Raw genomic sequence first — 120,081 nt, forward strand, 5'->3', positions numbered from 1 at the left:
CCATGCTGACTTTGACAAACCATATGACCCTTCCCATCCCTACTTCAATTGCTATGTCAGCACCCCTCCTTGCCTCTCAGAACCACCAGTACACTCCCCCAGAGCATTATGCACCATATCCCCCTTGGTATCCACCAACCCCTCACATGGCAATGCCTACCAACCCCTTCATGACTCTGTTGCCTCTGCCACATGCCCATATCCATACCTGGTCATCTGGTTGGTCCCCTCTTCCCAGAGAGCTTGTAAGGACACCCACAAGGGAAAGTCCATGGCTTGTGAGGGACCATCCAAGCCTTGCTATGATGCCTCTTTCAGATCATGCAACACCCCCCCTCTCTCCCAAGCCACCTACAGAACACCAACCCCAGCCTCTTGTCCTGGCCCATCTGCTCCAGAGCCTTGCATTGCACCAGCCATGCTCTCAGCTCCCACAGCCACCCCTTCTGCCCCCACTACAACAACCAGCAGGCTGGCTCCTGAGGCAAGCGTCTTCCTCAGTTACATGTGGCTGCTTAACAACTTCAAGCACTGGGAGTCACACAGCTGGAGAGCAGGGGAACACCATGAGCATCTACAGATGCTGTCTACAATCTTCAGAAGCACAGAAGTGATCAGGAAACATGTATATGATCAAGCTGGCACTGCAGATGGCAGCTTTGAAGCCCATATGTACAAGAACATTGATAATGCTAATTCATCTATCCTCCAAGAAGCCCTGAAGACTCAGGAGGCTGTCATCAAAATTGCTCATGAAGACTACAGCCTCTCACTCATATCCTCCTTTCATTCCTTTCTCAACCAACTCCCCCTTGATGTCATGGTCTGTGGGCTCTTCTCTCCAGTGGGTCAAGCAATGCCTGGAAGATCAAGCCTTTCTTTGGACCCTGACAGAAAAGAAGCATGGATGCTTGTGGGAGAAGAAGCTGGTCACCAAGGGAGTACACAACATCAATGAAGAGGAGTATCAGAGGCTGGAGGAGATGTTGAACAGAGGTGTTGCAATTTCTGGGAGAAAATTATACTGGGCCAGGGCAGAGAGTATTTCCAAGCCATCACAGATGTCCCCTTCAATGGATCCCCCCATGACTGGCTTGACTTTTTTGCTCAAGCCTGCAGAGATTTGGAAGGACAGGCCATCTTCTACACTACTAAGACAACCCAACCTCTGCCATCTTGTCCCTTCATTCTGGTATCCATCAATTCCCTCAGCAAATGCAAACTTGGTGGGCTCATACCCCTTGGTTGGGAGCATCCTCTGCACCAATTTGCCTGCTACCAATGTTCATGCCTTGGACATTGGTCATCTAACTGCCCAACTTGTGGTGGTAACGAACAGCAAAATCCACTCTTGGGTAGTCCAAGGCCTTTACCCACCTTTGGAGGACCTCAGGCCTTTGGGGGGGGGTGATATTATGCTGCACTCACATTGTTTCCTTTTTATGCTTTGTACAATACATTTCGCACTCATCATGCTTTTGAGTGACAATGTTCTGTTGCCCACAAGCTGCTGCCTATGCAGCCAGACTTGCATTCTGTATGTTTCCTTTTATATCCTTCCCCTGTTTACCCTGCATTGTACTATAGCCAGACTATGTCTGTTTGCCCTTCCTTCCATGATCTGCTGGTGGCCCTGGTCCATGTGGTCATGTGACACATGTACCCCCAGTACCCATTTACACCAGTACATCATATATGCAGTCACCCCTCCCTCATTGCAGGTTCACCCCCAGTCCTCTCTGCTGCACAGACTCAGTCACCCTTACACCCATGTCAGTGTGACTTGATGATGCCTTGATTAGGAACTTGGGTGCACATGTAAATGCTTCTGAATGTTTGACCTGCAGTACTTTACATACATATATAAACCTGCATGTATTGTACTGCTCCCTCATTTGAAATCTACTTTGCAACTACCCTTAGCTCTGCTCACTGTACCCACAAGGACTTGACAGTACAACGTCAGTTGGCCAAGACTAGTGTCCCATTGCTAGTGAAGTTAAATTATGCATCACTTCTTGCACAGTCACATGCTTGTACTTAACTGTACTTGATTCATGATGTGATACAAGTCATTGGCATAACAGGTACAGCACATAAGCTGAGACCAAGGGAGGTAGATCCAACCCAGACCAGCTCCCCCCTCTGCATGCTCTGAGGAAGGACTGGATATCTCACACCTTCTGCAGCTCAGGCCAATTGCAGACTGCCTGGACCTTCTCAGCAGACATGGTGAGACTGGAGGGAGAAAGAACATAACCAAGGTACTTGACTGAGTTGGGGTGAAACTTGCACTTCTCCAGCTTGGCATAAAGACCATGCTTTCAAAGGCAGTGGAGTACCTCTTTTACATGTTCATGGTGCAACTCCATGTCCTGTGAATAGATTAGGATGTCATCAAGGTATACCATGATGCAGATATTGAGCATGTCTGCAAGGATGCTATTAATGAATCACTGGAAAGCTGTAGGTGCATTAGTCAGACTGAATGGCATTACCTGCCACTCATAAGAACCATAATGAGTGTGGAAAGTTGTTTTCCATTCATCTCCATCTGCAATGCAGACTAGATGATAGACATAGTGGAGGTTGATCTTGGTTTAGACATTAGTGTGGCTTGGAGAGTCAAGTAGGTAGGAGATGAGCAGCAGTGGATAGTGATCTTTTTTCATGATTTTGTTGAGTCCTTGATAGTCTACACAGAGGTGGACTGCTTGATGAAACCATAGCCAAGATGCTTGTCAATGAAGGTGCAGAGAGCTTCAAGCTCTGGTGGAGACAGAGAGTAGATCATGCCAATGGGTGGAGAAGCTCCTTCCTCAAGGTCAATCTTGAGATCAAATGAGTGGTGTGGTGGAAGTTCAGTAGTCTTGTCTTTACTAAAGATGTCAGCAAACTTGTGATACTCAGGAGGGACCAAGGAGAGGTCAGGAGGTGGAGAAGAAGCAGAGGACACATGAAGCTTCACATCATCAATGGAGAGCTGTAAGCAGAACTGTCTAGAGCCAGGGAGAGCACAGGCTCTGACATACATGGTGTAGGAAAAGTCCAAGTAGCTGTATAATATGAGCTAGATGGCTTAGATAACAACAATAAAAATGAAGGGAATGAATTGCTTGTCCCAAGGGATTCTGGACTGCCAAGACTAGAAGGTGAGACCCTGCACTCTGTAGTGGTAGCAATTCATGACATGCATGGTATGGTCTGCAGAGTAGTACTGGCAATGTGAGTGGTGTGTGTAGTTCATGTGTGGCAGTATGCAGAACATGCAGTGTAGGCAAAGTGGAAAAGACACTCATGGTGACCTTCCAAGTGCCAAAAGGTCCCATTCTAAGTACAGGGCTTTATAGTCTGGGCAAACCTGAAACCTAAGTAAGACAAGGTACAAGTAGAGGAAGGCCACATGATAGCATGTACATACAAGACAGGCTGGAACAGAGGCTGCAGGTATACTACTAACAAAAAGGGAACAGAGACCATGTTAAAAGAAAGAGTCTGAAGGAAGGGAAGCAACTGAAGCACAGCAGCTGCATGTACAACATTGTGCAAGAGGAGTGAGGGTGTGGGAAGGTAGCACATGAACAATGGTGGATATGAGCAGCAAGGGGATGTAATGGTAGTCACAGAACAGTCAATGATAGGGGCTTATGCATCCAGGGAATGCAGATTCCCTACAGTGGCAGCATTGATGAGTGAGACAAGCAGAACAGAGTGCAGCAAGTCTGTCAGAGTTGCAGTCAGTGCTGCAGATGGAGCAGAGGGTGTTGGATCTGGTGTGGAGGTCACAGTGGAAGGTGATGGAGGTGCCTGGGGTGTCAGCATTCCCTATAATGATGGTTTGAACAATATACTGCCCAATACCCAGTCAATTGACAGATTGAAGTGGGTAAGCCAGTTGTGTCCTAATACCAGCAAACATGAGGAATCTAACAGAGTAACATAAAATGAAATGGAATTGACACCACCAGAAGAAAAGTGGAGGGAAGGATCTACTTCTTGGGAAATGACAGCATTTGTACTACCATCAAACAAGTGGAGTGGAATTGGCAGAGAAACAGAGGAAACAGGAATAGCATATTTTTTGATTATGGATGGGTCTACAAAACAATGAGAAGAGCTAAAATTGATCAATGCAGAAAAGTATCAACAGAATAATCAGGAAGTGTTACAGATGGAAGTAAAGAATTGGGACTAGAGAGAGCAGACACATTGAGTCAGATGTCTGGTTGTGCACAGTTGGGATCAATGCTTCCTCCAGGCTGTGTGAGCTCCCTGGAGGAGTGGACTAATTTTTTGGCTCTGCCTTCTCTGCAGGTGGAGGAGGTGGAGTTCCAGCCATAGCTGCACAGGCTTTGGCCATGCAAGAGGTAGACTTGGGACAGTCCTTAGCAGAGTGGCCAGCCTCACCACAGCAGAGGCAGAGGTTGTTTTTCATCCTTTGCTGGCATTCAGCAGAGGTGAGTTTGCCATCCTTGCCCAGAAGATGGGCAATATTGGACTTGGATGCATTGGACTTGGGTGGATCTTTCTGTTTGCCCTTGCCCTTGGTGTCAGACTTTGGAGTGGAGGCAGAGGATGACAATTTAGCTTTATTGTCAGAGGTGGAAGTCTGTGACTTGTCAGTGGCAGACTTGGTGGTGCAGGAAATTTCTGATTTGCATTCCCAGTAGTGTGCATCAATAGTCTGGGCAAGTTGGTGGAGTTGTGCCAGAGTAGAAGGCTTTCCAATGTGAGTGATCTTGTCTTTGATGTGGTCTGGAAGCCTGCTATAGAAGTGGTGGCAGAGTGCACTGACACCATAGTCCTTGACCTGTGAAGCCCAGTGATTGAACTCCATGACATATTTGGTAATTTGAGAGCCATCCTTCATAGTAAGGTTCTTGAGTTGTTGGATGGCATCCACTATGGCATCATGCAGACCAAAATTAGTTGTAAGTTCATGCAAGAACTCATGATAGTTGTCCATCCAGAGCAGGCAGTCATAGCCTTTGGGGTTTAGCAGATCTGGCTTGAACCAAGCCAGAGCCATTCCCTTCAAGTAGGACTGAGTGAAGGTTACCTATGCTCTGTTGGAGCAGAATGTGCAGGGGCAGTGTGGGGAGAGTGATCTCCCTACACTAGGAGTGTGTGTATAGTGTCAATTGGAGGTCTACTAAGTGTCTATAGGCTCTGTGATAAAAGCAATGCAAATGTGACTGCTCCCAAGGATCTTCTATGCCCTCTGTGCTCCAGGTCACTCAATACTCCACTCTTTTTGGTTGGGTCACATCCCCTGCTGTCATGTGACTGCTGGAGACACTCCCTGGCCATTGTGACAAAGTTACAACACTTGCAACCACTTTCAGGCCACCTGCTCTTGCTCACTTGCACTCTTCAGGCCTGCACTGTCAGTTATGTAAGTGCATTTCTGTCGCTCTCACTGTATTCCTGTTCGCTTCCCTTCAGGACACTTGTGCTTCCTTGCACTTTCCTTATTTTAGCTGTTCTTTTGATTGCTGACACCATATGGGCCCTATGGCCATTATTATGTTGATCTCAGCTAATTTCCATTCTTTCCCATCACTCTTTTGACTTTTGACATTGCTTAGTTCATAGTTACATACTCCCCATGTAGCTACTCATATACCTGTCCTCATTGACAGGAAAAATAACAACTTTGAAGCCCCCAGGATAGAGACAGAGAGAGTGAGCAGAATAATGACATCAACACAATCCCTTCACTTTCCCCTGCCTAGTGCTGAGTCACAGGCATAGTTCCAACAGATTTCTTGGCAGGCTTGAGGCCTGTGCACTCCCTAATCCACTGCTGCACAACTTAGTCACATTCATTCCTATCACCCTCCTACTGCTAGAGCAACTCCCCTTGGGTTGAACTCACCCCTTCAGATCACCTATTGCTAGGCTGGAGCCCACATCCCCATATTAGGTAGCAGATACCTGCTCCCCACAGTGGTCTTGAAAGTTCAACTTGCACTGCATGAGGAACTCATGGAGTTTCTTTGGGTTGGAGCCATCAAAGGTGTCAGGCTTGTGGACTTTGGTTTTTGGAGTGGAGTCCCCAGTGTGTGAACTAGGCCATGCAAGTGCATGGACAGCTCTAGCAAGAGCTACAAGGGGATCCTCTGGCAGCTCAGCCAGGTCTTCAGGGATATCCCCATCACCACTGCCCCTGCCATCAGGATCACCATCAGGATAATCAGGGTTGGGGTCAGGCCCATCATCTTGGTTATGAGGAGACAGAGAATGGAAGGTTGTTGGGTGGAGGTCAGAGTGACTAGCTTGTGAAGCACTTTCACCTTCAGTGTGAGAGCAGTGTCAAGCAGAGAAGGATTGAAACTGTTCAACAATGGAAGGGAGTCAATGTGGATTTGCTAGTGCTGCAGTGAGGTTCTCAGCAACCTCTCTCTGAGATTGAGCTCAAGTTCTCATAATGGTGTAAGTTTTTTGGAAGACCAAAAACAAGATTGTACAAGTGTGAGTACACATATACTGTCAAGTCCAGGCCTACTCTGACCAACTCTGATGCTAGATAAGGTCTGGAGAGAGGTTTGGAAGCAGGTCTGACTCAATGGGACAGAACTCTGACTGGTGGAGTGTTGGCAGGAACAAAGTCTGCTGAGACAAAGGCAGAGTGGAGTGAGGGCATTGTCAAGTTTGTGGTGTCTGGGTTGAGGCTGGACTGGAGACCAAAGAGGGCATGAGGCCAAGGGATTGGGATCAGGAGGAGGGTTGAAGATACAGGGGGATGGACTGATTGGACCTAGCAACTGAGATTACAGCACTATTCCCTTGCATCGGTCTCAGTCCAAGTCCAAGGCTGAGGCAGGATTGTCAGAGTAACTTTGTTGATTTCAGACTGAAGAGTACAGGCCAGGTATCTACAAGTTTATATACCAGAGACAACTATAGTATGGAGACCGGTAATACCAGTCTCACAAAGATTGCTAAGACAATTGGTAAGACAAGTATTAGTAATGTATGACAAAGATGACAGAGACCAGGACAGGGTGGACTGGGGACAAGACTGGGCAGGGCTTAACCAAAATGACATGCACTGCAAAGCAGTGTTCACTGCACTAGACTAACTGGAGATACAGGATTGGTGAGGCCAAGGCTGAGGCCAGACTGAATGAACACAAGGCCGAGTCCAGCCTTGGTCGAGACATGATTTTGACAGTATCCCCCTCTTAGGGGTCAAACCCATGAGACCCCTGTGAGAGTGGTAGGCTGAGTCTGAAAACTGGCTGAGTTCAAAAAATTGATACTTGTAGCCTGCTAAGCCCTTTGCATCTTTCTTTCACATCCTAGTTATCATGTCCAAATCAAGGCCAATCAGTGCAACTGACCACAACAACAAAGGCTGGGTTGTTGTCGACTGGACCCAGGTGCTGGATGATGCCATCAGATATGATACCAACAACAAGGAAGAAATGATGAAGGCCAAGTCAAAGGAGAGGAAAAGATGAAAGGTGGCTGAACAAGCCTGGCATGAAGAGCAGGTGCGACTTGAGGCCAAGAGAGTGGAGAGGGAGAAGGCCAAGGCTGAGAAGGCAGAATGTGAAGCCAAAGAGGAGAGGGCATGCAAGGAGGAGAGGAGGTGCAGGGCTGAGGAGGAAAAGGAGGCTGAGAGAAAATGTAAGGTCGAGGCTGAGAGAGGTGATGAAACTGGGGCCAGTAGTAGTGAGGCCAGTGGGGTGAAAAAGGTGGTCATGGACCCTGGGTAAGTAGTCTCTTCTACTCTGCATGTTTTGTCTGAAGCCCATTTTTAGTTGTACCTGCTGCACCCAGGCAAAGACCATCTGCGAGTTCCTTGTGGATAGTAATAAGAAGTGGGTTGCCTGCATATGGTGCAACCAGTCAAAGGGCAAGTGTTGGTGGCCTGGAGATGGGAAGGGTACCAAGGTTGGTCCCAAGGCCACTACCAAGGTCAACAAGGGGAAGAAGTGAAAAGCTGATGAAGAGTCACCCAAGCCCAGGCCCAGCAAGAAGCAGGTGAAATTGAAGCCAGTCAAGGTGCTGGACATTGACAAGCCTGAGGCCAGTGGGAGCAGGCTGAGGGAGGCTGGTGCAGATAGGTACTCAGGCTTGGAAGACAAGCTCAAGTGACTGATCAAGGCTGCAGGGCTGATTGCAAACAACCTGGCCAGCCTCTTCAAACTTCACAAGACCATGGTCAAAAACTCAGGCTGAATCACCAATGCCCTTGAGTCAATACTCAACAAGTCCTATGGCTTTGGCATGGCAGTCTCCCCCTCAGACTCAGGCTCATCTGAGCTCGACTTTGATGAGTTGTGTGAGGAAGCTGACTGGTTGAAGCACCATGGCAAAGACAAGGAGGAGGTGGCCAAAGGGGAAGATGAGGGTATGGCTGAGTAGTGTTCATAACATAGCACCTTTGTTACTCCTCTCTGTGAATGCAGCATGTCTGGTGTTATACAGTGAAGTAAGAGAAACAAGAGGGGGAAAACAAGGTAAATAAGAGATCAGGAGAAGACTAGATACCAATAGGAAAAACAGAAAAAGAAGTTGAGGACAGTTGAGACCAGTCCTTATTGGTATGGGCCAGGTTTGCTGGGGTAGTGGGAGTGGAACTCTTGCATGAGTTCAGAGGCATTGTCTAGTTCCATGGTGAGTACCCATGTAGTTTCTTCATCAGTCCCCTTGTAGCCAGTCCACCAGACTAGATACTGAAGCCAGCACCAGTGATGCTGGTCTACCTTGGAGTTGAGGATTTCTGCTACCTCAAACTCTAGTTCACTGTCAACTTTGACTGGTGGGGGTGGTGGTTGAGTCTGGTTTGGGATGGTATTAGGGAAGGCCAGCTCGAGTTGGGAAACATGGAAGACCAGGTGTACTGTGTGCATTGAGTCCAGCAGGTGCAGGGTGAACAAGTGGGTACTGGCCTGAGCTATGAGCAGGTATGGCCCAAGGTTCTTCTCTGAGAGTTTCTTGGAAGGCTGGGTTGACCAGAAGTATTTAACTTTGACATACACCTGGTCACCAACCTTAAAGTCTGGTGCTGGCATGTATTTAGCATTGGCTGGTCCTTGATAGCACTGTTGTGCAAGGGTCATCTCCTCACATAGGTACTGGTGCACTGAGTCCAGATTGACTGCATAATCATGAGCCCAAGCAGAGGTAAGGTCACACTCTGGGTATACCAAGATGTTGGGATGGTAGCCCTTATTAGCAAAGAAAGGAGAGACACCAGTAGTGGTGCTAGGGGCATTGTTATAAGCAAACTCAGCCAAAGGTAAGAGGTTGGCCCAGTTGTCCTGTTGATAGTTACAATAGACCCGGAGATACTGTTCCAGTGTCTGGTTGGTCCTTTTGATCTGGCCATCACCCTCAGGGTGGTAGCCCAAGGTGAAGTGTAACTTCATGTCTAGGGCCTTGCTGAGTGACCAGAAGAAGTGTGAGATGAACTCCAAGCCTCAGTCTGAGGTTACATGGGCCAGTACTCCATGCTTTGAAAAGACATGGAGTAAGAAGAGTTTGGTGAGTTCTGGGGCTGTGATGGTGCCATGGGTGGGGATGAAGATGGCCTGCTTGGAGAGCTGGTCAACTACTATGAGGATGGCCATGAAGCCAGATGAGACTGGGAGTTGTTCAATGAAATCCATAGAGATGGAATTCCATGGCTTCTCCAGTACCAGGAGTTGTTTGAGAAGGCCATAAGGCCGATGGTGGGGAACCTTAGCCCAAGTGCAGGCCATGCAAGACTGAATGTAGTCTTTGACAAATGTCCTGAGGCCAGGCCAGGTGTACTCATGCCATATGAGCTCTGGGGTGCAGTTTTGGCCAAAGTGGCTGGACAGAGGGTGGTCATGCTTGAGGTGCAAGACTCTAAGGCAAAGGTTGTTTGAGTCCAGCACATAGATTCTTCCATCAAGCCAGAGGAAACTGGTGTCATCCACTGACCACCAGGGATCAGACATGTCAGACAGGCAGATTTGTGAGACTGGGTCATCCAGCAGTGTGGTCAGGATATCATTGTGTAGTTTCTCTACATCCATTAGCACAACTGCTCATAAGACCAGGTACTTGGGATAGGTTGCACAGAGGGAGACTGCTAGTTGCTCCTGGGTGAAGACTGGTCTCAGGTTCTGCAGGTTCACTTGGGCATAGCTGTTATCCCCCTCTTTGGGATAGACATCCCATTGTCTAGTTAGGGCATCGGGCTTAGCCCTGAGCTTACCAGGTCTGAATCTAATGACCATATTGAACTGAGAGAGGAACTCCAACCAGCAAGCCTGGCAGTGGGTGAGTACTTTGGAGGTAGAGAAGTACTCAAGGTTCTTATGGTCAGTGACAACATTGACTGGTGAGGCCAAACCCTCAAGGTAGTGATGCCAGGTCCAGAATGCTTCAAAGATGGCAAGCAATTCCTTATCATGGGTATCATAGTTCAACTCCAGGGTGGTTAGAGTTTGGGAGTAGAAGGTGACCAGATGTATCTGGCCATTGCCACAGGTGATAGACAGAATGCCAGTGATGGCATAGTCTGATGCATCAGTCTCCATGGTAATGGGGACCCTGGGGATGAATTGAGTTAAGACTGGTGTGGTAGTAAAGGTGGCCTTGAGGTTGTTGAATGACTGGCAGCACTCCTCAGAGAAGGTCCAAGGAGCCCCCTTGTGGGTAAGCCAAGTCAGTGGTACAACAATGTCCAAGTAGTTGAAAATAAAATGGTGATAGAAGTTTGCAAAGCTGAGGAAGGATTGTATGTCCTTGACCTTGTGAGGCTTGGGCCAATCACAGATGGTCTGATTGTGGGACTCCTTATCTCCAGAGTAGATCAGGATGTCATCTAAGTAGATGATTACACAGACATCCAACATGTCTGTGAAGATGGTATTCATGAAGCATTGGAAGGCAGCTGGGGCATTGGTGAGGCCAAAGGACATCACTAACCACTTGTAGGAACTGTACCAAGTCCAGAATGCAGTCTTCCATTCATCACCCAGGGCAATCCAGACAAGATGGTAGGCATGCTGGAGATCAATCTTGGTATGATCTTGGCTCAGCTTGGTGCTGAAACTTGGGGGGTTCTTTTCCAGAGAAGTGTTCTGGAAGGTAGCTGCCCAGGAATGAGCAACACCTTTCTTCATATATGACAAGGCATAGACAACCTTTTTGGTGTCACTGTCATAAATCTCTTCATTTACCAAAAGATAGGTCTGTATGGAGTACAGCCAACTCATGGCATTCTTTTGGTCACCATCCAAATCAGACAGAGCACCAATCTTCAGTTTGGTGGCTTTGGTGGTGATAGTGCCAACCATTGCTTTTGACAATGAACCAGACATTGTGGTCTGTGGTAGAGGCAGGGGTGTAGGAAGAGTGGTGGCAGGTACTGGTGGGATGGGAGTACCAAGCATGGCAAGGGACTGAGTAAAGAGGTTCAAGAGGATACCAGAAGTGAATCCTCTATCCAGTTGTTTGGGTTCATTGGAGGAGGTGTCAGTGACAGTGCTCTCCTGTTCTTCATCAGATGACAATTCTTCATGAGTGGGTCGCAATGGTGCCCAACATTGATTGTTTCAGGGGTTCATGGTGGTGCACTAAACAGTGACCAATTTGGCCAAAGGCTGGCAGACTTGAGCTTTTGTTATGCTCAACCAAAGTCAAGTCATAGGGAGAGCTCAAATGCAGTCTATTGGTTTCTACTGAGCAACAGCTGCAGTAACCTCTGTAAACAACAGAGGATTTGGGCAATGCCAGTAAGAGTGGGCCAGGTTAGGGACACTGAGGGCAAAGTTCTGAGAGAACACTGCATATGATTGAGCAGCTCAAGTCTGGGTTTCCAGGACTTGAGCCAGCAGACTAAATACTATACAAGGAATGGACCATGAGGTGTCCACATGTCTTGAGGTAACTATGCCATTGGTTGAACAATGGCAATACATGTCCTATGCATGTAACAAGCAGGTAATGCTAGTGGTGGAAACAGAGAGCCATCAGATCATCAAGAAGACAGCTTGAAAAGGAAAAGTAGTCCATCAGATCAAAACACAAGGTAAACACAAGGAGTAGAAGGGAAAACAGGGGTGAAACATAACACTCAACTGAGATGACACTTAGTAACAACACTGCAAAGCAGTGCTAACCATGCTAGGCCAACTGGGGGTAGAGTTTGGCCAGGCTGAACAAGTGCAAGGTCGAGTCTGGCCAGGGTCAAGGCATGGCTATGACAGGCCCCAACCTACTCTGTGGGAGACATGGTTTGGCTTGAAACTTCACAGATTTCCCTGTCTGGTCATCCCTCCTGTAAACTCACTGAATGATGGATTGGCCCCTACAGGGTTGTTTCACTCAAGCCAAATGCAGTTGAGCTGAAACTCCCTAAAACTCTAAAAATCCATCTGGTGGTGAATGTCTCTCAGGTTAAGCCATACAAGGGACTGTTAGAGAGACAAACCATGACTCACCCTGGACTGGTGGTGGGCCATGAGGGTGATGAAGAGTTTGAGGTTGAGTATGTTGCCAACTCTTGCCTTAAATGAAACTGGCTTGAGTTCCTAGTCCATTGGAAGGGCTACCATGACAAGGATCACACCTGGGGGCCTGAGTCTGCCTTAAAGTCCACCCCTGCAGCCATACAGGACTTCTACTGATGACACCCCTCTGCCCCTCAGAAACTCCATGGAATGGACTCTTCCCTTTTTGCATTGCTCTTCCACCCCCTCAAAAACTTCACCAACACTGTCCTGACCTTTAATCACCTGGAAGTCGATGTCTAAGGAGGGGATAGTGTTATGATACATACTCTTTTCCTTTTCATCTTATCTAATCTCTTTATCTCATCTTGTCTTGTCAGACTCTGTCCAGACTCTGGTCTAGACCTCACCTCATTGCTACCTCATTCCCATCTTCTAGTATGCTCCACTCCACTATGATATCATTATGACATCACTATGATGTCATGATCCTCATGTATGCCTCCCCATTACCTCATGTACCTTAGTATAAGTACCATTGCTCAATCTCCCAACTAGCTCTAAGCTAGTTCATTTGGGTCCACAAGTCCTAAAGTCCTCTGCTTCTAAGCCATCTCCTCTCTTCTTCTCTTCACTTTTCTTTGTGGTTCTTGGTGCAAGCCTACAACAAACCCTGTTGTTAGGTCTTGTCACAGTTTGTATATTGTAATGATGGTTTTTGATCATAATTTTGCCACCTAGTTTCACAAGGAAAGATGCTTTGTTAGTGGGTTCTTTGATCCATGCCACAGCTTCCCAGGTGTTGAGTTCTAGGAGTATGCAATTGTTGCATAATTGTGTGATTGATTTGAGCTGTAGGTTGGGGCTGTCAATTTGTTCTACTGCCTCTAGGGCCAGTTTGATCACTTCTATGATGGATTCCCTTGACAAGGAGTCACTGAGAGTGGGGTGGTTGCTGTTGGGGTTGATGATAGGATTTTGGCAATCTGAGGGGAGATGGTGGCAACAACTGAGTTTTCTATATTGCTTGATACTGCTGATGATGGTTTTGGCTATCACTGATGCTGCTAGTTTCCTGACCAAATATGCTGTGGCTCTCATGGCTGATCTTAACACATTATTTACTCCTTTGGTTTGCAATATGTAGAATAATGCATGTGAGATATGTTCAGGTGTTGCTGGCTCACCTTGGACCATGTAAAGCTGGTCCAGGTATGTTCTGGTCAAGTCTGTGTTTTTTATCTTGGCTTCCAGGTCATTAATGATTTTGTCTAGTGAGAAGCCACCACTCCTGGTGGATTTGCCAGCTAGGCCAGGGCCTGACATACAGGGTGCTTGCAGGGGTCCTGGCATGGCATGGGAATTTCACCTCAGGGATGGTCATCCTGTCAAGGTCATGCAGTGGGGGTTGTGATGTGCCAGGGGTGCTGAGTGTGGTTACCATAGTGGTTTGTGATTCTGTGGAATGGTAGGGTGTTTGTTTTTTGTCACTTTGGCTGTGATGGGCTCTACTTTTACTTCTCCTAGCTGGTGCAATGAGTCCTGAAAAAAATTTCCAGGGTCCTAGTTGGGGTGCCAGATGGAGCAGAGTCGAGGAGCATTCTGTGAGAGAACTTGGGAAAGATGGTTGTGGTTGAGAAGAAAGAGAGGGTGGATATGGTTCAAGGTGACCAGTATGAAAAGGATAAAAATATGTGGTGTCAACATGAAGTTTTAACACTTGCAACACAAATACAACAAGACTTTCTTAAAGCATGCTACACATAATCCAGACTCTGCAGTCAATAATTATTGTAGGGAAAGAAGTCCCCATACACTACATTTTACAGGCCCCTTTATGCTGTAGCAGCTAGCTATGAAGTGTCAATGCAAATGAATGAGATAAGGAAAGGCAGCAAAGATAAATGAGAAGTATGTTGGATCTGTCACAGAATGAATAACACTTGAGAACATACTGTCAACATCAAGCCAAAACCCTACACATAACTAGTTATATGAAATGGGCATGCAGTACACCCACTATGACTTTAGATAGTACCCTCCTATGAGTACTTGCAGGTGTTTATCAAAGTATATAATGTATAATACCAAAAGCCCCCCAGGCACTCCTGGATGCTACAAGTACAAACACAAGTAGAGAAGTAGTTTCACAAGAGATAACCCCACATCATGTTACAGGAGGCTATGTATATGGCTAGAGAAAGACATAGTCTAACAGGAGTGCTTGCATATATTGCAACTATGAGAAGTGGGCAGCACAGATCATCCATTTGCTCTTTCTAAGCTGCTGTTAGAGATGGCATTAGGTAGTGTAAAGTTCAACACTATGGAGAGGTGTTGCAGGTGACCAAGCATGAACTGCCATCAACACTGACATCAACCACCAAATGGCATGCACCACTGTCCATGTCCATTTCGACCTGAGATCGCTGCAAGTCGCTCATCATGATTCAAGTAGGGGCATGAAATGGACCCCAATGAGTCAGCTGCACCCCATAAGAGCAATGGTTCCCAATCTAGTTGGCCCGGCTCTTTCGGTCCGGCAAAAACTCGGGGGACAAAACAACTTTGAGACCTGGACCAGGATGGGTCCAGGAATTCGAGTATGCGTAAGGGGTATCATATCTGCGAGTGTCATCTGGATTAGTGGGTGTGAACCCGTCGAGTGGATGACTGACCCAAAGGTGCTTGTCGTGGAATGAGTAGCGCAGAGAGGATCAGCCATGTAAGATTCAAGATTATCTCGGGGCACTCATCGGAAGGTACCAATGACGAATTGTAGCGGAACTCGGGCAGGCCTCTCGGGACCGGGAATGGTATCCCTGCATTAGCGACGTTGTAGCGTCAAAGGTTTCCTGACAACCCTCTCCACAAGCCAAAATACAGACAGCATTTAAGTGGAATGCCCATGCCAATAGGCGATCAATGGCCGGAATTCAGCAGAATGTATACTTCAAGGGAACTGGGTATGACGATCAACACTCCATAATGAACCTCCAATCACCATTGAGAATATCGTCCCATGCAAATTCCTCTTCGTGAACTTCTTCGGCATCCTGACCAAGCCTCGCGCCGAATGACAGTTCGGTTCGGGGCTGTAATGGCCTCACAACGATCTGTCCTTCCTTGATTGGGTCAATTGACATGACCCTCGCAATGGTAATCAGGTATTCAGGAGTGTAGGTTGTTGGGTTAATACCGAGGTCCTGTACATGGCAATGACTTGACGGGATGAGGTGAGGACTACCAGGGTAAAGCTGACCTTGTATGCTATGACGTCCCCGACCTTCAAACCCACCTGGATCTCTCGAGTGACTTTGGGAAACTGTGTCCAGTTCGATATGGCTGACTGTTCCAGTCCGTTCAGACCTACGTCTAGGGGACCCGTCACTTCCTGAGACTGCTCCCGTGGAATTCTCTCCTGCTGACTGTCGGCCTCGTTGTCCCCGTAATCAAGCGTGACGTTCACTTCACCATGTCCAGTGCCCTCCACGAGGTCCCTACCTGCCGGGGCTGGTGCATAATAGCCACGTTCTGCAACTGCGGAACCGTACTCTGCGGCGGCGCGTATCTTTCTCTTCTTCTTGGGCCGTAGAATTCCTGCTTCCACGTCCACACTAGTAACAAAGAGGTTGGGTGGTAACGAAGGACGAGAAGAAGGCGGTACAAGCGGCGGCGTGCTTATTGTAGCGGGTGGTTGTCGTTCAACCTTCGTCTGCATCGAAATAGATGCTAACTGAGAAGGATCCACAGACGAAGAATGCACGTTTGCTGTAGATGACTCTATCTGGACTGAAATTCCATTTTCTTCCTCGCCTGCAAAAATGATTTTGGGTGGTAGAGGTTTGCTTAAGAGTGATCGGAAATTTTTGGCTTTGTTCTTGTTCCGAAGCGATAACGAAGGCAGGAAAACGACGTCAGGAGTGTTCTCGCTGCTGGATTTCTCCGACTCCTGAGGACGGCCGCTCCCATCATGATGATTCTCTGTGTGTGCAAATAAATCCGTTGCGATAGCGTTTGGTCCTGAAAGTAGGCCAGACGCTGGCGGTACTGCTTCACGATCGTGCAACCTCTTCAATCGTCTCCTCTTATTGCGAGCACGGGTCTGTGGTTTACCGAACCCAGGTGGAACATAAGTAAGTTGACCTCGACTTGAGACTGTGAGTAAGAAAAAAAGAAAGGAACAGACGGACATACACGGAGTTTGGTGGGGGGTTGGATGGACGACAGGGAGGTAGCTTGGGTTTTGCCGCTTGCAAGTCAGTTCGCCTGGTCAAGGCGAGGGATGGACCAGAATCAGGTTCTGAAGTCTCTGACTCGGATTCTTCGGAGGAGTCCGATGTTGTGCTGGCTGCTTCCGAGTCAGTGGTAGTAGAAGACGAGGAGGAGGACGGCGACGGGGACGAAGATGAACTAGAGGTGTCAGACTCAGGTGTGGACTCGGACTCCGATGTCGACGTGGATTCGAGGGAACGTTTCCGCTTTTTGGATGTGGGGTGTATATCCCGCAGGGGAGGTGTAGGTTTCCGAGAAGATCTACTTCGTTCCGACTGATTTCCCTTCGGCTTTATGACCTTTTCAGATGTATTTACCTGCTCAATGCTTGCCTCTGGTTAGCCACATGCAGGTCGGGGAGCATGCGCCGCACGACTGTTTGAGAAAAGTATGACTCACCATACCAGGTCACCGTCCCTTACGACTCCGATGTCGCAATCGTCCAGGAGCTCGAATCCGTCGATAGAAAGACGGAGCGAGGAGGCGGCAACGGTACTAAGGAGGGGTAGCGTGTTGCATAGACGAGTTTTGAGGTTTGCAACAGTAAATTCTGAGGGCGTTTCTGGATGAGCAGACGGCACGGGAAACCACGCCTTGAGGAGGGGAAGAGGAGGACCAGTGGTGACTTTGATACGCATGTCGGGGCTAACAGCAGACTGAAGAGAAGACTATTACATAAGCGGTCGATACCGAATGAATCAATATTGATGCAAGGTTCAAATTGAAGGTGTCCGGAATTGTAGCACCCATAGCTAACAACTGCATACTCGTCTTCCGATGGCTACGACCGTCCTGACGTTCGAAGGAGGTCAGTTTCACCACTGTGAATAAAGAGCACGAGTCTGCGCAGGAGCAAATACACAAGGAACCAGAACTCGATCAATTGTGCAGCACCCCTCGCTCTGGAGGGTTATATGTTCCCCCTCCTCGACTTCGTGCAATGCAGGCCCCCGTAACGGACCAATCCATCCGAGAGTGCCAATGACTTTCATGGGAATCTCGGCGCAAGTCTATCACCGAGATAATACATCCGGCTTCAGGCGAGTGACACCTGATTTTTTCTCAGAGAACCTTATCCGCGGACGGGCATTATTCGTACGAAGCCCGACGAAGGCTCAGGCGGCTGTCGCATGCGAGCTTGATATTCGGCACGTCCAACTAGTCTGAGAGAAGTGTGCAAGTGGCAGCGCATGCAGGTTCAATTCGGATGGCTTTCGTGGATGATTGTGTGCCCCCGTGAAAGCTCAAGTCTCAGAACTCCGCGCACACTGCTGGCAGCAAGTAAACTACAGATTGTAGGCTTTTTATGAGACGGTACAGTACTAACGGCCGCAGGCAACTTGAGAGATTCTCTTTTGCTTTCAACGCTCCACGTCAATATCTGCCCATTGCTCTTTAAGTTTATTAATACAGGTGACCCTAACTATCCGCCCTCCCATCTCGTGCTCTCGTCGACGCTGAGCTATGACGGGAATCGAAGTAGTCTAGTACATTTATCATGTTTGTCGTAGATGGCCAACTACAGTCGAAGTTACAGTAGGTGAGCCCCCAGATGAAGTTTACACCCAAGAAACCATTACAGTGTAGCAAAGAATAAGTCAGTAAGTCAGTTATGTAAGTCAGCAAGATGCAAGGAAGGGAATTGTCGCAATTACTATCACTTGACCGGTGTTGCAACATCCAAAAACACGACTTCAGAACTACACAATCACATCAGTAATAGTAATTACAATAAAAAATACATGGGCACGTAGAAGAACACGTACATAGAAATTTCTGATAGTGATGAAGATGACATGTGTGGAGTAGAAGATGCCAGAGAGATGCCGGTTTTTGGACACAAAATGATACAGAGTTGCAAGCAAATATTCCCATCTGCGAAACTGAGGACTGTTACACACACCTTACATCGTAGCTCCGACGGGCTGATGCTCCAAACTGCCTTTCGTCGTCGACGTGGCTGATAATGTCAATGTCTCCCGCCATATTACAATCGAAGGGTCCTTCTGCTGGCCTCAAAAGTTTTTCAGGAAGCAGGGAAGTGTCTTAAGAGTCCCCAGATAGCTTTGCGTGATTTTCTGACGTGATTCAATTTCAGCCCTAGTAAGTTCTGAAAAGGACCCCTTCTTAAGCAGTATATTGATTTCCCCTTGTCCACAGGTGCAGTTTTTTTTTTTAAAAAAAAAGTACACATCCCCCCAGGTCTATAGTATATCATGCCCCATGTACAACTATGAAGCTTGGATTGAAGTGTGGTGTGCTGTAGTTAGCGTTTTGCAGCACTGTCATGTCGGTCAAAAGTGGCAGGCTAGGCGTTGCGTCGACTTTCTCACGGCGTTTATGTAATTCCCTGCGCGCTTCCACGTTTGCGTTAGCTTTGTACTGACCAGCTGTTGTTCGTCTTTCCTTTCATTCGCTTGCTGTCGTGAGCAGCCATGGCCAACTACCACTATGATGAGGCCGGGAACATGGCTGCGTACTTTTTGATATCCGTCCTCGCTATAATATTAGTCCCCGTGACGCTCTCCACAGTCACTCGCTTTGCTGCAGGTGCGCGTGCGCTCCGTTATGTCCATGAGTCCGGCGAGCTGACTATTAAGTACAGGGCATCCGAAGGATCCCAAGGGATGTCAGTGTAAGTTGTGTGTAGAACGGAGAAGACAAATTTTGGCGCGAACAAAGGGGTCACCGCTCAAGATGATTTTGACCAAGAGGTGCGTTTCGTTTATTGCACTTTCCCTCCGCATATTTGCTGACTGCCCCGTCATAAGAATGTTCTCTGTCCTGTTGGGGTGGTCTCTCGTTGCATTCCTAGCGTACAAAGTCGCAAATGCACAGGACGAAAACAAGGTCTACAACCCATTCGATATTTTGGGGATAGCAGCTGTACGACCTCAACGTAATTTAACCTCATTCTGGTTCATGAGACTCTGAAACTGCAGGGAACTTCAGAGAAGGAGATCAAATCACACTTTAAGAAGCTTTCAAAACTCTAGTATGTCTCGTGTCCCTACTTCTTCGCATAGCAACTCACGACTTGCATCAGCCACCCCGACAAAGTGAAAGCGACCTTGAATCAGACGATCGATGAGATAGAGAAGCGATTCGTAGATATTACAAAGGCCTACAAGGCGTACGTGCTCGAGCCGTCGTGTTTGGCGCTACACTTCAACTAACAGATGCATACAAAGGCTCACCGATGAGACCATTCGTCGTAATTATGAATTATACGGTCACCCTGATGGCAGGCAAGAATTGTCCATGGGCATTGCAATTCCTTCTTGGATCGTGGAGGGTAAGAACAACGTCTGGGTTCTTGGGATCTATGGAATACTGGTTGGTGGCGTCCTGCCGGGAATGGTGGGGAAATGGTGGTTCGGGAACAGAGGTCGCACTAAGGAGGGCGTGAGCGCGAAAACTGCAGAGGGATTTTGGAAAGGACTAGCGGAGACGAGTGGGATAACTGAAGTTGGCAAGGTATTCGTGAACGCATTCCAGCATGAGAGAGTCACCAAGGTGGGTGGTGATCTGCGCAAGGTAGAGGGGGAGATAGAAAAGCGACTGGGGAAGGATTGGTCTGAGTTGAAGAGTTCACCGGCGGATGAAGCATCTACCAGGGCTCTCGTGTTACTCTATGCCCATTTTCTGCGATTAGAACTTGGCTCCAAGGCGCTGTTGGAAGGTATGTCGTGTAACAATGGAACACTCGCGGATACCCTGGACTCACTTGGCCAACAGAGCAGAAATCTTTGTTACTTCAAACCCCTCTACTGTTAAATGCCTACCTTAGTATTGCGTCGGCGCGAAGCTGGTTGTCTCCGACGCTTGCTGTCATGCGATTACACGCTTACATCGCCCAGGCTATCGTTCCAGGAAGACGTAGTCTACAAGCACAGCTCCCCGGTTTTGCGCCTGATGCTCCTGCCGACGAAGTGGACGATCTCTCTGATGTCGTGCGACAGCTACGAGAAAGTGGCGATGAACGTGCCGAGGAAGCGCAGAAGGCCTTCACAGGCTTGGGCTCTCTGGAGATTGTCGACATGCGCTTCAAAGGTACGTTTTCATCAGTTCGTGTTGATCAGGACTTCATCTTAGCCCTAGTCATCGGTGAACGCGTTGTAACTCCCTCCTCGATTGTGTTTTTGTTGGTGAAACTCCGATTAAAGGATTTATCCACATTGCCCATCGATGGCACAAAGAGCGAAGTTGCGGAACCTGAGGATTCGCCCAGTAACAATGAGATCGATGAGAAATTTTTGCACAGTCGGCGGGATGCGGAGGAAATTGAGGTTGGAGACACGGGAGTCGCGCACGCTCCTTATTGGCCTGGGGTATGTTGTATTCACAAATGCTTTGTCAACATTCCGTCTGATTTTCACTCAGCTGCGCAAACCTGGCTGGTGGCTTATCCTCGCAGATGACAAATCCAACAGGATTGTGGTGCCGCCCTTGAAAATAATGGATGTTCCTCTGTCGGACCCCTCGAAGGAACGCAACTATCGCTGCTACAAACTTCAATTTCAGGCGCCCCCTAACGTGGGCCTATTCACCTGGAAAGTGTACTTCGTGAGCGACACGTTCATCGGTGGAGAATCCTGTAGGGATATTGTGGTAGGTGTCTACACAAATGAGAGTCCGCCAAAGTTGGTTGACTGGCCGTTAGCTTAAGATTGATGACGTCTCTGCGCTGAATGCTGAGGAACAGCACTTGGAGGACGAAATCTCTGATCCGGAGGAGGACACACTGGCTGGTCAAATGGCAGCCATGCGGGGGGGGCCAGTGAAGAAGGTGCCAGTGGCGGAGGAGGATAGTGATGATAGCTTAACTGATGATGGTGATGAGGACGATAGTTCTGATAGTGACTAGCTTGGTAGATGTGACCGCGAGATTTGCTTTATCACATGGATGTCATTGCGAGCCCATCGTATGTTAGGAAACGAAGGGTATAAGAAAAAAGCAAAGCGTATCATTGCGGTCATGGAAACCTACCGCTCTGAACATGGCACGAGCATGCGTGGGGAATGAATGACAAGAAGTTGAACGTGCTGTATTCTGAGAGAACGACGTAATAAATCGTGCGCTCGCTACGAATCAAGTGTCAACTAGGCTGACCTTGTCCTGAAGTAAACCAATAGTGACATCGCACACAGAGCAGCTGGGCATGTCTCGACGATCAGAACGTCTTTGGGAAGTCACCTCTTGTCAATTGATGATTATCAGTTTCTATGAGATGACCGGCCCAGCATCAAAGAACACAGCTCCGATGCTAGCATGGGGTGACGACGTCTACCAAGTTCAACATCTCTCCTAACCTATCCAGTCGTCCTTGTAGTAGAAAATCAACTTGGTTGATGACAACCACCTCCAAATCAGGGATCATATATTTTGATGGATAGAGTTCTAAAGCAACGCGGTGGAAGGGGCGAATCGCGCTGCACCGCGCTGCTTTAGAACTCCGGCCAGTTGGTATAGGGTTGTCAACGGTGCGCATCGGGGGTTCGTTGTCCCGACTGGTTCCTGAGATCACAGAAGCCGGGTGCACCACAAATTATTATACTGGGCGGAATCGGAAGCACTAAGTCTTGGAACCTGCCATAAACAACAAGTGTCAGTTGTGGACATGGACATTTCTGAGTGCAGCAATGCTATGGGCTCTACCTGAACGGAAGATCAGAAGTCAAATTAGACATTTATCTTGGTCACAGGAAAGAAGTGGTGATCAAAGAATATCAGATGCAGAGTTTTCGTTCTAACCAAGGCAGTTTTAGAGACCGAGACATACCAGTGCACGTAAGTAAATTACTACTGGGAGCGATCACGCCTAACGAACATCCTCGTGAGGGGGTGGGGCGCCCTGCGTAGGATGACATCGTGAGCCCGCCTCGGAGAGCGGCAAGGAAAATAAATTACCAGGGTTATGTCCGAAGAACTTGTGTTGTTGAGCGGCGGCTGGATTGAGTTTATCGAAGACCTGGCGATGTGGAGGGAACTAGGAGGCAGGGAACGAGATAAGCTGGCCGAATCCGTTACTCGCTTATGTAATACCCACTGCTAGGCGCAGGTAAAGCTCAACTAAGCTAGACATTTTACTATGTACGACAGCCATCTGCTTGCTTTTTTATTTTTTATTTACATCGATGAAATGAGCCAATGGATTAGTTGGTTGGTAAACGCAAGGTGTATCCCAGACTCGCAGGGAATTCGCGTATTTACGAGTGTCGATCATTGGCGTTGATCACATATAAACTTTCTTTCCAGACCACGTTCGATGATTGTGGTACGGCTACTTTGCTGGCTCGTTTTCGTCCACATTACTGGCATCTACCTTTTCTCAAGAGGATTTCTTCTCAGTCGACTGGCACTTCCCAACAAATCTCAAGAAGAGCAAGCACAATGGAACCGGTCCGCGACGCATAAACGCGCTGTCCTTCTTGTCATCGACGCCCTACGATTTGATTTCGTGTCAGCCCACCCACCGGACCCTCCCTCGCCGAACCACCACAATATCCTTACCCTCCCTCGAGAACTCACTGCAGCGCATCCGCACCATTCCTTCATCTTCAATGCATATGCAGACCCACCCACGACGACGCTCCAACGCATCAAAGGTCTTACCACAGGCTCTCTACCCACCATTGTTGATATCGGGGAAAGCTTTTCAGGATCGGTCATACATGAGGACTCTCTGCTTCACCAACTAGGCATCTCAGGACGCAAGGTCAGTTCATAGAATATCCCATTCGTAATCACTTCGTTAATATTCATTTTATGCACTGCGTGTACACCGATTAGGTTGCATTTGTGGGCGATAATACTTGGCTTGCACTCTTTCCGAGTTTTCTTGACCACAACCTCTCGTACCCGTTTGACTCGTTCGACGTCGAAGACCTCCACACAGTCGACTCAGGTGTCATCTCCCATTTACCCCCCATCATACAGCAGAGCTCAGAACCATGGTCACTTGCTATCGGTCATGGTCTTGGGGTCGACCACGTAGGACATCGCGTCGGACCCGACCACCCCGCCATGAAAGCCAAGCTCGAACAAATGAATGCATTCTTGGGTGAACTCGTCCGTATCATCGACGAAGATACGCTATTGGTTTTACTTGGTGATCACGGCATGGATCATACGGGTAATCACGGTGGCGACAGCATCCTCGAGACTTCTTCCGCGGTTTGGATATACAGCAAGGGCGCACCTCTTTCGTCGTCTTTTGTGACCGCACCACCTGAAATTCTACCTAAAACAACATTTCCAGGGGAAAGCGTCCCCCATCGTTTCATCCAACAAATCGATCTCGTCCCAACAATTTCGCTCCTCCTCGGTCTTCCTATTCCGTTTAATAACCTCGGCAGCATAATCCCCGAACTATTCGACCGAGGGGACTCGAGCGTGGGAGAAGCCCTGGAGATGAATGTACACCAGGTTAAACGATACTTGGACGTCTATCGAGCAAGCGAATCTGGTAGCGAACTGGATAGTGTCTGGTCCACCTTGGTTGATGCTTGGTTGGAAGCAGGCGACGCGCCACCCGAGAGTCGAGTCTCCACCCTATTTGCATTTAATCGCCTCGCGCTATCGATGTGTCGTTCACTCTGGGCACAATTCAGCTTAACGCTCATGGGTGCAGGCCTCGTAGTGATATTCACAAGTATCGTCGCTTCCTACGCAATATATATCATTCTTGGGAGCTCAGGAGAGGATCGAGCACAAAGACTAGAAAAGAACTTGCTCAGCGCTTTCAAGGTCGGTGTCCTGGGTTCGATCGTCGGCGGTCTCGCGCATCTACTTGTTCGGAAGTATCTGGACGGGGTTCACGCCGACCATCTCATACTCTTCGGCGGTGCGCTCGCCTCATCAGTGACAGCTTGTTCTTACCTGCAAGCCACGACTCACTTTTGAAATGCTGAAGTCCACGCCGATCCTCCTCACCCTCCACACTCTATGCTTCGCGTCCAACTCCTTTACAATCTGGGAAGATCATATTGTCCCGTTCTTGTGTCTCTCGTCCTTGGCACCGAGCGTTCTTATTGGATTCACAGCTCCCACTTCGCGCCTTCGCGACCGCATCCTCGGGTTTTCCACACTATTTGCTATATGCGTTCGTCTCATGATGTTAAGTACTGTTTGCAGAGAAGAACAATATCCCTACTGTGTTGTCACATTTTACGCGTCCTCGACTTCTTCTGCTCCCCCTGCCCTTGCGTTGGTTCTCGCACCCGTTATGGCAGTGTCGATACCCCGTATCATACGTCGCGTGTTGGCGATTTCCAAATCCGATAACGGGATCGCAGGTGTGTTTTTGCCGTGGACGATAACGGCGGCGTTGCTCGCCGGAACAACGTTTTGGATTGTTGAGTGGATTCATTCGATGGAATGGGTTGGAGATGCAGGGAATGTGTGGCTCAGGAATGGGAGAACGGTGGTGGCGAGGGCGACGGTGGTGCTTATGATTTTTGGAGGCGTCGTGCTTTGGAATGTCACCCCGGTGTGTTTGGATATTCAGAGAAGTGAGTGGCCGACGAAGATGGTTGCGAGCATTGCACCAGAGGCCAACGAAGCACCTCCTGACGTCAGGTTTAAACCCTCTTATTCTGAGAACCCGGATTCGGACGCACAAGTCACAGTCACTGTCTTGGGATTTGCTAACGCCTTCGGTTCGCCCTATATCATATTATGGTCGATCTTCCTGAGTGTTGTATGGCTCTGCATGCAACTCACTGGACAGGTCGTGCTCGGCCTATTCACCGTGGCGCTACTTGCTTATTTGGAGGTCGTTGACAGTGTTCGAGATGTCCGTGGATTGAACGAGGCGTTGTCTAAAGGGTTTGTGTCCGCTGTTGGCACGCCTTCCGTCGCGCTCACGTACAAGAGGGAAGCCCAATTTTCGGAGATCGTCCCCCTCGCATTGTTGGCTACACATGCCTTCTACTGGGACAGGACACCAACCCACCATCCCTTCTCTGCAATGGAAAACTGCATTCGTGCTGGTTTCTAGTGTCTGGTTTCCATATTCCCAGATTACGGTGATCTTGAATACTCTTGGTCCTTATTTCCTCGCTGGTACTGCGGCCCCGCTTCTGGTGGTGTGGAATCTCCCACCTCTCCCTCCTTCTTCTCCTGCTCTACCTGTTAACCATCAGAAAAATGTGGTACTGCCAGTCCTGAGATCATGCCTAGGTCTGGCAACTTACTTCAACATACTATTGCTGGGGAGTGCAGTGTTTGCTGGGGGGCTGCGGCGACATTTAATGGTGTGGAAGGTTTTTGCACCCAGATATATGTTTACTATTTTGGGGATGGGGGCCTTGGACATGGGTATTGTGGTTGGCATATGGGGTGTGTGGAGGGTGAGAGGGAGCATTGGGAGGTTGCTTAGAGGGGCTGATGGAGTTGGTGCAGCTGTCTCAGGCAACTGACATTCTATGCTTGTAAGGTTTGAAGTCACCCTACCAAGGCTAGATCACATGGATGTGTTTAGCCCTCTGCCATAGCAGTAGCTAGTGTATGCCAAGTAGTGAATGGGACATTCCATGGGGTTAGTGGGACCTTCCAGATAGACATGGGACACTGTCAGAAACTTAGTTAATATTCATACTGAGGAGATAGTGTTCAAGGAAATCTATACAAGATCTCAGTCATGTGTGCATAGTGAGGCATCTGTTTCCAGCTGGAACTCTCTGTCCTGATCTGGGAAGGTGTTAAGAATGGGTTCATCTTCAAGTGATTAGGCCCCAAGTCTGGGGGATTGGAGTCAAGGCTGGGAGTGTGGGAACAAGTCTAGTAGCATAGGAAAGTGACTGGTCTGAGAATTTGCACAAGGTGAAGTGTAAGGTTGTAGGACTCTTTCAGTATCACCAGTGAACATGACCAGAGTGTGGTATTCATAGTGAAGGAGAAAAGAGTAAGTTTACATGTGAAACCTACACAAGCTAAGGTAGTCATCTTGTGGAAACCACAAACATCACATGCCAAAATGTTACATTTGCATGACAAGGCCAAAAAATTGAAAAACAATCTAACAAGTTCATGAAATGGGAAAGTAGTCAATATGAAGTTTGGAATGAACTAGTATATACTGTTTGTATTGAGTAGAATGTAAAGCATGTTGCTTTTGAGAATTGATTTTGAATATTTTTGAGTCTTGGAAGCACTGAAAATGTGCCAACTGCTCCATTGAAATCATGCAGTAGCTGAGATGAAGTGCCAAGGTGCCATTGCATGACAATCATGGACACTTTGTTGATGGCCCTACAGGACCAGCCTTAATGGCACACAGGCAGCCTGGGCATTCAAGGAATACCATGGCCATCATGTCCTGCCTGAGACACTGACAACAGGTCTTGATAAGGCTTAATATTTACTCTCCATTCATTTTATACACTCAGATTATAGGTATCCTGATACTGTTGCTCCCTTACCCCTAGTGCAATGCTAATAAGTACCTGTTTACAACTCTGATACTTCACACTTGGCACAGTGTGGCATGTTGCTCTGATGCTTGTGTCACACCAAGTCACATCCATGTGATGTTCATGGTTTCTGCAAGACAACTACCTTATATACACTTCAGTGGTGGGCAGACATGTGATATGCAAAGCAAGAGGTTGTAGTAGCCTCAGTATGACATAAGCACCTGACAGGGGCTCATGTACCTAACACACCCTCCCTTTGTAAAGCCAACTCAGGCTCAGAATGATTGAAGCAAGGAACAGGAAGAGGAGGGATATAGATGGAGCCAGGCAGTGCCAGGAGTGATGTACATGAATTGTATGGTACAAGCACATGGAAGGGAAGCCTCCTTGGAGGATATTGTCTGCTTGTAGCCAAGTGTTGGTGTACTAGATGCCTTGAGGGTTCTCAAAGTTGGTCTCCATGGGGCACAGGCCTGATTGGGGTGGTGAGACAACCCAGAGGGCTGGACAGAGCTTGTAGGTGAGGACAGCTTCAGCTAGGTGTCCCTGCTGCTTGGGGTTGGCATCACAATCTCCACTTGAGACTAGAGGTTCCACAGCCTCCACAGCTAACCCAAGATGATGAGCCTCACCCTGGTACCATTCCAGACACTTCAGTCACATCTAGTTCTGAAACCAGGACATCTGAATGTACATTTGCACCTGAAAGTGGGCCTAACCACATCAGCTGGCTGCCCTACATGTGGTGTTGGCTGGACCAGCCCAGTGCCATTGGAGATGGGGTCAGCCTACCCAGCCTGCCCAAGGGCCAGCTCCCTGGTAGTGGTGTCAGCTTACCCAGTCTAGGCATCTGGTAGCCACCTGAAAGTGGTATTGGCCAACTGTCCCTAAGCATGTGCCTGCCCCCTGGAAGTGGTATTGGCCAACAATGCCTAAGCATGGGCCCTCCTCATGAAAGTGGTATTGGCCAACCTCACCTATCCATGAGGGAGCTGCCTGGAAGTGGTGTGGGCTGACCTCACCTGACCATGAGTGAGCTACCTGGAAGTGGTTTCAGCCAGCCTAGTCTCAGCATGTGCTGCCCCCTGCAAGTGGTTTTGGTTGACCTCACCTAACCATGAGTGAGCTCCCTGGAAGTGGTGTTGGCTGACCTAGCCTCAGCATGTGCCATTCCCCTGGAAGTGGTGTTGGCTGACCTAGACTCAGCATGTGCCAGTCTCCTGGAAGTTGTTTTGGCCAACCTCACCTAACCATGAGGGAGCTGCCTGGAAGTGGTGTTGGCCAACCTAGCCTAACTATGAGTGAGCTCCCTGGAAGTGGTGTCAGCCAGCCTAACCTCAGTATGTACCAGCCCCTGCAAGTGGTTTTAGCCAACCTAGCCTAATCATGAATAAGCTCCCTGAAAGTGGTTTCAGCTGACCTAGCCTCAGCATGTGCCAGCCCCCTGGAAGTGGTTTCAGCCAACCTCACCTAACCATGAGGGAGCTGCCTGGAAGTGGTATCAGTTGACCTCACCTAACCATGACTGGGCTCCTGGTAAGTGGTGTCAGCTGACCACTAACCTCACCTCATGATGAGGGAGCCCTGTGGAAATGGTGTTGGCCCACCTAGCCTCAACCTGTGCCAGCCCATCAACCAACCCTAACCCAGCCACAACTTGGTGCAATAATCATTTGGATCACTCTTTTCTGACTCAGTGATAATCTGCATAGATATTTTTATGTATTTACAGGCCAAGTCCTCTGTGTCTGCTTCCTGGTTCTGCCAGATCTTCTCTCAGCACACTTCTCATTTTCCCCCTTCCTCACCTATCTGCTTTGCTGGGTACTGCCACTGCATTTCCTCTTTCTCTGAGTTGGGCCTGCTGGAACTTCTTTGGGATGGGCCTCCAGCTATTCAGTTCAGTTCTTCTCCCCTTCCTGGCCATCATCTACTTTGTTCCCTCCTGCACCTTTGCCATCTGAACTTTGCTGTAACCTGGCCAAGCAGCCTACAGTCATCCCAGCTCTCACTGGATGAACAGCTGACCATTTTAGAGGAGAAAGCTGATGGAATCTGGGCCACTCAAGACAAACATATGGTGTTCTTCTTGCAGACTTTGGCAGGGATACATAGTCTCTCTCAAGGGTTCATGACACTGTTGGACCATACTCATGACATTGGCCCTATCTGGGTTGCCTTGTGTGATATGCAAGAAGCCATGGAGTCTGTCAAAAGACACCTTGAACAGATCAGCAGAGATGATATCTCTGACATGTCTCAAGGTAGCCCAGCTACATACATATCTCTCAAGGAAGAACTGCTCCATAGTACCCATAGTTTTCCAACTACTCTGTCTGGAACAGCATTTAATGGCAGTGAAGAAGCTGGCCCTGAAGACTCATGGCAGTGCACAGCTGCTGCACCAAGCAGCAATGATTGGAAACCCTTGGTATGTGTTTGATTTTGTGCTGTAACTGCCTTGATGTTTGAATGACTGCACAATAATAGGTGGCTCACCTGTATTGTTACAGTGTGTTGCCAATATGTTCTTGTAGAATATATACTACAGGGCTATTAGCTGAGTGTAAAGACAGGATGTAGAAAGTGCTCACCTCAGTTGGGTTAAGTAGCCAACTGAGGTGTGAGTATGCTACTCGAGTACAAAAATGAATGTGATTATGTAATATGGCTAAATGCATACCATAATACTAAGTGGGATGCAGATGGAAGTATAATATGAAAGACAGAATATACAACAGTTCTGCTATCTGAACTTTCAGCATCCAGTTGGGGATTTGGTTGACAATTTTTGGGTGAAGGATACTCTGCACTGCAGGGTACAAGCTATCAGGAACTAAGTTACATTACTTCTATCATGGTGTTTCTCATCTTTATTGGCATTTTCTCAGCTCTTAGGGGAGGTTCAAACTCAGGAGGTGGTGGTGGACTGGCCTCTCTGGTATGCTCTTTGTTATGATGGATTGCCAAGCATGGAGAGGTGACATGGATATTGTATTCTTACATAAATCATTTTTTATCATCTTTCTCATTGCAAATCATTATTTACAACTGTGTACCTCAGGATACTAGCACTTCCACTTCATAGTTGGCTCTGTGTGTTGGACCTTTGGAATCAGGATGCTCCCACCACATGGTGCATACAGTCAGCCATTGGTGCCCCCAGTGAAAATTGGAGCTCTCTGTAGTGATGTATTACACATAGTCATACCATGCCATGGATGGGAATGGTCTCATGTAGAAAATGGGTATCTCCATGGCTGACTCAGCTTTGTCAAAGTGCTATACCTTGCTATTCCCATTTGATTTTCATGCCAGTCAAATAATGCAATCTTGTGGTTGGAGTGCTAACACCTGTGGATACAGTTCCCACAAGGTGTTTCATCAATGGAACCACCATGTGACTCAATGCGAAGTACTTAGACTTGCAACATAGGCACAGCAGAACTTTCTTAAGCAAGCTATAAGTTATCCAGATGTTGCAGTCTGTATTGATGTAGGGAAAAGAAGTCCCCATACTCTACATTTTACAGGCCCTTTTATACTGTAGAGGATAGGCATATAGGCATGAATATGTCAATGTAGATGAATGGGATAAGTAAGAACAGCAAGAACAAATGAGAAACTTATTGGATCTGTCAAATAACCAGCAACTCCTGAGAATGCCCAACAGACATCAGGCTGAAATCCTCACATTTCCCCCTCCAGGGTACAAAGTACCCTCTCCAGATGTTTGTGGTGAGTTGTGATGCTTTTAGATGACTTTCTTAGCAGATTTTCCTGAGGCCATCTCCAAAGCCTGTCTGGCCAACCCCAAGGTGTGTTGCACAGGACTTGCTGAAACATCCTCACCTCCTACCACCCCTTCCTCATCTTCCCCTTCTGCATCCAGGTCGTCCTCAGCCATAGATTGATCTCCTGTGATATTGCTTGGGCCAGTGATGGAAGACTTGGGTTTGTGGTGAGTATAAATGCTGGGTTTGCCATAGAGGTCATGTCCACCTGACTTCCTCTTAGATCCCTTGGATCAGGACCCATTGGGGCAGTGTCAGGTGTATGATGGTTCACTGTAAGGACTCTTCCCATGATGACAGTCCCCCCTCTGCTTGCAACAGTCAATATATCCCTGGTGAGACTTCTGTTTCTGCCTCTTCAGATGCTCAGCATTTTCCCAGAGCAGAACATTGAGTGTATCAGCCTGTGAGCTGTTGAGTACCATCCCCCCATCTATCTCTTCATGGCTTCACAGGTCAGCATCTTCACCCAGCACCTCGTACTTGGTAGGTGAAGGGCCCAGTGCAATGACCTCCAATTCTCCATCATCATCAACATTGTAATATGCAAAGCACACTCCTGTCAGAGCCATTCACCTGAACACTTCTTGGAAGGTATGATACCCTGAGGGAGTTTCCAGGATGGTATCATGCTGATGATGTAATGCATGGTCATGATCAAAGAGTGCCCTAACCTGCTCTCTATGGATAACCACCCATTCCCCTTCCTCACCATTCTCATCAAAAGTGTGAACTTGGAAGAAGTTGCCACAGTAATGTTAGATATATTTGTCATGGTATGGGGCTGATGGAGAGTTAACCTTAGCCCATGGAGATGAAGATTGAGCATTGAGTGACAACAACTGTAGTTTTGGTGATGGTGTTTTGAACTGGGTCAATGCTCCTGTTGGGTGGATTAGGCCTGTTATTGAATGTCCACCAAGAAGATGGTCAAGTTGGGTGGGGATGTGTGGTATGACTGTTACAACCAAGAGGTTGATTTTGGTCAGCACAGTGTTGATCCTGTCCTCTAGTTCACAGTCAGTGATACAAGCAGCAATGGTTTAAGGGATGTGTAGGGTAAGCAGACATTTTACCATGTGTTCATCTTTGAGGTGGACCTCTTGGCTGATGCTGACTGGGACAGGTTTGATGTATGTGAGGAGATTGGTGTCAATTCAATCTGTGTCATGCAGCATGGAGGGGCAGGATGTGGGATGTAGCATGGTGAGGGGTTGCAGACCAAGTGAATAGTTGGTGGATGGCGATACCAAGGCTGCAATAGAGGTCACCTGTATGTGGAGTGTGGGCCTGGCATCTTGGGCTGGGATGTGGGCAGTATTTATGGCTTCCACACACCTGTGGTGCCAAGTGTCCTATGAACACCTGGGGATCATTATCTGACAATTCCCTGTCACCCAAGTCCCTTGATTTCTCAATTCCTTCATCCCCAATGGCCTCAAGATAATTGGCTAATGCCTTCAGATGTGTGACATCCTCATATGGTAGCCACATCTGGTCACCAGCTGTCCAACATACCTTGAACATCACATTGGAGTGGCTTCCATGATGCTGGATTATACAGTCCACAGCCCACTCATGGTTGTTCCTGCCAAATTCTGGGATCTGATCATCTCATCTTCCAGGAAACTTCCTATCATCATTTGGGATGTGGACTCTTAGTAATGATGAGTGGAACACATTGTGTACACCTTGTTGCTTCAGCTTCATGGGGAACTTGATCCAGTACAAGTAATTGCCAAAGTCCTCTACTATCCAGTAGGGTCCCATGAATTTCAGGATGAGCTTCCAAGATGTTCCCTTTGGGAGGCTAATATTCTTTGTAGACATGTATACTAGGTCCCCTTTGATAAATGGGCTGTCATGGTACTTTTTATTAGCACCAATCATCTGCTTTACTCATGCTTTCATGATCACATCATGAGCATTGTAGGTTAGGTGTATAGTGATGCTGAGGAGTGCAGGGGACTCCTAGGGGGTAGATAGATATCAGTCTAGTTTGAACCAGAGGGACTCTGTGCTTGGATCAGTGAAAAGAGGTGAAAGAGTGGATTTGGGTTGGGCAGAACAAATGGAGCAGTAAAGGGAGTGAGTAATGGCATCTGGAGGTCGTCTGGGAGTGCCTCAACAAGGGCTTGTCACAGTCTTTCATTCACAGTCTTCAATTTCACAGTCTCACTGTCTGTGTCATAACTGTGCATTCACTCTAGGTCCTTACTCACTCTGCACCCTCTTCCACCAGTCATTCACTTGCTCTGCACCAACTCTGCCCAACTTCTGTTGGTTACAAACCATCTCCACTCTGACTGCTGTTGGACTTGTGTTGCTCTGCTACTGGACCGAACAGACTGTCCTCTGAGGGGTCATGTGGCTACCTTTGGACTCCTCCCTGACAGCACACAGTCAGGTACTTGGCAGTGCATGCACTGCATGGTCCAACACCTGGGCTGTTTCCTTTTTGGGATGTTCTGTGTTACCCATTCATATGTCCTCTGTCTACCCTTCATTCATTGTCTAGGAAATTTTACTTGAAATTTTACAAGTCTCTGTATGTCAGTTCCAATTCCAGTTACTGTACCTCTGTAGTAGTATAAAAGCATGTATCATACTCCACTGTTCCTCAGTATGAATATTGACTTAGTTCCTACTCCTTCTGTCTCTGTCTTCTGCCTGTCAGAGTTACCCCCAACCATCCATCTGTACTCTGCCTCTGAAATATGAGGGCTGAGATCATGCAAGGGGGTAGTGCATGAGCTAAACCTGACACCCTCACTTTGCTCCACCCTTACCTTCAGCAGACTTCATTCTTGCCAACACTCTGCCAGTCAGAGTCCTGCTCTTTCTGTTGGACTTGCTTCTGAACCTCTCCCCAGACCTTGTCCAGCATTGGAATTGGTTGGAGTAGGCCCAGACTTGACAGTATATTTGTACTTGCACTTGTATGATCTTGTCTTCTGTCTTCCAAAAAACTTACACCATTATGAGAACTCAAGCTCAATCCCAGAGAGAGGTCACTGAGAACCTCACTGTTGCACTCACTAATCCATGTCAACTCCCTTCCATCATTGAACAGTTCCAATCATTCTCCACTCAATGCCACTCTTGCACTGAAGGCAAAAGTGCTTTGCAAGCTGGTCACTCCAACCTCCACCCAACCACTTTCCATACTCCATCTCCTCATAACCAAGATGATGGACCTGACCTTGATGACCCTGATGGTGATCCTGATGGTGGGGGCAGCAGTGATGGGGATATCCCTGAAGACCCAGCTGAGCTGCCAGAGGATCCCCTTGTAGCTCTTGCTAGGGCTGTCCATGTGCTTGTGCTGTCTGGTTTGTGCACTGGGGACTCCACTCTGAAAACCAAAGTCTGTGAGCCTGACACTTTCAATGGCTCTGACCCTAAGAAACTCTGCAAGTTCCTTGTACAATGCTGCATCAAGGATGAGATTGCTCATGTAGGAAAACCTTCTATCCTTGCACAACTCTGCAAACTCACTCAGACCATTGATGCACACTACTGGGAGTGTAAAGCAGAGATCTCACACACCACCAAGCCCACCACTGACAACAAGTCTAAATCATCATCCTCTGCTTCCACTCCAAAGTCTGACACCAAAGGCAAGGGCAAACAGAAAGATCCACCCAGGTCTGATGTGTCCAAGTCTGATATTGCCCATCTTCTGAGCAAGGATGGCAAACTCACCTCTGCTGAATGACAGTGCAGGATGAAAAACAACCTCTGCCTCTTCTGTGGCAAGGCTGGCCACTCTGCCAAGGACTGTCCCAAGTCTACCTCTCACACAGCCAAAGCCCATGCAGCTACAGCTGGAACTCTGCCTCCTCCACCCACAGAGAAGGCAGAGCCAAAAAAATTAGTCTGCTCCTCCAGGGAGCTTGCACAGCCTGGAGGAAGTGTTGATCCCAACTGTGCACAACCAGACATCTGACTCAACATGTCCACTCTCTCTAGTCCCAATTCTTTACTTCCATCTGTAACTCTTCTTGATTACTCTGTTGATACTGTTTCTGCATTGATTGACTCTGGCTCTTCTCATTGTTCTGTAGACCCATCCATTATCAAAAAATATGCTATTCCTGTTTCCTCCATTTCTCTGCCAATTCCACTCTGCTTGTTTGATGGTAGTACAAATGCTGTCATTTCCCAAGAAGTAGATCTTTCCCTCTGCTTTCCTTCTGGCGATGTCAACTCTGTTTTGTTTTATGTTACTCTGTTGGATTCTTCATGTTTGCTGGTATTAGGACACAACTGGCTCACCCACTTCAATCTGTTGATTGACTGGGTACTGGGCAGTATATTGTTCAAACCATCATTACAGGAAATGCTGACACCCCAGGCACCTTCATCACCTTCCACTGCAACCTCTGCTCTGGATCCAACACCCCCCACTCAGTCTGCAGTTCTGTCTGCACCTCTGACAGACTCACTGCACTCCACTCTGCTTGTCTCACTCATCAATGCTGCTGTGTATGTCAGAGCCTGTGCTCTCCCTGGCTCTAGACAGTTCCGCTTACAGCTCTCCACTGATGAGGTGAAGCTTCATGCATCCTCCACTTCTTCTCCACCTCCTGACCTCTCCTCAGTCCCTCCTGAGTATCACAAGTTTGCTGACATCTTTAGTAAAGACAAGGCTACTGAACTTCCACCACACTGCTCATTCAATCTCAAGATTGACCTCAAAGAAGGAGCTTCTCTGCCCATTGGCATGATCTACTCTCTGTCTCTGCCAGAGCTTGAAGCTCTCCACACCTTCATTGATGAGCACCTTGGCTATGGTTTCATCAAGCAGTCCACCTCCACTCACAGTGCCCCTGTCCTCTTCATAAAGAAGAAGGATGGTCCACTCTGCCTCTGTGTGGACTATCAAGGACTCAATGAAATCATGAAAAAAGATTGCTATCCACTGCCACTCATCTCTGACCTACTCAACTCCCCAAGCTACACTAAAGTCTGCACCAAGATTGACCTCCACCATGCCTATCATCTAGTCCACATCACAGACAGAGATGAATGGAAAACAGCTTTCTGCACTTGTTATGGTTCTTACGAGTGGCAGATAATGCCATTTGGTCTGACTAATGCACCTGCAGCTTTCCAGTGATTCATTAATAGCATCTTTGCAGACATGCTCAATGTCTGCATCATGGTATACCTCAATGACATCCTAATTTATTCACAGGATGTGGAGTTGCACTGCAAACATGTAAAAGAGGTACTCCACTGCCTTCAAAAGCATGGTCTTTATGCCAAGCTGGAGAAGTGTGAGTTTCACTCCAGCTCCATCGAGTACCTTGGTTATGTTCTTTCTCCCTCCAGTCTCACCATGTCCACTGAGAAGGTTCAGGTGGTCCATGACTGGCCTGAGCTGCAGAAGGTGTGAGGCATCCAGTCTTTCCTTGGCTTCACAAACTTCTACAGATGATTCATTAATAACTACTCCAACATTGTCATTCCACTCACTCACCTCACATGAAAGGGTGCTCCTTGGAACTTTTCCAAGGAGTGTCACTCTGCCTTCCTCTGCCTGAAGGATGCCTTCAGCTCCACTCCTGTCCTCACACACTGGGTTCCTGACACTCTGCTTACAGTTGAAACTGATGCCTCTGACTATGCCATTGCTGGCATCTTGTCAGTCACCTGCTCCAATGGTGAACTCTGCCCAGTCACTTTCTACTCCCACACCATGACTGTGCCAGAACTCAACTACAATACCCATGACAAGGAGCTGTTGGCTATCTCCAAGGCCTTCCACCATTGGCAGCATTACCTAGAACTGTTCTGCCTTACCTGTTGATGTGGTGATGGACCACAAAAACCTTGAGTATTTCTCCACCTCTAAGGTCCTCACTCATTGACAGGCCCACTGGTTGGAGTACCTTTCACAGTTTAACCTTTCCATCCACTTCTGACCTGGCCACCTGGGAGCCAAACCCAATGCACTTATGTGATGTTGGGATGTCTACCCAAAAGGGGGGGATAGGGACTATGCACAGGTAAATCCTCACAATCTCCACCCTATGTTTACACAGGAGCAACTTGTGTCATCCCTCCATACCACTACCCTTGTGGCACCTGTGCTCTGCACCACCATGGTCTTCAATGTTGAGTGCTTGCATTCCAACATCATCTCTGCCCTACCATCTGACCCTGTCTCTGCCAACCATCTTCCAACTCTGACTAAGCCTTGGTGGTCCCTGGACTCTGATGGTCTACTCCACCTTGATGGTCACATCTTTGTCCCTGACATTGATGACCTCCACCTTTGAGTGCTTCAGTTCAAGCATGACCATCCTCTAGCAGGCCATTTTGGGCAAAACTGCACCCTGGAACTTGTCTGCAGGGACTACATGTGGCCTAACCTCCACTCCAACATGAAAGAATACATTAGGTCCTGCACTGCCTGTGGATGGAGCAAAACTCTGCATCACTGCCCTTATGGTCTACTGAAGCAACTCCCTGTCCCAGAGAGACCTTGGAACTCCATCTCCATGGACTTCATCAAACACCTCCCCAACTCCGATGGCTACTCTGCCATACTTGTGGTAGTGGACTGTCTCTCAAAGCAAGTGGTGTTCATCCCCACCCATGACTCCATCACCTCTGCTGAACTTGCTAAGCTCTTCCTTACCCATGTCTTCTCCAAGCACAGAGTGCCAGCTAATGTCACCTCCAACAGAGGTCCTGAGTTTGTCTCACACTTCTTCCACTCTCTAGGAAAGGCCCTTGATATGCATCTTCACTTCACTTTGGGTTACCACCCAGAAGGCAATGGCCAGACTGAGTGAACAAACCAGACCCTTGAGCAGTACCTTTGTGTCTACTGCAACTACCAACAAGACAACTGGGCTGAGCTGTTACCTCTAGCAGAGTTTGCTTTCAACAATGCACCAAGTGCAACAACTGGAGTTTCTCCCTTCTTTGCTAACAAGGGATATCACCCAAACCTGTCTGTGGTCCCTGACCAAGACTTCACCTCTCCAAGGGCTCATGACTATGTCATTGAACTCTCCACCCTTCATGACTTCCTCTGCTCTGAAATGTCTGCTGCTCAGCAGCACTACCAGGGTCCAGTGGATGCCAGATGCATACCTCTGCCTGAGTTTAAGGTTGGAGAACAGGCCTACATCAAAGCCAAGTACTTCTGCTCCACTTGTCCTTCAGAAAATCTCTCCAAAAAGTACTTAGGCCTATTCACCTATCTTGGCCAGGCCAGGTACACACTCCATCACCCTTAAGCTCCCTGGCTCTATGCACTTGGTACATCCAGTCTTCCATGTCTCACAACTGGAAGCTACAGCAGCTAACCCTTTCCCAAGTCAACAACAACCTCCACCTCTCCACCTGCCTCCTGCTTGTTGTCTGCCTCTTCCATCTCTGTCACTTTCTCCTTCCCCTTCCCTCACATCCTCTTCTTCTTCTCCCCTCAGGAGCTCCCTGTCCCTGCTCTCTTCTGTGAAGGCCCTGCCACCACCTCTTCCTGCATCCAGCTGCACATCTTCTTCTTGTTGTGGCAGGGCATGCAGGCCCTGGTCTTACCTTGCCCTGGCTTGCACTGTCCTGCTGTCAGACTCACTATACAGTGAGTGCAGGGGGCTCTCCTGGTCACAGTAGCCACCACCAAAGCCCCAGGGACCTTCTGGGTGGTGTTAATGTCATACACCACTCTGCTTAACCTGAAATAAAATAAGGTCAAAAGCAAAACAAAAAAACAAAAAAAAGAAGGGGGTATAAGTCAGCTCCACTGGATTCACAGTAGTCTGCTACTCACCTCTGTGTGGCCTCATCCCACCTAAGCCTGGGCCCTCTGCCTCTGTCTTTCTGCCTCCTCTGCTGCTGCCTTCTTCCTTTGAGCCTCCTCTTCCTCCTCTGCTCTCTTCCTCTGCTCCACCTCCAGTCTCTCCTCTTCCACCTTCCACCTCTTGGCCTCCTCACACTTGGCCTTGCACTCTGCCTCATGCTCTTTCTCCCTCTGCTCAGCCTCCTCTCATTGGCACACCTTCTTCACAGACTTCTCTCACTTGGTGTCAGTGGAGTCATTGGTCAGGACAACCAGCTCTTCATCCGTGACTTGGGAGTAGTTGTGGACATGACTAGGGGTTGGTTGGGGGGTTTTGCTCTGGCACTGGGAAGGCATGATGATGGGAGGAAAGGACAAAGGTTCAGTATCCTGACATGTGTTTTTTAAGTGGTACTTTGAACTCCAACAAAGCTCCACTGCAGCTAAAGCCATTATCCTTGAGGCATCAAAATAGTTTCAAATGGTCAACTTGTGTTGATACTGTCCTGTACATGCAGCCTTCAGGGGGGGGGGCACTGTCATAACTGTGTGTTCACTCTAGGTCCTTACTCACTCCACACCCTCTTCTGCCAGTCATTCACTCACTCCACACCAACTCTGCCCAACTTCTGTTGGTTACAAACCATCTCTGCTCTGACTGCTGTCAGACTTGTGTTGCTCTCCTACTGGACTGAATGGACCATCCTCTGAGGGGTCATGTGGCTACCTTTGGACTCCTCCCTGACAGCACAGTCAGGTACTCGCAGCATGCACTGCATGGTCCAACACCTGGGCTGTTTCCTTTTTGGGATGTTCTGTGTTACCCATTCATATGTCCTCTGTCTACCCTTCATTTGTTGTCTAGGAAATTTTCCTTGAAATTTTATGAGTCTCCATATGTCAGTTCCAATTCCAGTTACTACACCTCCATAGTAGTATAAAAGCATGTATCATACTCTGCTGTTCCTCAGTACAAATATTGACTTGGTTCCTACTCCCTCTGTCTCCATTTTCTGCCTGTCAGAGTCACCCCTGACTGTCCATCTGTACTCCCCCTCTAAAATACAAGGGCTGAGATTGTGCAAGGGGGTAGCACATGAGCTAAACCTGATGCCCTCACTTTGCTCCACCCTCACCTTTGGTGGACTTTGTTCTTGCCAACACTCCACCAGTTGGAGTCCTGCTCTTTCTGTTGGACTTGCTTCTGAACCTCTCCCCAGACCTTGTCCAGTGTTGGAGTTGGTCAGAGTAGGCCCAGACTTAACAGTCTGGTTCTTCCACTTTTTATTATTATTGTGTACTGTAGGCCTACACTAGTGCGCAAAATTTGCTGACTAAGCTACCAAAAATGCGCCACACAGGTAGGCTAAGTATCACTAATGTAAATCAAAGCAAAAATACAGTAGAAAAGATAAAATAATTAAATCTCCTTAGTAGGGAGTACTTATTCCCTACAGCATCCATGATTGTAAGTTTCATCTTGTTTGTGAATGCTCTAACACTAGGATACTTGTCTTCAGTAGGCATGTCCCAGATCATCTTCCAGGGCATGTGGCCAGTGTTCAGGAAGAAAGGTGCATATCCCATTGACTCAGCAGTAGCACTGTTGATTGCAAATTCAATGGCAGGCAGTCTGGAGACCCAATCTTTTTGATTAGGCCTGACACAGCTACACAGCATTTGGCCAATCATGTGATTGGCACATTCAGTTGCCCCATCCATCTCAGGATGATATGCACTGGACATCTTCAACTTGATGCCAATCAAGGTGTTTAGGTGCATCCAAAATAAACTTGTGATTAATACATCACAATCACTGATTACTGTTCTGTGTAACCCATGATGCTTATACACTTCTGTGAACACCAGTTCTGCAACTTTGCATGTGGTCTAGGTGATTGTGTAGTTCTGAAGTCGTGTTTTTGGATGTTGCGACACCGGTCAAGTGATAGTAATTGCGACAATTCCCTTCCTTGCATCTTGCTGACTTACATAACTGACTTACTGACTTATTCTTTGCTACACTGTAGCGGTTTCTTGGGTGTAAACTTCATCTGGGGGACTCACCTACTGTAACTTCGACTGTAGTTGGCCATCTACGATAAACATGATAAATGTACTAGACTACTTCGATTCCCGTCATAGCTCAGCGTCGACGAGAGCACGAGATGGGAGGGCGGATAGTTAGGGTCACCTGTATTAATAAACTTAAAGAGCAATGGGCAGATATTGACGTGGGGCGTTGAAAACAAAAGAGAATCTCTCAAGTTGCCTGCGGCCGTTAGTACTGTACCGTCTCATAAAAAGCCTACAATCTGTAGTTTACTTGCTGCCAGCAGTGTGCGCGGAGTTCTGAGACTTGAGCTTTCATGGGGGCACACAATCATCCACCAAAGCCATCCGAATTGAACCTGCATGCGCTGCCACTTGCACACTTCTCTCAGACTAGTTGGACGTGCCGAATATCAAGCTCGCATGCGACAGCCGCCTGAGCCTTCGTCGGGCTTCGTACGAATAATGCCCGTCCGCGGATAAGGTTCTCTGAGAAAAAATCAGGTGTCACTCGCCTGAAGCCGGATGTATTATCTCGGTGATAGACTTGCGCCGAGATTCCCATGAAAGTCATTGGCACTCTCGGATGGATTGGTCCGTTACGGGGGCCTGCATTGCACGAAGTCGAGGAGGGGGAACATATAACCCTCCAGAGCGAGGGGTGCTGCACAATTGATCGAGTTCTGGTTCCTTGTGTATTTGCTCCTGCGCAGACTCGTGCTCTTTATTCACAGTGGTGAAACTGACCTCCTTCGAACGTCAGGACGGTCGTAGCCATCGGAAGACGAGTATGCAGTTGTTAGCTATGGGTGCTACAATTCCGGACACCTTCAATTTGAACCTTGCATCAATATTGATTCATTCGGTATCGACCGCTTATGTAATAGTCTTCTCTTCAGTCTGCTGTTAGCCCCGACATGCGTATCAAAGTCACCACTGGTCCTCCTCTTCCCCTCCTCAAGGCGTGGTTTCCCGTGCCGTCTGCTCATCCAGAAACGCCCTCAGAATTTACTGTTGCAAACCTCAAAACTCGTCTATGCAACACGCTACCCCTCCTTAGTACCGTTGCCGCCTCCTCGCTCCGTCTTTCTATCGACGGATTCGAGCTCCTGGACGATTGCGACATCGGAGTCGTAAGGGACGGTGACCTGGTATGGTGAGTCATACTTTTCTCAAACAGTCGTGCGGCGCATGCTCCCCGACCTGCATGTGGCTAACCAGAGGCAAGCATTGAGCAGGTAAATACATCTGAAAAGGTCATAAAGCCGAAGGGAAATCAGTCGGAACGAAGTAGATCTTCTCGGAAACCTACACCTCCCCTGCGGGATATACACCCCACATCCAAAAAGCGGAAACGTTCCCTCGAATCCACGTCGACATCGGAGTCCGAGTCCACACCTGAGTCTGACACCTCTAGTTCATCTTCGTCCCCGTCGCCGTCCTCCTCCTCGTCTTCTACTACCACTGACTCGGAAGCAGCCAGCACAACATCGGACTCCTCCGAAGAATCCGAGTCAGAGACTTCAGAACCTGATTCTGGTCCATCCCTCGCCTTGACCAGGCGAACTGACTTGCAAGCGGCAAAACCCAAGCTACCTCCCTGTCGTCCATCCAACCCCCCACCAAACTCCGTGTATGTCCGTCTGTTCCTTTCTTTTTTTCTTACTCACAGTCTCAAGTCGAGGTCAACTTACTTATGTTCCACCTGGGTTCGGTAAACCACAGACCCGTGCTCGCAATAAGAGGAGACGATTGAAGAGGTTGCACGATCGTGAAGCAGTACCGCCAGCGTCTGGCCTACTTTCAGGACCAAACGCTATCGCAACGGATTTATTTGCACACACAGAGAATCATCATGATGGGAGCGGCCGTCCTCAGGAGTCGGAGAAATCCAGCAGCGAGAACACTCCTGACGTCGTTTTCCTGCCTTCGTTATCGCTTCGGAACAAGAACAAAGCCAAAAATTTCCGATCACTCTTAAGCAAACCTCTACCACCCAAAATCATTTTTGCAGGCGAGGAAGAAAATGGAATTTCAGTCCAGATAGAGTCATCTACAGCAAACGTGCATTCTTCGTCTGTGGATCCTTCTCAGTTAGCATCTATTTCGATGCAGACGAAGGTTGAACGACAACCACCCGCTACAATAAGCACGCCGCCGCTTGTACCGCCTTCTTCTCGTCCTTCGTTACCACCCAACCTCTTTGTTACTAGTGTGGACGTGGAAGCAGGAATTCTACGGCCCAAGAAGAAGAGAAAGATACGCGCCGCCGCAGAGTACGGTTCCGCAGTTGCAGAACGTGGCTATTATGCACCAGCCCCGGCAGGTAGGGACCTCGTGGAGGGCACTGGACATGGTGAAGTGAACGTCACGCTTGATTACGGGGACAACGAGGCCGACAGTCAGCAGGAGAGAATTCCACGGGAGCAGTCTCAGGAAGTGACGGGTCCCCTAGACGTAGGTCTGAACGGACTGGAACAGTCAGCCATATCGAACTGGACACAGTTTCCCAAAGTCACTCGAGAGATCCAGGTGGGTTTGAAGGTCGGGGACGTCATAGCATACAAGGTCAGCTTTACCCTGGTAGTCCTCACCTCATCCCGTCAAGTCATTGCCATGTACAGGACCTCGGTATTAACCCAACAACCTACACTCCTGAATACCTGATTACCATTGCGAGGGTCATGTCAATTGACCCAATCAAGGAAGGACAGATCGTTGTGAGGCCATTACAGCCCCGAACCGAACTGTCATTCGGCGCGAGGCTTGGTCAGGATGCCGAAGAAGTTCACGAAGAGGAATTTGCATGGGACGATATTCTCAATGGTGATTGGAGGTTCATTATGGAGTGTTGATCGTCATACCCAGTTCCCTTGAAGTATACATTCTGCTGAATTCCGGCCATTGATCGCCTATTGGCATGGGCATTCCACTTAAATGCTGTCTGTATTTTGGCTTGTGGAGAGGGTTGTCAGGAAACCTTTGACGCTACAACGTCGCTAATGCAGGGATACCATTCCCGGTCCCGAGAGGCCTGCCCGAGTTCCGCTACAATTCGTCATTGGTACCTTCCGATGAGTGCCCCGAGATAATCTTGAATCTTACATGGCTGATCCTCTCTGCGCTACTCATTCCACGACAAGCACCTTTGGGTCAGTCATCCACTCGACGGGTTCACACCCACTAATCCAGATGACACTCGCAGATATGATACCCCTTACGCATACTCGAATTCCTGGACCCATCCTGGTCCAGGTCTCAAAGTTGTTTTGTCCCCCGAGTTTTTGCCGGACCGAAAGAGCCGGGCCAACTAGATTGGGAACCATTGCTCTTATGGGGTGCAGCTGACTCATTGGGGTCCATTTCATGCCCCTACTTGAATCATGATGAGCGACTTGCAGCGATCTCAGGTCGAAATGGACATGGACAGTGGTGCATGCCATTTGGTGGTTGATGTCAGTGTTGATGGCAGTTCATGCTTGGTCACCTGCAACACCTCTCCATAGTGTTGAACTTTACACTACCTAATGCCATCTCTAACAGCAGCTTAGAAAGAGCAAATGGATGATCTGTGCTGCCCACTTCTCATAGTTGCAATATATGCAAGCACTCCTGTTAGACTATGTCTTTCTCTAGCCATATACATAGCCTCCTGTAACATGATGTGGGGTTATCTCTTGTGAAACTACTTCTCTACTTGTGTTTGTACTTGTAGCATCCAGGAGTGCCTGGGGGGCTTTTGGTATTATACATTATATACTTTGATAAACACCTGCAAGTACTCATAGGAGGGTACTATCTAAAGTCATAGTGGGTGTACTGCATGCCCATTTCATATAACTAGTTATGTGTAGGGTTTTGGCTTGATGTTGACAGTATGTTCTCAAGTGTTATTCATTCTGTGACAGATCCAACATACTTCTCATTTATCTTTGCTGCCTTTCCTTATCTCATTCATTTGCATTGACACTTCATAGCTAGCTGCTACAGCATAAAGGGGCCTGTAAAATGTAGTGTATGGGGACTTCTTTCCCTACAATAATTATTGACTGCAGAGTCTGGATTATGTGTAGCATGCTTTAAGAAAGTCTTGTTGTATTTGTGTTGCAAGTGTTAAAACTTCATGTTGACACCACATATTTTTATCCTTTTCATACTGGTCACCTTGAACCATATCCACCCTCTCTTTCTTCTCAACCACAACCATCTTTCCCAAGTTCTCTCACAGAATGCTCCTCGACTCTGCTCCATCTGGCACCCCAACTAGGACCCTGGAAATTTTTTTCAGGACTCATTGCACCAGCTAGGAGAAGTAAAAGTAGAGCCCATCACAGCCAAAGTGACAAAAAACAAACACCCTACCATTCCACAGAATCACAAACCACTATGGTAACCACACTCAGCACCCCTGGCACATCACAACCCCCACTGCATGACCTTGACAGGATGACCATCCCTGAGGTGAAATTCCCATGCCATGCCAGGACCCCTGCAAGCACCCTGTATGTCAGGCCCTGGCCTAGCTGGCAAATCCACCAGGAGTGGTGGCTTCTCACTAGACAAAATCATTAATGACCTGGAAGCCAAGATAAAAAACACAGACTTGACCAGAACATACCTGGACCAGCTTTACATGGTCCAAGGTGAGCCAGCAACACCTGAACATATCTCACATGCATTATTCTACATATTGCAAACCAAAGGAGTAAATAATGTGTTAAGATCAGCCATGAGAGCCACAGCATATTTGGTCAGGAAACTAGCAGCATCAGTGATAGCCAAAACCATCATCAGCAGTATCAAGCAATATAGAAAACTCAGTTGTTGCCACCATCTCCCCTCAGATTGCCAAAATCCTATCATCAACCCCAACAGCAACCACCCCACTCTCAGTGACTCCTTGTCAAGGGAATCCATCATAGAAGTGATCAAACTGGCCCTAGAGGCAGTAGAACAAATTGACAGCCCCAACCTACAGCTCAAATCAATCACACAATTATGCAACAATTGCATACTCCTAGAACTCAACACCTGGGAAGCTGTGGCATGGATCAAAGAACCCACTAACAAAGCATCTTTCCTTGTGAAACTAGGTGGCAAAATTATGATCAAAAACCATCATTACAATATACAAACTGTGACAAGACCTAACAACAGGGTTTGTTGTAGGCTTGCACCAAGAACCACAAAGAAAAGTGAAGAGAAGAAGAGAGGAGATGGCTTAGAAGCAGAGGACTTTAGGACTTGTGGACCCAAATGAACTAGCTTAGAGCTAGTTGGGAGATTGAGCAATGGTACTTATACTAAGGTACATGAGGTAATGGGGAGGCATACATGAGGATCATGACATCATAGTGATGTCATAATGATATCATAGTGGAGTGGAGCATACTAGAAGATGGGAATGAGGTAGCAATGAGGTGAGGTCTAGACCAGAGTCTGGACAGAGTCTGACAAGACAAGATGAGATAAAGAGATTAGATAAGATGAAAAGGAAAAGAGTATGTATCATAACACTATCCCCTCCTTAGACATCGACTTCCAGGTGATTAAAGGTCAGGACAGTGTTGGTGAAGTTTTTGAGGGGGTGGAAGAGCAATGCAAAAAGGGAAGAGTCCATTCCATGGAGTTTCTGAGGGGCAGAGGGGTGTCATCAGTAGAAGTCCTGTATGGCTGCAGGGGTGGACTTTAAGGCAGACTCAGGCCCCCAGGTGTGATCCTTGTCATGGTAGCCCTTCCAATGGACTAGGAACTCAAGCCAGTTTCATTTAAGGCAAGAGTTGGCAACATACTCAACCTCAAACTCTTCATCACCCTCATGGCCCACCACCAGTCCAGGGTGAGTCATGGTTTGTCTCTCTAACAGTCCCTTGTATGGCTTAACCTGAGAGACATTCACCACCAGATGGATTTTTAGAGTTTTAGGGAGTTTCAGCTCAACTGCATTTGGCTTGAGTGAAACAACCCTGTAGGGGCCAATCCATCATTCAGTGAGTTTACAGGAGGGATGACCAGACAGGGAAATCTGTGAAGTTTCAAGCCAAACCATGTCTCCCACAGAGTAGGTTGGGGCCTGTCATAGCCATGCCTTGACCCTGGCCAGACTCGACCTTGCACTTGTTCAGCCTGGCCAAACTCTACCCCCAGTTGGCCTAGCATGGTTAGCACTGCTTTGCAGTGTTGTTACTAAGTGTCATCTCAGTTGAGTGTTATGTTTCACCCCTGTTTTCCCTTCTACTCCTTGTGTTTACCTTGTGTTTTGATCTGATGGACTACTTTTCCTTTTCAAGCTGTCTTCTTGATGATCTGATGGCTCTCTGTTTCCACCACTAGCATTACCTGCTTGTTACATGCATAGGACATGTATTGCCATTGTTCAACCAATGGCATAGTTACCTCAAGACATGTGGACACCTCATGGTCCATTCCTTGTATAGTATTTAGTCTGCTGGCTCAAGTCCTGGAAACCCAGACTTGAGCTGCTCAATCATATGCAGTGTTCTCTCAGAACTTTGCCCTCAGTGTCCCTAACCTGGCCCACTCTTACTGGCATTGCCCAAATCCTCTGTTGTTTACAGAGGTTACTGCAGCTGTTGCTCAGTAGAAACCAATAGACTGCATTTGAGCTCTCCCTATGACTTGACTTTGGTTGAGCATAACAAAAGCTCAAGTCTGCCAGCCTTTGGCCAAATTGGTCACTGTTTAGTGCACCACCATGAACCCCTGAAACAATCAATGTTGGGCACCATTGCGACCCACTCATGAAGAATTGTCATCTGATGAAGAACAGGAGAGCACTGTCACTGACACCTCCTCCAATGAACCCAAACAACTGGATAGAGGATTCACTTCTGGTATCCTCTTGAACCTCTTTACTCAGTCCCTTGCCATGCTTGGTACTCCCATCCCACCAGTACCTGCCACCACTCTTCCTACACCCCTGCCTCTACCACAGACCACAATGTCTGGTTCATTGTCAAAAGCAATGGTTGGCACTATCACCACCAAAGCCACCAAACTGAAGATTGGTGCTCTGTCTGATTTGGATGGTGACCAAAAGAATGCCATGAGTTGGCTGTACTCCATACAGACCTATCTTTTGGTAAATGAAGAGATTTATGACAGTGACACCAAAAAGGTTGTCTATGCCTTGTCATATATGAAGAAAGGTGTTGCTCATTCCTGGGCAGCTACCTTCCAGAACACTTCTCTGGAAAAGAACCCCCCAAGTTTCAGCACCAAGCTGAGCCAAGATCATACCAAGATTGATCTCCAGCATGCCTACCATCTTGTCTGGATTGCCCTGGGTGATGAATGGAAGACTGCATTCTGGACTTGGTACAGTTCCTACAAGTGGTTAGTGATGTCCTTTGGCCTCACCAATGCCCCAGCTGCCTTCCAATGCTTCATGAATACCATCTTCACAGACATGTTGGATGTCTGTGTAATCATCTACTTAGATGACATCCTGATCTACTCTGGAGATAAGGAGTCCCACAATCAGACCATCTGTGATTGGCCCAAGCCTCACAAGGTCAAGGACATACAATCCTTCCTCAGCTTTGCAAACTTCTATCACCATTTTATTTTCAACTACTTGGACATTGTTGTACCACTGACTTGGCTTACCCACAAGGGGGCTCCTTGGACCTTCTCTGAGGAGTGCTGCCAGTCATTCAACAACCTCAAGGCCACCTTTACTACCACACCAGTCTTAACTCAATTCATCCCCAGGGTCCCCATTACCATGGAGACTGATGCATCAGACTATGCCATCACTGGCATTCTGTCTATCACCTGTGGCAATGGCCAGATACATCTGGTCACCTTCTACTCCCAAACTCTAACCACCCTGGAGTTGAACTATGATACCCATGATAAGGAATTGCTTGCCATCTTTGAAGCATTCTGGACCTGGCATCACTACCTTGAGGGTTTGGCCTCACCAGTCAATGTTGTCACTGACCATAAGAACCTTGAGTACTTCTCTACCTCCAAAGTACTCACCCACTGCCAGGCTTGCTGGTTGGAGTTCCTCTCTCAGTTCAATATGGTCATTAGATTCAGACCTGGTAAGCTCAGGGCTAAGCCCGATGCCCTAACTAGACAATGGGATGTCTATCCCAAAGAGGGGGATAACAGCTATGCCCAAGTGAACCTGCAGAACCTGAGACCAGTCTTCACCCAGGAGCAACTAGCAGTCTCCCTCTGTGCAACCTATCCCAAGTACCTGGTCTTATGAGCAGTTGTGCTAATGGATGTAGAGAAACTACACAATGATATCCTGACCACACTGCTGGATGACCCAGTCTCACAAATCTGCCTGTCTGACATGTCTGATCCCTGGTGGTCAGTGGATGACACCAGTTTCCTCTGGCTTGATGGAAGAATCTATGTGCTGGACTCAAACAACCTTTGCCTTAGAGTCTTGCACCTCAAGCATGACCACCCTCTGTCCAGCCACTTTGGCCAAAACTGCACCCCAGAGCTCATATGGCATGAGTACACCTGGCCTGGCCTCAGGACATTTGTCAAAGACTACATTCAGTCTTGCATGGCCTGCACTTGGGCTAAGGTTCCCCACCATCGGCCTTATGGCCTTCTCAAACAACTCCTGGTACTGGAGAAGCCATGGAATTCCATCTCTATGGATTTCATTGAACAACTCCCAGTCTCATCTGGCTTCATGGCCATCCTCATAGTAGTTGACCAGCTCTCCAAGCAGGCCATCTTCATCCCCACCCATGGCACCATCACAGCCCCAGAACTCACCAAACTCTTCTTACTCCATGTCTTTTCAAAGCATGGAGTACTGGCCCATGTAACCTCAGACTGAGGCTTGGAGTTCATCTCACACTTCTTCTGGTCACTCAGCAAGGCCCTAGACATGAAGTTACACTTCACCTTGGGCTACCACCCTGAGGGTGATGGCCAGATCAAAAGGACCAACCAGACACTGGAACAGTATCTCCGGGTCTATTGTAACTATCAACAGGACAACTGGGCCAACCTCTTACCTTTGGCTGAGTTTGCTTATAACAATGCCCCTAGCACCACTACTGGTGTCTCTCCTTTCTTTGCTAATAAGGGCTACCATCCCAACATCTTGGTATACCCAGAGTGTGACCTTACCTCTGCTTGGGCTCATGATTATGCAGTCAATCTGGACTCAGTGCACCAGTACCTATGTGAGGAGATGACCCTTGCACAACAGTGCTATCAAGGACCAGCCAATGCTAAATACATGCCAGCACCAGACTTTAAGGTTGGTGACCAGGTGTATGTCAAAGTTAAATACTTCTGGTCAACCCAGCCTTCCAAGAAACTCTCAGAGAAGAACCTTGGGCCATACCTGCTCATAGCTCAGGCCAGTACCCACTTGTTCACCCTGCACCTGCTGGACTCAATGCACACAGTACACCTGGTCTTCCATGTTTCCCAACTCGAGCTGGCCTTCCCTAATACCATCCCAAACCAGACTCAACCACCACCCCCACCAGTCAAAGTTGACAGTGAACTAGAGTTTGAGGTAGCAGAAATCCTCAACTCCAAGGTAGACCAGCATCACTGGTGCTGGCTTCAGTATCTTGTCTGGTGGACTGGCTACAAGGGGACTGATGAAGAAACTACATGGGTACTCACCATGGAACTAGACAATGCCTCTGAACTCATGCAAGAGTTCCACTCCCACTACCCCAGCAAACCTGGCCCATACCAATAAGGACTGGTCTCAACTGTCCTCAACTTCTTTTTCTGTTTTTCCTATTGGTATCTAGTCTTCTCCTGATCTCTTATTTACCTTGTTTTCCCCCTCTTGTTTCTCTTACTTCACTGTATAACACCAGACATGCTGCATTCACAGAGAGGAGTAACAAAGGTGCTATGTTATGAACACTACTCAGCCATACCCTCATCTTCCCCTTTGGCCACCTCCTCCTTGTCTTTGCCATGGTGCTTCAACCAGTCAGCTACCTCACACAACTCATCAGAGTCGAGCTCAGATGAGCCTGAGTCTGAGGGGGAGACTGCCATGCCAAAGCCATAGGACTTGTTGAGTATTGACTCAAGGGCATTGGTGATTCAGCCTGAGTTTTTGACCATGGTCTTGTGAAGTTTGAAGAGGCTGGCCAGGTTGTTTGCAATCAGCCCTGCAGCCTTGATCAGTCACTTGAGCTTGTCTTCCAAGCCTGAGTACCTATCTGCGCCAGCCTCCCTCAGCCTGCTCCCACTGGCCTCAGGCTTGTCAATGTCCAGCACCTTGACTGGCTTCAATTTCACCTGCTTCTTGCTGGGCCTGGGCTTGGGTGACTCTTCATCAGCTTTTCACTTCTTCCCCTTGTTGACCTTGGTAGTGGCCTTGGGACCAACCTTGGTACCCTTCCCATCTCCAGGCCACCAACACTTGCCCTTTGACTGGTTGCACCATATGCAGGCAACCCACTTCTTATTACTATCCACAAGGAACTCGCAGATGGTCTTTGCCTGGGTGCAGCAGGTACAACTAAAAATGGGCTTCAGACAAAACATGCAGAGTAGAAGAGACTACTTACCCAGGGTCCATGACCACCTTTTTCACCCCACTGGCCTCACTACTACTGGCCCCAGTTTCATCACCTCTCTCAGCCTCGACCTTACATTTTCTCTCAGCCTCCTTTTCCTCCTCAGCCCTGCACCTCCTCTCCTCCTTGCATGCCCTCTCCTCTTTGGCTTCACATTCTGCCTTCTCAGCCTTGGCCTTCTCCCTCTCCACTCTCTTGGCCTCAAGTCGCACCTGCTCTTCATGCCAGGCTTGTTCAGCCACCTTTCATCTTTTCCTCTCCTTTGACTTGGCCTTCATCATTTCTTCCTTGTTGTTGGTATCATATCTGATGGCATCATCCAGCACCTGGGTCCAGTCGACAACAACCCAGCCTTTGTTGTTGTGGTCAGTTGCACTGATTGGCCTTGATTTGGACATGATAACTAGGATGTGAAAGAAAGATGCAAAGGGCTTAGCAGGCTACAAGTATCAATTTTTTGAACTCAGCCAGTTTTCAGACTCAGCCTACCACTCTCACAGGGGTCTCATGGGTTTGACCCCTAAGAGGGGGATACTGTCAAAATCATGTCTCGACCAAGGCTGGACTCGGCCTTGTGTTCATTCAGTCTGGCCTCAGCCTTGGCCTCACCAATCCTGTATCTCCAGTTAGTCTAGTGCAGTGAACACTGCTTTGCAGTGCATGTCATTTTGGTTAAGCCCTGCCCAGTCTTGTCCCCAGTCCACCCTGTCCTGGTCTCTGTCATCTTTGTCATACATTACTAATACTTGTCTTACCAATTGTCTTAGCAATCTTTGTGAGACTGGTATTACCGGTCTCCATACTATAGTTGTCTCTGGTATATAAACTTGTAGATACCTGGCCTGTACTCTTCAGTCTGAAATCAACAAAGTTACTCTGACAATCCTGCCTCAGCCTTGGACTTGGACTGAGACCGATGCAAGGGAATAGTGCTGTAATCTCAGTTGCTAGGTCCAATCAGTCCATCCCCCTGTATCTTCAACCCTCCTCCTGATCCCAATCCCTTGGCCTCATGCCCTCTTTGGTCTCCAGTCCAGCCTCAACCCAGACACCACAAACTTGACAATGCCCTCACTCCACTCTGCCTTTGTCTCAGCAGACTTTGTTCCTGCCAACACTCCACCAGTCAGAGTTCTGTCCCATTGAGTCAGACCTGCTTCCAAACCTCTCTCCAGACCTTATCTAGCATCAGAGTTGGTCAGAGTAGGCCTGGACTTGACAGTATATGTGTACTCACACTTGTACAATCTTGTTTTTGGTCTTCCAAAAAACTTACACCATTATGAGAACTTGAGCTCAATCTCAGAGAGAGGTTGCTGAGAACCTCACTGCAGCACTAGCAAATCCACATTGACTCCCTTCCATTGTTGAACAGTTTCAATCCTTCTCTGCTTGACACTGCTCTCACACTGAAGGTGAAAGTGCTTCACAAGCTAGTCACTCTGACCTCCACCCAACAACCTTCCATTCTCTGTCTCCTCATAACCAAGATGATGGGCCTGACCCCAACCCTGATTATCCTGATGGTGATCCTGATGGCAGGGGCAGTGGTGATGGGGATATCCCTGAAGACCTGGCTGAGCTGCCAGAGGATCCCCTTGTAGCTCTTGCTAGAGCTGTCCATGCACTTGCATGGCCTAGTTCACACACTGGGGACTCCACTCCAAAAACCAAAGTCCACAAGCCTGACACCTTTGATGGCTCCAACCCAAAGAAACTCCATGAGTTCCTCATGCAGTGCAAGTTGAACTTTCAAGACCACTGTGGGGAGCAGGTATCTGCTACCTAATATGGGGATGTGGGCTCCAGCCTAGCAATAGGTGATCTGAAGGGGTGAGTTCAACCCAAGGGGAGTTGCTCTAGCAGTAGGAGGGTGATAGGAATGAATGTGACTAAGTTGTGCAGCAGTGGATTAGGGAGTGCACAGGCCTCAAGCCTGCCAAGAAATCTGTTGGAACTATGCCTGTGACTCAGCACTAGGCAGGGGAAAGTGAAGGGATTGTGTTGATGTCATTATTCTGCTCACTCTCTCTGTCTCTATCCTGGGGGCTTCAAAGTTGTTATTTTTCCTGTCAATGAGGACAGGTATATGAGTAGCTACATGGGGAGTATGTAACTATGAACTAAGCAATGTCAAAAGTCAAAAGAGTGATGGGAAAGAATGGAAATTAGCTGAGATCAACATAATAATGGCCATAGGGCCCATATGGTGTCAGCAATCAAAAGAACAGCTAAAATAAGGAAAGTGCAAGGAAGCACAAGTGTCCTGAAGGGAAGCGAACAGGAATACAGTGAGAGCGACAGAAATGCACTTACATAACTGACAGTGCAGGCCTGAAGAGTGCAAGTGAGCAAGAGCAGGTGGCCTGAAAGTGGTTGCAAGTGTTGTAACTTTGTCACAATGGCCAGGGAGTGTCTCCAGCAGTCACATGACAGCAGGGGATGTGACCCAACCAAAAAGAGTGGAGTATTGAGTGACCTGGAGCACAGAGGGCATAGAAGATCCTTGGGAGCAGTCACATTTGCATTGCTTTTATCACAGAGCCTATAGACACTTAGTAGACCTCCAATTGACACTATACACACACTCCTAGTGTAGGGAGATCACTCTCCCCACACTGCCCCTGCACATTCTGCTCCAACAGAGCATAGGTAACCTTCACTCAGTCCTACTTGAAGGGAATGGCTCTGGCTTGGTTCAAGCCAGATCTGCTAAACCCCAAAGGCTATGACTGCCTGCTCTGGATGGACAACTATCATGAGTTCTTGCATGAACTTACAACTAATTTTGGTCTGCATGATGCCATAGTGGATGCCATCCAACAACTCAAGAACCTTACTATGAAGGATGGCTCTCAAATTACCAAATATGTCATGGAGTTCAATCACTGGGCTTCACAGGTCAAGGACTATGGTGTCAGTGCACTCTGCCACCACTTCTATAGCAGGCTTCCAGACCACATCAAAGACAAGATCACTCACATTGGAAAGCCTTCTACTCTGGCACAACTCCACCAACTTGCCCAGACTATTGATGCACACTACTGGGAATGCAAATCAGAAATTTCCTGCACCACCAAGTCTGCCACTGACAAGTCACAGACTTCCACCTCTGACAATAAAGCTAAATTGTCATCCTCTGCCTCCACTCCAAAGTCTGACACCAAGGGCAAGGGCAAACAGAAAGATCCACCCAAGTCCAATGCATCCAAGTCCAATATTGCCCATCTTCTGGGCAAGGATGGCAAACTCACCTCTGCTGAATGCCAGCAAAGGATGAAAAACAACCTCTGCCTCTGCTGTGGTGAGGCTGGCCACTCTGCTAAGGACTGTCCCAAGTCTACCTCTTGCATGGCCAAAGCCTGTGCAGCTATGGCTGGAACTCCACCTCCTCCACCTGCAGAGAAGGCAGAGCCAAAAAATTAGTCCACTCCTCCAGGGAGCTCACACAGCCTGGAGGAAGCATTGATCCCAACTGTGCACAACCAGACATCTGACTCAATGTGTCTGCTCTCTCTAGTCCCAATTCTTTACTTCCATCTGTAACACTTCCTGATTATTCTGTTGATACTTTTCTGCATTGATCAATTTTAGCTCTTCTCATTGTTTTGTAGACCCATCCATAATCAAAAAATATGCTATTCCTGTTTCCTCTGTTTCTCTGCCAATTCCACTCCACTTGTTTGATGGTAGTACAAATGCTGTCATTTCCCAAGAAGTAGATCCTTCCCTCCACTTTTCTTCTGGTGGTGTCAATTCCATTTCATTTTATGTTACTCTGTTAGATTCCTCATGTTTGCTGGTATTGGGACACAACTGGCTTACCCACTTCAATCTGTCAATTGACTGGGTATTGGGCAGTATATTGTTCAAACCATCATTATAGGGAATGCTGACACCCCAGGCACCTCCATCACCTTCCACTGTGACCTCCACACCAGATCCAACACCCTCTGCTCCATCTGCAGCACTGACTGCAACTCTGACAGACTCACTGCACTCCACTCTGCTTGTCTCACTCATCAATGTTGCTGTGTATGTCAGAGCCTGTGCTCTCCCTGGCTCTAGACAGTTCTGCTTACAGCTCTCCATTGATGATGTGAAGCTTCATGTGTCCTCTGCTTCTTCTCCACCTCCTGACCTCTCCTTGGTCCCTCCTGAGTATCACAAGTTTGCTGACATCTTTAGTAAAGACAAGACTACTGAACTTCCACCACACCGCTCATTTGATCTCAAGATTGACCTTGAGGAAGGAGCTTCTCCACCCATTGGCATGATCTACTCTCTGTCTCCACCAGAGCTTGAAGCTCTCTGCACCTTCATTGACAAGCATCTTGGCTATGGTTTCATCAAGCAGTCCACCTCTGTGTAGACTATCAAGGACTCAACAAAATCATGAAAAAAGATCACTATCCACTGCTGCTCATCTCCTACCTACTTGACTCTCCAAGCCACACTAATGTCTAAACCAAGATCAACCTCCACTATGTCTATCATCTAGTCTGCATTGCAGATGGAGATGAATGGAAAACAGCTTTCCACACTCATTATGGTTCTTATGAGTGGCAGGTAATGCCATTCAGTCTGACTAATGCACCTACAGCTTTCCAGTGATTCATTAATAGCATCCTTGCAGACATGCTCAATATCTGCATCATGGTATACCTTGATGACATCCTAATCTATTCACAGGACATGGAGTTGCACCATGAACATGTAAAAGAGGTACTCCACTGCCTTTGAAAGCATGGTCTTTATGCCAAGCTGGAGAAGTGCAAGTTTCACTCCAACTCAGTCAAGTACCTTGGTTATGTTCTTTCTCCCTCCAGTCTCACCATGTCTGCTGAGAAGGTCCAGGCAGTCTGCAATTGGCCTGAGCTGCAGAAGGTGCAAGATATCCAGTCCTTTCTCAGAGCATGCAGAGGGGGGAGCTGGTCTGGGTTGGATCTACCTCCCTTGGTCTCAGCTTATGTGCTGTACCTGTTATGCCAATGACTTGTATCACATCATGAATCAAGTACAGTTAAGTACAAGCATGTGACTGTGCAAGAAGTGATGCATAATTTAACTTCACTAGCAATGGGACACTAGTCTTGGCCAACTGAAGTTGTACTGTCAAGTCCTCGTGGGTACAGTGAGCAGAGCTAAGGGTGGTTGCAAAGTAGATTTCAAATGAGGGAGCAGTACAATACATGCAGGTTTATATATGTATGTAAAGTACTGCAGGCCAAACATTCAGAAGCATTTACATGTGCACCCAAGTTCCTAATCAAGGCATCATCAAGTCACACTGACATGGGTGTAAGGGTGACTGAGTCTGTGCAGCAGAGAGGACTGGGGGTGAACCTGCAATGAGGGAGGGGTGACTGCATATATGATGTACTGGTGTAAATGGGTACTGGGGGTACATGTGTCACATGACCACATGGACCAGGGCCACCAGCAGATCATGGAAGGAAGGGCAAACAGACATAGTCTGGCTATAGTACAATGCAGGGTAAACAGGGGAAGGATATAAAAGGAAACATACAGAATGCAAGTCTGGCTGCATAGGCAGCAGCTTGTGGGCAACAGAACATTGTCACTCAAAAGCATGATGAGTGTGAAATGTATTGTACAAAGAATAAAAAGGAAACAATGTGAGTGCAGCATAATATCACCCCCCCCCAAAGGCCTGAGGTCCTCCAAAGGTGGGTAAAGGCCTTGGACTACCCAAGAGTGGATTTTGCTGTTAGTTACCACCACAAGTTGGGCAGTTAGATGACCAATGTCCAAGGCATGAACATTGGTAGCAGGCAAATTGGTGCAGAGGATGCTCCCAACCAAGGGGTATGAGCCCACCAAGTTTGCATTTGCTGAGGGAATTGATGGATACCAGAATGAAGGGACAAGATGGCAGAGGTTGGGTTGTCTTAGTAGTGTAGAAGATGGCCTGTCCTTCCAAATCTCTGCAGGCTTGAGCAAAAAAGTCAAGCCAGTCATGGGGGGATCCATTGAAGGGGACATCTGTGATGGCTTGGAAATACTCTCTGCCCTGGCCCAGTATAATTTTCTCCCAGAAATTGCAACACCTCTGTTCAACATCTCCTCCAGCCTCTGATACTCCTCTTCATTGATGTTGTGTACTCCCTTGGTGACCAGCTTCTTCTCCCACAAGCATCCATGCTTCTTTTCTGTCAGGGTCCAAAGAAAGGCTTGATCTTCCAGGCATTGCTTGACCCACTGGAGAGAAGAGCCCACAGACCATGACATCAAGGGGGAGTTGGTTGAGAAAGGAATGAAAGGAGGATATGAGTGAGAGGCTGTAGTCTTCATGAGCAATTTTGATGACAGCCTCCTGAGTCTTCAGGGCTTCTTGGAGGATAGATGAATTAGCATGATCAATGTTCTTGTACATATGGGCTTCAAAGCTGCCATCTGCAGTGCCAGCTTGATCATATACATGTTTCCTGATCACTTCTGTGCTTCTGAAGATTGTAGACAGCATCTGTAGATGCTCATGGTGTTCACAGTTCACCCCCAAAACACCAGGAAAGTTACATCTGGTCTGCTTTGTCTGATACAGTCTGCTGCAGACAATTCAGAACAATTCAGACAACATCACTAAACCAGTAGTTGGTCTAAACCTGTCACTGACTGGTTGTGACTGTAATTTGCAAGCATGAACAAAAAAATGGTTTTGAAACCTTATGACAAGCCAGAAAACAGTCTATGACCAAGATTTGTCATCCACAATGCAATGACAGAATGAGATCCACAGATCTCATTATCTTCTGTATTTTATTTGATAATAAGACTATCACTTGTGCTGTCCATCTACTCATTTTTCAGATTGATGCTGACAAATCAATCAAGAATTGGAGGCAGGCAGAAAGATACAAAATGGATGCTACATCTCATAAGTATAATTGTAAGAAAATGGTTCATATCCTTCAACACCCATGGACCAGCTTGCAGAAGAGCTGGGTCTGGGCTGTGACACACTCTCCTCATGCAATGTAGTTCAATGAACAATGGGTATGGCTGTCATGGGGGGGATGATGGTATGCAATGTACTTGCAAGGTGGCTTTCATAAGCTGCAATCTCATGCATGGGGGGGATATAAACCATATTTGGTTGTTTTTTTGGGGAATGTAAGATGTTTGCAGGTTTCATTTTCTCCCTAGTCCAGTGTGTCAATTAGCTCATAGAAATATACATAGAGTACTCAAAATCTGCATTGATGAAGCCACAGCAGATGGTGATTAACTGCCATGCTGATAGTGGGTTCTGAGTTGCTTTGAGAAGAGAGCAGTAGTACACTTCATATATGGGTGAATACTCAGTGCCCATGAATGCAACATGTGGCAACATTTCTCTGACATGCTCAGATTCACATTTGATAGCATAGAACAACTAATGGCTGTGAGCTTTTGAAAAGTTATTAGTAAATGTACTTACCACTACAGTGGTTAGGGCACACATCCACAATGCCATTGTGTGTATATCCTTGGTGGCTCTGACCTTCATGGGATTCAGCTCAGCAGTATACCAGAAGTTAACATGGAAGTCTTTGAGGTGTTGGTTTCTGTATCAACAGACAATTTTCCCCTGAGAAATAATTGTAAATGTCCAAATGGTATGTAGCATAAGTATGACTTACATCTGTGTCATGCTCATGCATGAAAAAAGAGGTAAAAGCACTTCCATCAGTGATACACACACATATGTTGTTTTTCCACTGAATAATGACCTTGTCTGTGAAGAGTCTTGTATCATCATTCATGAAAAACATCTTGGCATAAGGACTGGCCTTTCTGGCCAATTCTGCATGAAAAAATGTTAGTGATTTCATCAGCTGGCAGTATATTAAATTAGTATAGCTCAAGCACATTCACATCAATGATCCTTACCAAGCATTCTATCCCTGTTGTGGGCAAGATCACTTCTGCAGGGGGGGATTAAGTACTGTAAGATGCAAGATGAGATATACTGTACCTCCTGGTATGATCGCTGACACTTGCAAAAGGATTTCACATATTGTTGATTTCCATTGCCTCCAAGCAGTCTCACCTGGAGACATTACAGGCCAGCTGATCTTGACAACCATCTTATATATCATCAGTAGCTGTGCATGACCAAGTACATCTTGATCTCTGTCAGAGAACTCATGCCAGTTCAAAGGGCCACTGGCTTTCCAGCAAACTTGTGGTCTGCTGTCATCAGAATACACTGACATAAGACCTGACTGAGTGACTGATGTGAGGGAGCCACTGCAAGATGAACAATGTGAAGTATATGCATGAGGATATAAAGAGTCACTGAATAGCCAGAGATGCTCCTGGGATGGAGCTCTTGGACCTTGGTGACCCTGGTGCTTCTCTAGGACATCAATGTCCTTTCCTTTGGTCTGTCAGATGAATGAGAATTGTAGGCATGAATATATACAACCAATTGGGCTCACCACAATCATTGTGGAAGTGGCCTGCAGCCTGTCATCCACCAGGGTTGATGAATCCTGAGATAGCACAATCAAGACCTCAGTGGGTGGTCTGGAGGAGTAACCAGATACAGGCAATTCAGTAAAATACCACACATGTTCAGGCTTGAAGGTAGGGAGGCCCACCACAAAGGATGTTGAAGGCCCTGGGATTCCATTGCTGGGGATTGCTTGGGAGAAAGGTCCAAGAGCTGAGGCAGGGGGTGGTCTGTTGTATGGGTTGGATTGGAAGGGTGGGACAGGGCTGCCAGTGTGTTCATTTGTACTGGTGGTTGGACATCCATGCCTATGAGCTCAGGAAGGCCTAGTTTGAGAAGCACATCATCCTCAATGCTGAGAACCTTGGGGAAAGCCTTGTCTTTCAGCCAGCAGGATATAGAAGGAAAAGAAAGCATGTACACATAGCCATACCAATTCCAATGATGAGAACCAGGATGACTTGGGGAAAAGCACAGGTTTGCAAGACTTTTATGGTTGGGCCCCTTGATATCAATTGACCTCTTTAAGGAAAATGGGGAACTCACAGATGTTATCTGGCCCCACCCCAAATCCCATTGGGGATGAAAGGACCTTACAGAGGATATCAATATTCAGACACGTAGGGCAATTGTGGACAGTGTGATCTAGGAATTTCATTGCTGTGGTTCTCAATGTTCCAGAAGGATGGCTGGCATTTCATTTATCACATATCATGTGTCACACATGACTCAAACTACATGCTAATGCTAGAAATTGTATATCATTTATTGCCCAGTCACTTGCCAGTCACATCATATCATTGTACATAAGTACAGGGAAAATGGTGAAATGAAATTGAGATGAATATAAATCTACACATCTGGTGGACCAGGAGAGGCCAAGGCACTGTGCTCGATGGAGACACCATCCAAAGATGACTCAGATAACATAGCAAGGACAGGGGACAGCCTGAGAGATGACAGGGTAGTGATGGTTGTCCTGCTGCTGCTAATGGTTTGTCACACTTCACCAACTTGGCGATCTGCAGTCCTAAGCAGCTTAAGGGCTTCTTCATACTCATCATAGGTAATTGTGCACATAACATTGAGTTTGTGAATCTGCATCAGGCATAATTTGACTTGTGCAGCAAAGGCCTCACAACTTGCACAGGCAAGCTGTAGCATACAAAGGTTGTGAAGATCTTCAACCTCTTGATCTCTCTTGGCTGATGTCTAGTTTGTGAGCATGAAGATTCCAGTGAGGATATTTGCACAAAGTACTCACAGAGGTCAAGATTTTCCTTGCCTTCTTAGATGGGCAAGAGTGCTCATCTGAAGGCAAAGAAAATGCAAAGCTGCATTTCTGACAGGCATGACCATCATTCTTTGGAAAACCATTGGATATAGTGTCATGTTGCACCTTCCTTTGGAATGGACAAGTGTGTGAGTTCATAGATGAAGGCAATGTAGTTGGAAGGACAACAGAAGAAGAAGGTACTTCAATTGAACTGAGATATTCTGTGGGTGACAACATTGGAAATGAGAGGGGCAAGAGCAGCTGAAACTAAGCTGAAATCAAAGGGAGGGAGGCAGAGAATGGAGCTAAACTGACCCTAACCCTAATGTGCAGGGCATTCTCAGCAGCTGAGTGATGCCATTGACCACCATGCCTTCTATGACCATGGCAGGACTTGCACCACCCCCAATTGTATTATCCTATGACTGCCCTGTAGACCCTCAACTTTTTTGCCCATGCTGCAGCTGTGAATTTCCTGATGCCAATGATGTAATTCTACATCTCTCTAGTGACTGCCAATGTGGATGCTGGGCAGTAGAAGCTCTTCTGAACCTTGATGACACAGATCCACTACAAGGCCATGACTACAGTGAAGGTGAGGATGCAGCACAGGATGGTATGTGTATGAACCCTATGTGTATGAACCCAGGGTGTTAGAGAAGCTCCTCCTTGTTGCACACAGATCAACCACAAGGCAATGACTATGACACTTTCAATATACCTGACCCATTCAAGGATGAGGAAGGCAACATGCAGACCACATTTTTTGTGGAGACTGATAATACAAATATTCCCAACCCTTTCGAGGATAATGAAGGCAACATGCAGACTGTGTTTTTCATAGAGAATGGTAATATCCCCACTAACTGCTCCAGTTTTGTCTCTTCACCACATCAAGTCTCTACAATCAACCATCACTAGAGGGTCTATCACCCAAATCCACCTGCAAGCTGTGCAGATGGCATGAACCTTCTTCATCATATGGAGATGGATGAATATGCTCCTATCCACAACTCTGAAAATATCTATTTCCCTTTTGCATCAAAAAGCAAATGGGAGCTTGTGGATTGGCTCTCAAGAGGTGCATTATCTCAGAAAGACATTGACACATACTTGCATCTTGAGCACATGAGTATACAACCCCTTTTGATAGTCATCATACTTATGAGATCTTTTGGTAGAACTCAGCCTTCCCTGTCTCTTTCACGAGTGCTAAAGATCTCTGTTGCTGCATTGAGTCACTGCCCAATGTACCCTGCTGGTGATATCAAGAAATCAAGGTCAAGAACTACCCTACACAGTCACTGATAATGTTGTACTGGCATGATGGACTCAAGGTTGTGGAGCACCTGTTCAGTAACCCTGTATTTGTGCAGTGTATGGATATCTCTCCATACTGTCAAGTTCATGATGTCCAGGTTGAGTCTGGACCAGAGACCAAAGCAGGCATGAGGCTGAGGGGGGGGTCAGGGTCAGAGGTGTAGCAGAGGTACAGAGGGGTGGACTGATTGGACTTAGTGACTGAGGTTACAGTGCTATTCCCTTGCATGGGTCTCAGTCCAAGTCTGAGTCTGAGGTGAGGTTATCAGAGTAACTTTGTTGATTTCAGACTGAGGGAGTACAGGCTGAGTATCTAAGACTTTATATACTAGAAGTAGCTATAGTATGGAGATTGGTAATGCCAGTCTCACAAAGATTGCTAAGATGATTGGTAAGACAAGTATTAGTAATGTATGACAAAGATGATGGAGACCAGGACAGGGCAGACCAGGGACAAGACCAGGGAGGGCTTAACCAAAGTGACATGCACTGCAAAGCAGTGTTCACCATGCTAGACTAACTGGAGATATGGGATTGGCAAGGCCAAGGCTGGACTGAATGAATACGAGGCCAAGTCTGGCCAGGGTTGAGACATGACTATGACACATACAAGGAGTTTGAAGTTACAGCTGAAGGCCAAGAATGAGTATATGGGGAATTTATGAGTGCTGATGATGCATGGCACATACAGGTTAGTCACCAGTGACCTCTATTGATTAGTGAGAGTGGCTGACTGATGTGTGTGATAGGACCAACTCCCCCACAGTCATTCCTTCCTGGGGGTGATTGGTGCATTGGATAAAACACCTCTGATGATAGGAATGGGGAATAAAGAAATGCACCCTCTATTACTTTTGCTTGTGAACATACATGCTGGAGTACATATGAAAGCTACTTCTCATGCATTTGCACTGGCTGCCTATCTGCCCATCCCAAAATTCTGCAATGTACCACCAGCCATTCAGGCTGTGCTATCTGCATGATCTATCACTTTTCCATATCCCTCATCATGTGGAATCTGATCATTGCCAATCATGACAGCAAAGAAACATCCGATCTGTTAGGAAATTGTCAAGTCATGCATACCCCTCTCATTGCCTGGATTGCTGACTATCCTGAACAGCTTCTGATCACTTGTGTCTCAGCAAAGAATTCCCCCATTTCACTAGCAGAAGCAGAACAGTTCAGAGATGTGACAGCCCAGCCCCCCCATGATCATGAGTACATGCTTCAGAAGATACAACAGGCTGCCACCACATGTGATCCATGCAATATTGTTGCATTCCACAAGGCTTGTCTTGCCCTCCATATAAATGGTGTCATGGAGCCATTCTGGAAAGACTGGGGGGATACATGTCCCTCCCACTTTCTCACCCCCAATGCCCTGCACCAGTGGCACAAGTTCTATTTTGACCATTGTGTATGCTGGGTAATCAATATCAAAGGGGGTGAGGAACTCAATCACCACTTAGCTGCCCTGCAGCCAAGGATAGGGACTAGGCATTGGGCAAATGGTGTCTCCACTCTCAAACAGTGCACCAGTTGAGAACACTGCCAACTGGAGAAATTGCTTCCCACTGTGGCAGCAGGGCCATTGCCCAATGATGTGCTCTGTGCCTTGCACACCACCACCAAGTTTATCTTTCTTGCCCAAGGTATCTCCCATTATGATGAAACCATTCATAGTCTCAGCAAAGCCCTTTGTGAATTCCACCATTACAAATCCAGCATTCTCAGGGCACATGGCCATCTCAGGAAGAAAGGAAGAATGGCCCCCTTGACCACTTTCAGATACCAAAAGTTGAACTAACTCAGCATGTTGCACAGAGCATTCATCAGATGGGTGCCCCTTATCAATGGAGCAGTGACATCACTGAACATTGCCACATAACTCATGTCAAGGCACCCTACCATTTATCAAATCGCTGAGATTACCATGCCCAATGTTGCCATTTCCCTGATTGACAAGAAAAACAATGCTTTTTCTGCTCTTTACTGCTCTGAAATCTTCAGCATCACCACTTTTCTTTGCAATGATGGATGAAGCCAGACTTATGGCAATTCACTTCCCAGAGGCTAGTTGGGTTTCTGGTATGTTACCCAGCAAATATCATGTTGGCTCTGTCCACTCACAGAAGTCCATATTCGATAACCCCTGTTCATGTGTATCTGCAACAAATGCCACAGCACTTCTCCTTACCATTTGTCCTCACCATCCTAACCTGCTACTTCATGATGCCATGATCTATCTTCAACTCAACAACCTCATTCCTGCTCTCATAGATTTCATTTCCAGTCAAACTTATATCACTCACAGCAGTCATTGCTTCTCTACCTCTGACTGCTCCCTGCCTTTCAGGCTGTGAATGTCTGGGAGAAGTTCCTTCTGAAGTGGTGTATCCGAGTAGTGACAGACTAATGAGAGAAGATACTCAGGCTTCTATTGGGAGAAGACTGAGGTACAACTAACCTAATGAGAGAAGATACCAAATGGCTTCAGTAAGATAGCTGTAACTCATAATGAAGGAACCTCACCTCAGGCTTCTATTGGGAGAAGACTGAGGTGCACAAAGGAAAAACAATATGCTGAAATGACTGTGCTTATGTAAGATATTACCAGTGTAAGAAATATAATTAATGTGCATCAACAGTTCTGAATTCAATGCCAGTCCACTCAAGATGTGCAAGCTGTTACACCCACTCAAATGGTCCAGGCAGTGCCTCCAAGTGAAAGGCTGCCATTTGGACATGCAAATACTATGTTGGTTAGCCATGAAAGTGGTGAACTTATTTCAGCTGATCCACAATCCAAATGTGCATAATGACAGTGTTGATAATGAGTTCTACTGAGTTTCTTTGCAGGTTACCTTGTGGCTCAGGTGCAAGCAATCTTGCAGCCCATCTGCAACCTCATGTTCCCCCCCTGATTTATGTTGAGTTCTTCAACTTCTCCAACCTGCACTACTGCATCATTGACAACATCCAAGTTGTTGCTCCTGCCCTGAAAATAGAAATGTTCCTTGTTCAGCAACACTTCTGATCTAATGGCCAGCCACTTGGTGATATCATTCCTCTTGACAGCATATGTCAGGTCATTCAGATCATCCCAAAGTTTGGTGTCAAGGCCCCTAGGGGGATGATATGTGACAACTGTCTGGATGTGGGGCATGAGTTCTACATCAATAGTTTTGCAGACAAAGAGACCTTTCATGCCATCCTGAGCTACCAGTGATAGTAGATCCTCTGTTCTCTTCTTCACAAGTGTTTCCATCTATGATGCTATCCTATGTACAATCAATACCAGACTGTTATTGATAAGACCTGAGGACTTTATTGGACTCATCAACTGCATCATAGTATGATAAGTGTGTGTTGTATATTCTGTCTTTCATATTATACTTTCATCTGCATCCCACTTAGTATTATGGTGCGCATTTGGCCATATTACATAATCACATTCATTTTCATACTCAAGTAGCATACTCACACCTCAGTTGGCTACTTAACCCAACTGAGGTGAGCACTTTCTACATCCTGTCTTTACACTCAGCTAATAGTCCCATAGTATATATTCTACAGTGTGTGCCATAATAGATAAACCCTTTTCAGAGACATTGGCTAACACAAGATTATGCTGAGGCCAATATCTCCCTAATGGAGCTATACATGGTTTCTGGCTGGTAGAATCCAGTCAAAGCTGGTTGCTTGGCAACAAAATGGTTTTTTCTGGTTTCATTGGCTACTGGTTCACTGATGAATCCAGACAATCCAGATGTCTGACACTAGACAACTGAATGGTGTGCCAAGAGTTCAAATGAATTGAATTAAAGTTTGTCAGACTAAATCAGATGGATCAGACAGGCAGACTACTTGTTACTTTGCTGATGAAGTCAGCCCCCTCCCCCCCACAACAGGATTATCTCTAAAAAGAGACAACCCAGCTATTTTCGTTGGCACAAATTTGAGGAACAAAACAACATTCAGACCTAGACCAGGATGCATCCAGGGATATCGGCCCGTTCATCCCTTCCAGCGACAAAAGACAACACAAGATCGTCACATTACCCTCGGGCCAGGGCTCCCTCTAAACAATGATGTCTCCGTCACACATTCTCACGTTCCTTGTCACCTCTTGAGTCTCTCGGTGCACAACCATACGGAACAGTTTATCTAGTTAGCCCACCAATACGAACACTTGCGTACAGGCCGGTAGCGCTACTGTTGCGCTGTGAACTAAAAGACGAGGGCCCCACAGGACGTGCCTGTTCAAGTCAGGGCGGTCACTCCTAGGCTCAGTGGATCAGGACGGTGCCGACGGTTGGACTACGCCCCAAGCGTGTATGTGCGGGGTAATTTTATTTTGATGCGTCCAAGGTGGTGGGTGGCCCGAGATCCTCATCTGGGCAGAAACTCGTGAGGAGGCTGATGTATTCAGGTTATGGTTATGAGACTTCTCCTGGAGGCTCCGTGCGCTACACCAAGCTCAGGAGTTCAATGGGGTACTCCGGAGTCCGGATGAAAATTGAATAGGTGCTGGGCCCCATTGGGAAGCGCCTCCAGGAACGCGTGTGAGTCAGCTGTGAGACCCAGTACTCTAAGATTGCCTCAGAGAGTATTCCACAGAAGAGAGTATGGCATTCTAGACACACGACTCGCTGAGGTTTTTACGTAGAATGTCAATTTGAACGTTGGACCGGCGCCTAGGTATACTCCTCCGTTTAAAGGACAGTAGATTATGGTGCTACGGAGGACTTTTCGCACGTTCTCTCTCATCCGGAGCTCGATTGTTTACATGGAGCGAAAACGATCCCTCAAGTACATTCCAACCTAGAGTACATGTGGAACTCAGTCTCTTACACTCATCGACCGTTCACTATTCATCCAGCAGGTTCTTGACCGTCTGGCGGAAAGCTTCCCGGGTCAAGATCTGGGGCCTGCCATTGTACGCCTCTACACAGGAGTCATGGATGGCTTTGCGCCTCTCCGAGTATTGAAAGGCCTCGAATGCCTCGATTAAAATCTTCCAGTTTGTGGTCCCGACCAGATCGGGTTTCAACGTAAAATCGAATAGTGATCTCAATACTGAGATGAGGTCAATGGTGTATGCCATGAGCAAACGCTCGACGTCAGGTCTTTCAAGGTAACGTGCCCATTAAACGGACGCTGCGAAGCTCCAGATAGTACTCACACATGATCGATGATGGCGTCCGAAAACCACTTCACGAAAAAATAGGTCAATCCAAGAATGGCAACTGGCGGCGCGATAGGGACAATGCTGCCCGTTGCAGTGATCAAGTTCACCAGGTGTCCGATCCCATCGAGAGATGGTGCGCTGGGAAAGTATGGGTCATATATATTATGGCTGTGAAGTGCTGACACTTACGGGGTGGCCTGGGACGGAGCATCAAGATCTTGTACGAGATGCAATATGAGCTGCTGAAACTCTGTGCTGCCGAGAATCTACTGAGGCTCATTCAACGATTCCCTCCCATGGGAAAGTCCACTCTACCTTATGCTCGTCCTTGAAGTTCCAACAAGTAACGATATCGTGATGAACTTTAGCAAGGCATTGCCACAGCAACATGCGCCCCACACCCGGAATGCTGCCGGAAAGAGCGTGGTAGTAAACTACTTTATATCAGGAATGAAGCCAACGTATGAAAGGCTTTTCAACGTACAACTGACCCCCTTACTGTGTCGAAATGGGGGATGAGAAGTCGTGTGGCATGAGGCAAACCTCGGCACTTACTCGATGCACGTATTGATTTTCTCTGGCAGACTGGCCCGCTGGGCAATCGCCCACGTAACCCATGCATCACCTTCGAGGCGCTCCTGTACAATTTGACGAGTGGTCCTGACCAGGACTTCAATGGTTTCGCCGTAGTCCTCAGGTTTGCGGACTAGGTAGCACATGAGCGGTGAGCGACACTTAATGTTAGAGCTCGCACCGGAAATGTTGATACACGGAGGTGTGGGAATCTTGAGCAAATTCATCGTTTTTTCGACGGAGTGCTTGCAGGTATGAAAGGCGTCGCTGGCATTCTCCGCGCTGGTTTTACGTAGGGTATCTTTGTCCATACCCTGGTTCTCATTTCCCGCTTGTATTTCCTTCGACCGAACTAGCTTATCGTACTTTGTAAAAACAATGACCACGGGAACTACCGTATAGATGCATTAGTGGATGTCGCATGTGAAACGAGCTGCGAAGAACGCACCTTCCAGTTGATGAGCGAGAACCAGAAATTTCTTGTCACCTTCCTCAAATACTCGGCCACCTGCTCGTGGCGTCTCAGTGCAAAGCCTGGAAAAGAGTGGTGGATTAGGATGGTGATGACCTTCAAGTGGTGACCCACCAAATTGCATGGAGCCTGTCTTTCAGAAACTCCTTTCTCCGCCTCTCTTTGAGGAAGCGAGCCACGAGATCGAAATTGATGTTATCGCCCGGTTCGAATCCTTTCGAATCATGCAAAACGAAGTATTGATTTTGATCGGAAACGAATTCTTTGTCGATATCGGCTTCTCCAGGTGTATACGTAGACACTTTCTGAGTCACGGACAAGCCATCTTGAAGAAGGCGAAAATAGAGGGATATGCAACTTACTGCCTCCGTTATTCCAAACACACGGTTTATCAACGAGGATTTCCCAACGCCTGACTGCAGTAGATCGTCATCAGCAAGTCCCACAAAGGAGCGCACGATGACAGGGACTAACGCGACCAACGCATAATATGCGGAACCTATAACAACGAAGAGAAGCATAAATAGGAACCCAAGAGACCTCGACTACTTACCGCGGAACATCCCTGAGAATGTCGTCAATAGTGGATTCAGTCATGTCGACAAGGGATGTTGACTCCAGTAGGTAAAGGCTAGCGGCAGATCGCCATCTCTGATAAGATCATAGGCGCTTCTATCACCCATTCGCTCGTTCCTGCAAGCAAGGAGCCACTGCACGTGTCCATACCATCATTGAAGTTCTCGGATGCCATAGAACGGGCAAGCGGCCGAAGTCAATAGATCGTCTCACTGCCAGGCTTGATGCCACTAATCTGCTCATGACTGATGCTGACGTCTGCGCTCGGCATGGCCAGGAGGAACGCGGCCCGGTATATCCCGAGGGATCGATTTAATTTTGTTATTTAATTCCGCGCGAAAAATCAAAAATCATTCAAAAGTCGCCCCCCGCCGTGGTCGAGTGCGACGACGACGCCGACGATGCTGCCGAAAGTCACGAGCCATCTGTTCCTGCACACGTCCCGTGCAGTTGCCCTCGTCCAAAACCAATCTGGGACTCTCCGCAACGTCCTCCAGTACCAGTCATCAGGCTCAACATCCACCGTTCCATGGGCTACCGGCACAGGCTCATCCTGGGGTGGTGCCGGAACGGGCGCAGGTCCTGGCGGCGCGAAATTCAATGCTGGTAGTAAATTCTACACGGGGTATACTGTGCGTCGTCTTTTTTTTTTTTCCCTCCGCTTGCAGGCCTTACACGAAGCATGTCCCCTGACAGGGCGCCGGTCGTGCAGTCACGCAGGCCAATACGACCGCCGGCAATGATCTCGTCAAAGACGACGACAAGGAGGATGTATCTGTATCATTTGTCAAGGCCCCCCAATCCTCATCCCGTCATTCACGTCCCCTCGCTCGCCGTCATTCCTTCAGCCTTCCTTCCGGTCCACGCGACCTTCAGCCTGAAACCAACACAGGCATCTTGCATTCCGTTCAACTACATCTCCGTGCGCGACATACATTTGCTCCTTCTGCAGAACATGAGCAACAAAATCGACAGCAGCCGTCGGAGTCACCGCCCCCACTTCCCTCAGATGATTCATCTCAGTCGTCCTTTGCCGCTAGCGTCGAAGAAGCGTTTGCAACTAAAAATGTCCCTCGACTCGCCCAATTGATCATAGAACTCACGGACCGCGATCATGACGTCCAAAAATCTCTTCGTTCGATCGACGCACGCGCTCGCAGGAGGAGATTAGGCGCACAAACATCCAACACCATTCACGAGGCAGCCGTAGAGGAGGCTGACGCCAAGGGCAAAGATGCGCTTCTCGCCGAAGACAACTTCCGCGCAGCCATGTCGATATTCGATGCCGCTTGTATGACCTCGGAGTCAGACGCGGCAAATTCTCAAAAGCGTTCAGCCTTGGCTTTCCGTTTCCCCGTTAACGTGTTCCATGCCCTTCTACGTTCATGTGCCTACCATGCTTCCATCGATGCCGCCCTCCGTGTATACTCTCATCTCGAGGCAAGGGTTCGTCAGCCCTCGGCACACAGTTCAGACTCATTTACTCCATTCTATCCCTCCACGACGGCCATCTACTACCTTCTCAGCACCTACGTGAATGCTAATGATCTTTCGGGAGCCTCGGAAGTGTTCAACGAGTTCAAGGACTTGTGCGCTCGGGACCAGATAGCGAACTTGGAGTCCAGTTCGCAAGTACGTGTTTGGAATAAGATGTTGGAGGCTTATTTCCATGCTGGACAACCAGCTGGCGCCTTGCGCCTGTTGGAAACCATGATGGATGCCGAGAACACTGATAAGACACAAGGTCGATATCCACCCACTCTCTTCGCTTTCGGGCACTAACACCTGTTCTTGTGTAGGTGAAAAGGTTCTCGTACCGAGTCCTGCTTCGTCTACCTTCACAACCATCATCAGCGGTTTCTGCAATCAAATCTCTAATGGCCCTGTCAACTCCGGCGCGGCTCCTGTATCTTCCCCGCAGCCCGACATTGCTACTGCTCTCTCTTGGTTCAACCGTCTACTTCTCCAACCCAATCCCTCCGTTAACCAGTACGAATCTTCTTCCGAGCCTACGCGGCCAGACCAGAAGGCATGGACGGTGATGCTCGAAATGCTTTCCCAGGCCGTCTCTACGGATAAATCGCGGATTCAAGATCTCAACAGGTTGTTTGGCATTCTGGTGGACTGTGCGGCTAAGGATCGCCTAGAAGTGAAGCCGACCATACGGTCCATGGTGCTCAATACCAACGTGCGCTTCCTCAAACAAGCGACCCATCCAGAAGACAAAGATCTCGCCCACGCTTCCCTGGCATTCCTGGTGCATCACATCTCCTTGAATAAGGATCACCGTCCACCGTTGCTTCAGATCAGCGAGTCCATGGCCTTGCTTGCGACCGTGTACCTTCCACTTGTCCGCTTCGGCATGGCCGGGAAGGCCTGGGAGCTTGCGAAGGGTCTGGTAGCCCAGGAGTTATCTGTGATTGATGAAACCTTGAACAAGGACGAGAAACCTGAGGCCAAGATGTCTGGAGAACTGCTTAACAAGGTCGTTCCGTTCGCCCTCGAAGCAATCGTTTCCTCGTCCTCGGAGACCCCTATCCTTTCGGAAACGCTGCAGGTCATGCGGTACATAGTACGAACAGGAGTGAAGCCGACGGCCGCTATGGCGCCTTACCATTTGCATGCCTTCATGGTATCCCCGATCGAGATTCAGCATAATCTAGTACAGTCGGACTACGAAACCCTGCTTTCGTGTGCTCTTGCACTCCCCGTTAACCCCTCAGCAAATGAATTACCCCAGGGATGCGCATACCAGTCTCTCCCCGCACTTCTCAAAGCCTTCGACAAAGCCAATATCGGTTCTCACATGCAAGCCGTGCCGAGAAAATTAGCACTGGCTGTAATGACTGCACTTCACGACTCTCTAGATGCCCACCAGCTAGCCGAATTCTTCGAATCTGTCGGGCCTGATTTCCAACGGTTCAAGCGTCCGCAACCTCCCCCTGCTCCAGTAACTGAATCGCCAACCCCTCGTACGCCGATCATCATTGACTCCGAACTCAGTCGCTACATCGATGAGTGGTTCCCTTCAAACCGTTCGCTCACAGTCTATGATGGGTATGCCCGCCTTCAGGAGGCAATTTCGGCACCGTCCCCGCGTTATCCTCATCCCGCTGCCCTAGGACGCCTTATTAACGGCCTCGGCCGTGCACGCGACATACCGGCACTCCAATCTGTCTATGACACCGCACAACAGGTCATCTTCTCACCTTACGTCTCTGCCAACCCACCGTGGCAATCTCAAGCATGGTTCCAGATCGAAGATCAGATGATTATTGCATATGCGCATGCCGGAGATATGGAGAGCGCGTATGTGCACCGCGACCGCATCTCAGCGGCTGGTGGCGTGCCTTCGCCGGATGCGTACGGATCGCTCATCGAATGCGTGCGTGACACGACAGACGATACCTCGAACGCCATGGCTCTCTTCACCGAATGTCAGATGCGCGGGACGAAACCGAACGTCTACCTTTACAACACTATCATCTCTAAGCTCGCCAAGGCACGCAAGGCTGATTTCGCTCTTGATCTGTTTGAGCAAATGAAGACAAATACCTCCCTGCGGCCTTCTTCGATCACGTACGGCGCTGTCATTGCAGCGTGTGCCCGCGTTGGTGATGCTCAAGCTGCCGAACGACTTTTCAAGGAAATGGCCGACCAGCCTAATTTCAAGCCTCGGATCCCACCGTACAACACCATGATGCAGATGTACACGCATACCAAACCAGACAGGGAGCGTGTATTACATTATTACGACTTGATGATTAAGGCGGGTATCAAACCCTCCGCACATACTTACAAGGTCAGTCCCCCAAGGACGCCTGTCTCTTGCCACTTTTTTTTTATGAACCGTTCTTCCATAGCTCCTCGTCGACGCATACGGGACCATTGAGCCGATTGACATTAAAGCGGCTGAGGAGACATTCAAGAAGATTGAGTCGTCGACAGAGGTCACCCTTCAGGGTACCCACTGGGCAGCGCTTATCAATGCTTATGGCTGTGTTCTAAAAGACCTGGACAAAGCCATAAGCATCTTCGACTCGATCGCATCACATCCTTCCGCTCGCCGCAATCCGCTCAACCCCCTCCCCGACGCTGTCACGTACGAATCACTCATCAACGTCTTTGTTATAAACAAGCGTATGGATCATGCCGTTACTTATCTCGCAAAACTCCAAGCATCGGGCGTACATATGACCGCATACATCGCAAACCTATTGATCAAGGGCTACGCAGCTGCAGGCAACATCGAAGAAGCTCGCAGGGTGTTTGAGAGCCTAGCTGATCCTCCCAGCGGCGTTGCTGCTCCCAATAACCATGTCCCTTACCATCCGGCGGCCAGTTCTTCAGTTCCTCCGTCTGCGCCTTCGTACAGAGAAGTATGTCGAGTGGGTCGAGTTCACTGCGTTATTGTAGAACTGACGTCCTTTACCAGCCATCGACATGGGAAGCGATGTTCCGCGCTGAACTTGGTAATGGACACCGCGATCGTGCGGTTGCACTGCTAGACCGGTTACGGGAAAGGTATGATTTATCTCTTCGTCTATGCGAATCAATTCACACCCACATCTCTTGCAGGCAATTTCCACATGCAGTTTACCAGAGAATTCGTGGAATCATGGGTGATGACGACTCCGTTTCACCGTGGGCACAGTCTCCCGTTTCGCAGTCCCCTTGAATTCGATTCTTAAGTCGAACGACTTCTTGACCTGACTTTGAGTCGATCTTGGGCTGCTCCGACGAGGAGACGATGTGGGACGGCTGAACGTTATCAAAATTTATTTACCTTCACAGACGCATGTCCGATTTAATTTACTCATTCAGCGCATGATATCCTGCATACGTACTTAGTGTAAATTAGATGAATGACCTGTATCATACTGATATGAATGGCTAACACTCCTGAGGCTTGATAGATGGCACGATGCTGACTTTCTGTGGGTGCGCTGGATGTTGCCCACGGAATTGCTATTGACACCGTCATACCAGACCAGAAACTCCCTATGGCACAGGACTACAGCTGTCCAACTGCCTGAAATAGCCTTACACTGGGGAACGCCGAAAAGCAGCCGAAGGTTTGGTTTCGTAGTTTTAAACTTCCTAGACTAAAGGAAGATGTCTATTGTGTTTAGGTCAACTCGGATCGGGAGCATTATAATGTGAGGGTATGTGCAGCATAATTTCTTAAGGCACATAATCGTTTTTCTGGGCCCCTGCAACTTGCTCGTCTCCTGAGGGTTCGAGATGGCAAAGCCAAGGCCCTCCAACGGTCCGACAAGCAGTGTTGCGCGACACTGGTCACACTGGACCCCGAAAACTTAAAAGGGTTGGATTTCCCTCACAAATCATGAAGGACTACTCGGATGCACATACTTGTGGTCATACTCCACTGAGGTGGAGTGGCCATGAGCAAACAATGTCTCAGGGCTTGACAAACGTTAGGAAGCGCAAAAAGATATTCTCCGCTTTGGACTTGCAATCAGGCTTCCATCGAGAAATGCCTTTGCGATGTCAGTTGGCATAGCAATAGGCTCTGGATGATCTGAGTCGCCACCAAAGTCTCCCCCTAAGTGCTCTCAGTGTACCAGCGAGAGGCCCCTCGATTGGATTGCGTGACGGCTGACTGTTGTTAGCTGACAGTGCAATCAATTGTATACCCGCACCCTACCATGAGTCGTTTGGTACGAATGAGACCCCGAGGCGTCGATCGTGTTCTTCACAACAAGTGGGGGGTGGCAGTTGGCGAAATCTCTATCAATTGTCCAATGCATCATCAGAAAAAAATTAGTCGGAGGATCGCTTCCACTCGTAGGAAAGCACCCCTCTGTTGCAAGGACTAGGAGACAAGGGGGGGCAGGTCTTGCCCAACTACTAGAGGAGTCATGCTGTGGCAGTGTACTCCGAAGCAGACCATTTTTGCAGAGTATCCACAAGCTTTCTGTTGTGACTCCTCGAGCACGATAACACCTGAGTCAAATAAAGGTGCAAGTTGACTTAAATGATAACGAAGATACTGCTAGCAGTCTTCTTTGTACTTAGCCATGGCTTGCCGAACAGAAGACTTGACAAATCTCTCCCCAACACGTTTCATCCCAAAATCGAAGAGATTCGAATAGGAAATATCAGGACCCAAAGCTGGAACGCTCGCCGAATTAGCAGTAAGCCTTCATGGACGTTGAGCTTGACCTCCAGCAGTCATAATAGGCAGGTTGTACAACAAGTACGCACATACCAGCCGGACCACTAATGTTCGTCGTAAAGATTCATGCACAAATGGGTGGATCACAATGCTGGACCGAAACCAGACACCCCCAGCAAGCATGCAATAGTATCGGCCAGGGGCATATGAATGTAGACAACCCAAGGAACCACCACACTAGGGAAAGCGAGTCATTTCAGGTGCGAGATACACGCGTCGGAGAATCAATCTATACGACCCGATTTCGCATACCGCTTGTCAGGATGAGAATCCTCGAAATCATCGCGAAGCAGTTTTGTTATCGCCATAAACGCGGACGCAAGAAAGCCTAGGACGAAAAGGACCGTCACGTAGGGGTGAGTGGCTATCGATTGTCCAAGTCGGACAACACTCGAGTTCAATACCTAGAAAGTAGCATTGAAAATGAAAAAGCGTGACGCCAGGACCCTTCACTTACCTGTACAACACGTTCGAAAATGTTCTGTGAATGCTTGGGTCTTGCTTTTCCCTGCAAGATAGGTTCAAGTGCCGAAGAGATGCTGACGAAATTTAACTTGATAAGTTGCCCAGATCCGTCTTTGTTGTAGTAGAGCAACCGCTGTGGAGTACTTGAGCAAACAGAGAGATGCGGCCACGCGCAAAAACTTACCTGGTGATCAGCAACGACAACCTCGGGTTCCCCAGCTACCTTGATCCCATACATATTCTTCATCCATTTCCCCCACTGATCTGTGTCCATCCAAGTGAATACAACATCCCTCCTTCCACCCCCGTGCTGGCCTTGATTCATTTTCAAGCGCCACTTCTTCCCGATGTCATTCAATTTCTCAGTAACAGAGTCCCGTGCACCTGGAGGGGTAGAGACTATAACCACCAAAGGTTGATGTGGAGCGTTCATCACGTCCTGAAACACATCGCGAGATAGCTCCAAAGATGTCGGAAATCGATTCGCGAAAAACCATTCCCTTAGTGCATCTCTCTCTGGATGGGACAATGAGGGATAAAATGTCGATGTCGGCTGGCGAGCGTCGTGATCCTTTAACGCAAGAATTGCGTAGGGTGCATCATCCCGGATGTTGTACTTTTTGAAGAGCTCCTGTGAAGAGGAAAGATAGACCGGTGGCGAGCCGAACAGAAGCTGGGATTCCTTGGCCACATGATCCTTGTAGTTATAAGTAAATGGAAATTATATCACGCTAACCTGGAACGCACCATAATACTCTTGTCGGCAGGGGTATGCAGAAGGAGATATATAACAGGCTTGTCTCGAATAACTTCTTCGAGTTGGGAGGCTTCGATGGCTTGCATGGTGCTGGCAGATGATGAAAAACCATCCAATTTACGTGCGCGATGGGGGCTCACGGATTCGATGCATGTTCAGAAAACGCAACGAGTTGGTCATACTTTCTGTTTCCAGTGTATTCAGTTTTTGCACCGTGAGCGTAATAGAGCAGAGTCGGATAGCCAGTGATGCTTTGACTTGAGCACAGAGGTTTTTGATCGTCACAGTTCACCTCCGCAACATTCAGCTTGTGTTGCATATGCCGGGCTAGTTGAGACCATGTTGGCGCCAATTTCTTACAGTGGCCACACCTTCAGAACCCATTAGTTTCATTCAGCGTACGCACATAAATCACGCACCAAGGTGCAAAGAATTTAACAAATGCAGGCCCTTGAGATAGAAAACTGTCGAACGTTTCTGTCGTTAACTTGACCACCTCTCCTGCAGGATTTGGGTCCACACGAGGAGCTTGGACACGTAAAGGTTCGTCAACAACTGGTGTGGGTTCTGGAGGAGGTGCTGTGGCGAATACTTTCTCTTCAACTGTTGAGTCGGAGACAGCAACCCCTGTTGGCACCGCGTGCTGGCCAAGGTAGTCAACCAAAAGATCAAATTGTCTGTTCTTAGTGAACGTATCCACAAACTCTCCGTTGTGGTATAGGTTCATCTGAGGATATCCGGTAACACCCTTCTCAGAGCAAAGGTCTGACCTTGCTTTTCAACGAATAGTAAGCAACAGAGGGTGAACTACCGACCTCCATTGAGTGCACAGTTTACTTGAGCGAGATGCACACCAGGGTCAGTTTGCTTCTCGAAATGGTCAGTCACTTCGGTCCATGTTGGAGCGAAATGGCGACAGTGAGGGCAGTAAGGTGAAAAGTATTCGATAAACCTGTAGGCCATGAGCCACGAAGGTCGCTAGGACCGAATGACTTTACCCACCAAACACCACTCGCAATCGTTTCTTCGAAATTGTCAGGTGTCAGTACGTTGCTTGCTGTGACAGGCGCTGCAGTCACTTGAATAGCGAGCGCAGCGACAAGGAGCGAGAGTGGAGATCTCCGTCGAGTCAAAGACAGTAGCGCCCTCATTGCGACATGAAGGTTGGGTGTCGGTGAAGAAGTATTGAATAAGGACAGTGGTGGGACTCTGAGTATGTAACGCCGGGGCTAATCCAAAAAAACCTCTGCGCAGTTCCAACTGGCATGGCACTCCGATTGCAGCTTCGAAGTGGCCACGTCACCAGTGGAACAAGTCCATAAAGCCATCCGCATGGCACCAGGATGGCTAAAGTATGTGAAGGGTAATACGTGCGATCATCCTGTTCTCTACCCACGTTAACTTGGCAGAACAAATACCCAGCACGACGTCGCTGACACACGGTGTGGGCTGCCTCAGCAGAAAAGGCCTTCCCTCAGCTATCCAAGGCAGGGTCAGGTCCAGGTGGGTTTAGACTCTCTTACTCTATTACCCTCAATCCGACATGTAAACCCTATATAACATCCTTAGAATCGGTATGCACGTTTCATAGCCCTTCCCTTTGACCTTGCGGTATGTCGTCGCTCGCTCAAACGCCCTTCGTCACATCAACAGTAATTCTCATCCTCATTCCCCACATTCTTCGATCACGAAATAACATCGCACGAGGGGTTTGCGCCTGCTCTTCCATCCGTACGGCGAAAACTATAATCCAGCTGGTCAAATCTTCAAAAGGTCTCCAGAATGCCATCGACTGTCTCAGGCAGACCTTTGTAGACAGGTTTTGTGACAGTGTAGCGTTTCATGCAACTCTATTTTATACTTGGCATCTAGGAGGTGCTACCCAGTTCGTTAACCTACTTAGCACGAATCTACACGACAACCTGGACGGTAAAAACCCGGAATTTATTGCCGAGGCATGGATGTCGAGTCGCTGAGGAATGGCTAAAGGACCGTCTGCCTCGGACTAGGCGTGATCACACAAATTTGCAATGATTCTGTTCGGTTTCCGTACATCATTGACCTGCTTCCCATGGACGACTGTACGTGGACGCATCAACGCTCGGCGGGGTAACGTCGGCAGACAAACACGTATGAAATACATTTACTACTTGGTGGTACAGACTCAGAGCTGCACTTGTAAGGTTTTAATATTTCAAAGATTTTACTAGCTGCTCGGTCGTGCCTGTCTCCTCCAAGGTAGGGTATCCCCACGCATCTTGTATATACGTAGGGAGGTGCTATTTGTAAGTTCGACTCGCGGTATACATCCGTCTCCGTCGAGGGTGCACCAGACGCCTCGTTCAGCCACATTCCGAGGCTTTCTCCTCGACTTTTTTTTTTGAGGATCACCCAGAGTTGTCGATGGAAGCCTACCATTACCCTCAGTTCAACACTGTGGTGTACACCGCCAAGTTCAAAGACGTCAAGAACGCAGAGGCGCTAAGATCCCGCATTGTCAAAGCCGCGTCGCTGGACGGAGCTGACGGCGAGGCGGAGCGGGATGCTGTCAACTTCGCATTCATCGAAGCGAAACTCGTTGGTCGCTTACCTCTATCCTATCCCATACGCCCACCTGCCTCCTAGATAACGAGTTCACTGCATCTCGAGACCGCAATCTACCAAGCTTTGTTATCGGAGTCGCAGGGATCATTGAGAACTAAAACTATTCACTCAGAAATTATCTGGGCTTTGAACCCAACGAATAACGTGAGTGTTTTGTTGATGACCTCCCACTAGTCTGCATCCTGATGTTGTAATAATCAGATATCGGAAGCCATTAAGTTGTTTGGGGTATCAGGCAGAACCACAGACTTGATTCTCGTTCACGCGGCGACCTCAAACACTCGCGATGTGCAGCAGAAGATGCACAACATTGTCGACGGTCGCTTGGTCCCTATGTCTACAATCCCAGACTCTACCAACTGGGCGAATGTCAAGAAGGCAAGCGTCGATATATGCTCTTAATAGGTCGTGCCTTACGTCTCGTCACAGCATTACAAACTCAATGGTGAATTGGCGTTGATGGAAATCGCTGGCGATAGCGACCGGGAAAGAACAGTTATCGATAATATTGTCATCAGCACCGTCGCAACGAAATCCGTCATGACTTGATTGTGTATGTGGTAACTATGATCATAACGCCTGGCGTGCTGCGTAATATTGCATTGGTCAATCAGAGATCGCTCATGCATCGTGTATCATGGGTTATACATCCCGCAGCATTACAGTGCCTGCCCACACCTTTTCTATCTCGACATCGCGATTTCTGATCTCTCCTGTTACGTCATACGCGCCCTTGGAAATGGTTAGACGTTAGAGGCTGATGCTGCGATCAAATATCGCACCGTAAGCTGCAGTTTCGACGTCAGGAAGTCGCCCCCTGTCATATTGTTGCGCCCATGGTCACTGGTTTATCCGTCCCTAATGCACTTCGCGCTTCAACAGGTCCCTGGAAGCACTATCGGATCAGGCTATGTTGTGTCACTTTGGTGATTAACTTGACATCACTGACCATCCAGAGCGCATCCTTACACCGGTTTTTCATCTCGATTGCTCTAACTTGAAGAGTTATATTCAGCATTGACTATTATCGGCAAACCCCACAGTTGCTACCGGTGGCGGGCGGTAAACTTGGCTTGTCAAATCCTCATAGTCACTACACTAACTGGTTGTTCTTTGATTCCATCCCATTGCGTTCTCTCCCACATCAGGTTGGTGCTGTTCAGAAACGATGCCTGCTTCGTCGTTGTTCAGATTAGAGTTGAAATGTTTCCCAAAGAGGTATCCATGCAAGGTCATTGGCACGCCTTCCCCTTAAATACTAGCCATACCACCAATTTTGCAGGTGCCCGTGACCGCTTCACTGCGTGCTAGTGAGCTTGTGAACTTTACAAGGTGTCCCTCACCCGATTGCCCTTGATCTAATGTGATCAGCTGCACTTCACACTTGTCTGGTGGACGACGCAGTATCAGATGAATCAGAGCTCTCAGAGACATTCTGTAAATCGACCTGGAATAGTGAAAGAGCCCAGAGCAACTCCCGCGTGCAAGACTTCCCTTCTTCAGCTCCGAGATCGCCGCAGATAGTGAGCAGTGAGGTCTGAGAATGCACAAGGTCCGATCAATCGCATTCCAGACCCCATCTATGTATGTATTGTCCATTATATCATTATATCCAAGTAGCAGTTTGGAGCTGTCTGTGTAGCGATTCCCACCTGGAATTTAAATAAACCAGGTGTCCTCCTTACGGCTGTTATACATATATGACAGTCCTGCTGACTCCTCATGATACTACCCCCCGGCTTGGAGACGTAATTGCACGAAGCGTTGCGCTCGCGGTTGGGTTGAGAATAAGTCGCCGGGTCTCTGGAACCTCAATTCTAGTCCGCGTGCCCCGGGGTAAATGGGCTACTCCGCCGTTCGTCCAAAAGTGCTATCGAGAAGGGAGAATCTTGAGAAGGGTCGGTTGAGATTGGGTATTTTGTGCACGGTGCCATTCTCACTGGGTTGTCTCACTCGCCACATCCGAGCACGATTGCCTCTACAACGGTAGATAAGCGTGATATAGTTGGGTGGCTGTGCTGATCTGATAGCGGGAAATTTTTCATCTGGCGCAATCCGACCAACGTGAAGGCTCCCGAATTCTGAACCTGGTGATATTTTGCCAGGAGAGGTCTCGGTTTCATACAAAGTAAAACTGAGGTACGTACGTGTCCATTCTCAGGCTATCCTTGCCCCCCTCACTCTGACCGCTCCTCCTTCGCCCCCCTTCGTTCGTTAAGCAGCATGTCTCTCACCCCAGAATTAATTCGTCGTAGGCGTCATTCAGGATCAATAGCAGTTCAAGCACTCGATCGCATTAGACAGCAGCTATCCGAAGAAGAACCGGAGTCCGCATTCATTCCTCCCCAGCGTCCAAAATCCACCCCAGTGGACGAAAGACCTCAGCGCGACCTTCCCGAACATAGCCCGGAAAGACCTATTCGCCCACTCCCATCCTCTAAGGCACGAAAAATGGCTACTTCATCTGCAAAGCCAACACCCCCAAATCCTTCCATGCTACCGGTACAAGCGCACGTGCCCAGGGGCGGTCCGGCCTCCACGCAACGCAGACTATTTGTGATACTGGATCAGGCATGCCTCGAGGCATACCGGGTTACCAGTGGTGGGAGGAGCAAGGGTGGTAGAGAGGGCGAAGTCAAGTACACTCTCCTCAATTGCGACGATCACCAGGGAATCCTTGCCAAGACCGGGAGGGACATTGCGGATGCTCGTCCAGACATTACCCATCAGGTCCGTCTTAGCATTCATGCTTGACGCGGGCAAAGAGTTGATTCATCGTTTATAGTGTCTTCTGACTCTTCTGGACTCGCCCCTTAACAAGGCAGGCCGGCTGCAGGTGTACATTCACACTGCAAAAGGTGTCCTCATCGAGGTTAACCCTCATGTGAGAATACCTCGGACGTTCAAGCGCTTCAGTGGCTTGATGGGTACGTGTAGTGCACTCGTTTTGATACATTATCTTATTGCTGTCATAGTTCAACTTCTTCACAAGCTCTCCATCCGTGGCGTCAACGGTCCGGAGAAACTGCTTAAAGTGATCAAAGTATATTAATTTCCTTTACAACTCGCAGTACCTAACTAGAAAATTTAAGAACCCCGTGACCGACCACCTCCCTGTAAACACGATTAAACTGAGTAGGTGTCATTGATTTTGATCTGGCTGCAATTCTGAATTGTGAATTTTCAAGCGCTATCTGGCGACGCGCCGACCGTTCGTTTATCAAAATATCTACAAACATTACCCGAGACCCACTCCATTGCTATATTCGTCGGCGCTATGGCTCGTGGACGAGATAACTTTGCCGATCATATAGTGGACGACAAAATTGGTATTAGCGACTACCCCCTCAGTGCATCTGTCGCTTGCGGGAAGGTGCGTGCGCCGTCAGAAATCCGACAATTCTTCGTTGACGTTTCACTTCAAGTTCTGTTGTGCTCTTGAAGAACTTTGGGACATTCTTTAATTGTTGGCTCTAAGTGTAAATTCCTAAAACGTAACCCCTTGGTATGATTGTATCACCTGTGTATCTGACAAGCGCTGCTTCCCTTTGGTTCAAGTATCCCGTGTTCTGACCCTCTGCATTTCAACCTGCTGCATAGATTATTTAACGTTGTACTAGCAGTAGATGGAAAAAACCCAAGCCCCTTCGCATTAGATCCACGACTCAACTCGTGTTTCTGGGCTCTGGCAATAATGATGCGATTTTCCCTACCTTCATGACTGTGTAACACCACTACGGTTACCTTGCGTTGCTCCAACTCCGATCGATTGTTTCTAGTATCCCCACTGCAGCTGACAGACATGTCAATGTGCCAGGTAACCTATCACTTCAATCTGACAGAGATGTGGTAGACGACCACTACGATACCGCAGATCGGGTTGGTTGCTGGGGATAGCCACGGTACGCCATTTCAACATTTCATGTCAATAGCCGTCATTGGATTAAGAGTCTCCCTCAAAGTCAAATTTATTGAACAGCGCAAATGACACGCCGATTGCGCTGTGTCGTCTTATCGGGGAAATTACCAGACCGCCTTGGTCGTGGAGTCCAAGGTTGCCGAGTTCTTAAGAACCGCTCCCTAGAAATCTACCAGGAGAAAACACGACATCCACACTGCACGTCTATCAGTCATTCGCACAAAGTTTATATGACATTGCAACTGCCGCTCTACTACACGTGGTAGGTCATAGTAATCTCAGCCCGGGTACCGAATACATAACGCACCTGATGTGAGGAACCCGTGGAGCGTGTACCGGTACACGACTGTAAAATCTAAGTTCTATCCCTGTGTGGGACCATTGGGATTCACTGGGTATTCATACGTGATACAGCTCTCCCACAAGATCAGAATAACTCCCCTCCTTAGTGAATGGGCAACGCCACACACCCTTAAGGAAGTACAATAACTTTCAGATATCTCGGGAAGTGTGTCATTCTACCGTAGAAGCATGGAGAAAACAAGTTGCATCGAACGGAGACGCACATCTTAGCACTATACGGTGTTTTCATGAACTTAAGTTGTGTGATCAGGGGCTTGGCTGACATAAGCATTTTACTCCTCGGAAGTGTCCCGGGTTCCGATGACACGTCTACATACAACGAAATCCGCACCTTTCTTGCAAGGTTACTAAGTAATTGCACCAAATGGCATGTACCACTCTATTTTCCAAGGCAATCCACACTAACCACTACATATCGACGACAGCCTGCGCCTTCTAGCGGTGTAGTGCCTGTGGAGACGGCCCACGATGATATGATCGTATGTTTTCAACTTCTATGGTCTCAGTATGAAGGCTCACAATACTTCTAATCCAGCATGATGCACAACTGGACTACTACGGCAAGCGTCTAGCCACCTGCTCGTCCGATCGGACCGTCAAGGTATTCGACATCGTAAACGGTAGTCCCAGCAAGGCGGCCAGTCATACGCTTAAAGGGTACGCTCTGATGTTAGGTACCTGGGCTATCGCTTAATCACAGTATACTAGCCATACCGGACCCGTCTGGCAAGTTGCGTGGGCACACCCGAAGTTCGGAAATATGTTGGCGTCTTGTTCTTACGACGGTAAAGTTTTCATCTGGAAAGAGCAAGCGCAGGGAACAACGTCAGGCGAATGGACCAAGATTGAGGAGCACGCACTTCATACCGCGTCAGGTACCTAGTTTGTGCCAATAACTCACCCCTTCTTACCGCTCTTAGTGAACTCCATCTCCTGGGCTCCCCACGAACTTGGTGCCATCCTGGCTTGTGCGTCTTCGGATGGAAAGATATCAGTTCTTACTCTCAAAGGTATGTCTACTGGCATCTGGCATATGTGTACTCGGTATTTACCCTATTCGTTTGCAGATGACAGCAAATGGGTCCCGGACATATTCAATGCTCACGCTATAGGCTGCAATGCTGTATCTTGGGCCCCAGCAACTCATCCAGGCTCACTCATACTCCCTCAACAACCAGGAACTCATCAACCTTCGGCCTTCAAAAGGCTCGTCAGCGCAGGTTGCGATAACCTTGTTAAGATCTGGTGTTTCCGCGAAGAGACGCAGTCCTGGGTAGAGGAAGAGAGACTAGAAGGGCACACAGACTGGGTGCGCGACGTAGCCTGGGCACCCAATATCGGCCTTCCGAGGAGCTATATCGCCACCGCCTCTCAGGTATGCTCCAGCGTCAGCAATACTTACCTTCGCAAGTCAGCTGATTGAATTGCGCTATATACCAGGACAAGACAGTGCTGATCTGGACTAAAGATTCGCCGACGTCTCCATGGGTTAAAACAGCCCTGGATCCTTCCGCCTCCACCACTCCGAATCCTGCAGGTAAATTCCCGGACGTTGTTTGGCGCGTTTCTTGGAGCTTGGCGGGAAACATCCTCGCGGTGAGCTGTGGTGACGGCAAAGTTACACTGTGGAAAGAAAATTTGCAGGGCATATGGGAATGCGTGAGCGACCTCGCGAGCTGATTACGTTTTGGAGCTCAGACATGGAGATAATATTGATTGTTGCTTTCCACAATCAACTTCCACTCATGACAGGATTGTTTCGAGTGAATCAGATCACGGCTTGAACAATTTGCTTATCTCTGCAGGAAGGATTTGTGGTTTACAGCAGTTAGTAAACTGCGCGTGACCTTAACCAAGAAGCAATTTGTGATAAACGAAAAAATAGGGTAAGGCACCTGAAGTAAGTGAATACCAGATCTGTATGCGACGGTTCTTGGGTGGTTATCTCTCTGTCAGTGTTGCATTAATCCGTTGGGAAACAATGTCGGAGGTTGACTTCACTACAGTGGAATTTGCGGAATGTCTTGAAGAGCGGCGGACGGATTTGATGGTCAAGCTTACTCTCGGCATCATGGAGGCTTTCAGGTGAACTAGCGTGTCACACGATACTCACCTGAGTACGTTCGATCCAAATCTCTAGCTTAGGCACACTGACACCTGTCTTGGCCGTTGACCACGTGAAAGCCATGTCAGACCTATTGATGACTTTGGCGGCGCGCCAGACCTCCAAGTGTTATATATGTAATCCTTGGATGTTGTTTCTAACTTGAAACGAGAAATCCTATGCCGGCCCAGACGTAATCAATACACGACTTCTGCTCATCCAATTATCGAATCACAAGTGAGGGCGATGTTACATTGGGGGCCGGTTATACTGAGCATCCTCGACGTGTACAGAATACTCTTCAATACCTCCATCCCTTAACGCTTATGCGTCCCCAACCATACGCTCGAAGTGGAAGAGGAACGAGTTTCCGATACCAATCATACTCTCCTTTAATTCAACCTGCAAATAAACGTCAGTCAGAGGATAACGGAAGGGAAGATCCCTGCCATTCCTGAGTAAAATCATTTGCGTTGGGAAGGAACCAGGTCAGGTTGTTGTCGACACGCTGGATGCTATGTACATGGTAAAGTGATGGTTAACTCCAAATGTTTGAATTGAAGCAGCTAAATTCACTTACAAGTGACCATCGGGATGAGAGTTGAGGCGAATCTGCCACTTTTGCGAGTAAACTCCGTAATTCGCAAATACTTTAGCATCCGTATCCATGGCGTCGGCTCCCAGGACGGACAGGAAATAGACACCCTCTTCTTCAGTCTTGTCTACTCTCCACTAGACGGAAATTCAACCAAATGGAAATCCCATACTACAACGAGCAGTCGTCTCACCAGGCTAGCCTGCATTGGGAAGTCCTCAGGTACAACAATGACGCGCTTGTGCGCGTCGCGGGTCATGGGATCGACGCCGATGGCCCGTTTACGGTCAAGGTTAGTGGTAATTCTGTATTTTCCTGGTTGAATAGACATGGTGCGTATGCAAGGAAGAAAAGATGGCTCAGTGCTAAGGGCCCTGATTTGTGCCGTGGGCTTTATATGCACGCGAGAGCTGGTCAAACCCCCGGTTGCGACATGGGTCATGTGTACGAGCATATACGTATTCAACGTCCGGTAACTGCTGGGAGACGTTGCCCCGGTGGGTCACAACAGCTATCTTCCATTCCGCCTGCCACTGATTTTGATAGTGGGAATTAGGGGATTGCCTTAAAAGTAAACCATCGCTAACACGGACTCGAAAGTTCGCCGCCAATATATTGTACTACGTTACAATTTATTCGTATTATGGTGTGCATTAACATACTCCTTTCTATGGAGGTCCTGACCAGTGATTATTCAAGTCTGCCCCACCATCAGGGCTTCAGTGGGGTCATGTGTAATATGCAGTCCAGGTCTAGACACAGTTGCGTGCCTCAGAGGCACATCACTGCGCACTGCCCTACATAAAAGCACACCAGGTAAGTTAAGAGACCCGAATATTTGGTACACCAGAAGGAGCATGCCGGGAAGCGGTGGGTTTTTTTTTAAAAAAAACTGGATTAAAGTGCGTGAGGGAGTACCCTACGTCGCACTATTCTAGCGTAGTTAACGGTCTAGCAAGGCCGCCTGCGGCCTACTATACCTTACAAAGCGAGCGAATGCCCTAACGGCAGAGCCTATGGCTCCTCATTAATCCGCCGTTTTTGCCATTTTAGACGCTCCGGCTTTACGGTAAGGATGGTTTAAGCGGTGGGGTATACCGGCACGCCAACAAGCCGAAACCTGCATGGCGATGCCCAGAAGTCGATCTTTCTCGAGGGATTTATGCGGATAGAGGAATAATAAATCAGTGGAGTATCGACGCGCGATGAATGTGGTGCTGGCAGGGTCGTAAGTGCAACGTGCAATGAAAGCGGGGGTATCCAGACGGAAGGGGCAACCAGTAATTATAGCTACTCTGAGCAAGAAAATCGAAACGTTCGTGTCCTGGCTACGGCCTCTGCATCAAAAGCTGAGATTGCACGATATACACATCAGGACTCGAGGCTCTCTCGAACTTTTGTGACTCGTCCATATAGCGTTGCTTACTAATCAGGTCGTTAACCTGCAGAAACTAAGCAAATCTAACCTCTGAGTGTTTGCTGCAGCCCTTGCCCGCTCTACTACTTCGTGACTTGAAGTTTCACGTTCCCGGGCCGCTTCCTGACCATAACTACCAATTACCTACCACGAGCGGGACACTCTAGACATTAGCTGGAATGACGCGGATTAGAATGGTCCCCCGAAGCTAAAAACCACATTTCCTGTCGTGCGAGGTTCCAGATTCAGTGCAACTCATTTCACAGCTCATTTATCTAAACCATACAACTAGCACATCCTGCAAATACACATACTGATCACAGCTAGATTTTGACCTGGACTTAGGCCGACATATTTACTCGACCAACCTCTCCAGATTGAAGTAGTATCCTTCGCCAGGCAAGATCCCCAGGGGCTTGAGCTCGACCTGAAGCACAGGTTAGAGTACGGTCATCATTATTGAAGGGTCATGTCTGGAGCACCTGAGTGAAATATTCGGAGTTGGGAAGATGCCAAGCGAGCGATTCATCCGGGCTCAGGACGCTGTTGAATCATCAATAAACGACAGCCACTCAGAGAGCGAAAACAGTCAACTTACACATACCCCCTGCGGAGTGGGTGGTGGACAATTTTCCACATCTCACCTGGTTGCCCATAATACGCGTTCACTTTGTCTTCTTCCGGGCGGGCATTGGCACCGTCGACAGCAAGGAGGTAAAACTGGCCATCTTCCTGTCTCACTTCCCACTGCAGAATAATCGATGGATTGGCTTCAAACCACAGGTGAATGGAATCAACATACTGTGCTACCTGGGGGCGGAAATTCTGGAGGCACAACGATAACTTGCTTCACTGCGGATCGAGTTCTCGGGTCAACCCCAATGGCTGGGTTAGGTGAGAGGTGAGTGGTGATCCTATAGAGGCCAGATGTAACGGACATGTTGAAGATGTCTCAAGTGAAACCTATTGATGACTGAGAGCTAGGACGAGCTGTTTTTGTATGCGGTCATTGGAGAAAGGGGGGTACTACGTGTGGGGCTGTATGTAATGTGTACCACATTGATCAGGGGCGATCAATCCTGGTGGACCTCGTCGAAGAACCGAACGCATGGGCCCGAGGAAGATGCTTCCAAAACATCCCATCATGGAAGACGCGAACACGGTGTCAAGTGCGCAACCCGTGCCATGGGAACTCAGGGAGCAAGACGGGCCTGACCTTGTTTGGTCGTTTAGTTATCTCACCGTACAGAAAATGAACCGGTGACCAGTCTGAATTTCAATTTCACGACTTATTTACATAAACCATACAGCCAGTACTTCCTGCGATCACACATACATATTGAGCACAGCTTCTAGATTTCGACCTGGAGTTAGGCCGGCATATTTACTCGACCAACCTCTCTAGATTAAAGTAGTATCCTTCGCCAGGCAAGATCCCCAGGGGCTTGAGCTCAGCCTGAAGCAGAGGTCAGCGCACGGTCATCATTATTGAAGGGTCATGCCTGGAGCACCTGAGTGAAATATTCAGAGTTGGGAAGATGCCAAGCGAGTGATTCATCTTCCGGGCTCAGGATGCTATGGTGAATCATCAAAAAAACCACAGTCACTTCGAGAGTGGAGATGGCCAGCCAGGCGAATTGAACCGGCTTGCATTGATGCCTGGGGGCGGAACTTCTGGAGGTACAACGATAACTTTCTTGATTATAGATGCAGTTTTCCGGTCAATCCCAATGGTTGGGTTATGCCCGAGGTGAGTAGTGATCCTATAGCAACCAGATAAAACAGACATATTCAAGAATATGCTTCATGAAACGAAACCTGTTGATGACAGAAGTACGAACTGTTTTTGTATGTGGCCATGGAAAGAAGGGGGCCCTACGTGTGGGGCGTATGTACCTCATCCTATCATGAGCTGCGCCCCGTGTCGCAGGGCGCTGCGAGACGCGGTATGCCACACGCGGACGTTTGCATATCTCTCCGTACAGAAACTGGCGGGAGGCGCAACGAGGGGCGCAACATCATACAAAACCTTCACTTTGGGCTGTTACCAAACCTGTATGCAGTGTGGACATTAGTAACGTTTGCAAATTTACCTGGCCATTGTTTTCCTGCTCCCATTGACAAAACCTCGATCAAGTTCGCCATTTTGGCCAAGATCAAGAATGGGCACTGCCAGAGGTGCCACTATGACGACAGCCCTCTTCGAAATGGGATACTGCGGTTCGTTGTTATAACAGGCAACTAAACGTTTCTGTAGAAGAGTTGGCCTAACGAAGACATACGCCCCGATTCCTTCGATGCCACGGTGGAGATTGAGCTTCAGTGGCCTTGATGGTTCCACCCCAGTATGAATGGAGATACTTATGATCACAGGACATAAACGAAGGCACGGAAACTCTTGTGGAAAACACATTGAGAGAAATGAACATACCATTCTAGTTCTGGGTAAGGGTGGTGCAGACAGAGTTCACACCCCCCTATGACCACCGGGCGTACACCTGTGAGGATAGAACGCACCATTATACTTACCCCTATGTGTCTAGATGGGAGTCGGCGGCCAGAGGCTTGTACTATTCGCCTTGCGGCCTTGAAGCATGGGGCGTCATTACACTATCACCAGTGGTGATACGGACTTCATTTAATTGAATGCATCGCCGGGCTTTCTACAGTGCAAACACAGGCACCCACTGCCTTCATAACCATACAGATGTTAGAGGTGGTCATTCTCCTGCGTTGCCTCCCACCGAGAACAGGTATTGCTGGATGCCACATCTGGAAGGCGAGTGACGTCTCACCCATGAGAAGGCGGAAATTAGATTTGCGGCAAGTACATCGATGGGACTGGTTCTGCACGAGCAAAATTCTCGGATGCTCAGTACCGTTCAAACTATCTTTTCGAGTTAGAGTCTTCGCGCTAGAAGGATTTCACATATATGCAGGGGGTCCGGTCTGTCTTCGGCGGGCAGATGGGCGTCGATAAACCCTGAAGGAACGTAATTTCTCATCGCTTTCCCCTCTCATCAAACATAAACGTGATCTGAGGTCAGGGGAGCACGCCCATGAACAGTTACCGCAAGCGAAATACCGGGTATAGTCGTGAACTCCACCAACCTGTGCACGACTGCCATCAAAATCAGACAAAAACGAAGTGGGAAAATATGAGAAGCGCGAAGAAGTAGTCTGAGCATAGTAGCACTGAACAACAAGCTCTGAGGCCGACTCCGGCATACCCCGTATGTCCAAGGCTGTATTCACTCCAACCTTTGTGCAATAATGGATTGTGCGTCTTTCGGTCAAACGAGAACCGAAAGAAGTGAGGTTAAATGAAACCTCACAATGGCGAGGGGATCGCACGGACTTGGTGCACCGGCGAACACACGTGCCAGATCAGAAGGACCGATTCCAATGCGAGCATCAGACAACGGTTGCAGATGCAGCCGAGGAACGTACGATGCCCAATGCTAGAGTCCCGGGTGCTGCGTTCGTCGACGGTATGAGTCTTCATCACAGTGACTGTAAGTGCTGCAACTACAATTGCACCTCCTCGGATGGAATACCAATCAGTTTAATATATATGACAGGAGGATAGCCGGCATTGAAACGCTGACGGTGGTAGTGTTGTCTTTTCTTGAGAAAAGGACGCGTTGTGCTGCAGTTTCGTCCAGGCTCGCTCATACTCCCTCGACAAGACAACGACCAAGAGCTCACCAGCCTTCGGCCCTCAAAAGGCTCGTCAGCGTGGGGTGTTATAACCTTGTTAAGATCTGGTGTTTTCATGAAGAGACGCAGTGCTAGGGCAGGGGAAGAGAAACTGGCAGGGCGCACAAACTAGGTGCGCGACGCAGCCTGAGCACCCGATACCGGTCTTCTAAGGAGCTATATCGCCACTGCCTCTCCGGTGTGCTTCAGTGTCAGCAAGACCTAGCTTCGCAAGTCAGCTGATTAAACTTGAGCTATACACTAGGACAAGATAGTGCTTATCCGGACTAAAGATTCGCCCTGCAGGTAAATTCCCAGACGTTGTTTGGCGCATTTCCAGGAGCTGGGCGGGAAGCATCCTTGCGGTAGCGGTAGGGTTACGTTGCGGAGTGAAAGCTTGTAGGGCATATAGAAATGCGTGAGCGACTAATTATGTTGATTGCCTTATAGGTAAACGTCGTAAAAGATTAATAGCACACTTGTTCCATGGCCTCGGCCTCCTGGACAAAGGCGATTAATACTCTCAAACGTCAGGGGCCCTTCAGTAGGACATCTCGATGCCAGTCACTTTCAGAGACACAATGTGTAGTGCACAACCCAGATCGGGTCGTACTGCTGTCGTACATGATAGCATCAGGTGTACGCTGGAGAGAAATACTAGCATGAGAGCAGTGGGGTATCCAAAAGGACCGCAGACAGGGACGGCGATGCTCAGAATTCGATCTTTGTCGAGGGATTTGTGCGGTCGCAGGGATATCCCGAGGTCAAATGATGGCGAAGGAAAATAAAACAACATTGGTGGAGGCTCTAGGAAGAGGAACATGCGACGAAAGCACTATGCTCTCGAATTTTGTGACTCATCCATGCAGACCCGTTAATGAGATTACAATTTTCAGAGCGGGCATTGCTAAGTTATAAGAGCACTGGAAGGAATGAACAACTCCTTACCATGCTGAGGTCTGAGTATTTCTGCGACGCTGCGTGCACCTCTTGGTCGTTCAACCACATTGTAGATTCACCTTCTTGGACCACTTACCAGCCGCTGATTACATGGAACCAGACAAGACATGAACTGGGGTGACGTGGATCAGGATGGTCTCCCACGCTGGAAAGACCGGTCATTGTAAGTGTATGCTTACTACTCACACACCAGTCACTCACGCTCACGCACCGCTCACGCTCACGCACTACTCACGCTAATACATCACGCTATCACGTCTCCTATCGCGTCCTCATCGGGACATGCGGATCCCTCGATCCTTCCCATTGTGTTGTGCTGTTTGTATGCCCTGGGGTATATGTACTGGTGCTGTCTGCATGCATGATCATTTCTTCTTTCTCTCTCTCTCTCTCTCTTTCTGTGATTGCCGTGTATCAGTGTATACACTAAATTGCTTAATCACATGCCTGTCCACATTCTGTTGCCATTGTGATTGTTTGAGTGTGCTCACCCCTCCATGGTGAGTTCCACTTTTTTTGAATGTGCCATAGTGTGTGTTGATGCCTGGTAAAGGTGTCAAGCTGCTGTCTCGTTGTGCCCCCTCTGCCCTCATACCCTTGACTACCTGTAGTTGAGGGAATAACCCTCTGCCTGTGACACTGTTGTCATACCTGCTGCCTTCATCCTTGTCTTTGCTGTCTCTGTCCCCCACTGCTCAGTCACCTATGCCACCACCTGTGGCTCTACCCAGTGCCACCCCATTGCCATCCATCTCTCCTTCACATGCTTCCCAGCCTGTATCTTCCCCGGGTGTTCAACCAGTATCTCCCACCTCTTTGGATAGCTCCTGTTATGTTTCACCTTTGTTTACCCCTTTTTCTCCTTGCATCTGCCTTGTGTTCAATCCATTGGACTGTCTTTCCTTTTTGAGCCATCTTCTCATTGATCTGGTGGCTCCTTGTTTCCACCATAGGCATAATCCTCTCATTAGATGCATAGAATGTATGTTGCCATTGCTCAAACCAATGGTGTAATTACCTAGTTACATGTGGATGCCTCATGGTCCACTTCTTGTACAGTATTTAGTCTGTTGGCTCAAGTCCTGGAAACCCAGACTTGAGCTGCTCAATCATATGCAGCATTCTCAGAACCTTGCCCTCAGTGTCCCTAACCCAGACCACTCTTACTGGCATTGCCCCAAATCCTCTGTTTTTTACAGAGGTTACTGCAGCCATTTGCTCAGTAGAAACCATAGTCTGTGTTTGAGCTCTCCCTACATCTTGACTTTGGTCAAGTGTAACAAAAGCTCAAGTCTACCAGCCTTTGGCTGAACTGGTCACTATTTAGTGCACCACCACAAACCCCCAAAACAATTGACATTGGGTGCCATTGCAACCCACTTGTGAAGAATTGTCATCTGATGAGGAACAGGAGAGCACTCTTTACCCAGTCCCTTGTGACACTTGGTACTCCCATCCCACCAGTACCTGCCACCACTTTCTCTACACCCCCACTTATACCTCTGAATATGATGTCCAGTTCATTGTTGAAGGCAACAATTGGCACTGTCACCACCAAAGCCACAGAATTAAAGATTGGTGCCCCATCTGATTTTGATGGTGACCAGAAGAATGCTATGAGTTGGCTGTATTCCATACAGACCTATCTCTTAGTAAACGAAAGAAATTTACGACAATGACACCAAAAAGGTTGTCTATGCCCTGTCATATATGAAGAAAGGTGTTGCCTATTCTTGGGCAGCTACCTTCCAGAAGACTTCTCTGGAAAAGAACCCCCTGAGCTTTGGCACCTTCACCAATTTTATGAAAGACTTTAAAAGTTCTTTCACCTCCTCTGACACTGCCAGTGCAGCCATTACCAAACTACACACCATGAAACAAAAGGAATCTGTGGAACAATATATCACCAATTTCAGAACTGCTGCTGCAGACTTGACCATCACAGAAGATGTTGCATTAATTGAGTTCTTCTCACAAGGACTCAAACCCTTCATTGTGAACTGAATTCACATGATGGAAACCACTCCCACCAAGATTACTGAGTGGTACACCCAGGCACAAAAGTTCAATGCAAAGTGGAGGAAGGTAAATGAACTTCCTGGAAAGAAAGAGAAGAGGACATTCTACCCAAAGAACAACCTCGCTGAAGAAAAAGATCCAAACACTATGGATGTGGATGGAGTGAGACTCTCCAAAGAAGAAAGAGACTGACACATCAAAGAAGGAAGATGTTTCAGCTGTGGAAACAAAGGACATCTCTCTTGAGAATGTCCTGAAAGAGGGAAAACTCCCCAGAAAAAGGTGAAGAAAATCTGCAAGATCATAGAGGTTGAAGAAAGCGATGATGAAGAAAAAGTCACTGGTCCATCTATTGCCCTAGTAAACATTGCTAGAGGGCTTGGAAAGGATTTTTAAATGGGAACTCTGCATTGATGCCAGAAGTTCCCAAAACTAAGGACAGTTCTCTTTCTGTTGTGCCTGTACTAGTATCTTCTACTCCAGATTGTACTATGCAAATTCTGATCTTTGAGCAGGAATCTCTTGTATCAACTGGGGATTTGTATGAAAACATCAAATCCCTACCCAATGACTTGCTGAACCCATCCTCACAAAAAATGCAGATGGAACCCAAAACTCCAAGGGAAAAATCCTGTTTTTGACCACCCTTTATTTCAGGGTTGAAGGAATCATCCATCAAACCTTCTTCCATGTCATCAACTGTGGAACAGAAAACATCATCCTGGGTCTCCCCTGGCTTCAAGAAAACAATCCTGTCATAAACTGGAGAATGGGAACCCTCTCCATTGATGAAAAGACTGACAGGTCAAAAGAGTTGAGATGAAATATCTCCTCTATTGAAATCCAGGAACCTGTCACAAACCTTGTGTCTCCAACTGAAAAGAAAGGGATAAACAAGTTCATGGACTATGAAGAACCTGAAGATGAGACCATCTGAGCACACTTTGTAATGTCAGTTGGAAAACTTGTAGAAGAAGCAAAGAGGATCAATCCAAACAATAGTCTTCTTTGAAAGATCACCACAGCCACTGAACTGGCCCAAGAAGAACATAAGAAGAAACTGAAAGCTGTCCTCCCTGAGGACTACGAAGAGTTTACCTCAGTTTTCAAGAAACCCTCTGATGGAGTCCTTCCTCCATCATGACCCTATGATCATGCTATCAACCTTGCTGAGGACTTTGTCCCCAAGGTGGCTAAAGTGTACCCACTCTCTCCCTCTGAAAGAGAGTCCACTGAAAAGTTCATTGAAGAAAATCTTTGAGAAGGAAAAATCTGCCCCTCAAAGTCCCCTCAGGCTGCACCCTTCTTCTTTGTAGGAAAGAAGGATGGCTCCCTCCACCCCTGCCAAGACTATTGATATCTGAACAAAAATACTGTGAGGGATGCCTACCCACTTCCCCTCATTTCAGATCTTGTTGATAAACTCAAGGGAGCATCCATCTTTACAAAAATGGATGTATGATCAGGCTATAACAATGTCTGTATCAAAGAAGGAGACCAGTGGAAGGCTGCATTTATCATGCACAAAGGCCTTTTTGAACCAACTGTTATGTTCTTTGGGTTGTGTAACTCTCCTGCCACCTTCCAGTGCTTTATGAATGACTCATTCTGAGACATGATTGCTGAAGGATGGCTGATTGTCTATATGGATGATCTCCTCATCTTTTCTACTGATCCTGAAGAACACAAATGAAGAACTTGCTGAGTTCTTGAATGAATGAAAGAACTGTCACTACCTCTCAAATTGGAGAAGTGTCACTTTGATCTGACAAGGTTGAATACCTTGGAATGATCATCAAGGAAAATACCATTGCCATGGACCCTGTTAAAGTCCAAGGTATCACCAAATGGCCCATCCCAAAAAAGGTCAAGGACATGAGATCCTTTTTAGGATTCACAAACTTCTACAAAAGATTTGTTCTGTACTACTCAGACATCACTTGCCCCCTGATTGACCTTACCAAGAAAACAGTCACTTGGGATTGGTCAAAAAGGTGTCAAACCACCTTTGACATTTTGAAACAAATCTTCATGGCACAACCAACTCTTCGAATGCCTGACACATCTCAGCCATTCACCATAACTACCGATGTGTCCAAATATGCAACTGGTGGTGTTCTCCTTCAAGAAGACTCAAATGGCCAATGGCAACCCTGTGCCTTCCTCTCCCAATCATTCAACCCTGCTGAATGAAACTATGACATCTATGATAGAGAGTTGTTAGGGGTTATTCAAGGTTTGAAGGCTTGGAGACATTATCTCCACAGCTCACCATTTCTGGTCAAGGTATTCACTGACCACAAAAACTTGACCTACTTCAAAGCACCCCAGAACCTAAATCGGTGCCAGGCATGCTGGCTACTTGATCTCGCTGACTTCAATCTACAACTTGAACATGTCCCAGGAAAAGACCTGGCCACCCCTGATGCATTGTCACACTGACCCAACCATGTTCCTGACAATGATGAGGACAACAAAGGAGTTACCCTCCTCCCTCAGACATTGTTTGTCAACCTCATCAACACAAACCTCACCGAGAAGGTAGCAATTTCATCTATGAAAGACCCTGTGGCCCAAATGGCACTGCATGCCATTGAAGATATTGACATGCTGCTTCCATTCAAATCCCATCTCTCTGATTGGCAGTTTGATCATGGAGTGTTACTTTACAGGAACCAGGTTTACATCCTGGATGACCCCTCCCTCCACTGAACTGTGGTGTCCAACCACCATGACCACCCCTCTGCTGGACACCCTGGTGTCCTGAAAACCCACCAGCTCATCTTGTCTGAGTTCTGGTGGCCTGGACTCACTTCCTTTGTCCACAAGTACATTGAAGGCTGTGCTGTGTGCCAGCAAAACAAGGTTAACACCCACCCAATGACACCACCCCTTACACCCATCCCCTCGACCTTGACTTGCCCTTTCCAACAGGTCTCTTGCAATCTGGTCACCAACCTTCCCCTTTCAAAAGGTTATGACTCTCTTTTGGTCATGGTAGACCATGGGCTTATGAAGGGGGTAATTTTAACACCCACAAGAAAAACTGCCTCTGCTGCTGGCATCACAGCCCTGTTCTTCAAAAAGGTCTACTCCCATTTTAGGTTGTATGACAAAATAATATCCAATAGAGGACCTCAGTTTGCCTCTGCATTTGCAAAAGAACTCACCTCCCTCCTTGGGTATTCCCTTGCCTTGTCAACAGCATATCATCCCCAGATAGACAGGGAAACTGAATGTGTTAACTGGGAGGTAGAAACATATCTCTGAATCTTCTGCCAAAATGATCCTGCTTCATGGGTAGATAACCTCCCCATGGCAGAATTCATGCATCATCACCATCCTCATTCTGTCACACACCAGTCTCTGTTCTACCTCATGTATGGGTATGAACTGAAACCCCTTCCATCCCTCATCATGGAAACTCACCTTCCCACTGCCAAGTCCAGACTTAATGAACTCTGAAAGTCTAGAGAGGAAGCCTTAGCAGCACATGATCTAGCCAGAAATGTGATGAAGAGCTGCTCATCATGACCCTTCTCTCCATTCCAGAAAGGAGATAAGGTCTGGCTTGAGGCCTGAAACTTGAAATGCTCCTACAAAAATAGAAAGATTGCTCCCAGACAAGAAGGACCCTTTGTCATTTCTGAAGTCCTATCTCCAATCACCTATCACCTTGCAATTCCCACACAATGGAAGATACATAATGTCTTCCATGCTTCTCTTTTATCACCCTATTGCAAAAACGACATCCACAGACTGAACTTCCCAGCTCCACCCCCTGATTTGATTGATGAAGAAGAAGAGTATGAGATAAGAGGCAATAGTCAGCCATAAAAGATCTGGCCATGGTCACACATTTTTAATCAGGTGGAAGGGTTATCCCTCTTCTGAAAACTCATGGCAAAAGGAAACACACCTCAAACATGCAGATGATACCCTCTCCACATATAAAAAATGGTTCCTGAAGGACTTCCCTCCTCAGAAACAACCTACTTGATGAACTACTTGTACTATCAGAAGACTCTCTGTCAAAATGCCCCCTTGTCATTACACCTACCCTTGGGAACCCTCTCGCCATCACACTCCATTTGCTTGTCATCAACAACAACCTTCCAGGCAATCAGATGATCGCTTCAGTACTGACTCTTCATTGCTGATCCCACCATCAGTCAGAACAGTCTACCATGAGGTTGATGAGAACTCTCCTCTTGACCTCATCTACCATGCTACCATCCAAGCCCTCCAGCTTGAGGAACTGTCAAGATATGTGAATTGACAGAACCCTCTTCTGTCCCCCACCTGCACCATCCTCAATGAGGTCGCCTATGAACAGGTTCCCTTACTCCTCTGACTTTTTGATATTATAGGAGGAGCAGATCTTATTTACAACATTTGTCAGTATCCTATGTTGATCACCCCTCCCCCTCCTGGGTCTAGAAGACCTTTGACTGCAACCTCTCCTCCAGTCTCATCTGTGTCATCTTCCCCTTTGGTGTTGTCACCATCATCCTCCCATTCCTCCCACTCAGTCTCACTCTCTTAGAAGAGCCAATTGTCCCCATGCCTGTTGTTTGTCAGGCATCAACCCCCAACCCTGCGAAGTTGCATGACTCCCCCTCTGATGTAGATCCTGAAACTGCTTTCAGGTGTCTCCAGAGCTGAACTCGACTATACTTTAAACATTGTCGAGATCCTTGCCCAACTGCCTCCATCCCCTGTTTTAAATGCTATGACTGAGGCTGATTGTCCTCTCACCCCTTCCGATCCATGTTACCATCAGGCATGCTATGTCTGTCGACAACTTGGGCACATCTGCATCAATTGTGGACTCTACAAATGTCCCCTTTGCCACACCACTCACCCTGGTCATACCCAGGCCCAATGCCCTTCTCTGTGCCCTCATCATGCTTTACAAGAAAGAATTTCCACCCCTGGAGTGGTGGATGATCATACCCTCATCAGGAGTGAGGATGATGATTTATACAATAACAACTTTGACTTCAATGACTCTGCCATCAGCAATATGACTGGAGAACCTTATGGAGAGTAGATTGAAGTTGGGGACTTCAAGGCTTAACAGGGGGGTAATGTTATGTTTCACCTTTGTTTACCCCTTTTTCTCCTTGTGTCTGCCTTGTGTTCGATCTGTTGGACTGTCTTTCCTTTTCAAACCATCTTCTCATTGATCCAGTGGTTCCTTGTTTCCACCATAGGCATAATCCTCTCGTTACATGCATAGAACATATGTTGCCATTGCTCAAACCAATGGTGTAATTACCTAGTTACATGCAGATGCCTCATGGTCCACTTCTTGTACAGTATTTAGTCTGTTGGCTCAAGTCCTGGAAACCCAGACTTGAGCTGCTCAATCATACACAGCATTCTCAGGAACCCTTGCCCTCAGTGTCCTTAACCCAGACCACTCTTACTGGTGTTGCCCCAAATCCTCTGTCATTTACAGAGGTTACTGCAGCCATTTGCTCAGTAGAAACCATAGTCTGCATTTGAGCTCTCCCTATGTCTTGACTTCAGTCGAGCGTAACAGCTCCTCATCATCAGACAGCCTTACTGTAGCCCTCCCTGCCATTGCAATGTCCTCGATGCAGTCTCAGACAGTGCAGTGCAAAAACACCAATCCTGGCAAAACCCCTCCCTTCTTGACAGCAGTTGATATCACTCCAGAAGGGTTGTGGAGCTGGGAGCTGGGATGTGAGAACTACTTTCGGTTGAAAAGCATAGCAGAGGATGTCCAGGTTACTAAGGTCATTGGCCACCTTCTAGACCCCCACATTCAGGACTGGATCAGTAACAATGGTAGTCACCTGACCACTCTCTCCTTTGCAGAGTTTATGGAGGAGGTCTGTATGTATTGGCTTCCTAGTGACTGGGCAGAAGCTATCCAGTGAAAGATGTTGTCATCGATGCAAGGTAGCAAGGCCTTCCACCTGTGGGCCATCGAAGTGGAGAGTTTGAATGTCCTGCTATGGGGAAGCTGAGTTTCACCTCACTGAGGATCATCTTTGCTTCCACTTAGAATCCCACATGCACCCAGATCTCACCACAGAGTACTGTTTGACAGGTACCTGTCATGAGAAGCAGTTCCGAGCCTGGCTTGATTTGGTCCACCTTCTTGATGAGAAACTGTATCCATGATGCAGCAAAGATTGACACAGCTCTCTGCAAGAAACCTTTTCAACCTAGCTGTGCAGCCAATGCTACTACATTGAACCCTGAAGGCACCTGGTGGCTGTGCACATACCTGACCTCCTGCCCTCACTGTCAAGGAGCATCAGCTCCTCCAAGACAATTCTGGTTGTTTCAAGTGTCGTCGCCTCTTCCAGAACCATACCATGCATAAGCTGTCCAAATGATTTCCCAGATGCAAAGAGTTATAAGGCCTTGACTGCTGCTGATGTAGAAGCTGCTTGTAAGAAACATGCCAAACCTATCAATGCAGTTGTTGAGGATGAGCCAGCTTCGAAGCATTCCTGCATCACTGAAGAAGAGGATATGGATGCCATTGCAGTCATAATGCCTTCCACTGCTCTTGGGGATGGAATGGATTCAGGTGAAGAGTATGTTGCCCCCATTTCTGTTCCCCACCTTTGATGGTCTTGTCTCATTGAGGGGCCCAATGTAACCTTCCCCATCCCTGTAAAGGTGCTTATTGACAGTGGATCTCATTTAGTTCTGATTGATGAGACCCTTGTCACAAAGCTGGGTCTTCGATGCTGCCAGTTACAGTTACACAAATCCCTCAATGTCTCGGTCACACTCTCATCAGGTGACCAAGAGGTTATGTCATTAGAGAACTACATTATCCTGTCCTGTCTTTCTCCTGATATGTGTTTTCATTCACACTCCATGCATGCCATTGTCACACAGGGTCTGTGCACTCCACTTCTGTTGGGACTCCCATTTCTTTCTCACAATCAGCTTGTTGTTGATCATGCTCTCTGGACATGTATTAGTAAAGATAATGGTTATGACTTAATGAACCCTCTGGCTTCTGTTAGCCCCTCATCTCCACTGGTGACCCCCTCAATTCAGACTGTGAGGAAACTTAAGAAGGCAGTTCTTACAGAACTACAAAGCATTCTACCAACATATCATGAGATTGCAGAAGTAGCATCTACTCCAGTTTTTGGCATGGATGTCATCAGTGTGGTACAGCATTGCATTGAGGTCCTAGTGGCTGTTGAAGAGCTGTCAAGGTGTGATGCACTCTTCAAGACTGAGTTTGCAGACCATTTCCTGGTTGACATTCCACCCACAGATGCTCTGCCTGATGATGTCCTTTTCCACATACAACCCAAGGACACTAATAAAATCATTCAACTCCAGTCATATGACTGTCCAAAAAAATACCATGAGGCATGGAAAACATTGCTTCAACAACACCTCAATGCAGGATGTTTATGCCCCTCCAACAGCACCCACTTGTCCCCTGTGTTCATCATTCCGAAAGCTGACCCTACTGTGTTGCCACACTGGGTAAATGACTTCCATTAGTTCAACCTGAACATGGTGCCCAATAATCATCCATTGCCTCGTATTGGTGAGATACTTCATGATTGTGCTAAGGGCAAGTACTTTGTGAAGCTGGATATGACTAACACGTTTTTTCAGACCAAGGTCCATCCTGACAATATAAAATGGTTAGCTGTCCATATGCCTTGGGGCTTGTATGAGTGGATGGTCATGCCCATGGGGGTATGCAATGCCCCTGCAGTCCACCAGTGTCATATGTCTGCTGCCCTTTGACATCTGATCAGTCAGATCTGCCACATCTACCTTGATGATATGATTATCTGGTCACAGACACTAGAGGAACATGAACACAGCATCTGTGCAGTCCTTCAAGCCCTTCATGACACTAAGCTATTCTGCTCCCTCAAGAAGACCCAGTTGTTTTGTACTGAGGTTCTTTTCCTTGGTCATTGCATCTCTGCCCAGGGGATCAAACCAGACTCCTCCAAGATCATGCAGATTCTTGACTGGCTGGTCCCACATTCAGTCACTGACATGTGTGCCTTCCTTGGCCTTGTTTGTTGTCACACACCAAAGGTGTTTGGTGAGGTGGACATGGATACAGCTGATGAATGGAGATGAAGACCATAGCCCTCATGTGAAGAAGGACAGCCAGGAATGTCAGCAGTCATCCCTTGCACAAGAACAAGTCATCAGTGCCAGAGAAAAAGAAAGGGAGTGAGTTAAGCACTGGCTAAAATTCTTAAGTGCCTGTGTATGGCATTCCAGTTTTCAACATATCTCTGCCATTTCTGCAGATACCAAGACCATTCCCACACTTGCTTGTAGTGCTCAGCCACATGATCTTACCTTCCAAAATTGGAAAGGACTTGTGCACTCCACATGTTTCTACAGCACTCCCTCCAAAAGATGCTCATTTTGCTAAATTCTTCTGATATGGCTGCCTCTACATCAATCATTTCACTTGTCCCCTTTGCTAGGGACCATGGCTACATAATATATCTACCAGGAGTTCCTACCAGCTTCTGTCCTGAAGCATCCTGGTACATCCCACCCTTGTCTGTGCCCTCTCAGCCCATCCAGCTTGGACAGCATGTTCTTTCTGTCAGTATGACCTCTAGGAGGACATTCTTTGGTCGCCTCAGGTCTGTCATTCACTTGGAAAGGTCTTATGTGGTTGTTTCAGTCTCTCCAGTCCAAGAAGCATATGGATCCTTCCTCCCTGCTCCCTGCAATGTCTTCATACCAGTCTCATCCATCATTCTTCCAAGATTGCAACAGCTACAGTATAATCTACTGTTCTCCACTCTCCCTGATCACATCCATGATGAGTATGATGCACATCTTGCCTCCTTGTTGCAAGGTACAGCAGATGACACTCCCCCTTCATCCTCTCTTCCAACAGAGCCTTGCTCATGAAGTTTTTATTTGCTTCCCTGAGAGGATGGTTTGTGGGGGAAGGTTGCAATCCCCTATGCTCCTGTCACCCCACAGACCCCCAAAGCTTGACCCCTGTTGACATCTGACTCACCCTGTCCACTTTTGGATGTACTATGTCAGCATCAGATCAGCACTGCCTCTCTGTCATCCCACCTTGGCCTAGAAGTGATCTCTTTGAGATGTGACATGCACAGCCTCCCCCTAATGCAATTCCAGTGCACTTTCCCAGTTCCTGACATTACTTGACTCATACTTTGACATTCTGACTGTCTTTGACTCACCTACTGCCAATACTTACCAATCTTTTGACTTTGCTTACTGATTCTTTGCTTTTTGGGTTGCTAATCCTTACCAATGCTTACCAATGCTTTCCAAGACAATTACCCATCACTTACATTCCTTACTCATCAGTTACCAATCACTTACCAAGTGTTTGCACCTTGTTTTCCAAGGGCAACACCCCTGTACTGTATATAAATCACTGTACTTAGATAGCAGAGGAGAAGACATCAGAGAGCCCCTCTTGCTCACATTTTATCATCACTCAGTAATTCATTCAGCAGCTTTGATAGTTGAGACTTTATTAAGGGTCTAACTATCATCTACTTCACTTATCCTTGTCTATCATCAATATACTTCGCTCCAAGCCCTCCCTGAGCTCAGTGCAGCTTAGGACATCGAATTAAGTCATCATCCATCCTCATGTAGGCTGACAGCAGTCTACCCTATCACATTCTCTTGCATTCCTGCTCCTTCTTCATCAGGAGCACCCCCAACCCTCAGCACTTGTCTTTGAGTGTTGTAGCTTGCAAAAACCCTCTCAAAGAACAGGTTCTACCATCTAGGTACTGCATAGGCACACCACCACTCACTCTTTTTGTCTTTTGTGTTGGTTTTGGTTGGTTTTCACCACTGAACCACACTTTGACTCACATCATTATGTCACTGATCACCCTTCCCAATCTTGCAGACCACACATGCATCTTGAATACATTGACAACCAAGACTGTGGAGCTCAAGTTCCCTGCCTGGACAGACAATCACCAGTGGGCCTTTCAGGCCATCAAGGATCTTGTGGTTAGTCCCCATTGTCTGATGACCATCAACCATGACAATCTGGGGGACAATCACATCTTCCTTACATGCAATGCCTCTGACTTCTGCACTGGGGCCATCCTTTCTTGGGGACCTACTTGGGAGACCACCCAACTGGTAGCTTTTGATTCCACCCCCCTCCTGTGGCATGGAGCTTAATTACCCTGTGCATGAAAAGGAGCTTCTTGCCATTATACACACATTGAAGAAGTGGCAGGTTGAACTGCTTGGTGCCCTGGTGCTGGTATATACAGACCATTGCACACTACAGAGTTGCCATGCAATGTGATCTCTCCAGGCATCAAGCTCATTGGCAGGAGTATATGTCACAGTTCAACCTCACCATCTGTTATATCCAGGGAGAGTGCAATGTTGGTGCCGAATGCTCTGTCCCATCATTCAGATGATGTGCCTCCAGTTGCTGCCATATCGACTGTCAAGGTCAATAAGTCACTTGCTGTGGAGATCTTAAAGGGGTACACAGAGGACCCCTTCTGTCAGCAGCTCTTTTCTCTTCTTGACTCCCTCCCTGGCTTACAGGAACATGATGGGCTACTGTACCTTGCAGACCATCTGGTGGTTCCTCACATCCACTCACTTCACAAGTGCTTCTTCCACCTTGCTCATGATGCACTAGGTCACTTTGGTACTGACAAAATGTACACAGCACTTCGCAATTTGTTCTACTGGCTGAATATGCACTGTGATCTTGTGACCACATATATCCCTGCCTGCACCCAATGTATGTGTAACAAGTCTCCAACTACAGCCCCAGCTGGCCCACTACACCCCTTGCCAGTTCTGGATGCTCATGGTGACTCTGTCACCATCAATTTCATTGGCCCCCTGCTGGAGGACCATGGGTTCAACATGATCATCACCATGACTGACTGTCTTGGTGCAGACATGCGCCTGGTGCCTTGTCACAGTTCTATCACTGCTTCAGAGTTTGCTGCTCTCTTTTTTGATCATTGGTACTGTGAGAACAGCCTTCATTTGGAGGTCATGTCAGATTGCGATAAGCTTTTTGTCTCTCGCTTCTTGAAGTCTCTTCACAAGTTGACAGGGGTTAAGCTCAAAATGTCCTCATCCTATCACCCTCAGGCTGATGGTGCAAGTAAATGCACTAACAAAATGGTCAACCAGTGTGTTCACTTCCACATCAAGTGCAATCAGAAAGGCTGGGTTAAGGCCCTGCCCTGGGTATGCTTCCACATTATGAACACTGTTAATAATAGTACAGGCTTCTCCCCCTTTCAGCTTCATCTGGGCCACTCTCCCTGCCTCTTGCCTCCCATCTCTGCCTCAGACATCTCAGAAGGGGAGCATGCTGTGGGTCAGACTGAGCAGGCCGACACAGCTGCCTTCTTGGCATGTTTGGAGTTGGATGTTCTCAAGGCATGTGACAACCTTCTTGCTGCCAAGGCAGCCCAAGCTCATGTGGCAAACCATTGCTGCATCCCCAACCCGAGATTTTCGGTTGGGGACAAGGTTTGGCTATCTACAAAACATTGCCATCATGAATATATTACTAATGGCACAAATCGTGTAGCAAAGTTTATGCTGCATTATGATGGTCCATACACCATTTTGGTGGCTTCACCCGAGATGTCCTCCTACACCTTAGATGTGCCCCATGCTGCCAATGCATGCACCATGTTCCATGTCAGTCAACTGTGCACCTTCATGCCCAATGACACAATGCTTTTCCCCTCTCATGAGTTGCCTCACCTGGGTCCCATTGTCACTGCAGATGGGCAGATGGAGAATTTGATTGAGTGGATTTTGGATGAGAAGTGGGCCAGAAGGACAAAGAAATACCTGGTGCAGTGGTTGGGGTATGGACCAGAGGATGATGAATGGTTGATGAAGAAGGAATTGGAGGATTGTGAGGCATTAGATGTTTGGGGATGAACAAGCTGCTCACCCTCACCCCCTGTTGCTCTTTTTTATGGGTTGGGAGGGTGTAAGCATACACTTACTACTCACACACCAGTCACTCATGCTCACTCACACACTACTCATGCTAACACATCACACTATCAATCTCCTATCACATCCTCATCAGGACATGTGGATCCCTCAATCCTTCCCACTGTGTTGTGCTGTTTGTATGCCCTGGGGTATATATATTGGTGCTATCTGCATGTATGATCATCTCTTCTTTCTCTCTCTCTCTCTCTCTCTCTCTCTCTCTTTCTGTGATTGCCCTGTATCAGCATATATGCTAAATTGCTTGATCACATGCCTGTCCATGTTCTGTTGCTGTTGTGATCATTTGAGTGTGCTCACCCCTCCATGGTGAGTTCCAGTCATGCGAGGTTCAAGATTCAGTACAACATCACTCATTGCACAACTCGGCGACGTAAACGATACAACTAACACATCCTGCCAATACACACACTGATTGCAGCTAGATTTCGATTCAGACTCAGACCAGCACATCTACTGGTTCGGGACCAACTTCTCCAAATTGAAGAAGTATTCTTCGCCAGGCCGGATGCCCATGGGGTTGAGCTTGATCTGAGCAGATGTTAGTGTATGGTCATGATTACCGAATGGGTCATGTTTAGAGCACCTGGGAGTGGTATTCGGAGTTGGGAAGATTCCAGTAGGCGACTCATCCGAGCTCTGAATGCTATGACAAACGTCAATAAAACACAGCCACTTTTAAGAGTTAAGACGGCCAACTCACGTATACCCTCTGTATTCTGGATGGGACAATTTTCCACTTCTCACCCGGTTCCGCATAGTACGCAAACACTTTGTCGTCGTCATCGCGAGTCCTGGCGCTATTGACAAGAAGAAGATAGAGTTCGCCATCTTCCTGTAACACTTCCCACTGCAAAATAATTAGCTTCAAACCCGCACATGAACAGATTTAACTTACTATTGTTCCCTCAGGGGAAAAATCAGGAGGTGCAGCGACAACTGGCTTGATTGCAGAGTTAATTCTCGGGTCAACCCCAATGGCTGGGTTGGGGGCGAGGTGAGTGGTGATCCTATACAGACCAGGGACAATAGACATGTTGAAGACGCTTCAAGTGACAACTGTTGGTGACAGAAGTAGGAGTACGAACTGTTTTTATATGTGACCACGGAATAGGTGTGGGGGGTGCCTGTTCCGGTTACCGGTCTAGTGAACCACAGGTTATTGCCGGAGGCCACATCCGGAAGGCGAGCGACATTTCACCCATGCGAAGGGGGGAATCCCAAACACGGGAAGTACGTCAATTAGTGACTGGTTCAGCATGAACAAGGTAGTCAGCACCAACAAGTTCAAACCATCCTTACGAGTTGTAGCCTTAGGACTTCACATATACGCAGGTAGTCCAGCCTGTCTCCGGTGGGTCGGTGGGCGCGGGAAACCTTGGAGCAACGTAGCTTCTGACCGCTGCCCCTATCAAACATAAACGTGATGTGGGACCAGGGAAGCTTCCCCAAAGGCTTCCCCAGGAACATCTGGAAGCGAAATACCAAACGTATATCCCCTCAGCACCCGACCAATATATGGAAGCTGGTGCAGGGGTCTTCCAATATATTGAAATGGTAAGGACAGTGCAGGAGCCCGTGCACGTGTCAACGGAAATTCCGCAGGATATTGATATTTTGAGGGCATTGTCATGTACTCTGCCAACCAGTGTGCGATTGATAATAAAATTAGACAACAAAGAATCGAGAGGAGAGGGAAGAAGTATACACTGTTAGAGAAGTAGCCTGAGCAATGAGCACGTTAGCACTGAACGAGCTCTTGGACCAACTCCGGCGTTCTTCGTATGGTCAAGGCTGTGTTCACGTACTGTATCTATTGGCCCTTGGAGCACAAATGACAGATTGCGCCGTAGACCCAGAGGTGGGGTTTAATGAAACCTGATGAAGGGGTTTCATCGTTCTGGACCCCAGCCAGGGCGAGGGATGGTGCACGCTTGACGCACTCTACACACGTGCCAGGTCAGAAGGACATTAGAAAACGGTAGTAGATAGAGCCGGCACCCGAAGGACGTATGATGTTTAACGTTGCAAGCCAGACAGCACATGGACATGGCGTCGCACCGTCCGTTGATGTATGGGTCTTTATAAAGCAGTCTTGGGTCATAAGTGCAATAGCTATGCCTTCCGAGATGGGGCAGGTCAATATATAATACGACGCAACCCGTTGGCCGACGTTGAGGGTGGTAGTGTTGTCTAGCGTTGTCTGACTCTCATCATATGTTGCTGAGAAACTAGACTTGTGTTGAACTCCAGCTTCGCTGAGATATGTTGAGTGCCGCCGCAGCTCAAAAAGCCTCTGCAAGACAGGCGGGCGAGCAGTCTTCCCAGTCATTGCCCCATTCGCCGTCGGTTCAAGCACCCAAACATGAACCAACTGTGATCTTCAATTTTTTACACCTTCCCCCTCACTCATGATGACTTTCGTGGGGATATCAAGGCGGCGAGGGGGTGGTATTGGTTCTGAATGCCAATGAATTCGTGTCTACCTCCTCGCTGTACGCCAAGGTTGTGCAAACCTACGCAGCGTTACGCTTGGACCTTCGTCGACGCAACATTGAGAACTCGTGCCCAGATCGTCGCCTATACTGGTGATCTTGTGGGTTTCTACGGAAATGCGATTTAGAAATGTTCATGCGAACCCAGGCCCGACAGTCGTATTGATCCAGTACGTGAGCTCAGGTGTGGAGGGTTTGGGCAATACAAGGATTACACAAGCCACCCAGCGAACGTTTTCGCCCGCACGTTCTCTGATGCGCAATCTAATGCCATGTTCAGTGTGGTTTCGGTACGTTGTGGTGGTTGGCTGAGTTCTGGAGTGACCGCGTCAAGAAGGACATGGAGGTTTGTCACAGGTCCATTAACCCCATCCTCAAAGACACTTTGGAAATGAAAAGATCGATGTGGGGTGCAGGATAGGTGTGCACTGTGGAAAAGGGGCTTTTTGAAGATAGTTGATTATCCGCCACTGTGCACTGGGGCTTTTTTTATAACGGCAGCACGCTACAGAATGATAGCACGGCGGTAAAGTCACTGTAGCAAATACTAAATACTTGTGAGGAGGATTTAGAGGATGTCGCGGGGATATGTTGCCTTTCACCAATAGCTTAGGACCTTGCGATGAGCGTCGTCAATAATGATGATATATTCCCTCCTCTCACTCCAGATTATATTCTCGCTTTTCAGTTCTCCAATTGGTACCCATCTTTCATTCGCGCGTCTCCTAAATCAACCATCATCAGACCGCTGGGAAAGGACTTCAAGCATTACTTAGAATCTGATAGCATATTCGTCCCGGACGGTTCTGAAGATGTGTTCGTCAAAGAAATATTGGTCACGAATGCAACTTGGATAACTCGATGACAGGGTGGTTGAAAGCACGATTTCTGATGACGACGACGACGACAAATACGAGGACACAGCGATCGCTGGGGGACATTTTTCCTTCCCAGAATTGGACGAACGAATAAGGTCTGTCATTAGAGAATACAAAGCTGTCTTTTCCAAGCTGAACTTTTCATCGCCCAAGGTAAGCTCCCCTTCCGTATATTCTTGGGTTTGCCAAAATGGACGTTACAGGACGCTTCGTGGGTGCTGCCGGCGTCTTCTGCGCTCAAATGTACATTCCCCAGTGGACGTATACCTTCTTCTGAAATCGTCTGATTTCATTGCGCACGACCTCAGTATCGAAAGCGTATTCGACGGCTGCAAGATCGATGATCTGCCGGACTACGAACTAGAACTTGTACTTCGAAAATGGTACCCAGTGGACCATAGTCGTGAGGTTCCTCTCCATTAGCTGCGTTCATGTCTAGATATAGGCTACGCCACAGGCATATCGCAACGAGACACAAACTTCTACGATTTCATGATCAACCCCGAAGTTCAAACCACAATCAAGACAACAGTTTACAACCTCTGGCAGGAAATCTTCCGACCCAATTGGACCTTCTCACGGAAGGATTGCAGGTACTTTGTGCACTAGTTACCCAGACCAGATCGTATCTGACTTCTGACTTACTGAATAGATATTTTTGATTTCCTATTAACACGTGATCTTTCAAGCGGACACATCATCGACTTCAATCCCTATGCTCCACGCACAGATCCGCTGTTATTCACGTACGAGGAGCTTCACGAGGTGCTGTCCAGGGAAAACCAAGGTGCCTCTGCAAGCCGGACATTCCTCCCAGATCTCCGTGTGATCGATTCATCACTTCACCCTGCCGCAACACGCAATATGCCAGCATATCAGCACAACAGGATGCCAATCGAAGCATTGACACTGAGTGAAGACCGAAATATAGTGGAGTTTGGCGAGATATGGCAGGAGGAAGTGATACGGGCTATGCGCGAGAAGGACGATTAGTAGACTATGGTAGCGCGCTCTTAATAACTTGGCTTTTGGTTGCACCTTCTTACGTGTTTCTCTTTCTTAGGAGACGAATCCATCCCCTCTCTTTGTGCGTTCTCGTAAAGTTGGCGTCTGCACGGGCAGGAAACCCAGCTCTCCCAATCTTTGAACAAACCATCAGGAAAATAACACTTTACTATTTTTGACTTTTTGTGACTAATGTGACTTTTTGGGAAGGAATCTACTATCATTACCCATGTCCTGCAGGCATGGCTGCACTTTTCTTGCTGATTTTGGCCTTGTTCAAACCACCTAATTCATAGCTTTCAGTAGATACCACATACATTCAAATTGATGGAGGTTCCAAAGAGATATTGTGATTTTTCTCTCAGATAGTGTGCATCATCACCAATGGCTCAATATCTCTGAATTTTCAGACATTTTCTAGTCTTCTTGGTTTAGATATATCATCACTTAGTTGTCTCAATAGATTCTGTTCTCTTTTCATTCTTCAAAATGCTGTATATGATCAAAAAAAAAGTACAGATAGTAGGTTCCTTCCCAAAAAGTCGCAAATAGTCACAATAGTCACAAAAAAGTCAAAAAAAAGTCACAAAAAGGTCAAAAATAGTAAAGTGTTAATTTCCTGATGACTGATGTGAACAGCCAACACAGAGACACAATGGGCCATCATATAGTGGCATCGATTATCCACCTTCATGGACCCACAGTTGCGGACTCGTTCCCAGATCATCGCTTATACCGGTGGTCTGGTGGGTTTCTACGGACATGCGACTTAGGAGATGTTCATGCAAGCCAAGTTCGAAAAGTCGTATTTTATGTCGCATGTAGAGTTTTCGAGGACGATGTCTTCAACCCAATGCGGGATGCTCCCATACCCTGTGTCACAGGAGCAGTAAGAGCAGGAAGGGGATAGCACTGCGACCTGTTGTTATATGTACTAGAGTGTCTCATCACCCAACGATTGTTGAACACGACTGATATCACAACTCATTCATGTAAGCAATACACAGAACACTCCTTGCCAACATACATATCGTTCACCGCTAAATTTCGACTTGAACTCAGACCCACACATCTACTCGACCAACCTCTCCAAATTGAAGTAATATCCTTCGCCAGGCAGGATCCCCAGGGCCTTGAGCTCGACCTGAAACAGAGGTTAATGTATGGTCATAACTATCGGTGTCAGGCTTGGAGCACCTGAGTTTCATATTCGGCGTTGGGAAGATGCCAAGCAAGCGATTCATCCGCACTCAAGATGCTATGACAGACCGTTAATGATCCACAGCCACCCTGAGAGTCAAGACAGCTGACTTACACATAACCCCTGCGGAGTGGGTGGTGGACGATTTTCCATCTCTCGCCCTGTACCCCATTGTAAAATGCAAACACTTTGTCTTCTTCTGGGCGAATATTGGCACTATTGACTACAAGAAGATAGAATTGGCCATCTTCCTCCTGTACTACTTCCCACTGCAGAATAAATAACGTCAAACCCACACACATAGAGTGAACTTACTGTTGTGCCGTCGGGGGAAAATTGTGGAGGTGCAACAATAACTGGCTTGATTCCCGACCTAATATACGGGTTAACCCCAATGGCTGGGTTAGGGCTGAGGTGAGTGGTGATCCTATAGAGACCAGGGGAAATAGACATGTTGAAGTCGCTTCAAGAGAATCCGTTGATGAGGTAGCAATATCCTAACGAGCTGCTTTTATATGAGGCCAAGGCGAGAAAGGGGTCATGTACATATGTGGGGGTGAATGCACCTACGTTGATCAGAACGGGTAGGTCTGTTGAAAAACCGAACGTATGGACCTTCCATCGAGGAAGATGCTTCTAGGGCATCATGTCATGAACATCGTGACAACTGCATTTGGATGTTTCGGCATCTCCCACACAGAAGCTAACACGGGGTCGACTTAAAAGGGCTTCACCTCAAGTTCGTGCCTCTCCTGCTAGACTCCACATTCCCTTTTGCAGAATCTAATGAAACCGCCTTTTCTTTTGGAAAAGATCAAGCGCAATTTTGCCAGAGGCGCCACTACTTACGACAGCGATTCCTTTCATTTTCCGACTGCATGATGTCCATTTGATAACTTCCAAGCTCTTTCGAAATGGGATACTGCGGCCTGTAATAGTTATAGCAGGCAACTGAACATTTCCCAAAAGAGTTGACTTAACCAAGGCATTCACCCGGATTACTTTGAAGCCACGACGGGGATTGAGTTTCAGTGGGTTACATAGCTCCAGTCACCGTATGAATGGGGATAATATGGATAGAAGGTATAAACGAAGGGGCTGCGGAAAACGGATTACGGGGATGACCCTCCAAGGTGTTGTCGGTGGCGGTTCCACTGACACATAGCCTGGCTGTCAGAACATACGCTGCGGGGTCGGAAAGGATCGACTACAAAGATTCATCCACAGAGCACTGAGTGGAGCACATATTTCACCTCCTGGGACCACTGGGCGTACATCTGCGGGAACAGAGCACACCATCATGCTTCCCATACAAGAACAAAGGTGGATCAGCATTCGAAGATAGAGTAGGTCCTGGCACAGTCCTGCGCCGCTCGCTCGCGGAGTTTGCAGCGTGGGGTCTCATTACAGCTGCAGGCCAATCGCCGCACTGCGGCACCACCTCATCTAGTCGACTACCTCGCTGGGCTCTTCCTAGAGTGCATACACAAGTACCTGGTTTCATGACCATACAGAAGATAGATCTCCTGCGTCGCTTCTCATCGGTTGCCCTGTCGGACATAAACGTGATCTGAGATCAGGGAAGCACCACACGAAGTACCCCAGGAATAACATGAACGTGCGGGGAAGCGAAATACCAAACCGTGGCACCCAATCAGTGTATGGAAACTGGTGCATGGATTTTCCAATAGGTAAAATGATAAAGAGTTCGGGCAGGTGTCAATGGAAGCTGCGCAATTACAAACATTTGGCGGAGGGCATTGTTGTGAACTCCACCAAGCTGCGCACCGCTGTCATCAGAGTTAGACAAAAAAGAGCGAACAAGCACATATTATTAGAGGAAAGAAGTAGTATAAGCAACGAGCTCCCAGACAACTCCGGCGTACCTCGTATGGCCAGGGCTGTGTTCTCATTGCCTCCCTGGGCCCTCTGCGTGCAATAATAGATCGCATTGTGTTTCTTTCGAAGGAGAACCGAGAGAAGTAGGGTTTAATAAAACCCGACGAAGGAGTTGCCAGGGCTGAAATGACGAGGGATGGCGCAAGCTTAACACACGATGAGGCCAGAGGTTCTAATTCCAACGTCACGTCAAATAACGGTAGTAGATGGGGTATCCGAGAGACTTACGATTCTCAATGCCTAGAACCCCCAAGTCTGTAGTTATGAAGAAGGTCACACCCAGTCATATCAGTGCGGCACATTCGTTGGTGGACGGGACTTCACAACAGCAGTGTCAGACCGGCCGTAAGACTTAATACACTTACACCTTCTGGCGGCGGCGGGACAGAGCAACGAGCAATTTTATGGACGTTAGCAAGCGTTGAGGGTGGTGGTGTTGTCTTTTGTTGAGAAAAGCTTGTGTTGCACTACAGCTTCGCTAAGATATGTTGAGTGCCGTCGCAGCCCGCAAAGCCTCTGCAAGACAGGCGAACGAGCGACCTGCCCAGTCAACGCCCCATCCGGCGTCGGTTCAAGCATTCGGAGAGTGGAGTCCTTCACGTCCCATTGAACTCGACTCAGAGCCCGAAGCACCCAGACCCGAACCAACCGTGATATCCAATTTTTTACCTGTTCTCGGCCAAAATACCTTCGCTGTCACTCATGATGATCTCTCTGCGATGGGGTTCCAGGGCGATGGGGGGATGGTCTTGGTTCTAAATGCCAATGAATTCGTCGCGCTCCTCGGTGTCTACCTCCTCGCTGTGCTCCAAGGTCGTGCAAAACTATGCGGCGTCGCGCTCGGTCCTTCGGCGACGCAACACCGAGTATTCGCACCAAGGTCGTCGCCTATACCCGTGATCTCGTGGACTTCTAAGGAAAGCCACTTGAAAACGTCGCAGCGACTGTTACCACCCAATGTTCACGCAAACCCAGACGCGACAGTCGTACTGATTCAGTACGCGAGCACAGGTGTGGAGGGTTTAGGTCGCATATGCAGAGTTTTTGAGAATGTCTTCAAACCACCTCGGGACGCCCCCGCAAGCTGAGATCGGAATCCCCGAACTACGTCTCGTAGGTGATCAACTTGTCACGCTGATCCCACTCATCTATCCTCCAAGGTATCTCACAGTACAAAGGATACGCTGCCTTTTATTCTCCCGCCCTCCTGGGAGGCTGGGCTCGCATATGTGGATCCTGCGTCTAATAGCAAGACCGACATTACTGTGACGCCACTCTGTGTGGTTAAAGGACCAAAGAAGTCTGGAAAAAGTACATTCTCTCGCACTCTGCTAAATCGACTCTTGAATCGGTCAGCTACTATTTAACGTCCTTGTTTTGTTTCTCATCCTGATCGATGTTCCCCGAAGTTATCGGCGCGTTGCATTCCTTGAGTGTGATGTTGGTCAATCTGAATTTACTCCTGGCGGCATGGTTGCTCTCACCATTATAGAGAGCCATGTTTTCGGTAGCGTCGCTCTCTCTGCTATCGAAGAATTTAGTTGAACACCCCGTTCAGGACCTCCCTTTACTCACCCAAGTTTACCCTACAGGGCGCAATACATTGGATCATCCACCCCTCGCGCAAATCCTTCTTATTATCTTTCTGCAATACAATCCCTTCTAGAGACATATAAACTAGAAGTGCACATCCCTGCACTCACTGACACTTCGTCATCTAGTGACGGTCGTGTCGAGGATGTCATCCCACTTGTAGTCAACACCATGGGCTGGACAAAGGGCCTCGGTGCCGACCTTAATGCACAGATTGAAGCACTAGCCGAGCCTTCCTACGTTTTCGAGATTGAAGGCTCGGAGGAATGGGGTTGGCCCGCCCGATCAGCCGAGCTGGTTGGGGACAATGCTTTCCCGCTTTGCACCCCCGCCAAGGATATTGTACGTGTACAACTGGAAGCTATACAGGCAGAGGCGACGAATATGCATGTATACTCGGCCGCCGACCATCGGAATATCAACATCCTGTCTTACTTCCATGCAGCCTTTCCACCCTTCATTACAGAACAGCAGCCGTCTGCCTCGGTTCCCTTCTCTGCTGTACCGTCTCCAGTCGCTCTGCGCCAGGTCTTGGCCAAATGCTGGGATGCTACACTTCCACTGTGTGCGCGGTACCCATTCGAAGTTTCTTGTCAGAGTGCATTTGACAGGGTGTACCTGGTGGGCTCCGGGTATGAGGACGTTATCCCTTCGGAATTGCCTGGTGTTCTCAATGGCGCAGTGGTAGGCCTTGCGGCGTACGATGAAAGCACGAAAGAGGCGGAGATAGAGCCAGTGGATCAAGGGGTTTCCTCGCTACCCTACTCTCCTGGTCAACCCCCACCCGATCCTTCAACGTCGAATTGTCTTGGTCTCGCACTCATACGTGGGGTTTTCTCTTCCAGTGATCCATCGCCGACGCCTTCACATTCATCGTTGACACATCTTCATGTCCTTACTCCACTTCCACCATCCGTTCTGAGACACGCACGCGTACTAGTCAAAGGCGAGCTTGAACTACCAATATGGGGCATGCTCGACTTCAGAGAGGGTGAGGAGGGGGGTGTAGCGGGCGTAGAGAAAGATCAGGTACCTTACCTGCAATGGGGGAAGGGTGAGGGATTGGGAAGCCAGAGAAGGCGGGTGAGGAGGAACTTGATGCGCAAGGCACAGATGTAAAAATCAGTGCATCAGTGTATCCGAAGGTGGGAGATAATTTATCTGAAAAGTACAAGTATGTCAGAATAAATCATTAGTCCCCGTTTTCCATCCAAAAGATTTGCAGAGAAACACATGGCTTCATAACGTTGGCGAGGAATTTCTACACCTACTAGTCGTCGTCGCGAGGAAGAGAGACACCCTCGTGTTCGGGTATTTGCCGGATCGCTTCTATCCTGGGACTGTGACAACTGGAATTGGAACACAAACATACAGTCCGAAAATGTCCGAGCTTGGGTTTACAATTAACCAGTCTTGGGGCACTCAGCTGGTTGCAAAATCTCACTACTCGAGCGAAGATGTAATCCCCATGGAACGTGCAGGTCCATCATACGACGGCAGCTACTCGAACACTATGACCAAATCCATACTTCTCTGGTCCAGGTACGCTTGCCAGAGCTTTCGGTATTTCGTAGCGCATCTCTCTTCATGTCCGTCCGCACGAAAGGCCTTTCTAACAGGGGCTAGTCGCGAAATACGGAGGATCTCACGAAGGTCCCTTGAAGAGTGCTGTTTAATCCGTCGAGCGGCTTGAGTGAGGGTCGGGTGCGGCTAGATGAAGAGGCTATGTGTAGCGAACAACGTTAATAAAAAGAAACCCTGCTTACCCGATCCGGGAATACCATTCTGTGCCATTTACAGTACGTCTTTGGTGATATGGTGAATGTCGCATCCGCCTCTTGGGAGTTCACGTTCCTCCCCGTTTCACGGTACACAGGGAGTAGACGGGGTATATAATATTCCACCAGCTGTGCACTGACACGCGAGCGCCCGTTCCTGGACCCTAACGCTATTTGCGCCTGGACTTGTGTGCCGCCGGAATAGAGTCTTTGCCTATACCGCTCCGCAAGCCGCCAGTATCGAGCTTCTGCATGGGACGTAGGGTACGCGTCAGACCCTGGACGTTTCGAATGTCCACCATGCCATAGGACAGGAAGCCGCATGGTAATACGGATGCGCAGACATGTCGCAGTGAGTGCACGTATAAGTGCCTGAAACAAAGTAGCCACTCGACCCGGGGTAGGATCCAACCTTGCAAGCCTCCTCCACCACGAGAGCGCCAGATCGGTAGCAAAGGTCGGCGGGCCAGCACATACAAGGGGAACGCTCGTAAAGAGCACGAACGCGGTAAGGATCGGCGCAGGAGGATGAAGATGCACCAGAGGCTGGGAAGTACGGCATGAGCACAGAATACACCGCGATCTCCTGACAACCACACGCACCTGGAGATGGAGGTGAAGCTTGCTTCCGACGAATGAATAGAGGGACATATCTAACTTTGCCCACCGGTAGGGTGAAGTAGAACAGGAAGCAGACGTAGGACGCTTATCAGGCAACAGAAACTCAGGAGGCCAAAACTAAGTGGGACGCGAAATTGACGACCGACTGCACGATAAGAAAGTTGAAGACGTCACCGAGCATCCGCAATCTTGACACATATTGTATATATGACGAGAACTGCCTCAGACTTGTGTTGGTCGTTGGGGGCATGGGGTTCGGTTCGGATCCAGAAAACTCGCTACAATGATGCGCTTGTGTTTCATGTGGTCCTGAAGAAGAAATTGTCTTGGTCAAACGCATCCAGACACGAGTTTTTAAGACCAACACGATGAAACAACGTGCTGGGGCCTGCTGGAGCTTGTTCATGGCAAGACGCTCGTGTCATACATTGTGCCATTGGAATACCCGGTCGTGTGCTTAAGGCGCTGGACGGCGTGCCGCAAGGTTTGACGGTGGGACCTGCGTCTGGACTCTGGTGGTGGGGCAAATTTGATGACATTCCGCTCCGTCAGCGCTTCAGCCACTCAGTGAGTCTGCTCAGCTCCACCACACCACTTCTTCAAGTGACGAAATTCTCCACAAGCACATGCTGAAGACCATCGGGTTTTTACATTGACATTTCATATTATTGACGCAAATGTTCTGGAAGTGATGCCCCCATGCCAGTTCTGTTGTACAGTGACTCACTGCTGATTCCAGGACACAGCGGAATGTGCTTTGCATTTCCAGGATGGCGGGAACCCATGGCGAAAGCCAGCATTCGGAAGCCACTATTGATGGCGATGGCCTCTATTGATTGTGGACGGCGGCGCATGATTGAATGTTTAGCAAACAGAAACTTGTTGGATGCATGAAATACAACTACACGATGACGGGGCATGTCTCACGAAACCAGCGATGCGGGTTCGGCAAGGGCTAGTGCCAAGTCACCTCTGCGAAACTAAAACATCGAGAGTCCTCCCCTCCACGGCTCTCTCGCAGGTAATAACCCTAACGGAACCGACACCGGGAATCAGACGTAACCAACAGGTGAACAAGTTTAATCACCGTTCACTTGTCAATCCGGCACAGGAACTTCAAGCAGTGCTTTCATGGTAGGTGCGGAAGTGATGCCGAATACTAGAGGCAAGTGTCTCAAAGAAGCTATGTGATAAGGAGGTTGTAAGTACTTGCCGGCACAACGCCAATCGGGAATGAAAGGTGATAAAACACTTGAGAAACCGTATAAGGCTCATTTCGTGTCACCCTCAGATTCTGGGTATGTCGGATGGCGGATGCGACGATGATGTGAGGAGATGTGCTTAGTATAGGGGATGTCTCCTCCACACCTTCCCCCTTTTCAGAGGTAAATCCTACCGGTTTCGGACGCCAACTACTCACTTCGATGCTTAAACCCATAGAATTGCCGGTATCAGCACTGGCATGATGGCATAAGTTATGCCTACGTAGAGCAGATTCTCATAGGGCCACGGGATAGGAAGCACCTACTGAAAATATTGCCCTGACGACGATGCAGACATCCCAATGACGCCTCCGAACAAATCAAATGCGTTAACATACGTATACGTACTGACTCTCCTTGCATGTTCAAGAATCCGCTACAACTTTCATTGCACGTTGCCTGCTATGCTCATTCATCGCAAGGCTACATATTACCTTGGTCACCATATGTCACTATTACTCCATCACGCCCGGATATCCCTGCAACCCCGAGCATGGCCAACTTTTGCGCCTGCTACCGTCCTTATCTGGCCAGGTTTCTTCCGTATAGCGGTTCTGTATCCTGTTGGATACCCCACCGCTCTCAGCTCTCCCTGGCATATCGAGTATTTCGGTCCGTAGACCAACCAGGCGATTTTAGGTAGGACGGCAGTGCGTACGCACTTCTGTCTAGATTGTGCACTATGCGCATACTGGCGGAGGATTTTCATGTCCGTCTCCACCACTTTTCACCTCTAAGGCAACCCCCCATTGCAATTGGGGTGCGACAGGCCCTCCCCTGTATACAAGGCAAATGGTATGCGTTATGAAGGTCCCTCGTCAAGTACTATCGGTTTCTTCCTTGCAGACGTATCTGATCATATCTGATCAAACAGGAAAACATAGGACCATCATCATCTTTGACTGTGAGCAAGCCATCGGTGTCGATCTCAGAACCAATGATGTGCACAAGCGTGTCATTGCTATATCCCAGGACTTCCAGAGAAGGATACACATTTGGTGTTTCGTTTTGTGGGGTACTT

General features: G+C 47.9%; 25 protein-coding genes across 25 annotated transcripts; 14 read left to right on the top strand and 11 right to left on the bottom strand.

Annotated features, from left to right (window-relative positions):
• Positions 1–13,525: 13,525 nt before the first annotated feature.
• F5J12DRAFT_783578 (uncharacterized protein) lies at positions 13,526–14,077 on the top strand (the record flags this gene model as incomplete). The annotated part of the gene is made up of 3 exons (XM_051742866.1): positions 13,526–13,652; positions 13,716–13,888; positions 14,000–14,077. 3 exons carry the CDS (start codon positions 13,526–13,528, stop codon positions 14,075–14,077), a joined length of 378 nt encoding a protein of 125 aa, XP_051599052.1.
• A 909-nt stretch (positions 14,078–14,986) lies between these two features.
• On the bottom strand, positions 14,987–17,379 carry F5J12DRAFT_838409 (uncharacterized protein). Its single transcript, XM_051746034.1, has 4 exons — positions 17,115–17,379; positions 16,638–17,042; positions 15,703–16,591; positions 14,987–15,646 (listed from the first exon to the last, which is right to left on the bottom strand). Exons 1-4 carry the CDS (start codon positions 17,351–17,353, stop codon positions 15,416–15,418), a joined length of 1,764 nt encoding a protein of 587 aa, XP_051599053.1. The 5' UTR covers positions 17,354–17,379; the 3' UTR covers positions 14,987–15,415.
• Positions 17,380–19,150: 1,771 nt separating this feature from the next.
• On the top strand, positions 19,151–21,582 carry F5J12DRAFT_906170 (translocation protein sec63; the record flags this gene model as incomplete). The annotated part of the gene is made up of 10 exons (XM_051748753.1): positions 19,151–19,265; positions 19,321–19,429; positions 19,487–19,601; positions 19,658–19,710; positions 19,762–19,848; positions 19,907–20,397; positions 20,454–20,768; positions 20,817–21,046; positions 21,099–21,326; positions 21,379–21,582. 10 exons carry the CDS (start codon positions 19,151–19,153, stop codon positions 21,580–21,582), a joined length of 1,947 nt encoding a protein of 648 aa, XP_051599054.1.
• A 1,227-nt stretch (positions 21,583–22,809) lies between these two features.
• On the top strand, positions 22,810–26,324 carry F5J12DRAFT_838422 (uncharacterized protein). The gene is made up of 4 exons (XM_051746035.1): positions 22,810–23,434; positions 23,509–24,579; positions 24,605–25,629; positions 25,718–26,324. Exons 1-4 carry the CDS (start codon positions 22,985–22,987, stop codon positions 26,136–26,138), a joined length of 2,967 nt encoding a protein of 988 aa, XP_051599055.1. The 5' UTR covers positions 22,810–22,984; the 3' UTR covers positions 26,139–26,324.
• Positions 26,325–28,655: 2,331 nt separating this feature from the next.
• Positions 28,656–31,207, top strand: F5J12DRAFT_943493 (uncharacterized protein; the record flags this gene model as incomplete). The annotated part of the gene is made up of 11 exons (XM_051749714.1): positions 28,656–28,670; positions 28,867–29,398; positions 29,454–29,565; positions 29,625–29,646; positions 30,026–30,075; positions 30,199–30,230; positions 30,720–30,732; positions 30,808–30,872; positions 30,909–30,952; positions 31,027–31,095; positions 31,124–31,207. 11 exons carry the CDS (start codon positions 28,656–28,658, stop codon positions 31,205–31,207), a joined length of 1,038 nt encoding a protein of 345 aa, XP_051599056.1.
• A 10,462-nt stretch (positions 31,208–41,669) lies between these two features.
• On the top strand, positions 41,670–44,062 carry F5J12DRAFT_838429 (uncharacterized protein). Its single transcript, XM_051746036.1, has 4 exons — positions 41,670–41,934; positions 42,007–42,411; positions 42,458–43,346; positions 43,403–44,062. The coding sequence occupies exons 1-4, from the start codon at positions 41,696–41,698 to the stop codon at positions 43,631–43,633; spliced, it is 1,764 nt and encodes a 587-aa protein (XP_051599057.1). The 5' UTR covers positions 41,670–41,695; the 3' UTR covers positions 43,634–44,062.
• Positions 44,063–44,971: 909 nt separating this feature from the next.
• On the bottom strand, positions 44,972–45,523 carry F5J12DRAFT_783584 (uncharacterized protein; the record flags this gene model as incomplete). Its single annotated transcript, XM_051742867.1, has 3 exons — positions 44,972–45,049; positions 45,161–45,333; positions 45,397–45,523. The coding sequence occupies 3 exons, from the start codon at positions 45,521–45,523 to the stop codon at positions 44,972–44,974; spliced, it is 378 nt and encodes a 125-aa protein (XP_051599058.1).
• A 5,578-nt stretch (positions 45,524–51,101) lies between these two features.
• Positions 51,102–51,735, bottom strand: F5J12DRAFT_893768 (uncharacterized protein; the record flags this gene model as incomplete). Its single annotated transcript, XM_051747682.1, has 3 exons — positions 51,102–51,279; positions 51,329–51,549; positions 51,664–51,735. 3 exons carry the CDS (start codon positions 51,733–51,735, stop codon positions 51,102–51,104), a joined length of 471 nt encoding a protein of 156 aa, XP_051599059.1.
• A 6,782-nt stretch (positions 51,736–58,517) lies between these two features.
• On the bottom strand, positions 58,518–60,212 carry F5J12DRAFT_783585 (uncharacterized protein; the record flags this gene model as incomplete). Its single annotated transcript, XM_051742868.1, has 9 exons — positions 58,518–58,733; positions 58,779–58,905; positions 58,981–58,982; positions 59,041–59,144; positions 59,316–59,390; positions 59,555–59,590; positions 59,679–59,727; positions 59,782–59,869; positions 59,914–60,212. 9 exons carry the CDS (start codon positions 60,210–60,212, stop codon positions 58,518–58,520), a joined length of 996 nt encoding a protein of 331 aa, XP_051599060.1.
• Positions 60,213–61,440: 1,228 nt separating this feature from the next.
• F5J12DRAFT_893771 (uncharacterized protein) lies at positions 61,441–61,992 on the top strand (the record flags this gene model as incomplete). The annotated part of the gene is made up of 2 exons (XM_051747683.1): positions 61,441–61,687; positions 61,754–61,992. 2 exons carry the CDS (start codon positions 61,441–61,443, stop codon positions 61,990–61,992), a joined length of 486 nt encoding a protein of 161 aa, XP_051599061.1.
• A 1,477-nt stretch (positions 61,993–63,469) lies between these two features.
• Positions 63,470–64,320, top strand: F5J12DRAFT_906172 (uncharacterized protein; the record flags this gene model as incomplete). The annotated part of the gene is made up of 3 exons (XM_051748754.1): positions 63,470–63,932; positions 63,978–64,094; positions 64,193–64,320. 3 exons carry the CDS (start codon positions 63,470–63,472, stop codon positions 64,318–64,320), a joined length of 708 nt encoding a protein of 235 aa, XP_051599062.1.
• A 2,739-nt stretch (positions 64,321–67,059) lies between these two features.
• On the bottom strand, positions 67,060–69,303 carry F5J12DRAFT_838441 (uncharacterized protein; the record flags this gene model as incomplete). Its single annotated transcript, XM_051746037.1, has 11 exons — positions 69,184–69,303; positions 68,993–69,129; positions 68,745–68,935; positions 68,607–68,692; positions 68,340–68,549; positions 68,141–68,291; positions 68,070–68,083; positions 67,901–68,019; positions 67,775–67,851; positions 67,580–67,723; positions 67,060–67,523 (listed from the first exon to the last, which is right to left on the bottom strand). Coding segments are annotated over exons 1-11 (1,394 nt in total), but the record flags the coding sequence as incomplete, so codon positions are not given.
• A 304-nt stretch (positions 69,304–69,607) lies between these two features.
• On the top strand, positions 69,608–73,884 carry F5J12DRAFT_722595 (uncharacterized protein; the record flags this gene model as incomplete). Its single annotated transcript, XM_051741389.1, has 6 exons — positions 69,608–69,838; positions 69,903–70,950; positions 71,006–73,008; positions 73,070–73,585; positions 73,642–73,730; positions 73,785–73,884. The coding sequence occupies 6 exons, from the start codon at positions 69,608–69,610 to the stop codon at positions 73,882–73,884; spliced, it is 3,987 nt and encodes a 1,328-aa protein (XP_051599064.1).
• A 1,657-nt stretch (positions 73,885–75,541) lies between these two features.
• Positions 75,542–77,874, bottom strand: F5J12DRAFT_156919 (thioredoxin-like protein). The gene is made up of 8 exons (XM_051738183.1): positions 77,630–77,874; positions 77,443–77,579; positions 77,047–77,392; positions 76,768–76,998; positions 76,618–76,717; positions 76,055–76,567; positions 75,863–76,003; positions 75,542–75,809 (listed from the first exon to the last, which is right to left on the bottom strand). Exons 1-8 carry the CDS (start codon positions 77,776–77,778, stop codon positions 75,630–75,632), a joined length of 1,797 nt encoding a protein of 598 aa, XP_051599065.1. The 5' UTR covers positions 77,779–77,874; the 3' UTR covers positions 75,542–75,629.
• Positions 77,875–79,030: 1,156 nt separating this feature from the next.
• On the top strand, positions 79,031–79,780 carry F5J12DRAFT_906174 (kinase binding protein CGI-121-domain-containing protein; the record flags this gene model as incomplete). The annotated part of the gene is made up of 4 exons (XM_051748755.1): positions 79,031–79,204; positions 79,253–79,375; positions 79,433–79,609; positions 79,661–79,780. The coding sequence occupies 4 exons, from the start codon at positions 79,031–79,033 to the stop codon at positions 79,778–79,780; spliced, it is 594 nt and encodes a 197-aa protein (XP_051599066.1).
• A 1,674-nt stretch (positions 79,781–81,454) lies between these two features.
• Positions 81,455–82,695, top strand: F5J12DRAFT_722456 (Alpha/beta knot methyltransferase; the record flags this gene model as incomplete). The annotated part of the gene is made up of 6 exons (XM_051741375.1): positions 81,455–81,961; positions 82,017–82,158; positions 82,207–82,274; positions 82,324–82,366; positions 82,420–82,604; positions 82,657–82,695. The coding sequence occupies 6 exons, from the start codon at positions 81,455–81,457 to the stop codon at positions 82,693–82,695; spliced, it is 984 nt and encodes a 327-aa protein (XP_051599067.1).
• A 1,130-nt stretch (positions 82,696–83,825) lies between these two features.
• Positions 83,826–85,275, top strand: F5J12DRAFT_838471 (WD40-repeat-containing domain protein). The gene is made up of 7 exons (XM_051746038.1): positions 83,826–83,880; positions 83,939–83,992; positions 84,049–84,170; positions 84,222–84,388; positions 84,434–84,523; positions 84,581–84,888; positions 84,954–85,275. The coding sequence occupies exons 1-7, from the start codon at positions 83,878–83,880 to the stop codon at positions 85,191–85,193; spliced, it is 984 nt and encodes a 327-aa protein (XP_051599068.1). The 5' UTR covers positions 83,826–83,877; the 3' UTR covers positions 85,194–85,275.
• A 757-nt stretch (positions 85,276–86,032) lies between these two features.
• On the bottom strand, positions 86,033–86,543 carry F5J12DRAFT_893777 (uncharacterized protein; the record flags this gene model as incomplete). The annotated part of the gene is made up of 3 exons (XM_051747684.1): positions 86,033–86,132; positions 86,198–86,349; positions 86,406–86,543. The coding sequence occupies 3 exons, from the start codon at positions 86,541–86,543 to the stop codon at positions 86,033–86,035; spliced, it is 390 nt and encodes a 129-aa protein (XP_051599069.1).
• Positions 86,544–87,984: 1,441 nt separating this feature from the next.
• F5J12DRAFT_893778 (uncharacterized protein) lies at positions 87,985–88,569 on the bottom strand (the record flags this gene model as incomplete). The annotated part of the gene is made up of 4 exons (XM_051747685.1): positions 87,985–88,056; positions 88,112–88,172; positions 88,228–88,376; positions 88,432–88,569. 4 exons carry the CDS (start codon positions 88,567–88,569, stop codon positions 87,985–87,987), a joined length of 420 nt encoding a protein of 139 aa, XP_051599070.1.
• A 60-nt stretch (positions 88,570–88,629) lies between these two features.
• F5J12DRAFT_927999 (uncharacterized protein) lies at positions 88,630–90,365 on the top strand. Its single transcript, XM_051749424.1, has 8 exons — positions 88,630–88,872; positions 89,035–89,096; positions 89,343–89,379; positions 89,461–89,575; positions 89,615–89,849; positions 89,887–89,974; positions 90,069–90,129; positions 90,173–90,365. The coding sequence occupies exons 1-8, from the start codon at positions 88,738–88,740 to the stop codon at positions 90,253–90,255; spliced, it is 816 nt and encodes a 271-aa protein (XP_051599071.1). The 5' UTR covers positions 88,630–88,737; the 3' UTR covers positions 90,256–90,365.
• A 16,648-nt stretch (positions 90,366–107,013) lies between these two features.
• On the bottom strand, positions 107,014–107,364 carry F5J12DRAFT_783595 (uncharacterized protein; the record flags this gene model as incomplete). The annotated part of the gene is made up of 2 exons (XM_051742869.1): positions 107,014–107,178; positions 107,227–107,364. 2 exons carry the CDS (start codon positions 107,362–107,364, stop codon positions 107,014–107,016), a joined length of 303 nt encoding a protein of 100 aa, XP_051599072.1.
• Positions 107,365–109,445: 2,081 nt separating this feature from the next.
• F5J12DRAFT_928001 (D123-domain-containing protein) lies at positions 109,446–110,938 on the top strand (the record flags this gene model as incomplete). Its single annotated transcript, XM_051749425.1, has 6 exons — positions 109,446–109,639; positions 109,692–109,796; positions 109,905–110,104; positions 110,159–110,290; positions 110,354–110,703; positions 110,765–110,938. 5 exons carry the CDS (start codon positions 109,446–109,448, stop codon positions 110,692–110,694), a joined length of 972 nt encoding a protein of 323 aa, XP_051599073.1. The 3' UTR covers positions 110,695–110,703; positions 110,765–110,938.
• Positions 110,939–111,778: 840 nt separating this feature from the next.
• F5J12DRAFT_893785 (uncharacterized protein) lies at positions 111,779–112,360 on the bottom strand (the record flags this gene model as incomplete). The annotated part of the gene is made up of 4 exons (XM_051747686.1): positions 111,779–111,850; positions 111,904–111,964; positions 112,022–112,176; positions 112,223–112,360. 4 exons carry the CDS (start codon positions 112,358–112,360, stop codon positions 111,779–111,781), a joined length of 426 nt encoding a protein of 141 aa, XP_051599074.1.
• A 1,883-nt stretch (positions 112,361–114,243) lies between these two features.
• F5J12DRAFT_838536 (uncharacterized protein) lies at positions 114,244–116,774 on the top strand. The gene is made up of 5 exons (XM_051746039.1): positions 114,244–114,858; positions 114,896–114,919; positions 114,967–115,157; positions 115,216–115,313; positions 115,365–116,774. The coding sequence occupies exons 1-5, from the start codon at positions 114,292–114,294 to the stop codon at positions 116,516–116,518; spliced, it is 2,034 nt and encodes a 677-aa protein (XP_051599075.1). The 5' UTR covers positions 114,244–114,291; the 3' UTR covers positions 116,519–116,774.
• F5J12DRAFT_770225 (uncharacterized protein) lies at positions 116,775–117,799 on the bottom strand. Its single transcript, XM_051742238.1, has 2 exons — positions 117,166–117,799; positions 116,775–117,109 (listed from the first exon to the last, which is right to left on the bottom strand). The coding sequence occupies exons 1-2, from the start codon at positions 117,499–117,501 to the stop codon at positions 116,900–116,902; spliced, it is 546 nt and encodes a 181-aa protein (XP_051599076.1). The 5' UTR covers positions 117,502–117,799; the 3' UTR covers positions 116,775–116,899.
• Between the last annotated feature and the right edge of the window lie 2,282 nt (positions 117,800–120,081).

This window comes from Pisolithus orientalis (genome assembly GCF_024613125.1).
Source record: "Pisolithus orientalis strain OTSU chromosome Unknown F5J12scaffold_18, whole genome shotgun sequence".
In the NCBI taxonomy this organism is placed as follows: domain Eukaryota; kingdom Fungi; phylum Basidiomycota; class Agaricomycetes; order Boletales; family Pisolithaceae; genus Pisolithus; species Pisolithus orientalis.

Coding starts and splice junctions, on each gene's coding strand:
- F5J12DRAFT_838409 (XM_051746034.1), bottom strand. CDS start 17,353: ATGCGTATCAAAGTCACCACTGGTCCTCCTCTTCCCCTCCTCAAGGCG. Junction 16,592..16,637: donor AACCCCCCACCAAACTCCGT/GTATGTCCGTCT, acceptor CACAGTCTCAAG/TCGAGGTCAACTTACTTATG. Junction 15,647..15,702: donor GGGACGTCATAGCATACAAG/GTCAGCTTTACC, acceptor TGCCATGTACAG/GACCTCGGTATTAACCCAAC.
- F5J12DRAFT_838422 (XM_051746035.1), top strand. CDS start 22,985: ATGATTGTGGTACGGCTACTTTGCTGGCTCGTTTTCGTCCACATTACT. Junction 23,435..23,508: donor TAGGCATCTCAGGACGCAAG/GTCAGTTCATAG, acceptor TACACCGATTAG/GTTGCATTTGTGGGCGATAA. Junction 25,630..25,717: donor GAGATCGTCCCCCTCGCATT/GTTGGCTACACA, acceptor GCTGGTTTCTAG/TGTCTGGTTTCCATATTCCC.
- F5J12DRAFT_838429 (XM_051746036.1), top strand. CDS start 41,696: ATGCGTATCAAAGTCACCACTGGTCCTCCTCTTCCCCTCCTCAAGGCG. Junction 42,412..42,457: donor AACCCCCCACCAAACTCCGT/GTATGTCCGTCT, acceptor CACAGTCTCAAG/TCGAGGTCAACTTACTTATG. Junction 43,347..43,402: donor GGGACGTCATAGCATACAAG/GTCAGCTTTACC, acceptor TGCCATGTACAG/GACCTCGGTATTAACCCAAC.
- F5J12DRAFT_156919 (XM_051738183.1), bottom strand. CDS start 77,778: ATGAGGGCGCTACTGTCTTTGACTCGACGGAGATCTCCACTCTCGCTC. Junction 77,393..77,442: donor AAACTGTGCACTCAATGGAG/GTCGGTAGTTCA, acceptor AAGCAAGGTCAG/ACCTTTGCTCTGAGAAGGGT. Junction 76,568..76,617: donor CTGCCGACAAGAGTATTATG/GTGCGTTCCAGG, acceptor TATAACTACAAG/GATCATGTGGCCAAGGAATC.
- F5J12DRAFT_838471 (XM_051746038.1), top strand. Junction 84,389..84,433: donor CGCACTTCATACCGCGTCAG/GTACCTAGTTTG, acceptor TACCGCTCTTAG/TGAACTCCATCTCCTGGGCT. Junction 84,889..84,953: donor ATATCGCCACCGCCTCTCAG/GTATGCTCCAGC, acceptor GCTATATACCAG/GACAAGACAGTGCTGATCTG.
- F5J12DRAFT_927999 (XM_051749424.1), top strand. CDS start 88,738: ATGGGCCCGAGGAAGATGCTTCCAAAACATCCCATCATGGAAGACGCG. Junction 88,873..89,034: donor GGTCGTTTAGTTATCTCACC/GTACAGAAAATG, acceptor CAACCTCTCTAG/ATTAAAGTAGTATCCTTCGC. Junction 89,850..89,886: donor CTTCGAAATGGGATACTGCG/GTTCGTTGTTAT, acceptor ACGTTTCTGTAG/AAGAGTTGGCCTAACGAAGA.
- F5J12DRAFT_838536 (XM_051746039.1), top strand. CDS start 114,292: ATGTTGAGTGCCGTCGCAGCCCGCAAAGCCTCTGCAAGACAGGCGAAC. Junction 114,920..114,966: donor GAATCCCCGAACTACGTCTC/GTAGGTGATCAA, acceptor CTATCCTCCAAG/GTATCTCACAGTACAAAGGA. Junction 115,158..115,215: donor CTAAATCGACTCTTGAATCG/GTCAGCTACTAT, acceptor TGTTCCCCGAAG/TTATCGGCGCGTTGCATTCC.
- F5J12DRAFT_770225 (XM_051742238.1), bottom strand. CDS start 117,501: ATGCGGCTTCCTGTCCTATGGCATGGTGGACATTCGAAACGTCCAGGG. Junction 117,110..117,165: donor GAATGGTATTCCCGGATCGG/GTAAGCAGGGTT, acceptor CTCTTCATCTAG/CCGCACCCGACCCTCACTCA.